Consider the following 142,514-nt stretch of genomic DNA (forward strand, 5'->3'; position numbering starts at 1 on the left):
AATAGTGAATTTAACTCTACTTCATAATAATCCTCGCTGTAGTATAAACTTAAACCGAACGTAAATAAACAAAAATGTCAGACGTTCCGCAATGACGGATGGAAAGAGACTGCCCCGAGCAGCAGCGCACGCCTCCTTATAAACCCTTTTGTGAGACTACCCTCGACAGTGCTAACACCTAACATTTGTGAGACTACCCTCAACAGTCCTAACACCTAACATTTGTGAGACTACCCTCAACAGTCCTAACACCTAACATTTGTGAGACTACCCTCAACAGTACTAACACCTAACAATACAAACTCAAACAGCTCGATATTAAACTAAATGTCAGACGTTCTGCGATGACGGGTGAAAAGAGACTGCGATGAGCAGCAGCGCATGCTTCCTTATAAAACCTTTTGGTAGACTACCCACAACAGTCCATTCCTAACACGGTATTATTCTAAAACAACATGGACGCCGCTGGCCTATCTTATCATTTGACAAACTCACTAAAATAACTGATTATTGATAACAGTTAATTTAAATGAATTAATATTTTGTACATACTAAACCGGATGCGTACATCTTCTAAATAATCACAACACATCTATATATATAAAAGAAAGTCGTGTTAGTTACACCATTTATAACTCAAGAACGGCTGAATCGATTTGACTGAAAATTGGTGGGCAGGTAGCTTAGAACCAGGAAAAGGACATAGGATAATTTTTACCCCGTTTTCTATTTTTTTTATTCCGCGCGGACGGAGTCGCGGGTAAAAGCTAGTGTTTTATAAATGTTTCGGCAGTTGAAACCCATAGTAATATATTATAGGCGATGTTGTTTACACAGTCGTATATTCTTTGATGCGATACAAAAGGATGTGTGGATATTGAAGAATAAAATTACGAAATGATTGAACGGTTTCCCTCGCCGACGACAAAGTCCATAAAGTATCGGACGGATAGGTAATATTGAAAAGATTACGTACGCTGGTATTATTAAAAATATATTTACCTTCATTCCAAAAAAAAAACTCTTGTGTATTAAAGGATCAATCATTTCTTTTAATATGTTCTTTTCAATGAATGTAATGTCCCATATGTTTATTTTTAATTTTTTTTTAAATTCAAATAAATATATTTAATTCAATAAGTGCGTACATTAAGTTAAATAACGTTTTATTTTTCTGTGGTAAAATGCCTTAGTTCAGTGGAATACTTCACACTATTTGATATCATTTCAGCTTTGGTAGGTAAACATTTTAACGTCGACTTCTCTTAGCATTGAAAGGTAAACTATATTTTTAAAGTGAAACTGTATTTGCAAACTATATTTTATTTGTAATCTCTGTTAAATGATTGTTGTAAAATTTGCACATCAAATAGAAAATATTTTGTTTACTTACAGTATTACTTATCGTGTTTATTTATGAAAAATAATTCAGGTTAATCATGTTAAAGCTTTCATTCTAATCAGTACCTAGAATTTAATATTTAATATGGTAATTTTTATGGGCTGCCAGCTCTAAAAATTTAAATGCAAAAATTATAATTACATAATTGAATCATTTCTAAATAAAAAAAATCCAAAACCATTTTAATTACAATTAAAAGATTAGTTACAAACTGTTACTGTTATTTGTTAAGATTAAAAATAAAGAAAACCAAATGTGGTGTACATTTGGTTTTCTCAGCGCTCTTGTATAACATTATTAAGAGACAGTTACAATTTTTACAAATGAGCCTAGAAACAAAGAGACAAATAAAGTATTTTATGTTTACTTATTACCTAACTAGCTGTCGCCCGCGATTTCGTGCGCGCGGTATTGAAAAAAAAAACTTAAGAAATAAACCATACGTTCTTCCAGACTATTTTCTTCTGTGCCATTGCATCGAGATCCGTTGATTTGTTCGGGAAATACCTTCAAACAAACATCCATCATAAGATTACGGAGTCGAATAACAATAAAGTAAGGGTCAAAATAATAAGTAAAAGAGTGTAATATTACCTGAAGCAAAACATCGTTTATAGCACAATAAAGATGGAAATTATCGTTTGATGTAAAGGTCATAGGAAAGTTTTGGGGGCGAACATTCGTTTCAATACCGAACGATTACAGACTCAGTAATGGTTTGAATTAAACATTTTATGCTTTGTCGTATAAACAGTCTTTAGAATGTTCTCATCTTACTAGCAATTTAAATATACTGCCACTAATTAACTGTTTCTAACTGAATTTTAACAGCTTCGTATTTATTTTCATTTTACTATGGTTCTACTGAAATTTGATCGCCCTTATGCATAAGTAATTGCAATAATTCATTTGTTTTGCTCATCGATGTAATTTTGTATACCAATGTTTTGTAACAAGCTTTGTGCTTAGAAACAGTATTCAAAAATCGATTATAATTAATAAAAATAATCTTTAGCCAGTGTTTTAAATTTAATTATATATTTCATGAAAGTATTTAATAATTTTACGAAGATTCATAATTTGGTATAATATCTGAAAAAGTTTCAAATTGTAATCAAATTCTTTCATTGTTTGTTCCAATTGTTTCAAATACTGCGCAATCCTGTAAAAGTAAAATGTTCAATTTTTCAATTTTGATATCTTTCAATACAACAAATTTTTATATTATTAGGCAAACGACCAAGAGGTCACCTGAATTCATCATCGAATTCGCCATCGCTGTGCATAGACATCCAGACACATCTTTAATAATGAACAGAGGAGGGGACACACAGAAAGAGAGTATTTCCCCTTCCTATGCGACCCCTCCTCCATAAAATCCTTATCCCCTTCACATCCTTATAATTAACTTATAAGAAAAGGGTGAAAATAGAAAGAGGGCTAAAATAAGGCCTCCTGAACGCAGATATAGAACACACTCACCAAACGAAAAGCGGAATAGCTTCCACTTGACGCCTGTCTTCTATGTGGTCGTAGTTTATGATCTACGACTAAGTCTTTTTCATCTGCTTAAATATCTTCTTCAACACCTCACTTTATAAATCTCTTAAAAATTCACTTATACTTAAATACTTTAATATTTCACTTCACACTTAGGTATATACCTTCACGCTTCACTTTATAGAAATCTTCACACATCGCTTCACAGTCCACTTCATCCTATACTTCACACATGACATCACAGATCACGTCACTTCACTTAACGCGACGTCACATCACTCCACAGTCCACATTCAGTCATTTTAGATGCATGCTATTTTACATAGATTGATAAAAGTATGGAATTGGGTACATTTTATCCCTAAAAAATGTATAAGTAGTACAGATATAGATTTTTTTTACCCCAGCACCAAAAAAATACTGATTTTTTTTCTATGCAGAAGAAGTCGCGGGCAACAGCGCTAGCTTATTATAATTTTATCGCGGGTACTTTTATAATTTCCACTAATATATCCCTATATTCGACCGACCCTCGATATACATAGGACATAGGGATATCAAGAGTCGAGATTAGAGATATCGTCTTTTTAGCTAAATAATCTCAATATATATTAGGTCCTTACATATGAAATTGGCGTTTTTCGTACTGGCCACTTTAATCACGAATTTCTCCTCTTTGGTAAGGAATTCCAAATTCAAATTTGTACAGCTATAGACTCATGTATTTGTGGTTCGATGACCGTCATTCATTTGTTTTTTTTCTTCTGTTTTTTTCTGTTTGCGTCACTCATTTTACAAAATGGAAAACTTAAAATATCGCATTATTTACGAGTACGAGTTCCGCCGTGGCACTAGTGCTGCGGAAACGACTCGAAGGGTGAATGATGTGTATGGTGGTCGTGTTGCAATAGAAAACACAGTTCGTTTTTGGTTCCAACGTTTTCGTTCTGGAAATTTCGATCTGCAGAACAAGCCCCGTGGACGGCCTGAGACTCAAGTTGATAATGAAGAGTTGAAGGCTATTGTGGAAGCGGATCCATCGCAAACCACGTCCGAGTTAGCTGCAGGCTGCGATGTTAGTGATAAAACTGTTTTAATTCACTTGAAGCAAATTGGGAAGATTAAAAAGCTTGAAAGGTGGGTACCTCACGAATTGACTGAAGCAAACCGGCAAACGCGCGTCGACTGTTGCGTTACATTACTAAACCGGCACAATAATGAAGGTATTTTAAACCGAATCATTACCTGTGATGAAAAATGGGTTCTTTACGATAATCGGAAGCGCTCAGCGCAATGGTTGGATCCTGGCCAGCCAGCCAAATCCTGCCCCAAGCGAAAATTAACCCCAAAAAAGTTACTTGTAAGCGTTTGGTGGATTAGTGCCGGTATTGTTCATTACAGTTTTCTCAAATCTGGCCAGACTATTACGGCTGATGTCTATTGTCAGCAATTGCAAACCATGATGGAAAAGCTAGCGGCTAAACAACCTAGGCTGGTCAATCGCTCCACGCCACTGCTGCTTCACGACAACGCTAGACCACACACTGCGCAACAGACGGCTACTAAATTAGAAGAGCTTCAATTGGAAAGTCTAAGACATCCTCCGTACTCCCCGGACCTTGCTCCAACAGATTACCATTTTTTTCGAAATTTGGATAACTTCTTGCAAGGGAAAAAATTCAACTCCGATGGGGCAGTCCAAATCGCCTTCAAAGATTTTATTGATTCCCGTCCGACTGGTTTTTTTAGTAAAGGGATCAATGAACTACCTATGAGATGGCAAAAGTGCATAGAAAATAATGGTTCATACTTTGATTAATTAAATATATTATATTAAAAAATATTCGACTTTTTGTTCCTCCCATACAAAACGCCAATTTCATATGTAAGGACCTAATATAAGCTATATTAGGATTGCGTTAAAATTGTAATGTACAAATAGCATTAAATCACTGACCTGAAATAATTACATATTTTAATAATTTTATGCACACCCATGCATTGAATACAAACTTAAATTAGTTAAAATGTATTGTGCGTATACGATACTATTTGCAATCTGTGGTCTGAGAGCTTTCAAAGTTTTTGACTAACCAGTTTGACATATGAGTGCATACCGTATATCGTTTGTATCCTGAATTTGCACAAAGAATTCGGCTTATAAGGGCGATTTTATAATAAAAGTTATGTGAGAAAATAGAAAAATATGGCATTCCTGTGTCCGGTTAGAATTCGAAGGGGTAAGAAGAAAAAATGTAAGTATTGAAAAGCTGTCTTTGGAAAAACTTTGCGAGTCAATGACCTCAAACTTTCTATACATAAATATAAATATAGAAAACTAGTAAATTCATCTCGTTTTACAAGAACCTGTACGTCTGAATAACAATCGCCGTGGGAAAGTATTCGAAACAATTTTTGCTTGTTCGTTCGTTTTGTATTTACAATGTAATCTAGACTATTCGTAAATATTATTAGTAATTTATTATTTCTAAAATTTATCTGTAATTTGTATAACACTCTTATTAAGCATTAAAGGAATAAATTACGTTACAATGCTTGTATCCTCTTTTAAATGATATCTTAATTCAAAATTGAATTTATCTCATGGTTTTCTCTTTACCATATTACTTTCTCTATTTATATTTTGTATAAAAATTCAAAAACATGTTACACAATAGCAATAAAATTCAAGTCGTCATATATAATAATATTTAATTAATTATTCAACAGCAAATAGTGGTGATTCCGATAAAGAATTATCAAGACCTGGTTCCGGACTGAGTCCTGGCATGGGCAGGATCACAGGATCTGCGAGTATTGAAACTTTAGTCAGAGTCGGTATAGAGAAAGAACATGGACTCAGCCCTGATTCCAAAATGGTAGTTCTACATGACTTTGCACCATGTGTTGATGATGAATTAGAGGTTTGTAATATTTTATTTAACATAAAATATCTAAGTTTCATATTAAAGTATTTCAAAGTGTATACACAAATCAATAATACTAACTTTAAATATTTCAGGTGAAGCGTGGCCAAATAGTAAATGTATTGTATCGTGAAAATGACTGGGTGTATGTGATAGTTGCGGAATCTCGACGTGAAGGATTCATACCACATTCATATTGTGCTCCTTGTGAACATCATGATTTGAAGAAGAAGTTGCCAAGGAGCAGGTCACCTACAGATTTAGCACACAGAGATGTGTCACAGTAAGACATTTATTACTGTTAAGATTTCATATCTATAAAGTAAAATCTTACTTCTTACTAATATTATTGTTATTAAATGTGAATGTTTAGATGTATGGATGTTTGTTTGAAGGTATCTCTGAAATGTCTCAACAGATCTTCATGAAATTTGGCACTGATGTAGAACATAGTCTGGAAGAACATATAGGCTAATTATTAAGTTTTTTTATAATGCCGCATGGGCAGAGTCGCGGGCGACAGCTAGTGTTGTTATAAAACATAAAAGCTTGCAAACAAATTGTATAAATCACTTTTTATCCCGAAACCTAATATATTATAACAAATTTACAGCAATAAACTATTAATCTCATAACTAATGTAAAATTATACAATTGAACTTGAATAAGAGTCAAGAGTCAAAGGGTCTGTCATATTTTTCATTATGATGAAGTATGTACTTTAGGTCTTCAAATGTTCTTATGATAACTTATTGCAGTCAATGGGTAGTGGTCACTCAATAAAAGAAATGTATGCTATGTTTTCAGACTATCTTTATCGGATGGTGCAACTAATGATGGTCATTCAGAGTTGGGCAGCGAAGGGGAAGCGTGTCCCTTCAGTAAGGACCCGTCTGGCCGATATGTAGTATTGTACACATTTACTGCACGAGATGAGAACGATGTTGATGTAGAACGAGGAGAATTTGTTACAGGTCAGTATTTTGTAATTATTAGAGAATTGTAGGATAGTCTAAACTGTAAAAGTGCGGTTTTCTATTTAGCCTTCTGTTTAAAATTATCTTTGAATTAATTCCATGTGTAATGTCTTGATTTATATTTATTAATATTAACAATTAGGCAGTGTTTGGATATAATGTAATCTTGGATTCTGGAATGGAATATTTTTAATTAAATGATTTTCAACAGTTTTAAACAGAGAAGACCCAGACTGGTATTGGATTGTGAGGAGTGATGGTCAGGAAGGTTTCATACCTTCAGGATTTGTATATCCAGCTGTTAGTCAAGGTAAATTGTCTATACTAATAATATAAAGAGAAAAAAATTGATTGCTTGCATTGAATAGACTCGGAAATTACTGAATTAATTTGAAAAAGTCTTTCATTGTTGGGAAGCTATTGTTAGATGTAGTGCTAAAAGACATGACGAAGTGCTAAGTCTCAGACCAAGATATCGAGGATGGAGCGAAGTGGAAGAGACTGATTAGGAAAGGTGACCCCACCACTTTGTGGAATGCGAGCTAGGCACAGAGAAAGTTGGGAAGTTATCCCTCGGTGACATAGGCTATATTGATTACTAGACTTTTTTCAATTTTGCGCTGACGAAGTCGCTGGCAAATACTAGTTTTTTTTTAATCTAAAAAATATTGAATATGGGATACAAGATTTTTTAAAAAAAATAATATATCGTTTTATCATCGTTTAAAACTAAAACCATAAAGTTTTCAAAATATCTCATTAAACATTTAAATAAATAACTTTGTTATATTTCAGCAACACAACAGGACAATACGCAGCCCGTACATTCACCAACAACTAATACAAACAACACAATGATGTCAAATAACTTGTTGTCGAACACAACTCTCAACAACACAACGCAGGATACTGAAGGACGCTATCATGGAACTGAACTAGTCATGTTGTACGACTATAAGGTTAGTAGAAATAGTACCCAGTATTACTACATTAAGATGAGCCGTGAGCTTCCTAATTCACTTGTTGTAGTTCATGACGGCTGATAGATATGTATGGATGAATATTAGATACTATACCAACCTTCTGCAGGGAAAATAGTAATAATAAAAAAATCGTTTATTTAGGCTTAAAAGTATGATATATATAGTATGTCTGGTTCCTAAACTAGGTTGTAGACCCGTATTATAGGAGCCAGGATTCTTTCATCTTAGTTATATAGTTTTAATAACAGAATAGTAATATTATAAAAAGTAGTTAAATGCCTAATTGCAAGATTTTCTAACTTAAGACTTAGAAAAAGAATACATTTATTAAGAACTCGCTTTTACCCGCGACTCCGTCCGCGCGGAATAAAAAAGAAAGCACACAAGATAAAAAAGTTCCTATGTCCGTCTCCTAGTTCTAAGCTACCTCCCCATCAATTTTTAGCTAAATCAGTTCGACGGATCTTGAGTTATAAATAGTGTAACTAACACGACTTTTTTATATATATAGATAAAATTATTTACAATTAAAAGGCTTAAATATAGGTATGTGCAAGCAAATGTGTATGGATGCTTGTTTGGATGTATGTTTTTTATATAAGGAAAAAATGCCTTAGGGCACCGTCGGATGTGAGAGTTACATGCCTGGTGTATCGGACTCAGGCTTATTAGGGTGTATGTGTATTGGATGTATGTATGATTGTGTGTGTGTGTGTATGTTTAAAAGAGAAAATTGATGGAGTTTTGTTACAGGCGCAAGCGCCCGATGATCTTTCGGTGAAGCGAGGTGAATGGGTATACGCAGACCTAACTCAGCAGACGGTAGAAGGCTGGCTGTGGGCTCACGCGCCTAAGTCGCGTCGCTCCGGATTCATACCCACTGCCTACGCCCGTGCACCGCACACTACGTCCCTGTGAAATAACTTAAACAATCCCTAAGTGTAACTTTATTATTCTAAATCTTCATTAAGGGACTCGCTAGTAACAGTGAAACTCGAAATCAAGAGCGGCCAAAGCTCTGGTGTATTTAATAGTCAGTTAGTCTCCCTTTGTAGCGTAAAGGGAGTTCAGAATCATTTATTGGTCTCTAAGGGATGCATTAATGACCATTAAATGACAAAATAGTTTACTTGAGAGTTTTTCTGATCTATACTTAAAATATTTTGAATACTTGCCATTGTCGGAGGTTATGTTTAAAGATATATTAAAATAAGAGAAAATGTGAGTATTAAATAAGCTTCAATGAAATATTATTTGTGTGATAATTCCGTTAATTTAAGATTTATAAATCATTTTTCTAAAGTCTTCCTCTAGCATTAAGAGTGTAACTCAACATTTAAATGTCCGATGAACTCATTTTTGCAAATTATATCCGTCCAAATTTCGATATCATGCTGTATCTTTTTAATTTGACTTATTGTTAAATATGTGTAGTTTTTTTAATAAATACTTGAAAATTGTTTTATTTTTTCTATTTTATATTATACTCATAAAATACTAGTACCTAGGCTGATAACAATTAAATACCTCCCTTCCCTAGCCATCACCTGCCCTGTCACATCCTTTCCCTTTACATCCCTTCATTAATGGAAAAGGGAATGTCAATAAATATAAAATTGAGCTCCTGGTATGGTATTTCACTCAGACTGAGCCCATTTGTCAATATTATATACAAAAACACGTAATGTTATAACAAATTTTTACTAACTATACCAAAATCAGGTCGTTTCATTTTTTATTCGGTTTCTAAGAGTATATTTCTCTTCTTTTTCCTAGCTTGTTGTTTAATTTCATCCTTTATTGTCCATTCCTCGAGCTGCTCTTCAACTTTCTTTATATCTTGTTCCGTAACAGTGATAGGTAGTTGTAAATCAATTTGTTCACTTCGTATAAACTTCAATGCTTCCAATTTTTTAGTTAGGAAAGGTCCTTGTTGACTCTCCAATAAGTTTCTGTAGTCATCGAGTTTCTTGTTTTTAATATTTTCACAATGCATCTCTGTTAATTTTCTCAAAGATTCCTTTCTTGATAACTTGTTGTAGGTACTGGGGAAATAATTGTACGATTTTTTTTTAATTCACGCGACTAACATATTTAAAGCTGATATTGATTGGATTATCAAGCTAACACTGAAATTTATTAAAAAATAACTGTCAAATACCCAAAAGAGCAAGGAGAACCCTACACTTATTTTTTTAATAATATCGGAATGATGAAAAAACACTGAGACACTTAACTAAAAGCAGACATTGTAAGCTTTGAAACTTAAAACTTAATTTAAAAAAAAACTTACTCTGGATGTGCTTTGTATTCAATATTAAGTTTTTCCAGCAGCCATTCAAACTTCTTATAATCATATTGCCTGAGGAACTTCAACAGTTTTTTTCTCTTATCAATTAGCTCCTGAACAGTTTTCTATGAATTAAAAAGTAAATATACATTTAGATAGAAAACAGTAAACTGGCAAAGATGCCAAACTCAATTTTGCAAAGGGCCATATATAAATTTTGAATTCACAGGTGAACCAGATTGAATATAAAAATGAACTGAGTTATTATTACATTTTATTTATTATTAATAATTAGAATTGAATGTAGTCTAAAAGCTCTAAAACACATGATTCTTCTTTCTTTTACACATTGCAATCGCGGGCCTTATTTATACGGCCAGTATCTGACATGACTGAAATATAGCAACTTGAAACATTAGAGAGAAAGAGTACATTTTTTTATACTTACTTTGGCAATAACATTTTTGGGATCATTTTCCATAGTATCCTGTAAACATCTTATATGTCCAGTCAATCTCGCAACTGAAATGAAGAGTTTTATTAACATCATATTTTACCCCACTGAATACAAGAATAATTTATGACCACCTTTGACCACCTGTAGCCTAAACAACTGATCTAATTTTCGTATTAATACCAAATCAAGTTCTACTTGAGTGACATACAAGTATTTTTTTGTGTTTTAACATAACAAATAGAGTTATTGAACAAGAATGATGTTTCCTTTTCAATAAGATCAAAGTATATTTGGAAACCAGACATGCTGTTTTTATATCAATTAATATGTTTTTTTTTAATTCTGTTAAAATATTTTTATACAAACTTCTAGTTTCAGCAGTATTTTCATCATATTGATGCCTTCGCACTTTATCCATAAAATATGACTTCACCAATATATTGTATTCCTTCTTTCCAAGATGACCAACTGAAAATATTTTTTTAACTGCTTCTGGTGCACTGAAAATAATAATAAACGTGTTTTCGTGGAACTTTTGACATTTGACAATTTAAATATTATATAAATTTTGTAATATTAGTAATACTCCTTTAATTTTTCTAAGACGAGTAAATTTTATGAATTACAGAGTACGGTAGCGTGATGTTATTTTGAATGACACCATGGTTCCCCAATGGATGTGTAAAGAAAAAACTATTCCAATAATATGATTTTATTGAGGTTATAACTAAACAATACATCGTAAATGTCTATTTTTATTTTAAAAACTCAGTACTTACTCTTTAATTTCTTCGCTTAAAGCGTAATCTTGTCCTAAAGCCGTTTCTGGGATAGGAGGGAGGGCTTCCAAGTCACCAGATCTCTCGGCTTTGTAAGCCGGAATGTATTCCGGTCGTACCCATTTTATATCAACGGTGTGTTTAATTGTACGTGATTGGATTAACAGTGGAGTTAACCTTCGAAGCATTTTAGTAACACGCTATATATCGCTAACAAATTATTTAAGTTCCACCACCACCGATTACCTAGATTTGACATTGACAAAAGAGCAATGTCAAAATGACATAACACCAAAGAGCATAAATTATAGATTATTAATATCTTTGGAATTTGAGGTTTGTCGATGACACAAATAATTTAAAATAAGAAATTTATTTTCAATCTGTCCCTCATTTGTAAACGTCAGCCAGCAGAATTATCTGTCTTCTAAGTATAGAATAACTAGCAGTCAGCCGCGACTCCGTCCGCGCGGGATCATAAAAAAACTTAATAAGTAGCCTATGTGTTTTCCAAACTATGTTCTACATCTGTACCAAATTTCATCACGATCTGTTGAATCGTTCCGGAGATACCTTCAAACAAACATCCATCTATCTAATATTCGGATTTATAATATCAGTAAGATGTACAAACCAAAGGACTGAATATGTTTAATAACATTTAACACAAGAAAACAACTTACTATTGCTGCATAGGTTTACAGATTTTAGAGAAGATCTCGTATACTTTAATAAGTCAATGTGTATTTTGAAATTCAAATATGCTTTCTGTTTGTCGTCAAAACTTTAAAAAGAACTTAGGGAAAAGTAAACCATTTTATATTATAACCACTCATTTATTGCTTCAGAATATGAACTCTCTAACTTATAAAACCCTTAATTTAGCTGTTTTGTACTAAATGTACCACTCCATGTAACTATATAAAACCTCACTAGTATATAATTCATATTTTATACATACATTGCAAATATCAATCATTATTAAATAGAAAAAATATTAATTCATACTGAAACATAAAAAAAAAACATTCCCGAGGTTTATCAAAAGATAAAATCCTCTCTGACTTCAAAAGTTACAACTTTAGATAGATACGGCTTAATTCTGAAGAGACTTAGATTAAAGCTATGCTTAGTGATACAGAGAAGAAGAAATATTTTAATGTGTGCTAACAATAAAGTATGGTCAATATGCCCATAAGAAAAACAAATTAAATTCAATATAACGCTAAAATAAAACACTGAATCAAACTAAAGTCATTTTTTTTACATAATTATATCTAAAAGCATTAATATTTGCCTACAATGAATACTACTTTTAAAAAGTTATAGTTACTAGCTAACAAAATTCTAAAAACATCGTGGAATGTTAAAACAGCCCGTTTATAACGAAATTTGAAAATGGATAAAAAATGCTATATTTTACTATAACTGTAATTTTAATACATGCAAATAATTTATATGAGTGTAAATGAAATCATTTTCACTTGGAAAGGAATGGAAAATTAATCCTTTAGTGTTAAAATGTAAAAGAAAAACATTCATACTGGATATTGAAATAATATCACCGGCAAATTATGAAATTAAACTGTTTGTTGATGTAAAATAACAACGGGTTGCACAATGTGATTGTCTTTCATACGCTCTTATGAATAATATTGAAGCCTAATAAATACTATGAAAAATACATACTTCATTAGTTCGGTATAACTAAAGTCTCATAATGTAAATAAAATTACACCTCATGCACATAAAATATAATTTACAATCAAATCATTTACGAGATAAATTCATGAGAAATACTTTATAACTTTATAAAACCTATTATTTTTTTTCTTTAATTCAGCTATCGAAAACAAACCTTTATATTATGAAATTACTATTTTTCAAGAGAAAACTTTATGCACAAGGAATAAATATAATAGAATGGATGAAATAAGAATTATTAAATAAATACATAATACCTTTATGCCTACGGACTAGATAAGTTTTACACTTAAATAAACCGTGGTTAAAAAAAAAATAGGAACAGCACCAAAATATTATTTTTGGAAAAATCACACAGATGTAATAAAAACTGGTGAAACGACCATAGCCAAGTTTTATTATCTATTTTTCTTTTTTTTTATCTTTATGGTAACAAGTTCAATGTCGACTTTTTGGCACGCCGTAACAAATCTAATAGTTTAAAAATATTTTTCTAAGAGTTTTTATATAGTTTATCTATATAGTTATTTGGAATTGTCATAATCAGTGATCAATATGGACACTATTTTTTTTTTTAAATTAAAAAAAAAATTAAACGAACAAAACTGCGAAGTTAATATTCTTCCTAAATTATAAACATTAAAGTCAATAAATATAATGAATTAATTTTATTTCATGAAATTGGACAGTTTTAATTTCTTTGTAGAGGTGTGCCTACGTAATACCGTAAATAAATATAAAATAAATTATCAATATGAAGCCTTTCACACAACACACATTGTTACAGGCAAGATAACACTGGTCGCGCTATAGCTGACATAGATTTACAAACAAGTTGCACCATCAACCATTGTAAAATGAGCCACAATGCTTTGTTCATAAAAAATGTAAAATTCATAATCCCTGTGAATTTATTCTTTTCCTCAATTACGATGCGTTTCAAATAAAAATGTGCATAACGTCCGCCATATTGTGACGTCATAGCTCTCAAATCGAAAAAATATTTATGCGTTATTTTTTCTCTTTTGACAGATCGAGGTCATTGACCCGCACATTCTTATTTGAAACGTGCTATATTTTACATAATATTGTACTACACGTGCACAATAACATTACATGATCGTATGACGTCATCACGTATAAAGTCGAAATATGCAAGAGAGGGAAAGAAACGAAAATACTCAGTACCATGTTATTGTGACCGCATAGTACTTTCTTAGGATTTAAACACTCATCACTTATGTACAAATATATCATAAGACTTTGAATATTATTACGTCTTGAGAGTATAATTATGAAATAACTAGCTGTGCCCGCGACATCGTCCGCGTAAAATACTTAATGCGAAAAAAAAATCAAGAACACATTTTTACAACACAATTTTTTTTTCAATGTGGTATTTATTTCAATTACAATTCATTTGACATGATGTAACTTTTTATTTTAATACTACTGTCTTGTTTCTTACATCCATCATTAAATAGATTAATAAGCAAAGCAAAGTTTTTAATATTCAGATAAACTTTTTGCAAGTCCAAATGTCATCAAACAGTCTCTACTTTTTCAAAGAGAACATAAGATTACAGTATGTGTCAATACATGTAACACGTACAGACCGACAAAGTTATCTGACCCGGTGGATATGTCTAACTAAATTATGATAGCACACTAGCGCCACCCTGTCAATGTCAAAAAGTATCAATATTCTTGTTGTACTCCGGTCTGTCTTATATTTTTTGTGACAGTACTAAACTTGACAGCAACGTCTCTATCACCTGACCAGATATCCTAGTTTGACTATAGCGCAAATGTGAACGTTAAATATAATATATAAATCCCTTACGACTCTCTCTTAACTCAGAAACTCTAAGAAACTAACACATTCACTGTTAATATAACCGTAGGCATAGGTGGGCACAGTTAATCAAAAAGTTAACTTCGTTAATCGTTAATTCGTTAAATAAAAATTTAACTTCGTTAATCGTTAAAGCGTTTAATTTACGAAAATTTAACGCAAGTTAAAGTTAACAGTTAAAGTTAATTTTTGTTTATATTACGAGTATAACGTCGTTGAAGTTCTAACACCACGTAAGTCACTTTTTGGCCATTTTGACATTTTGATGCCATTTGCTAGAGAATCGAAAGACACATCTATTTAGCCAATCAGAAACACGTATCGGCCAATAGAAACTCGTGAAATTAAGAAAATGCATCTACACGGAATCCACCAAATCGGCGTTATATTTGGAAACAGCACGTAAGTCACATTAGTTACACCTGAAGGGCTTATAAAATACAAACTAAGCTATGATGACGACTATGTATTATTACCCAAAATACCTAAACCAAGAAGCACTCTGCCAAAACCAAAGTTGTACCAAAGCAGAATACCAATTTCTCAGATAAAATAGACCCATTTACAAGAATTAAAATGTGTCATACCTAGTGATTGTCATAGCTTTTATGACGGTTAGCCACATAAGACCTCAAATTTTATTATTAGGTATTTTATCTTGATATTGTGTAATGTTATTAGGTTTATTTCATGAAAAGTTTTGTTGAAGTTTGTTGAGTTTTGTTTTTTTTGGGAATATTTAAAATGTCTTTGAGACTGTTTATTGTTTTAAGATATTTTTGTTTAATAATAAATGTTAAATATTTAACTGTTACATTATAATTATTATTACAGTATAATTATGTATGCAAGACTTTATGTGATTTGTTCAATTAATATCGATGTCCTCCAGTACAAAGTAAATTTATGGACAATAGTAATAAAAGTGCAATTAAATTTAAAATACTTGGTAAGGGTAAATGTTTAAATACTTAAATAATAGGTATAATGTTTAATAAATAAAAAAACTCATTGCATTGTGATAAAATAAATTAATAAATATAACATTCTTGTTAATTCGTTATAGAAAATGGCGTAAGTCATGTCAATTTAGATATTAAAGTGACAAAACAACGTATGTCATTACATTTGGGTTAATAACTGTTTTTTATAAATAGTAAATAATTCTACATTAAACAGAACTATAATTAAGTATACGTATATTATTAATTTGTATTATTATAGTATCTATACAAAATTATGCAGTTTTTTCTCTCTCCTGAAAAGTTGCTATTTTTGACATCCGTGGTGTTAGAACTTCAACGACGATAAGGCGCAAGCGGGAAATGGCCATACGAATAATCTCCGAATCGTATGGACCGATTTTGTCGAGACTTTCAATAGAACTTAGGCTATTTTTTTACTGCGCTTACGAAATCCTATCTTTAGTTTAGTTATATAATATACTAAAATATAATTTGGACAATAGGAGCGATGTACTAATGCCTGTACCATAACAATAACATAGCATGCACTAGTTACACACACTTATATACTACACTGACAATGATGGACAATTGACTTTTTCAGTCAATTTTTTTATCGACAATCCGACGTCACGGAATTAGATAGCTAACTAAATTTAGACAGCACAAATTTTCTATTAAACAGTTAAGACATGTGATAATATTCATAAAAAAAACAATCAAAACTTTTGTGCAGTATTTACATTTATCTTTTACTATTTGCACCCGGATATTAATTTGCTCATACTCCAACAACTGAACATTTAATTTTATGTAATAATTTGGTAGTATTTTTTTATTTTATTTTAGCTAAGGACCCACGAACAGACTTATCAATTTTTACGTACTTTTTATTTATTAATATAGATTTATTAATAAAACTTCTAACATCAGAGGAAACTTATTATAACATTGATAACCAATCCAGTGATACATCTCAACACATCAAACTATACAACTGAGATGCCTTCGATAACTTCTATCATCTAATGATCTATCGTCCGATCTATTGTTATATGTTAAATCAAGTTAAATTACTCTCAGTGTATAGAGCATAAGTTACACGACATAACGAAAACAACCGATCGCGGGTGATGTCTTCTCTCTTTCTTATCACCTATAAAATCGTTATAGTTAATTAGTAAGAATATGTTTTGAATTATTTTCAACGACAATCGATTAATTTTAACATAAACTTTCGATATACGTAAAAAAATCGATGTCTTTTTGTAAAGGTCACTTGTAGCGACATTTCATATATTAAATTTAGTATAACACAGTTTAACATTATTTCACTAACATAATCATTTCATCTTTTTCCTCATTCTTTCTCCTTTTGTCGTATACTTTTTTTTGTAAACAAACTAATTATCTTCGCTATTGTCTTTGCGCAGCGCACGTGCATCCCCGACCATTAGAAGGGTTGGGGCCATAAATCCATCGAGTTCGTTATCGTATTCTCTGTGCGGCTGTCCATTTGATCCTTTGTTCATATTTTTAAAATGTAAAATTATTTTTCGTTTACTACGAAGAAGCCCCAAAAAAACAAACGACGGTAATAAACACCTAAATCCCTTTTGTTTTTGAGGAACGTTTATTGCGTGCACATTTCGTCTTTCGAATTTTTAAATTTATTTTTCATTGTTTGTTTCTTATCTTCGCAATGACAAAAAAATCCTATTTGTACGCTTTTTCAAATGAACCATAAACTATTTTTTTTATATTTTTTGTTGTCTTTAAACTCCAACATTAAAATAAACATTTTTGTCTGCAACAAATTTAGTTATATTTTAGGTACGACGTTCAAGAGTAATCTCGATTATTTTGATTGCAATTCAACGCAGAGTTTATCTCTTTTAATAGATTTTGCGTCTCACGTATAACAATTATTGTATTAAGAGTAAAGTGTTTTCGAACCTTATGTTGATTTTGTAACAAAGTTTTGTTCTAAAAAAAGTGATGTTAAATAAATGAAAACCAGTTTTAATGTGAATCAAATGTAATAAAGACTTTTCGAGACATTTGTGTAAATGTGAAATAAACTTTGAAGGTGTCTAGCGCCTAAACTTCGCAATATTTGATAGAGGTAAGTTTGTTTAAATCGTCACTATTTTCTAAAAAGGATTCTGTGGTACTCTTTTGATCACGTCTATCCCGGCCGCTCGGTGTATTGTATTTGTATAACATGCATCACACTCGCTCGTTCTCGTTCTCGTTCACCATTCGACTCGCCGACGGTCGCCGAACATAGCCGAACTTAGGAATGTAGCCTGATGCATAATTTAAATAATATGACAACACGTCAATAAGTGTCTATTGTAACAATTAACGGACTAAATTAACGGAAGTAGAATTTAACGGAAGTTAACAAGAGCGTTAACACTTTTTGAATTTAACTTAAAAGTTAATCCGTTAAGGAAAATGTTAACTTCGTTAATTAACGATTAACGGATTAACGAGTTAATGCCCAGCTCTGACCGTAGGGTTCCACTGATAAAAAGTTCGCACAAAAACTATAATCTCTAGTTCTCTCAGAAAAATCACAATCCTATTTATTCTATCTGATAATTGTCCTACAAATGATGAGAAAGACGTACTTCTGTACTGGTGTATAGAGATGACGAGTTTATATTATTGTTTTAGAGCTGTTAGAATACGTGGTGAGATGTGATCTATCGTGTGAATGTACTGTTACCTACGTAGTCGTGTACTCTCTGGACGCCGCCATGCTAAAAAAAAATAAACTTAAAATTTCAAAGTGCTCATAGATGATATTAAAGTTGTCTTTTACGTCTACTATGTAAAAGACAGGGGTATTCAACCATTATACAGGATTATTTGATAAGTCATAAATGAGGTGTCTAATAAACATATCTGATTCTAAAAGGTTGCGTTGAGTCACAAGAAGAAATTGACGCGGTTAATAATCCTTTGAAAAAAGTCAAAACAAAATGAAAAAATCAGAAATCGTCAACATTTCAATCAAATTACTTTTTTTTACTAAATCACTCACCCTGTCCCGCTGTAGCATCGGCCGGCGTCATCGTTCCCTAATCCCGTTTCTTGCCCTTCCTCTTTCCTATACGCTTGCTGTAGTTCTGTGCGAGCGCATTCACTATTGACACCACGAAGTAAAGCACCATTGTTAGAACTAGTTTTTCTAGTAAACTCGATACCAAAGACCCTTGGTTCTCAGGCAAAGGTGCAGATGGATCCCGTTTATGTAACTTTGACTTCTGATTACGCAGGAATTCTAGTAATGGTGCTTCGAGTTTTGGTCCAAGGTATGGTATCTTAGATACCCATCCTAGGGCTTGTCTGGAAATAAAAAAAAGTATTTTTTTTAACTTATCTGAGCAAAAATTAAGTAAAGTAGTAAGTAGATTAAAATACAATTTAATATTTATCAGAGAATTTCTAAGATATTGCAATATTATTCAAGGTATTATAGAAAATAAACTAAGTAGCTTCAGGTAAAGTTGTAAAATGCTTTCTCTATCCTACTAATACTATAAATGCGAATGTTTGGATGGATGGATGTTTATTAGAAGGTATCTTGAGAACGGCTCAACGGATCTTGATGAAATTCGGCACAGATGTAGAACATAGTTTGAAAGAACATATAAGCTACTAAGTTTTTTTTAATTGCAGCATTTTGTGACGTCATATTTTTCAAATTGAAAAAAAAAACGACTTACCCAACCAAAGCTTCATTGAAAGCAATAATAACAAACATCTTCTGTATGTGCATCTTAATGACAGCTTTACCAAGTACAGTTGCACCAAAGAACGTCCAGAACGGGACTAGGAAGTGTCCACAAGTGAGACCTGCGAGGTCAAACAGTGGGTTTGGTATGGACGCGCACGCCAATATACCAGCGAAACCAACTCTCTGTACCAACTTCTGCACCATCACTTTAGCCCTAAGAAAAACATTAAACATCGATATTCCGTCTATTCAGAAACAGAAACATCTCTTAGGACCTTCGTACACAAAGGAACGTAAATCTTTTTTATATCAGAGTACGCTTCAATAGCAAAGCGACCGCTGTACAGAGACATCTGCAATTACAGATGCGTTTAACCTACCATCAATCGACAAAGTACGCACAGAAAGGTGATGCGTCCCCTTCCCCGTTAAATCCACTTCCCTTTCCCATCATCTACCATTGCAATCGCGTGACATCGTCAAGTCCACACAAAGTTGAATCGACGCGCGTCTTCTATTAGGTCAATACTAGCATAACGACTTTACATTAACGGTAAAGATATTTTCCGCCATCTTGAAAATCGCGGCGATTTTTCTCACGATGATCTTGACAAACAAGTTGCAAGCGACTGACTTTAGCGATGACAGATTGATATATCGTCAATTCGATTAAAATCGCTGGGTTTCAAAGATTTATGTTGCCTTGTGTACTAGCCTTAGTAACTAACGAAGGGGATGTAGAATTATTAGAGTTATCCAGACCATTTTAATAACTAGTTACCGACTTACCGTTGATTTCTAAGACTCACTGTTTAAAACATATCATCCTTCTCATCATCATTGAGAACAACAGAGATAAAAATATTTTTTATCGAAGGATTTTGGTCTCAGAAACTAATGATATGGAGGAGTAAGTAAATAACTTCTCACCTGCCGCTCCTTGTATTATCATCAGCGATGTCGGTGACTTCAGCGAGACTACCACCAGATAGTCTCGCAGCTCGTGCCATGAAGTATGGTGGTAACTCCCCCAGTGCGGTGCCAACACCCCATAACATACTCTCTATGCGAACTTTAGACATTATGCTCCACACTGACACCTCACCCGCTATCTCCCCGGGACATATTATACTGAAAGGTTACAAATTCTATAAAAGCAGACAATAAACTTACTAATATTATAAATGCGAATGTTTTGATGGATGTTTGTTAGAAGGTATCTCTCGAACAACTGAACAGATCTCGCTGAAATTTGGTATAGATGTAGAACGAAGTTTTTAAGAACACATAGGCTACTAATTAAGGTTTATTTTTAACTCCGCGCATACAGATTCGCGGACGACAGCTAATTATACTAATATTATAAATGCTAAACTTTAGATGGATGATGAAACGGTTGAACCAATTTTGACGGGATTGTCACTGGAAGGTAGTTTATGTGTGCAGGAGTAACTTACGACTATTTTTTTATTCCGCGCTGACAAAGTCGCGTGCAAAAGATAGTCATATATAAAATTCAATAAAGATATGAAAATAACTTACTCATTAGGATAAGGTGGTTCAGGGAAGTCGAGGGAGCCGCACTCGTAGGCGGCGAGAGTGACGCGCGCGATGTGCGGCCCGAGGTACAGCAGGAAGGTGTGCAGGCCGGTGCCCAACCCCACCGAGCTGCACACACCCAGAACCACCCACCAACCCCACCAAGCTACCTTCGCCACCACTAACTAGAAAAACCCCAATTCGATACTTAAAAAAACTAACAACTGTAGACCTTCAACACCGTATGTTCCGCACTTTCGCACGAAATTATTTTATTAATTGTGCGTACAACAAGGGTATATAACAAGATGTGACAGTTTTTCTGTTCGAATATGATGCTAGAGCCTTCAAGAGTAAAGTTAGTAGGTACTTACTAAAGTACATCATACCTTTCGCCCACATCACAACACAGAGAGGATCTTGCTCAAGCGCTAGTTGACTGCATATTATCTCCAAAACGGCTTAACAGATCTCGATAAAATTTGGCACAGATGTAGAACATAGTCTGGAAGAATGCATAGGCTACTTACAAAGATTTTTTTTTTTCCGGGCGAACAAAGTCGCGGGTTAAAGCTAGTTCTTTATACAACAATCTCCGTGGAACGTACCTGAACATATGGTTGGTGAGGTCCACCTACATAGTATGACGTCACAGTAGCAGCAATCGATAAAACTATTACTAAAGCGAGTAACTTGTACGCCAGCAATCTGAAATAAAAACATAAGTACTTATAATGAAGAATTTTCCACAACAAATCTATATATTAGTGATGTAACGAATATTCGCATTCGCATTCGCATTCGCCAATATTCGCATATTTTTCGATATTCGCATTCGCATTCCTATTCGCAAAAAACGATGCGAATATTTAGCGAATGTATTTAACAAACAAAAAGGAAATTATTATATGGTTGCATATGAAATGATAACACAACTGATAAGATTTATATATTTTTATTTAACCATACTTGAATTAAAAAAAAATATTATGGAACAGTCTTGGTAAGCAACTAAATTAGAAACACTTTCTCTTTTGTTCTTGTTAGTCTAATTAAAATATTAACAAAATCACAACTTAACTCCACCACAGAAAAATAATGAATGTCCATGCCTTACATATATTTTGAAAAAAATCTAATTCTAAATTCAAGTATCTTTTGTGAAAACAGAACTTCAGAGATCCAATCAAATCTAAGTATAATATTAATTTATAACCTTTTTGGCTTTAATTATATATTTTTCCATCCCACTATATATTTTCTAAGAATTAAATATGATAATGAAATATAAACTTAAAAAATCAAATAATGAATACTTGACTATTTGTAAATAAGCTTTTTACAAAAACAAAAAATATTTATTTCTATTTAAAATTGGGTTAAATTTGGGAAATGCAATTACACCAAACTAACCTCAAATCAAAACAATACTTTTCGAATGAACTTTTTGTAACTAACTTCGTTCATTCAACCTGTATCGGCTCGGCTATGTTCAATTTAAACATGGCCGACACGAAATGTCAAACATTTTGCGCGCGCTTTATTTGAAATTTAACATTCGCATTCGCATTCGCATTCGCGAATATTGAAGATGAATATTCGCATTCGCATTCGCATTCGCGAATGTGAAAAATCCAACATTCGTTACATCACTACTTATATATATAAAAGAAAGTCGTGTTAGTTACACTATTTATAACTCAAGATCGGCTGAATCGATTTGACTGAAAATTGGTGGGCAGGTAGCTTAGAAACAGGAAACGGACATAGGATAATTTTTACCCCGTTTTCTATTTTTTATTCCTCGCGGACGGAGTCGCGGGTAAAAGCTAGTCTATATATTTAAAAGAAAGTCATGTTAGTTACACTATTTATAACTCAAGAACGGCCGAATCAATTTGACTGAAAATTGGTGGGCATGTAGCTTAGAACCAGGAAACGGACATAGAAACTTTTTTATCTTGTGTGCATTTTTTTTAGGCGGAGTCGCGGGTAGAAGCTAGTTAAAAAAAATCAGCAATAGAACCATATTTTCTTTATCTATCCTAATATATTGCTAATTAAAAAAACCATTTACAGTCGATATACAACATGCCAAGTATTTCCAATTTGCGTAGGTAAATTAAAGACGGACATCATTTGTGATCAGTCTTCTCCATATAAAATAACACTCACCTTTGCAGGCCAGTTGAGATCAATATAAGGAGTTCTCTAAAGAAATACTCTAGCGTGGTCAGCGGCCGCCTCCATAGCACCAAACTGTCGGTATCCATTTGGATGGCTTTATTCCTGAAAATACACAATTAATTAAAAACAAAAAAAAACTAAATTTTACTCTATGACTTCCATTGGAAGAATACAAATGAACAACTCAATATTCTAAAAATGTTAAGACAGATTAATTAATACTAAAATTCAAAACCACTATTAAATTGAATAATGCATATTTTAATGTTATGACAACCCTAATCATTCAAAGAGAATCATTGCATTTTAAAACATGTGGCAACCCTATTTAGCAATAAAGCATGCATGAATGCATGTTCAAATCATTAAAATATAGGAAATGATCGTACTTCGTGGAACTATTAAATAGTTTACATTCTTATTGTGCATGTTGTTTGCTCTTGAAAAATTTGTACGTGATTGTTAATTTATTAATTGCTTCCAACAAATGACTGACGTGATAAGACAATGGTATGTTTATTTAAGATAAATTAATTAATAGAAAGGAGAGCGAAAAAAGGAGAGAAATCAAAAATCAAAATAAAGGCGTGTCAGAGCCAATTTGTAGATACAACAATGCTTGTCGGATTAAAACATTATCGGTATTATTATTGAATGGGATTATGAAAGGTAGTGATTGAAGATGGCGGACAAAAATATAAAAAACTGGTAAACACGTTTATTTACCCTTGATTCGTTAAGGTTCTTCCCAAGTCAGTTATTCGGACAATTATACTCTTACAAACTTATGTGTATTAAAAAAAACATACTTAATGTCTTTCGGATGTGTGTGCAGACCGTTGCGCGGACGCTGGTCCGTATCGTTTTGCTGTACAGCAGCCGCCAGCTTGTAGTACCCGAGCCGGGCCAACTGGCAACAAAGGCATCGCATAAATATCAAAATACCGGTCAGAAGCACGTCTGCATGCGGTGAATACCAATTGTGAAATGACGTGTAACTCGTGTAGCGTAACTAAGCGATGCCGGAAGTGAATTGTCTGTGGCTTATTTTTTACTCTATGGTCTTTTAGGTTTTAATACTAAGTTTTACTTACTTTATTACAAAATGATATGGTAAGTATCATTACATAGTCAAAGTTACTTTTAATATTAAACTTAACTTACTTCATATATTGAAATACTAAAACATATCGTAGAAATATAATATTTTACTAAATATAAAACTTTTTTACGTAGAAATATTGAATATTATTTAAGGAATAATGTTCAAGGTATATAATTCTAAATATTCATATACATAAAATATTGTGCGTGATATAGTCTTTATGTATTTGTATTTACAAATAAAGTACAACAAAAAGTTGTTTTCTTGTTTCGTGGAAGCAAACAAATGGTAGAAGGAAGTCAAGGACTAGCGTGAATGATAAATATTTGGATTAAATTATTACACAGGTACTATTAACTAATATAAACTTAGCTTAAAAATATTTTCTTTGTTTTTTCATTTAAAAAAAATGTTAGCACTTAGCGCTATTTTTTTATTATGGGCATGACACGCTGTACTATAACTATACTAGGTGAATAACCTAGGTCACAATAAAGGTCATCTTAAAAAATATATCGTAGTACCAACACTGAGATAGTTTAGCATAGGTAGTAAAACTAGCCATTGTTATCGTATACAAAACCACACAAAACATTTTCGGTAACAATGAAAATGTATTTCAAGTTATTTTAATGTATTTAGGAAGGAAGACGCATTTAATTATTTTATTATTGAAACGTGAATAATACACGAATCAATTTAGGTAAATTATTGTTAACTAACCTTTAATTTTAAACAAAGTAACCACACAATACAAATCAGTAAAAACCATGCACACAAATACACACAATCTAGAACCATGCAAATCTGATTTGCACACACGGAATCTTGTATCAACATCGACGAATGAATACAAAGTGTGACATCATAATACAACAGCCGAGAAATGAGTTTCACTTTCGAAAACCACTTCCACTCTCTCTTTCTATCATTTCACTATCACACGAGGTCGAATGTTGCTGGCCTTTGAAAGCAAACTTGTGGACAGTTAAAAAAACGCGCCAATTAAAAGTCTAGAGCTGTCAACTGTTTGCTGTTAAATTTAGAACGAATTATTTTCTTCATAAAATCTCTGGGTAAAGATGAAAACCGCAAAAAAAACATTGCATACTTCAGCATTTAATCATACATTGTAAGCAATCGACTGTTTACACGTTGTTATGAAAAATGTCAAATGTTAACAAATGAGTTTACGCGGTAACCATCTTCATTGTGTTAACATCGGCCGAGGATAGTTCAAAGAAATGAAAGTTTACAATGTACAATGAATTATTTCTCGGCAGCTGAGAACGTCATCGACCTTCCTGGCTCATTTCCAATAGATAACCGAACTCCAATCAAAAACAATAAAATAATTTAATTCAATTGAAAATCGCCTTTGTGCTAACACCACAGAGTTTAACATTTTATGTACCTGTCTATCTGGTAAGTCAAAAATATTTCATTACCTCTTCGTACGCACTTTCTAATTAAATAATCCGAAAGAATAGATCTGTCTCTCAGGAATAAAGAAATTCCTACTTACGATAGGAATAAATATGGGAAAAGTGTACTTACGAGTATATTATTTGTATAGTTGTTTAGGTGGTAAATAACACTATCTAGCGACAACTATAACTCAACACATATTTCCCCACCTTTAACTATTAATTAATACCTATGACTATGAGCTTAAGGTTGAATATTAAAACAATCGAGGTATTTACGGACATGGCGCGACAAGGTGGCGTGATCATGCGGGGTGCGTACGTTGATCCGATGACCCGCATTCGAATAAGCAGCCAACAAATCATTCGTACGTGAAAACTGAGCGGGATTAAAATTATCATTACATGGTACATAAGTTGTCGTAAAATAACTTTCGCCAACAAAACTAATGGTACAACCAAAACCTAAATTTTACACTCAAGAATATAGACATAAGTGTATGTACTTTTTATGAACAAAATACCACGCATAAGAAGCGAAGAGCAACCCTTTTACTGTGATAATCTTATTGGATGTTTGAAGTCATTATTAGTACCCTACTTTGCCATCTCTCTCGCTCCCTTTTTCTAGGTAATTTTCCCATTCCTGAGGCTAGTGACATCTCTTACAATCTTCCATACATTGTGTCCATCTGCTAGGTATATCACGTACTAGGTTTGTTGGTTTTGAAGATTTCTATGTACAGTCGTGGAAACTGGTGTTGTCTTACCTAAAAAGCAACAGTCGTTCGAACGTTTCGTACGCATTGAGACGGCGACGCGACGCGCAAACAATAACCAATGGGATTCAGCTTTTAAATTCGTCTATCATTTGCGCAACTCATTGCTACCTAATCAGTAATTTATAAAAGGGGGCGAAGTTTGTCTCATTATAGGAAACAAGTTAATTTTTCTTTACGCGGAACACCGCGGATTTCCGCAACTATACATTCAAGATAAAAGAATTTATTTCATAAACCACACGTCCAATAAGATAGTGCAAGGTCGAACATTAGTTATCCTCAATGCTAGTGATAATTAAATCTTATCAACTGTGAGACAGATACAAATATGTCACGTTCTGTATCATATATCTAATGAATAGTGCTCACAAACTACTATAGAAGAAATGTTTGATAGTCGTACAAAGGATCAAGTATCGAATCCCAATATAATTTCAAAAATAAAAATAACCAATATGGGAATGGTATCGTCATCAACAAAATTTAAACAACCCTGTTAAGTACTAAAAATCTTATGCCTATTTTGACATAATTGACTATGACAAGAAGGCGCTTGAGGCAAATATTCATGCTAGGCCCTCTGTTTACCCAATTGTCATACGTCCTAACAAATCTTAGCTGTTACATAAAATGTTACGTAACGTAACGCTGTCAATAAATTTGTTCGCACCGACTTTGCTTTCTTTATTTCTTTACTATTTACAATAGACTTTCACATCGCCTTTTACTGAAGCGATGCCAAAAAAATGTAACAGTTCGCCGAACTTTTTTTAACTCAATATTGATGAATGAAATCAATGAAAATCGACTTTTGGAAAGTTTTAATGATAATTCTGAGATAATATATATTTTAGTAGTACATTTTTGATCTAAAACTTTGGTTTTCAAAACCTATAACCTATAAGCTGAAAAATTCTTGTGATATGCTATCCACTTTTCGGTATTACTACAATAGGGATCGTAATATTGAACAGCTGTCTATTTGCCAAGCTATCACATAATTTAAAGCTATAATGTTTTTATTCAACGTTCACAACATTAACGATAATTGTGACATCGTTAATTACCAGTAGCATAGATAATTCAAATCTATATTCACTCATAGCAACACGATGCTTACGAGAAATGCTGAAGACATGTTTTTAGAAAATCAATCAACTAGAAGATTTAGTGAATTCTTATGGCAGCGTTTATTATTATGAAATATGATAACGTGATCATGAACTTATAATTCTGATTATTCTGAAAGCCCTAGATACCTACATTATTACAATAAAATTATAAAACAGAATGACTTAAATAAATCAAAAGATAAACATTTTCGCAGATCAAAATTTTTGTCTATTTCTATTGTTAAAACTTTGTAACTTTGCATCCGTAACAAAACGACATAGTATGACGTAATGTGTATCAAATTAAAGTCACCGGGAACCGGGAACAAAGAGGATCTCGAACAAAGGAAGAACGAATTCGCGCGGTCGATTCACGCGCAAACTAATTTATTCAATTCAGAAAGCGAATAAATGTCTGCGGAACTTGGCAACAATTCGAGTTTTATTTTTTATTTTCACCCAACACATATTTTAAATACATGGCTGAAGATTGAGCTGAACTGAGACCGATTCGCAGAATCTATTTGATTTCGTTTTTTTTTTCTCTCTGGATTTTTTTTTAATCATCAAACTGTCGCCAGTATCGTGTGACATTGTACAGAATACTAATTTGAAAACGGTAACAAGCCAAATAGTTAAAGCGCCAAATGCCCGGCGAAATGACGTTCAGATTAATTAATACCCTAATAATATTTAACATCAACCTTGATTATCTGAATTCGAATCGAAACTAAACAAGTAGATCTAACAAAAAACATATCATCTCTTACAATCTCAGAAAAACAGCGATAGCAATTTTTTTCAGCAGTGAAAATGGACGGTTATAACAAAGCATGTATCGAATATCGAGTTAGTCCAAACTCCAGTGAAAGTTAATCGGCGTGTTAAGATAGTAAAGCTAATTTTTGTTGAATCAACAAAAACATAATCACGCCTGTGATCCAGTGGGGTAAACAGTAACGATGGAGCTACATGTGGCGCGGTCCTAACTCACCTCATTGTTTAATCAATTGTATAAAATTCTAAAAATAAATCCTATCTGTTGTTAAGCCATGCTTAAATTCGTAATCCGATTAGTATGCTTCATCAAGTGGATTCGAACTCTCCCTCATTAGGTTATTATAACTTGTACAGTGAGCTGCATAAATAATTATACATATACAAAACTTTACAAAATAGTATTGGCCTTCTGTTTCAAAAATATCTATGTAATCTTACTAATAAATGCGAACTTTTAGATGGATGGATGGATGTTTTTGTTTAAAGGTATCTTCAGATCGGCTTAACGGATCTCGATCAAATTTGGCATAGATGTAGATATTATGTCTTTTTTAATTCCGGGCGGACGAAGTCGCGGGCTATAGCTAGTTATACATAAATAACATGAACATTTATGCAGCTGACTGTACATGTATGTAAAAAAATAGAATCGCCTTCGTTCGCGGATTTACAATTTAAAAGCGACAATTGTTTAAACCTCTCGTACGTCTTGAAAATATAGAAGCTGGCAAATAGTGTACCAATAGCGTATTAATAGTAACACTCGACAATATTCATTGGTATAGTAAAGTAACCGAAAATTGTTTTTAAATTAAATAAACATCAATACGAGGGCCACACTGAAAGTTTTTAGAAGTAGCTTTTTTTTAAGAATAAATTAAAAAATTAAGATTAAATTTTGAAAATAGAACTCTTTACAAATATTATTGAGTACTAATTTAATTCGTTTGTTATTTGTTTTACGATTTGGCGGCAAATTGAAAGTTGTTGGTGTCAGGCCACTATGAATTTAACGCGAGAAAATTTTCGTACCGTGATTTTGTATGACTTTCGGTGTCATTTAAGTCAACAAGAATGTTATGACAGACTTCGATTGGCCTTTCACGCTGAAGACCCTTCTCGGGCCACTGTTTATAACTGGTTTAATGAGTTTAAATGTGGTCGCACTAATCTCAACGATGCTCTGCGTCAAGGACAGCCTTCTGCGGCGACGACTGAAGTTAACATCAGTGTTGTGCGATGTATGAAAGAGACTGATCCAAGAGTAACCTATCAACAGATTCGGACAAGCTTAGGCATCGATATGACTCAAGTGCAAAAAATCCTCCACAAACATTTAGCCATTAGGAAGCTTTGTGCCCGGTGGATACCCCATTATTTGACTTAGGCCCAAAAACTCCGTCGTGTTGATTGGTGCCATGAAATGGTACAAATATTTAACGGAGGTGACTCAAAAGCTGTGTTCGACATGCTTACGGGTGACGAAAGCTGGATTTATTGCTATGATCCGGAAACCAAGAGACAATCTGCTCGGGGGGTGTTTCCTTCCAGGGAGTTGCCAACTAAATTGAAGAAAGGTCAAAGTGTAGGAAAAAAGATGGTGGCCTCATTCTTCGGAAGGACCGGTTATTATGCGACAATTGTTTTAGAAGATTAAAAGTTACTTACTGCAGAGTTGTATACTAACAAATGTTTACCACTTGTCTTGGAAAAAGATCGAGAAAAACGACCTTGAAGTAGGATCCTCCTTCATCACGACAACGCCTCTTCGCACACCGCCGGATGAACGATCGACTATTTGGCGTCGTCAGACGTGGAATTGCTGGGTCACCCGCCATTTAGCCCCAACCACGCACCTTGCTATATTTATTTATACCCGAAAATAAAAGAAAAACTTCGAGGAAAAAATTTTATGGACGCCAAACAACCAGTGGCTGCGTTCCAGAAGGCCATCGAAGAGACCCCTAAGGACGATTGGGCAAAGTGGTTTTCTCGGTGGTTCTATCGAATGCAGCGATGTATTAATGTTAATAGTAATATTCTGAAAATATATAATAAAAATAACAACTTGCTAGTTTGCTCAGTTTTTGATTTTCTAAGAACTTTCAGTGTGACCCTCGTAGCAGCCTAAAAGACTTTGTAAAAAAGAGGGCGGAGTTTAAGTTCGAAGCAAGGAGCGAGGTAATTTTTTTTGTAAGTGGAATAGGATCCGCATACGTCATTGCACATATATCATATAAAAGGAAAGATCCACAAGACCACTACTCTGTTTAATGAAGACTTGACCCAATTTTAGGCATAAAATCCACAGCATTGCGCCTCCCCTACGTGGCGCAATGTTTAAATTATCGTGAGATATTGTGGAGACATTACAATACACAGAGAATAAATTTTATTTAGTTATACTTTAAATAGTAAATATTAAAAATGATTGTATGGAAAATTGTGAACAAAACGAAATATAGCTTTTTAAAATTGAAGGTCTAAAAGACATTTTTCATAGTAGTCGATATTGACAGCGAACTTTTGGCCTATATTTTCCATATGCTAGAATCTAATTTGAGTCTATCTAATACCAAAGGCTATAAGTCTGATTCTTTATACTCTCAATCTCAATATGGATACGGAAGTGTACTCCGTGTATGTTAAACTAGCGGTCGCCCGCGACTTCGTCAACGCGGAATTTAAAAATTTTAGCATGTAACATACCAGCATGTATCAGCAACCTTCCCGTAAATGTCCCGTCAAAAATCAGCCCACCGATTTTATAGATTGCTCGAAACTAACACGGCTTTACGGACAGACAAACAACATTTTTACAAATTGGTACATTATCAGCAACACAAATACATCATGTGTATATTATGTTTCGATATTACATACAGATTCTCCAATTTTACTATATGTATAGATGACAGAATATAAATTAAGATAATTGAATATGATTTATGTGTTTATTTAGAATATACTATTAACATTTACCACGGTTAATAATGAAGAACTTTTACCAAGGAATAAAAGTTAGTATAGAGAACTTAGAACCTATACATAATAGAAGTGTTAAAATTGTGCTTGAACATAATTATTTTTTGTAGTGGTTGTAAAATTACCTATATATCAACAAGTTTATGGCTTATGAAATAAGAAAAAATTAAAGCAGGACTTTACTAAAATTATTTACTCTGGACTCTTGTTTTGTGTAAGTGTGAGGTTTTTAAATCAATATAATAAAGAAATCTTTTATAAAATAGATTAAAGTGTTATTCTATTAGACATTAAAAGTAATCTATCTATATATATAAAAGAAAGTCGTGTTAGTTACACTATTTATAACTCAAGATCGGTCGAACTGATTTTAGAAAATTGATGGGGAGGTAACTTAGAACTATGAGACGGACATAGGAACTTTTTTATCTTGTGTGCATTTTTTTTATACCGCGCGGACGGAGTCGCGGGTAAAAGCTAGTAAAATATAAAACAAGCTTTAACACAATCATATCTATCAACAAATAAAAACCGGTTTCTTATTACATTTGTAATAAAGTTCCTATACAATCCACCATTAGAGATAGAAAAAGCTATGCATTTTTTATACTTTTCAATTTAATCCTTAATTGGCAACTTCTAAGATATAAGTACACAATTCTAGATCATTGTCTAGCTAAGGAATGTATCATAAAGTGACAATATCATAGTGAATTTATTGACATCTATATACTATGACACTTATGCACTTATGCAAATGGTTGTGGACAAATGACATCTATTGGTACTGACACTCTTGCCTAGCAAACAATAATGTTATAACAAATACAAGCAACACAATACTGCCAGCAAAAAAATCTAAAGAAACAAAGCACAACAACAAATCACACATTTGATATACCAGTTCGTTTTTGTTGCCAGAAGATCGTTGGCCACGTTTTCTGCATTCAGCTCGAAGCTGTTCTTTGTTCATCGCTGCAAGCATTTCACAGGTAGTATTCTGCTTTGCTCTTCCATTGTCGGGTAATGAATTCTGTCTCGGTACAGTAAGGGATGAAGCCTGGTTACGGACCCGTCTAGTACTGGCTGCCTTCGTCATTTTTTATGGCTTTGTATTTGTAAACAATTATATTATGTAGATACAAAACTTTTGTATCATTCTAATATACTTCCTCCGTTATCCTTGCGTTGGCCCTTGCCTACTTGAAGTAAATGTTGAAGCACAAAGTAATACTTAAATTTTTATTGTCATATAATGTTAGGAATAAAATTGTAGCAAAAAAATAATTTCAAAACAATATAAATTAATTTTCGTGAATATGTATTGAACATTTATGTATGTTGTAAGTTATTTATAAATAATTTCTGTTTTGCGAATATTTAAAGCGTCATTGATTATGTTTTCCGAAAAAGTGCGAACAAGTTATAACATACATTTATAAGTTCAAATTGCTTCTTCAGCAGAATAAAAAGCCACTTTCAGCCCCTAATTAATAAGCGTTTAGGTTTATATAAATAATTCGGGGCAGTCAGCAGAAATTGATGCAATTTCTAACCTAATGAAGTGAAATAATATTGAAGATTTACTCACATTTAATTTAAGCCCAAGTTGAAATTTGTCTAAATTAACAATTGACTGATTTTTAAACTATATTTTTAGTAACTTTACTTGTTTTAACATATTTTTGATAACAAAACAAGATACATCCACTTCGCACAAAATTATGTCTACAACTAAAAATGGTAGATTGTGATTCGAAAACGCAAAGAAAAACAAAAGTACTACCAATCGTGTTGTTACTCACCAAAATGGATAGTTTAAACACATAATTTTAATATTTCTATGGAGCAATTACTGTAGGAAACTTTTTTGTTATTTTGTTGACAAGTTTGAAAGTTTATTCTAGCATATTTATTTGTCCTGGGAAAAAATGAAGTTAAGAAAAATAAACTCCATCGGTAGAATAAACAAAAAACTGGTAACACTAGTGAAAGGCTGACGTGGTTTTAAGCAATTTTAAAAATATTATGACATTTTTATGCTTAAACTAGCTATTGCCCGCGCGGAATTAGAAAAAAAAACTTATTAAGTAGCCTATTTGTTCTTCCAGACTATTTTCTATATGTGTACCAAATTTCATCAAGATTCGTTAAACAGTTCCGGAGATACCTTCAAACAAATATCCATCCATCTATCCATTCACGCATCCATCCATCTAAACATTCGCATTTAGATATTATATTTAGATTTTAAATATGATTAAATCCATGAAGACTAGGAAAAAATGTTTTGGACTATTATTTTACGATTACCTTTTTACCAGATATTAATACATAAGTAAGTCTAATTAGTACTTTTTTTTTTACGGTTTTTATACCGGCACTAATCTATGCATCTGTCAATGTCAGTCGATGTGCGAATACGAATGACTGTCAAATTTTTGCGCGATGCGATCAACAAACCGTAAAACTAAATTAATTCCAAATATATTGTATTATCAACGTGCACAATAATCTGGATTACAATGCTTCAAAACTTGATAAATATCCGTTTTATTTTGCTAATGCTAACATCTTTGTTCGTATGACAAGGATTTGGGCGGGGCGGAATTTTGATTTTGACTCATTTTATTAAGTTTAAGGCACCGTTATTATGATATATATTCGAAAAGTAGAATGTTTTGTATTTATATGTCTAGATTTTAATTACGAATGTGAACTGATATAGGTAGGTAAGTTATTTATAATTATAAGTTTATCTCATGGGAATGTGGAGGAACTAAACTTATAAATTGCGAAAAATTATGAATAAAAGTAGTTAGTAAATATTTTTTTTTATCCACTCAAGTGCAAAAATATTTTTTGTACTTGTACTGAATTTTTTAAACTATATGATATTAACGCAAGTTTCACTCCCTTAAAATAAATGCAATTAAAAAAAAAAATATCATTAATTGACATGGATATAAACTGACTTTTTTTACATTATAATCTATTTCAGTTAACTGTGTGCTACATATCTAATAGCCCTGTTAAAATTATTATATTTGTACAGAATATGGATGACAATATAAATAACTATGTAACATCTTTATCAAATCCGAGACAAATTTTAAAAGAATTACAATGTTCCGAGGTAAAAGATTGAATCAATTTTTAGGCATGTTATTGATCATTTAAATAAATATCTATTGGTATCAATTCTGTGTTTTAATATAAGTTTAAAGTGTATTTACTTATTAAAAAAGTTTTGCTATTATGGTTTATGTCCAAACTTTAACTTATAATACAGAATACTTGTATCCAGCGTTCTTTATCTTTGAAGAGAACTCTGGATTTAACTGCAAGAAAAAAATTAAACAAGGTATTACTACATACCCTTATTTTTTATTCTTGTTTATGTAAATGAAAACTTAGAAAAAGTCACACATAAAATATGTCACAACTCAGACTATAAGAAATTAAATTGGTACATATACAGTTTTGTTACATTATTTTCAATATTAGTAAAACTTCCCTTCCTAAAATGTATATTTAATTTAATTAATCTTTTCTTTGTTTATTCTATCTGTTCCATTAAATAGATTAACACAAGTGAACAAAAAGAAAACAAAGATGTCAGAAAAGTAATAGAACCAAAAGATATTCAATATTCAGCAATAGTTGATCTTGATAGCAAAGACAAAGTTAATAATAGTTATTTATCATGTGAATTCCACAACTTTCACTCCAATGGCTCTAGAGATGATAATTTGTCTGCAAATAGTGATAATACAATCATTTATAATAATTACAACATTGAAAAACCTGACAGTTCACTGTCCTTCAAATTTGACAACACCAAGAATATTGACATTGTCACTGTAAATACAAACATTAAGAACTTTTTTGTGTCTCATGATAATGAGGATACAAACATAATATGCACAATAATTGAGGATTCTAATGTAGATGTAGAAATTGAGTCAGAAAATATGCCTGGAAATGCAAATGTACAAAATTCAATAAATAAAGAAACTGCTGCTGTCAATTTAGAAATTAAAAGAGAAAGGGCTATGTCAAATGATTACATGCCAGAAGAACAAAAGATTCTAATTTCGAACAGGAATGCCATTGACAAACTTTCTCATGTCATTGTTCAGCCACCAAATTATAAATTTGTTAAAAGGGACGTTTCGTTTAGTGTTAAATCTAAAACAGGTGCAAAAACTGTATCAAAATTAGGTCTTAAGAATGGTAAAGTATCAGTAAGAGGTGACGGTTTGAAGCAAGCAACTATTAATGATTATTTTTGTGGAAAACTTCAAGTGCATACAAAGAAGTCTGGCAAAAAATTCATTGAAACAGTACCGTTTAATAATTCAAAATACGCTAAGGATTTAGTGTTCGATGATGTGGAGGATATGAGTAAAAATTCAGGTGTCAATGACACTTTATTGAAATACGATAAATTTAGAGCGGCGATCAAAGTTTCGAGAGAAAATGACATGCAATCGAAGGCAAGATTATGTTCACCGAAAAGAGACAGTGCATCATTTAGGCAACAGGAACTCAAGGCGTCCAGTTCTGAGGTACCGCGCAGTATATCACCGAAGCTAAGGAACGGCAGCATCAGTTCGTTCTCGCCAAGAAAGAACTTGGATTCGATACATTTCAGTCTACCTTCAAAAACAAGAAGCAACAAGACTAACACTAATCGGAATATACCATTTTACAAAATTGTTGCAGGTATTTCATATTACTCCTAATGAGTCTATCAATTTAATTAGTTTAATATATTCAAGTTTTCGTATATTTATAATTTTATAAATACACAAAGGTTTTTATAATTTGGGAATCCCTGAATCTCTAATAGCGACAGTGGCGCCCAAAAGTACGTTACAATTTTTAAATTACGTTTTGCAGCAATTAGTCAAGTAACCGATGTTGTGTTATTTTCAGGTACACATTTTGCAGTAGACGCTTTTTCTTACGGTGACATACCAAACGTTAATATTTATTTTCTCACTCATTTTCATTCGGACCATTACACAGGACTAAAAAGGACTTTTAACAAAACTTTGTATTGCTCAAAAATTACAGGCAAGTTTTTTTTTTAATAATTGGTTTTATTATAAGGTCCACGTTTTATCGATATTGGTATATTCCAACGAGCCTTTTGGGCTATTTACAATTGCAACTATTTTATTTTTAGCGGATCTTTGTGTTGCCCGATTAGGTGTGAATCCGAAACATTTACAAATATTAAATATTGATGACACGGTCAAAATTGAAGGTATTGATGTGACTGCAGTTGACGCAAATCAGTAAGTTGAATTCGTACATAAAAAAATAACTTCAAGAAATAGCTTTATATTTATTTGAAAATATGGACAAATCACGCATATCTCCCCAAAAGTTATATATTCTAGGCATTAGAAAGTGTAATATCAATCTTGAAAAATCTTGAAAGTTTGTGAAGAATCGTCTACTAAGCTAAGGCGTACCTTTCGACCACATTACACCACTTACAATAGGGATCGTGGTCTAACGCTTATTTATTCATGATAAAAAATAATAATTTACGTCTGATTTTAACTTACGGCTTCCATTTCAGTTGCCCCGGTGCTATAATGTTGGTATTCACGTTACCAAATGGGAAGAATTTACTACACACTGGCGACTTCCGAGCATCGCCCTACATGGAATCCTATCCCGTTTTTTGGAATAAAGATATGCACACCATATATTTGGACACCACGTATGAATATTTTTTTCTTGTGAAAAATACACAATACCAATCCTAGAGACGTTTAATGCTTATTTTTACAGTCCCTTAGTGTAGATTTCTTATTCAACGCAAAGTCTCCTTCTCCAAGCTCAGTTACTCGCAGTACGCAGACTTCAATTTACTTCAGACTTCAGTTTTTGAATAGTCGATCATTTTCGAAGTTTATTAACTACCCTCAAATATGTTTAGCCAGTTTTTTCTTTCGTTGCATAGATACTGTAATCCCCGATATGATTTCCCAACGCAAGACCAAAGTTTGGAGATGGCACTAAATTTACTAAGAGATAAGAAAACAAAGTTGGAGGAAGCTGGAAAGAAATTTTCGTCAGTGTTGATTGTCTGTGGGGCGTATACTATAGGTATTTATATTTAACAACTACCACACATTAGCTATACATATTTCAGTGTTTGCTTTAAATTTATCTTACAATTTCAACAAAAATAATATCTCCTATGGTAAATCTGGTCAGAGGTGTAATAATTTTATAAAAGGTAGTTTTAGTTTTCTTAGATGGCAGCACTGCTCGACCCCGCCACTCTTTTGTGACAACTTCCGGCGAATGGATTGAGAGTGGTGGGGTTGAAACAGCGTTTTGATTATTGAGTCAGGAGCTCGGCAGTCGTTGGATATCCGTCGATGTGATAAGTCGTCTAGTGGAATTGACCGTAAGAAATGTTGAAAATGGAATAAAAGTATTCACTGTGCAATGAATTGGAGTTTTTCTTAACATTTCAGAAGTGGGATATAAAAATCCAGGTATGAACGCCCTCAGAATTTTAAATACTAATTTACATTTAAAAAAAAATACTTTAAAGTACAAAGTAGCTATAACGCTTGTTAATTTTTTTATTTTTATTTTTTTTTATTCTACTTTCGATACTGCACAAATATGACACTGTCATACTGCATTTGATCACGGCTATTTTCCAAAAATACAAATTATGCATATCTTCTATCTATATATATAAAAGAAAGTCGTGTTAGTTACACTATTTATAACTCAAGAACGGCTGAATCGATTTGACTGAAAATTGGTGGGCAGGTAGCTTAGAACCAGGAAACGGACATAGGATAATTTTTACCCCGTTTTATATTTTTTATTCCGCGCGGACGGAGTCGCAGGTAAAAGCTAGTGTTACAAAGACTTTTTATTGAGATCATTGTTTACGTCATTATTAAAAATATTTATTTAATGACTTATTGATTTATAAGTATCGAATGTGATTTTAACTCGTATTTTCAATTTTCTTTATTTATATTTATGCTACCTATTTTGAATTCTTTAGAATTTTAAACGTTTTACGGGATATTTGGAAATTGAATATGGGTAATGATTTCATAGTTATACAAGCGAGATCCCCCAACAGGGAAATAAATAATAGAGGTTTCTATTATATTATGTATGAAACTTTATTTGTGTGTGAATCATTTACTTACTTTTTATTCTTTTTGTATTTATGTCTATTGAAATTACTCGCTTCGAACGATTAAACAGTGGAGAAATATCATGTTTTTGGGATACCGATTGAGCGAACAATGAATGTTCGCTGGATAATGATTGAGCGAACAATGATGTACGCTGGATAATGATTGAGCGAACAATGAATGTTCGCTGGATAATGATTGAGCGAACAATGATGTACGCTGGATATTGATTGAGCGGGCAATGATGCTCGCTGGACTGTAAGAATCGACTGAACTTAATGACTGAGTGAACAATGATGCTCGCTGGACTATAAGAAACGACTGAACTTAATGATTGAGTGAGCAATGATGCTCGCTGGACTATAAGAAACGACTGAACTTAATGATTGAGTGAGCAATGATGCTCGCTTGACTGTAAGAAATGACTGAACTTAATGATTGAGTGAGCAATGATGCTCGCTGGACCGTAGGAAACGAATGACTTTAAATTTGACTGAGACTGAACTTTGATGTAAATAAGAGAGATTGAGACATGATTCCAGGGATTTAATACATTTAGATATGACGTCAGACGATGACTAAGTTGGAGGTACGCTACCTACAACTCCACCAAGGAAGTGTAAGTACGCAAAACGGAGGAAAGTAAAGAGGAAAAGAGCTCCTTCGACGTCATCTACTTTGACGTCGTCAAGTGAGAATAAAAGTAAATGTGTGTATGTAAGGACGCTTGTTGGGATGAATGTGTATTGATGTATGATTGCGTGTGTGTGTATGTTTATGTACGTTTATAAAAGTAAAGTTCTATGTTTATATCAAGGATGAAAAGGTTCTATACAATTAAATCAATGAGTATAATATGAAATAATATCTTTTGCATTTGAAAGAGGTAAGATTGAGTATTTTGTTTTCTTTGTGTATTTTGTTATGTAGACATGGGCTTAAGAAGTATGAAAATTTTCCGGAAAACGTAGTATGAACTCTTGGCACTTCACATATATTATGTGCGGAGCGTTGAATGAAGAATAGCTCGTGATTGTATGTAATTGATGAGTGATGATGAAGGATAAGAGCCGGTATATATAGTTGCCTTACTGTAAGAACTTTACATTCCCTGTACAGGTTAGCTGTTGGATATCTGTATGGGCAGTTTGTGCTGCATTTTAGTATACCGCGTTGGGCTCTCTCGAGTGGAAAAAGATTTATTTTATTTGAACCTCCCCAAGACGAAATACAAAAACTTAGCACAGACTGACATAGGGAGTAATATAACATTTTAATGATGTCTTTTATATGCACAAACCCTGATGTTTTGAAAACTGCAGTTAATTTTCTGATTCGCTGAGTTAATTGATTACGCTAAGATATCTAATTGAGGTAACTTTTTGTATGGTCTGGCATTTACACATGATATTCGGGAACCTGTTTTGGCAGGTAGATGAGGTGTGTGCAAGTAGAAAGAGGGACTCGAAATTCTGCGGGTTCTTAATGGAAAATGTTATATGCTTTGTTTTTTCTATATTTGATGTTAATCTATTATTTCTGAACCACATTGAGATGTTGTTAAACGCTCCCTGGGCTGATGCAAAAGTCTCAGACCAGGTGTCTCCTTGGACAACTAAAACTGTATCATCAGCATAAGTGATAATGATACCGCGATCGACTGGGAGGTTGCAAAGCTCGTTTATATAAACTAGAAAGAGGGTAGGCCCTAGTATACTGTCCTACGGAACACCACAGCTAACAGTTAAGGAGTCACTTATATGAGATCTTATCTTTATGCTCTGTGTCCTATCCGAGAGGTAGTCTTTGAAAAGGTTAAGTTGAACATTTTTGATTCCTTGTTGTTAAGACCTTCTAACTTGTTTAAAAGTAGCGGTATTGGCACAGTGTCAAAGGCCTTTGCAAGATTTGGAAATAGAGCAATACTCTTCTTTCTGATAGTTTTTACGTATCGACATATTCTGTTAATGTTAGTACAGCATTTGAAGTCGACCTATTTCTTAGGAAGCCAAATGGATTTTTAGAGAACATGTTGTTGTGTTCTAGATAACTGACCAATCTATTGTTAATTATCTTTTCAAAAACCTTCGATAAATATGTTAATATGGAATTGGGCCTGTAGTTACAATCATTTTATCATCACTTTTGTGCATAGGTATTTTTTGCCATGTTTAAGAGATTTAGGAAAGACTCTTGACTGTAGGGAAAGATTAACAATGTGTGTTATGACTGGTGCAAGTAAGTAACTATTTTGGCGTAGTACAGCGGAGGGAATATTGTCCCAGCCCATGGAGCTATCGATTTTTAACGCGTTAATGGTGTTCAGAATTTCAGGTATATCGGCATCTGTTAGGATCACAGAATTTAGTGTTGTATTAGTTGGCTGTAGACTATTACTTATATCAGTGTCGGGAGCAATATTTTCTGCGAGAGCTTTACCTATATTAACAAAATAACTATTCACATCGTTGACTGCTTTTTTTTATATAGTTGGTTATTTTCTAGAAGATCTTGTGATACCTTGGGAATTGTTTTAAAATGTGTAATTTCGTTTATGATTCGCCACGTTATTTTCATATTTTTCGCTTTACTAGCTTCCCTCAGACGTTCTATTTCATAATTGGCTTTTGCTTTTCTAAGAAGGGTTTTACAGTGATTTCTATAACGTTTATATGTCTTAATAAAAATAACATTAACAGGTTGATTTCGTAATTTCATATGCATTCGATCTCTATTTTTCATGCACCTTAATAGTCCTGTCAAGATCCAGAGTTTTTTTTAGTGTCTGGTAATTGGTTTAGATATAATATCTAAAAGATAGTCTGTGGCCAAGTTACAATCAGTAGTAATAAATATTTTTGAGAGGTCTGATGCTTTGATTGTTTCAGAAACTTCTTTGTAATTAGTCTTGGTAACAGTGATAGTGAAAAAGGGTTTTGTTTGGTTAGTATCCATGACTAGGAAGGAATATGGTATCGTGGTCGGTGAGAGCATTTTGAACATTATGTTCATATCACCTGTTATTACGATGTTTTTTTTTTTATAATTCTTACATGAGATTAATAGTTCTTCTAATGATTTAAGGAATGGTATTACATTATGAAATGATTGCGATCTGTTAATGGACTTTAGGATAATACCATTTTTTTTATTTGTTATAATACAGGTAGCATCTGAAAGTTTATGTTCAAAGGAATCACAGTGTAAATAGTTTTTAGTGTATATCATTATGCCATCGTTTTGGTTTTTTTTAAAAATTCTAGACTACTAGTATTGTACCCCTTTATTTAAGGGATACATAAAGAATTGTTAAGCCAGCATTCTAATAAAATAATGGTGCCAGGACTTATTGCTATTCTGAAAAGAAGTAATAAGAAACCGTTAAAATTGCACAACACTCTTTATATTCTGTGTTAGAATCTTTAGTTTATGTGTTGGTGATTTTATTAACGAGTTGAATTCTTCAGATGTGCAGGTTTGTGCCTTAGATGGTACAATGTTGTCGATGTTATCATTAATTATTGAGATTGTGTGGTACATTATTTGTATGTCGGATATAATTAAGGGTACATTAGTACTCCTACCAAAAAAATGAATGGATATAAGTACTACGCTTAGGGCTGTTTGTTTTGTAAAACATCAGAGTGCCTTAGTATGTGTATACATAACACGACATATTAATAGAGGTTTAAATTGATAAAACGTATGTTTTGATTTTGTAAACAAAATTCGTGCTTCGTTATTAAGTAACAATAACAGTTTTCATGAAGTTGACACTATTGGAGAAATGATGTTGTATTTTTATTGTCATGAGTTTTAATAATGGTAGTTGATAGTGTGAAATTGATATTTATATCATTGTATATAAGATATTGTAGATTAGTAATATGACACGTATATTGCAACTTTTATTGTAACTTTTCATAAATTTAGTGTACATGAGTAATATATAATGTTCTCAAATGGTAGTAGTAATAGGCCGTACAGTGTGTTGATGTTTACACAGTACCAGTATTTACAAATTAAGCAACCGTAATATGGAACATTAATTTCAAGGTTAGCATACTTGTATGATAAACAAATTGGGGAACTAAGGTGAATTTTATAAGTATGCCTGGCATTGTACACTTCTATGATGCGGTGGTAGTATGTGTGATAAGAGTAAGTTGATTGTTGGCAGTTAATTGTATTATTTTGGGAGTGTTGATTTTTATGTTTTAGTAAAGTGTGTCTACATATTACATTTATAAAAAGAACAAGCAAGATAACATTATGGACGGTATATGTTATACAAATGTGTTTAAATATTGTACTACGTAGAATATTTTATTTTGTGTCCGTAATGAATGTAGTTGACCTTCGTTTTTAATGACAATGCCCCTTCTGTTTTTCGTAAAAGTATTTTACCATTTTTAACCCAGCTGTGAGCGTATTTTTCTGCCTTTGCTAATTCTCTGGCGAGAAAATGTACTCTTCTAATTTTTGTTAATCTCTTTTAATCTTTATAACATGTAAACTGGAATGACTTCTCCGACGAAAGGAAGTTGCTTGGAGTTTAGTTCGTCAGTTCTGTTTTTTCTGTGCTTTTGACAGACGCTAGCACATCCATTTCAGTCCAAGTATTGGTAAATTCGACAACGACTGTAGACGTTGTGGAGTCGGCTCATTCTTCTCAATTTGAACATCCAAAGTATTAGTTAGGCGCTCAAAAGTTTGTAGGAGATTGGATTTGGATTCTGCTTGTTTACCAGGGACGTTTCTTATTTCAACGGCTGTTTTTAGAGGAAAACGTTCCAAAGTGTCTAATCGCTCTTCAAGTAGCGATGTCTATTTTTCCAGATCGCCTCCTCAGCTATAACGTAGATAACTTACCTTCAATGTTTTTTTAATTGGTCCGTTAGGAAGTCTATACTTTTATCAAGCTCTTGGTTAGATTGATCGACTTGCGATTTTAAATCTTTCATAAGAGCTTCTACTTGAGTCTCTAATAATCATTACGTAGGTTGACTACTTTTATGAGGAAAATAGATACTTTTATACCGTTTTATAATATTGTATTATAGTTATATTCTTAAATTAAATTAAGATTTTATTATATTGGCTTCAAAATTATAATAAGTAACTTAAGTTAGTAAGTAATTAATTGGCAGAGTTCCTGATGTTTTAGTGTGCCAGGAGGCTACACATTTCGTAGGATGGCCGAATGTAATAATTTTATAAAAGGTAGTTTTAGTTTTCTTAGATGGCAGCACTGCTCGACCCCGCCACTCTTTTGTGACAACTTCCGGCGAATGGATTGAGAGTGGTGGGGTTGAAACAGCGTTTTGATTATTGAGTCAGGAGCTCGGCAGTCGTTGGATATCCGTCGATGTGATAAGTCGTCTAGTGGAATTGACCGTAAGAAATGTTGAAAATGGAATAAAAGTATTCACTGTGCAATGAATTGGAGTTTTTCTTAACAGAGGGAGCCTCAATCATCAATTTTGATGTTATAAGCAAAATAATATCGTATACTGATAATGCTTATCGTTTAAAACTCACCTAGTAGCGTCTCCGTATCGCTCTTTCATTCGTTCGTCGCATATCGCATATCTCTGTACTTTGTAGGCAAGGAGAAATTCTTCCTGGGCATAGCGCGGCGCGTGGGCTGCATGGTGTGGGCTTGCCCGGAGAAGGATCGCGTGCTTCAGGTGGTGGAGGGGCAGAGCTTCGGCCGCAGCGCCCCCCACACCTGCCAGCTGCACGTCGTGCCCATGCGCGAGCTCACACACGAGGTCATACATACAACGATGACTGGCAATTATGTTATCCATCATGGACGTCGCCGGAGGGAGCGATTAGAGTAGCTGCCCCTTCCCCCACACACTAAAGAATCTAATACTAAGATATTTAAAATTACTATATGTCCACATGGATAACTCAAAAACTACTTGTCAGTTTCTTTTATCCCCTAGCTAAAAAGTATTACCTTTGAAGTTTTTTTTTCCTACCTACCTACCCATCCATGGATATGACGTCTTATTAAATATAATAGTTACGATCTCGTATGAAACAATACAGAGTTTTTCATAACGGTTTTGTATGTAGAAGCTGCGAGCGCACCTGGACAGCTTGCAGGGTGCGTTCAGTGAGGTAGTGGCGTTCAAGCCCAGCGGCTGGGAGAACGACAAGGCCACTGCCGTCACCAGGGACTCTGTCACTATACATGGTAACGCAATACCGGATTCCAATAAAACTCTAATCAATAGACAAACTACAATTTACGTTAAAATTTGTAAGAAGTTGTTAATTTGTTTCTAAGTATCATAACTTTCCATAAAATCACATGATTTTTACCAAGATTTAGCTGTTTCAGCTTTCGATATTTCGGTACAATTGTATATGTTTGATTTTAAGCATATTATCTGATAATTAACTCTTCAGTATACTGTTTGTAGGCATCCCTTACAGTGAACACTCGAGTTTCTCGGAGCTGATTCGTTTTGTCAAGTTCCTGAAGCCGAAGCAAGTTGTGCCCACGGTCGATATATCGGGAGGTGTTAAAACTGTACAGGTACATTTTACAAATACAAGGACATTAATATTTCTTTCTTTGTGTTCTGCCAGACTATGTTCTACATCTGTGCCAAATTTCAACGAGATCCGTTAAGCCGTTGCAGAGATACCTTCAAACAAACATCCATCCATTTAAACTATCACATTTCTAATATTAGTAAGATAGCAAACCGTAAGGTAATTTCCATAGTAGTAATAGAAATCTATTTTTCCAATATTAACGCAATAACTTAAATTATCGCATATTTTCTACCCTTATATATTTTTTTTAATGGAAACAACAATAATCTTATTAATATGAATGAGACTATGTAATATGTTGCAGCAATTCTTCCCGTGTCCGCTGGTGTACAAGGAGGACCTGAAGTGCCAGAGTCGGCTGACGGACTACTTCGGCGTGCAGAGTCGCCAGCGCGTCCACCCCGTCTAGACATACAGGTGAGTGCGTTTACACTGCAGAAACATACACAAACACATCTACATATATCTTTTTTTCACCATGCCTTCAACTGACATCTATGTGTCTATGGTGTCTGAGATTTGCCTAGCCTTGTTTACGAATAGCCTTATCCTAGTTCGGTGATTAAAGGAGGAAGACTTAAAATACTAGCTGTCGCCTGCGACTCTATCAGCGCGGAATTAAAAAAAAAACACCATATAAGTAGCCTATGTGTTCTTCCAGACTATGTTCTATATCCATACCAAATTTCATCCAGATCCGTTGAGACGTTCTGGTGATACCTTCAAACATACATCCATCTAAACATGGAACTAAACTGATACCTAAATGTTAAATGACACTATCTACAATTCATCAGTGAAAATCATACCTCAAACGGTTGAGATTAACATACACAAACACACAGACAAATTGACAAGATTTTAATAATTTAAGTTCTGTGATGATGTAATGGCGAGGGAGGTGGTCTTGGGAAAGAAAATAAAATAAAATGGTCGTTTCGTCATTTTAGGGCCTCGGGAGAGATAATTTGCCGATTTTAAATTCAATTCTTGCTACGTTAATGTCTAAATATTAGTACAAAAACCTTGTCTATTTTATTTGGACAGTTTGATATGATTTAATTCAAAGTTTTTTTTTCTATAACAGTTGATATTAATTCGGTGGACAGATACAAAAATAATTTGGATACAAGGTAACCCCGACGGTGGTTGAAATGGGCAACAAGTGTATGCTGTCCAGTCAATGGTAAGTTTTACTTTATTGTTAAATTATATCTAAAGAACTGAACTAGATAGAAAAATAGAGGTCTCCAGGCCTTTTGGGGGTAAGTGCTAGAGAATCCCAAAAATATAAAATAGTTACCCCCACCATATAGACTTAGCCTAGATGTTCGGCTGGTGATGTCCATACAGGAAAAAGGAATAAAAATAAGGTTTAGCATAACGCTAACACATTTAAGAGGTGAACAGAAGAGACCAACCGAGATGTGTAAACAATATATGATTTATTTTTCAATTGTTCCAGGATACAAACATTGTAAGATGACATCTTTTTTCGTCTGTGATGACATTTTGATAATTTATTTATTTTAATTAATTAATGAAATGTTTGTTTTTAAAATGCTATAAAATTATTTGATAACCTGCAGAGTTTTTGTTTATCTAACAAGTGTATTTATATAACAATGGTAGACGCCAGCAACAACAACAGTTGCACGAATTGGCCTCGCTCAGTGATATAGCACGACCACACAGAAGACAGACGTTAAGTGGAAGTAATTCCACGTACAGTCTGATGAGTGTAGTGCCGGAGGACTAATCTTAGTCCTCTTTCCCTTCACAATCTTTTCTTATTAGTAAAGGATGGGAAGGGGAAGTGGATTTGACAAGGAGGGGACGCATAGGAAGGGGAAATATCCTCTTTCTGTGCGTAGATTCTCTGTTGATTAAAGGTAGGCAACGCGTCTGCATTTGCGGATGTCTATGGGCAACGGTCGCCTCGCTATTTCGGCGTTTGCTCGTTTGCCAACTTTTCATATAAAAAAAAATCATCGTTAAATATTAATAATTTTCGGTTTTATATATTATCTGTTTTCAATTTGAAAGAAAAAAATAATTTCAACGAACTATTATTTATTATTATATTTCTGTTTACATCCTTCAATGCGCGATCAAACTTAAAATATCGTAAGTTTCCACTGAGATAAGACAATAATGTTTTTATATATGTTAAGGCAGTAGAAACTTAGGATTATACAAACAGCAATTAATTTACATTAACACGAAATTTTATCACGCACAAAGTTACTTTTCTAATTGTGGGTTTGAGATTAAAATCTGTATATAAAACATATCATGAAAGTGTTTAACAGTTAATTAATAAATGAATTACTATGTATTGAAGATGTACCTAAAAAGCTTTGGATGTACAAATTAAATGTAATGTACTAAATTTTACAACTAAAATGTTATATAGCAAATAACAATGGAATGAACATAATATTAAACACATTTAAAGAAAAGTTCATCTTAAAAGTAAGCCTGAATATAAAAACAACATAACAAAGCGATTAAAAAAAAATCACGTTAATTTTGCCAACCCTAAATCTAGCTTTTAAAGTCTATTTTGTGACAACTCTATAATAAGTGATGTTTTCTGGAACAGCTGATAAAATAAATCTCATTTTGTCAACCCTAAACACACAGCTATCAAGAGTCCATTTTATGACAAACTTACTACAGACCGTATTTTATAACTACCCTCTATAGCCAATTGAATTTCTTGCTATCTCTGTTTTATTCTAAGAGTAAGAGAGAGATGACAATAATGTCGATGTAAAACAATTTACAGTTAAGTCAATATTTTTGTGACTACCCTCTTTAAGAAGTTGTCTACAATTTATACTCTAGGGTTGTCAAAACACGACAAGTAAGCGTTTTGTGACTAACCTCTTTAAGAAGTTGTCTACAATTTATACTCTAGGGTTGTCAAAACACAAGTAAGCGTTTTGTGACTACCCTCTTTTGGTAGTTGTCTACATATTACACTCTAGGGTTGTCAAAACACGACAAGTAAGCGTTTTGTGACTACCCTCTTTAAGAAGTTGTCTACAATTTACACATTAGGGTTGTCAAAACACGAAAATTAAGCGTTTTGTGACTACCCTCTTTAAGAAGTTGTCTACAATTTTCACATTAGGGTTGTCAAAACACGACAAGTAAGCGTTTTGTGACTACCCTCTTTTGGAAGTTGTCTACAATTTACACTCTAGGGTTGTCAAAAATATTAAAATACGATACGGGGAGTTTCTAGCGGATGGTCGCAGTGATCGCTGCCCCTACAGGCCAGCATCCGGGCTAACGTCAGCTTGTACCAGTGCCGCACAGAGGGCAACACTTGTTGCACTATATTCGTCAACTCGTACGGATCCGTGAACAGATCGTACATCTCTGTAAAACTCTGAAAAAAAATTTAGATTGAACGCACATCTTCGCGGGGTCACTGCTGCGCCCCCAGATTATAGTTTTTAATTAATTATTTTAATTCAACTGCGGAAGAATCTAGTCATGGCGATATATTCTTTTATTTCTTAACTTGTGTTAAAAAACTGACCTGATTATCTGCAAACAGACAGTACTTCATGTTGATCCTCTTAGCGATGTGTCGAAGACAACCGAACGTATTGTTCCTCGCGTCCTGGCATTTGCAAGCGTATTCTGGATAACATTGCTGGAAATAAAAACATTGGTATATAACGGGATTCGAACCCAGGACCTGTAGATTGCCAGTCAAGTGCTTAACCCCTGAGTCATCGACGCTCGGTGACATATAGACTAAAATATAGGTGAAATATAGATTTAAAATGAGACCTTTAGTGACCAATTAACAAATCTAAGTGCGGAGTAAGAATCTGATCCAAATAATGACAAACTATTTTAACATATAGCCCAAATTGCTGGATCTAAATACTTGAAACTAAGCCTAAATTCATCCTTTAAAAGATCTAATGTAGGTGATGAAAGTGTGTGAAAATTATCATAAACGGTTTAAAATAGGGAAATTTAACATTTTAAACAATACACAGGGGACGTCCCTGGGAATAGCTAGTATTTAATATTATCTGTATGGATGGATGGATGGATGTTAGAAGGTATCTAGAGTACGGCTGCATGGATCTTGCTCAAATTTAGTAAGTTTTTTTTTTAATTCTGCGAAGACAGAGCCGAGGGCAACAGCTAGTCTTTTATAAATATCTTTCTGAAAGTACTTACAGCAAGATTATCCTTATCATAGCTCCAAGGACAATCAGGATCTACTGTACCATCTTTTGCTTCCCCATAATACTCCACTAGCATCGTTCTTTCTGTTTTCGTCTTATTTCCAATCAGCTCTATAGGTCTTCCGTCCATTATTCTAGATGGTTGTAGACCAGCTAAGGATATTATAGTTGGTGCCAAATCTATGTTGATGACGGGCAGATCACTTGTGGTATTCTCTTCGATACCTGGACCTTTTATAATCAATGGTACTTTTATATCGGACTCGTAGGGCTGTCTTTTGTCGTACATTTGAGAGTATTGTCCTGTGAAAATAATGCTGGTGAATAAAAATACTTTTTTACTTGGACAAAGAAGGTTACATATGAATCTAGAAAATCCAATTTATAATGAATTTTTTTTTACTGAGAATTTTTCTGTTATTATTTTGTTTAGGACGAGAAAACGTAAGTGTTACTATAATTTTTAAATACATTGCTTAATTTTGAATTTATTTTTCGTAATAAAAAAAAATTGTTACAAAAATATGTATCTATGGATTTTCTACTGTGATATTTATAAGCTAGTTATTACATTTATTATGTTATCCATACCCATGTGATATCCATTATCCGAGGTGTATATGACGTAGGTGTGCTCGAGCAGGGAGTTGGTGTCGAGGGCCTCGATGACGTCAGAGACGAGCTCATCGACACTGAGCAGGGCCTCCCAGCGAGAGCGGTACACTCGGTCCAGCTCCGACAACATGTTGTCCGGCAGTGGGGACGGCGGCATTGACAGCAACCAATGTCGGTCCTATTGAAGAAAGTATGGTCGTATTTCTAATACCGGACGATCATAAGAAATATTAGGCTAGTTTATATATTTCAGTAATATTAAGAAATTGCTTTTTTACTTTCCGGGAGATGAATTTTCTGTAATCAAAAAAGTTTTTTTATATGTAAGATAAGGGAGAAAACTAGCAGCGGGAACAATTAAGTTACATGGCTATTGGAAATATTAATAAAAATATATTTTGCCATAAAAAAAACTTTAGGAAAGGAGGTTAATCGAAGATCTAAGGCATTGCACAAATACTTTACCTTGACGGCTATGTTAAAGTTAGGCGCGCGATGTGCGGTGACATTGGCGAAGACGCCCTTGTGTCTGGGCGCGGGGGTGAAGGGCTGGTGAGGCGCGGGCGGAGCTAGCACCATCAGGAACGGCTCCGATCCCGTCTGGTTCTCGATGTAGCTGATACTCAGATCTCTCTGTTAAAGCAATTATTAAGAACCCATATTAGCTGGTTTCATCTGCCTCTTAGAGACTTACATAGCTTTGATACTTACAATAATATCAGTTAGGTAGAGATCTGTGGAGTGTGTGGGTACACCATTATTAGATATAGTGTAGTTGTAATACACTGAGTTTCCAACAAGACCGTGCCACTCTGACCATCCGGGTGGGATTTGTTCGGGCCCGCCCGCCGCCTTTACCCCGTACTATGAAGAAACAAATGGTTAAAAAAAATTATAACACTGTGGATATGAATAGATTGATATCTCTCTCATAAACCTTTTAGACGTTTAGTAGATTAAAATGGAAGGGACATGAAAAATATTATAATCTTGTTAATTGGGCAATAATAGTTAACTTGAAGCCAATTTTAAAGTCTTAAAAACGTTTCTCAGTTTTCCCGCAATACTGTTCTGATCTAGCACACCTACTTTCTCAATACAATGATTATTTCCCCTTCCTTATCAATAAATAAGTACAGTCGAATTCAATAGAAATGAGAAATTATATTTAGACATAATGGCTGATATGTCATTTATTGTCTATGGATTTATTTTGGAATAGTGTTTGATTATACAAATATGTATGTATGTTCTTAATAAGTCTATGATTAAAACCTTATAAAGGTAGATAAGATAATCTTACTTATACTATAAAAGTGAATGTTTGGATGAACGGATGTTTGTTAGAAGGTATCTACAGAACTGTTAAAGAGATCTCACTGAAATCAGGCGGAGTCTGGAACAAGACATAGGCTAGTAATTAAGTTTTTTTTTTAATTTAGCACAGACGGAGTAGCGGGCGACAGCTAGTTGTTTATAATTTCTCATTTCCTTTGAACTAAGGGTAAGGCTAGGGTACATATTAGATTTTCGCAAATATTATGAGAATAATAACCTTACCTCATTCAAGTACTTTCCAGCATAAAAAGTCTTGTACCCTGCATCACTAAGCGTGGTAGCGAACGTTCTAGACTCAATGTTCTTCCAGATACGGCCGTAGCAGCCTCCGCTGAGGCTATTGTTGACTGTGAGATGGTTGTGTACATACAAGCCTGTTAGAAAGCTCGCTCGGCTCGGGCAGCAGATCGGCGATGTTACGTACTGAGATTTATTATATTACATATTACCAAATGCTAAAAAATCTTTGAAATGGTTATGGTCAATCAACTCTTTTCATCAAATGAGACAATTTTTTGTTGTTTTTACTGTTATTCGCAGAATAGAATTTAATGTAAATCACATAATTAAATTTGGAGCATTTTAATGTGCCGTCTTTGTATTTAAATTTATTACTATTGATTCATAATTTATTCAATTAAAACAAAAAATTTGTTTAATTATTTAAAAATGTACATGCATAAAGCTATTTTATAAAAAAATTAAATAATTCCTAGATTTTGAATCATGCTCAGCTTTCGACCAATAAGTGAACATTAGTTACAAAAACTTCAACTAAAAATAATTGTATTGATAAAGATTATCAGTATAATGAATTGTAGATTAATAATGTCGCCTTGAACTTACTGACAATTCTACAAGTTTAACTTACGGCATTTTTAAACGTGACGCCTTTATCACCGATGAACTGTTGTACATTCTTCATCGGATTCTGAAAAGATATAAATAAAACAACAATATTTCTTTGAACACAATTTTATTTTCTTAATAAATATCTAAATCTACTAACCATTCCGCCCAGAGTTGAATCCTGATCATCGGTAAGGATGATTAAAAAATTAGGTCTTATTGCATCTTTGCAAACTACACTTGAAATAACTAACATAAACAGATATTTAATCATTTTTATATTTTCTTAATTAATTATAAATAAAAGAAATAAATTTATTGTGGCACTGCAGGCATCACTTCTAAGCCTGTACACTCGCTTGCAATCACAACACCCACTGTGAAGAAACCTACACTCTTCACAACTGACCTGAAAGATAAGAATTATATAAATAAATAAAAAAAATCGCATATCAGTTCCAAGTGTTTTCATTTCGTTAAAGTGTGATAAAACTTTACCACTAATACACACAAGCACAATTCACTGACTATTAACTTAATCAAACCATACAGAAAGACTGAAATTAAACCAGTAATATTTCTGTCTGTTTGTATGGAGATTGAGACAGAAGGGAAATAATTTAATGATATGTTAAGAATATTGTATGCATATATTTTTCAACAACATGAAGCATAATAAATGTTTAATTTCACACTATTGTGTTTTTAACAATGGAAGTGAGATAATGTTCAGAACCATACTGAGGTACAATATAATGCAGTCATATTTCTGTAACTAAAGATATGACTTATAGTTTTTTTTTTCTACACAAGAAGCATGAAATAAAACATTAGTAAAATTTTTTTTATTCATTGAAATAAATCAGAAGTAACATTACAAAATGTAACTATTTTTATCTTTTGTTTATTTATAACTGAACTTGGACACAAGCAATGAAAATATAGACATAATAACAGAGAAAATTTTGTCGATCACAATAGTTATTTGATACTACAACACATGTGTGATTAAATATGAGATACTCTTACTTCAACTAAAGTAGAACATACATTAAAAACAAATCATTTGTCACAACCAATAAACTTAAAGCAAATTTATCTTGCATTACCGCCGCATCTGCTATTGAGGCATAATTGCGAAGTAATTTGCATTGTTAGTTGGTTGACAATCAATGTTTGAATTATATAAATAACATTTTATGGAAATAATACTTTATTCTTTCGTGCACATGTAAGATTTAGAAATTAATTCATCTATTTATATTGTTTTTCGAATAATCACATTTCTAATAGGTTATAATAACTCACCATTTGAAAGGGTCATAATAAAAGTCTTTCAAGAAGGCAACAACACCAGTTTTGCCCATTATTTGTACTGGAATAATATATTTAATGGGAAATAAATAACAGTTCTTGAGTTTTATGCAATAAGAAACGAAAACGAAACAATACAAGGCCAGCCAAGATAAACTGGAAAAATCGAATAAATGTGTTCGAGAATTTGAGATTTGAGTTGAGTTTGACACTTGACAGCAGATAGAAGACAGCCACAGAGCGTACTGTATCTATGTTGTTCCTTGTCTTTGTTTTGCTTTGTTCCTGTTGACTTCGTGCTCTTTGTCTTTGACATTTAAATTGACAACTTTGTGACGTCTTGTTTTAAAAAACCGTTTTTGAAAATCGAAAATATTTAGCTATGTTAAAATTTACAGATTATTTTCTTCGTACCTAATTATAACTATGGAAGAAAATGTCACTGATAATGAAGTGTTTGTAAACGCCACAATTGATGAAGACTCTCGGTCAGCGGTTAATTCACTCATTTTGGATTACTATCAAAAGTTTGGCAGGAAACGTGATTTAGAACAGTTTTTCTCTTTGTCGACTGCTGATAGCGATATTCGTGACCCGTCCAGTTTATTTTGGAGGAAAATGAAAATGCAGTCCGATTCCTCTGACTCTGGTGAAGGTAAAGCTGGAACGTCTACAGAGTTGTGCAGAATATCCATCAAATGTTCTCTCCCAGAACACTCAAGTTCTCCGGTAAATATATATTTTTCTTGACATTTCTCTCATAATATTCTATTCATTCATTCATTCTAACAGATCTTATCTGTTTGTTAAAAAAATATGTTATTACTCTCGGAATGCAATGACAATCAAATTGGTTTTCTTGGTTGAAATATTATCCTTTGCATGAACAAATAAAAATTCAACCTCCATCTTTTAACATCTGGCTTACTGACTGAAATAATATCTTTCTATAGAAAAAAATAAATGCTAGTTATTTTGAATTTAATTTTTTATTAATTTATTTCTAGTGGTGATGATGATGATTTTTTGTCAATTTTCAGGATGACACTCCAAAATCAAAAGATGATTCCACATCACCTCCTATAATTATTGAAGAAGCCACATCTCCATTACAGACAGACCACCACTCACCACCTCACTCGGATAATGAATCAGTCAAATCTGATGACAATAACTCTCAGAAATGTAAGGCATATTTTATTCATATTTTCTTAACACATTCAGTGCCCTTAACTAATCTTCCAAGTTCATTTTACAGTGTGAATATTTTCTCAACTTAAAAAAAGTAAAAAATAGTTTGAAGTAAAATGTGTTTTCGGACTTGAAATAATATTTTAACACCTTAAATATTAGCCGACTTCAAAAAGAAGGAGGTTATCAATTCAACTGTATTTCTTTTTATGTGTGTTACCACGAAGCTCCGCCCCTGGTGCTTCGATTTTGATAAAAAATATTTTAATTGAAAGTTAGAGCTTGCATATGGGGAACCCATTTTTTTATTATTTTTCAAAATAACTAGAAGACTAGTAGAATTTGAGTTATATATTGTAAATCTACTGATCTCCACGTTTATAGTTTGTAAAATTAATTCCACTCGTAAATATACTCTTACTTTAATTTTACTTCCTCTTAAGTGTTACTCTTCTCATTAAGTTCCTCTTAAGTGTTACTCTTAACTCTTTTTTACAGCAATTGATCCACAATTAGAAACATCTGTAAACAAGCCATTTTCACCAACAAGTAGTATAACATCACAACGTAAGTTAGAATGGGATTCTTTGGGTGATGTTGGCTATGGTAATGAGAGTGACAGAAAGGCATCCGGATCCGGACTAAGTACATTAGAGAGATTGGCACTACATCAACAGTATTCTAATAATGATCCTATGAATGATACAAAGTATGGTCTACCAACATCACAATCAACACCAGTAGAGACCAATATTCCACACAAAAGTAAAAAAGGAAATGTAAAAAAAACTACGAAAATTTATAAAAAAGATGTTGATTTTGTAGAACTAAATGTTCCTGATACATCTGAAAGCACAAGACCAATAAATGTTAATTTGACGAAGCATATTTCTTTTAATGTTGATAAAGATGGTGATGTTACAGTAAAATCATCCAATGATAATGTTATTTCACCTGAAAAAATTTCAGTGGTCACAGAAATGACTCCTCAAATGAGAATAGATAAAGAAATACAAACAACTTTGCCACATAATAACATTAAAAAATCAATAAGTTCTTTTGAGAAGCAACATAATGTGCATGTATGTGCACCTAGATTTCCAATATTACTCAATTTAAATACATTGAGAAAAAAGAAAAGAAGAAAGAAATTTAAAATATATAGAAAAAAAATTAACAGTAGAAGCAAGAAAAGGAGTAATTCATCCAATTTACCTGAGAAAAGTGGGGATCAAATATCTGCAGCTGAAAGCTTTGAATATATGCCTGGACATATATATAATCAAAATCAAGTAAATAACAACAGTGTAAAAGATTCAAATAGTGTCGGTAATAAATCAAGTCTTGAATCAAGTGTCGGTTTTACAACTGATTCCAGTAAGACATCGAAAAATTCATTCACAAGAGACTTAGAAAAAAGTATAAATTTACTCAAAGAGGCTTTACAATCAAAGTACAATAATTCAAATTTAAAAGAAAAACTTATTAAAGAAGTAGTTCAAAGATTAATAAAATCGCAATATAGTGATGATGATAGCGGTACAGTTTTCCTGTCAGGTTTGAGTTTCAATAGTAAAAAATTGGGTCTTCAAAAAAGAAGTAACCATACCACCACAAGCACATCTGATGGTAATGAAATTGATAATAGTAAACAGTTAAAGAAGCCAAAAAAGTCTATTTTGCGTGTCGACAAATTTAATCCTAGTGGAATGGCATCTACATCTCAAAGTACTCCTAATTTATGTACTTTGGTGCAAACTGAAAAAACTATTAATGTTATTAAAACACCCACATTTTCCAACACAGACTCAGAACTTTCTAGTAGAGAAAGAAATTCAACTGATACTATGCCAAAGATGTCTTCTGAGGATCTATATAACAAGTATTTAGATGCATTAAAAAGAGAGCAGGTACATAAAAAACTTCTAAAGAACAAGGAAACACTTTTGAAGAAAAAGTTGGTTTGTTCTGATACATGTATTAAGGCAATGTCAGAGCCTCATGAAAAGTCTTATGATAGATTATATAAATTAGTTAAAGAACTAGCTCAAAATGATGTTGGTGATGGTTCAGGAGATGCAACTAAAATTGAAATCGGTTCCAATTCTATGGATCCGAAAAATAATATTAAATCACAAAGAAATCACTCAGTTTTTACTCTATCATCAGGTAAAACTGTTCGACAATCGAAGCATGTTAAAAAACATCAAAGAGATGTTAGAGATACGTCAGAGGCTGGTTGCAGTAGAATTAATAATAATAGTTGCTGTAACTCACAACATTTTCACAATACTAACTGTTCATGTAAAAAGTACGAAAGGGAGAAAATATCAGCTAGAGATGCCTACTATGGAAGCAATAAAGAAGACAAAAATAACTTAACTTCAACTAAACAATATGTAGAAACGGGCAATACTTCACCCAGATCACCTGATACTGTAGTTTCACAAAATAAGGCAGATGTGCAATTTGTTTGTTTGTGTGCAAAAGAGGCTATAGAGACACAGGATGTACCTGAAAAATTGCTTATTTATAAATACTCAAGATTAGATGGTCCACGGAAATTGGGTTTAGATGTAATGTCTAAGGCATCAAGTTCTGTAGGCATACAATGCTCAACCGATTGTGTTTGTCCCAAGAAACTTAAGAATACAACCACAACCACAAATTCTTTAGATCAAAGTACTAACAATACAGGATTACATATGATACAGAGCTCTACTACTGTTATTAACTCTGCAAGAAAGGCATCTAATTCATCTCAAACGTATAGTAACATTGATGTACTCTTGCGATCTCAGTTTAGTGACACTATCAACACTTGCACTGAAAGACGTGCCTCTGAATATATGAAATACAAAAATTTTCCTCCTTACAAACAAGGAGGAAGTAAAGCTACTGCAAAATTACCTATCACACGAGCAACACAAACACAAATTAGCATTGATCCAAAGATTTCAGACCCTACATTATCTGATGTTCATTTTATGAGTGATTTTGAATGTGTTAAAGTAGATAAAAACGAAATTGGCGGTAGTCAAACAAAAAGTATAACAAAACAAACGTTTTGTTATAACACTAAGCAACATATTGAAAATGATCAGGAAACCTTTCCGAGCATTTATGAAAGTCAAACCGATACAATCGATGATCGAAATGAGATGGGTACTGTGAAAAGTTCTGATGACATTACCTATACAGATACAAAAAGAAACCATGACCTGTGTGATAAACCTAATTTGCGAGACAATAAATATAATGAAGATAAATTTTCTATTCCTATTAAAGGAACAAATATGACTTTAGTAGTTAGTCTAGGAGGAAATACGCCGAATATCGATAATTCTAGAACAAATGTAGACACAAAAGAAAATTCTCAAAACAATAATAAAGACAAAGAGTCAACCGGGAAAAATTCAATGGCGGAAGATTATTCAAGAGGTGTACAGTGCACCAGTACTGATATTTTTACACAAATGAATAATGAAACACATCGAATTAAAGAAAGAGACGCACATTTACGCAATCAACCCAATCCTGGTACATGTTACAGCAATGACCATACAAAATATACCTATGATAAAATATTTCCAGTAAAGAAATGTGACAATGAAAGCAGCACAAAGTTTAGTACATATCCTACAAAATCACTGAATGCAAAAAAACCTTTTGTTAGAGCAAATACAGATACCCATTCCATACAAAGCTTTGTCACAAATATTCAAATGAATAAAAAAGTTGATGTCGAAACACAGAAAGATCTTAGTTGTGACTTGCAGCAAAAAGCGGCTACTGAATTTGCAATACCCAAAGGATCAAATGACAATGATTCATATAAAAGATGTAAATCAAATTTAGTAACTGATCAAAATTTCACAAAAAAGTCAAGTAATGAAAGCAAATCTGACGTAGAACATGGAGCAACCAAGGATCCTATATTAAATATGATCCAAGACATAACAAAGCGTTATACAAAAAAAGATATGGAAAAAGGCAAAAGGAAAAAGTGTTTTAAGGAAATAATAACAGTTTTAAATTATTTGCTAGATACTGACGAAAGTAGCTCAGCTGACCCAAAAAAGAGTTGTTTATCAAGTTCCAATACTGACGGCGCTTCAACTGTTGACCAAATGCAGCGGCGAAATGACTCAGAATTTACAATTAAAAAATCTTATGTCGACAAGGGAGTACAAATGTCGATAAAGAAAAATAAGAAAGAAAAATTTTGTACAGAATCATCAGACTTTGCCACATCCAGTGAGATGCCTACCACTTCAACAGATTCCGCGGCTTGTAAAGTATTAAATAAAATCAAAAAGGAATGCGAGAGATATCATCACAAACGGTGCAGTACACACAGCACACAAAAGAAACGTGATGAGTACAGCAGTACTACGGTTAATTGTGAAAATTGTAACCGAGGGCATTACTGTTCATGCCGATCTAAATGTAAATCCCATAAACCTAGATCGAGCGTTGATAAAGTAAAAAAGAAAGCTGTCGCTTACAATTTAATAATACAAACCTCTGACAGTGTTGCCAGTGAAGAAACTATGCGTGATGAGGGTTGCCGACCGATAAAAAATGTTATTGTTAAAGTACCTTCAAAATTTAAAGGTTCTAATGCACCTTTCCAAGAAGTAGCTTCAAAGATTGAAAAGAATTTGCCACAATGCAGTCGATTTGAAAACAAAATACATCGATCTAAAAGTTTGCCAATCGATAGTGAGATGTCTAGTGAAGATTTTAGCAAAAAAATGCGAACTTGCACAGTCAGAGATTATTTGGAAATGAATCGACCGGATTTCATCGACAAAACTACAAGGCGACAAGATTGCTTGAAGATAATTAATCAAACAAGGTAAAGAAAGTCTTTTCCAGTTTCGGAAGTAGATAAAAATATTGCCTAGGCTTATACAGTTATTTTTTTTAATAAGTACATTAGTGTTCAGTAAACTAATAGAAATTGTAGAAAGGATATTACGATATTTTTTTATTAAAATACTCACCAATTTCTCTTACTTCAGACCTGGCGATAATTGTGGCCCTCAAGGCTTGAAAATGATTGTAGTTCATGCCCCAAAATGTACTCGTACCAATTGTATGGAACCTTGTCATGTATATTGTTCAGGTATTGCTTTATACATTTTTTTGGTAACTAACTTATTAGATTTTGTATTTTAGACCGGTAAAGTAGGTTTAACTAATTATGTAATAGTAAAATGCTACATCATAATAAAAAGTGGTTCCCCGTTTCGAATCTGTAGTATCCTTTTAAATGGCTAATTAAAGCCTACTTATTAATTAAATGAAACTTAAGGTAAAGGTTAGATAATATGTTCTAGGTATGCCACTAAGTTGCAACCAGTGTCCAAATTCTTTTGTGCAATCGCTTCATAATGATGTTACGGGAATTGGTGAGTTAAAAATTAGATTGTCTATGGACAAGCAGGAGTAGTAAATAGCCACAGTATTGACCATAGACTTGTTTTTTTTTTAATATTTAGGTCCAATGAACGTTCTGCCAGCCGCAAACTGCTGTCACAGCAACTGGAACGGCAACAAACATTAAACGCTCTCAGCGGTGACGATTTACAACATTTTGCAAGGCAATTGAGCAGCCAACTTCGACGCAAGAATGGTAATTGTCTAATGCCGCAATCTTTTGTGGTCATTTATTGGTTACTAAGGGTCTTTTAGCGTAGATCACAATAGACCGATACGAGGATAAAAATAAATTTTAGATTTGTGAATAATATAAAGACTCATTTGATAAATAAATTAATAGACATTTTTTTTTATTTTCAAGTTGCCCCAAAATTTATAAATGAACGTGAAATGAAAAAACATTCCGAAAAAATTTACAAGTCTTTGCCGGAAGTTGTACAGAAGAAAGAAGAATTAAAGAAAGATAACAATAAAAAGACAAATTTATTGATGGCGAATATTTTTAAAAAGGTAATAAAATATGATTTTTTTTATAAGGCATCTATACATAGTTGGTGTTTTTAAAAGTTTTAATTACTAATATTGGTTATTTTCGTTACAGAACCTTCAAAAAAAGGTGCTTAGAGGATCTATAAATCTCTCAAATTATAGCACAGTTGTTAAAATATGACAAAGTAGTAAAACTATAATTATAATAAAACGATATGATACACGTGTTCATTGATTTGATGTACTGTTTTGTTAATGTATTGTTAAACATTGTTCTTTTGACAAAATACAATGGAAATCAATTGCTCACATTTTTTATTTATTTATTAATGTTTCATAATAAAATAAACAATGTCTAATGAATGAAAATAACTTAAAACTATAAAGATTATTGTTCGTGAAGAAATACCAAAATAATTGCAATATCGTGAATAAATACAAAAATATTTAATATGTGGTCCTTCGAGTTGGATATCATTCATCCTAGCGGCGGTTAACGCTTATTAATTTTAGTATCATCAGTCAATATTCGTGCTAGGCCCTAGCATGAATATTTGTGGCAATATAAGGTGTTAGGCCCACTGTTTTTATACAACTATTTCAGCAGTGGAAACTCACTTTTACATGTTATTCTTTTACCATAGTAAGAACCAATTCCTTTAACTTTCTTCTGTGAATTTTCGTAGTTGCCGTCATTGGTATTTCATTGAGGAATATCACTCCGCCTCTTAATTGTTTAGTATCCGTTAAGTTATCTGAAAATGGATATATTGCTATATTTTAGGTAAATAAGTTATCGCTCTAATTTAATGAAAATTAAAAACAAGTTTTTGTATAGGCGTTTGCGTTTCAGTAGTACAGTCAGTGTCAGTCATAAATATAGTGGCAGTCAAGATATCCAATAATATAGGAACACCTAAAGTGATCAAAGTGTATCTCAAGGAAATAGAGATATAGTTCAATTTCGTCTAATGTTACGATATTTTTGCATACTTTGGATGCTTCGTTACTATTGACGCTATGTCTGTTACTATAAATATGGGCACTTTGAATGTTCTCATATATATGACGATGTGAACGCTCCGATGTTTTTGCGCAGAGTGGATGCTTCAATTAATTTGATGACTTTGGTTGTACTTATATAATTGATCACTTTAGGTGTTCCTATATTTTTGGATATCTTGATTGCCACTATATTTATGCAGCTGACTGTACAAACTCTCGGTATTTGAATGTTTCGTCTCCCTGAGAATATCCCACTCTATACGGTGACATTTCAGTGACAATTAACTCATAAATAATATTACCGTTCTAGCTCTGTAGTATGTTCCTATGTCGTTTACATTTATACAATTAAAATCTTTGTTATATAAAATCAGCTCACCTTTAACCAAGTCCTTTATTTCTTGAGCTGTAACTGTGTGCCCTGTGCGTACAACAACGCAAGCGACTGGCAACTCTCCGCATTCTGCATCAGGTATACCTGCGACTGCCACGTCTTGAACCCCTGGATGTTGCCGTATTACGCTCTCTAATTCTAACGGTGAAATCTAAAACATCAATGAATTGGTAGTGCCTCGTGAACGACTAAACTTAGTGTTCAATTGTATGTGTTTAGCAAATTATTCGATAGTTTACTTTTTCTCCGTTTTCGGAGAGAATTTTTAAAGAAAACAAAAAATCATTGCTTATCTTCGATACGTTGTTACGTTGCTTTAAATGAAAAGTTTATAAGGGTAAAAACAAAATAAGTATAGCAATATAAAAAATGAAAACTTTGTCATTCTGTTTCGCCTAAGGGCGCAGTTTTATGCGTTGTTAAAGGCCCGCGAATGGTGCGAGACATTTCCTGTTCACACATGGCATAGCGGTCGCATTCGAAAACCATTTTTATTAATCATTAGCCTTTATGCGGGGACTCCCCGTATCGTATGTTAAAACCGAGTTAATGACTAAAAAAATTGCGCCCCAATGCTAGTAGTAAGTACCTGATGACTCCTATATTTCAACAACAACTTTATTCGTTCAACGTAGTAGTAATTATAATGCTCGTCTCTGTAGAAAATATCTCCTGTTTTAAACCAACGATCTTCTGCGAATGTTTCACGCGTTGCTTGTGGATTTTTGTAATATTCCTAAAATAAATTAAAACATAACTTCATATCAAAAGAATGTAATTGTAACAAAAAGAGTTCTCTGTTTGCAAAAGAGTTGCTTATAACATGTGATTGGTAAAAAAAATATCTTTAAAATTTACTATATTATAGAATAATAAAATTCCTTAATTTTGGGATCATAAGGGAATGACAATTTTTAATATTCTTTATTTTACCTTAAAAATACCTGGGCCTTTCACCCATAATTCTCCCGATACATTTGGTTCTACAATGTCTTTCTTCGTGTCTGGATTTACTATCTGGAAAGTATTACAATTTAAGTTACGTTTTAGACCCTTCGTACACAAGGGAACGTAAATCGTCGAATGAAGTTTGGTTGCCTCGCGAGTATCGCGTTATGCGCGTTCCGTTCACACAACGTTAAATTGACGTCTATTCTATGGTAAGGCGCATAGCGGTTAAACTCGCCGGGTTGCAAACATTTTTTTTTACTTCTTTGTGTCAGCTCGGTTGAAATTCGTTTTTTCGTAGACAGTGGATTTCGTGGAGATATGGTTGACACAGTGCTTTGTTTACTATTATTAAAAAAAACTCACCCGATATTGCAAGCAGCCAATAGGCTTCCCGCATGACTCTATCGGTCCATTGTCTTGCATGAATGCGATACTAGATAGTTCAGTCATGCCAAATATGTTCAGGACTTCTGTACTGGGCATGATTTGCTAAAATAAATATGTGTGTTTAACGGTCGTTTTTAATTACGTAACGCAAAATTTTATATAAACATTAAGATAAGATATTGTTTAAACAACTTTTCTAATAAGCCGAGTGAACAAAGTATACTATAGTTAAAAAATATGTATTCGAATCTCGACCAAAGCTATAAGAAACTATAATCTGGCTTCAACATCGTATAAAACTCACCTTTAAATCCTCAAGAAGTTCCCGTGACACAGCGCTGCCGCCTAAATAAATTAGTTCGAAACATGACATGTCACAATTTTTAGCTATGCCATTTTTAAGCAGGGTTGTCATGAGTGTTGGACTCATGATCGTGAAAGTGGGCTGAAATAATAAAAATAACTAAGTAAATGAAACTAATAAACTTAAATTTCATCTTAAATCTCAACAAAAACAAATCGATTTAAAAATAATAGCAAATAAAAATCAATCTACATTAAGTTGTAATTTTCCAATATCAAAATCACTAGCAAAATCAAAAGCAACGTGCTAGCAAAGTTTCCATTCTCTTTAACAAACAGTTTCTATGCAAGCTAAAAACAATCATTGGTTCGTTCGGAAAGTCATTTCGTTTTTTCTCGACTTAGGATTCGTGTATTTTCGACGTAGATGCACCACGCTCTGGAAGGTCGGTTGGAGCTGATAAAGGCATTATTAAACGTAGCAAATAAAACAATGAAAATAAAAATAAAAACGAAGTGACTTTCCGAACAACCCAATAGTTTCAAACTCCTTGATGATATCATGTATGGATAAAGTATACTGTGCCGACCTTCTGTATCAAAAGGCAATGAAGAAACTATTATATGACTTAATTAACTCACTCGGTATTTTTGAATGAGATAGGCGGCGTGGTCCGGCGTAATAGACTCAGTGCTCTGAAGTCTGGTGTACCTTAGTATCGGTGAAAGTACGAAGTTGATGATTGCAGTCATCCATTGCATGGGCGAACAAATCAACGCCAGGCGCGTCGGACTTGGGAAATTGGATTCCTTTATCCTGGAATACAGGAGATGCAAGTCTATATATTTTTTGAGTGTATTTTAGCTAGTAGAAAAACAGACGTGAAGTAAATGTTATAATTTTAATTTCGCTTGATGTCTATAGTCTGCTTTCCCATCTGAACGTTTTTTATGAGGAAAGATTAGAGGAGAATGTTGTGAAAAATATCAGTTTTGCGTGTGCTGCAAAATAGATTGGAACAGGCAGTCTCTTACTAACCATGTGTACGGGTTTGTTATAGCTAAATTCTTGTGAGTTACTGCAGCCGATTTAGGTAGACCCGTTGTTCCACTTGTGGCAACGAGCAAAGCTATTGTCGTCTCTGGATCGAAGTCTGATGGTCTGAAATGAGGGCAGTTAACTTATTAGTAAATTCTCATCTGCTGGCGATTTAAACATTACTGCGAGTAATTTCCAAAATCTACATTAAACAAATAAAGAGAATATTAATATACTAGCTTTTGCCCGCGACTCCGCCGCGCGGAATAAGAAAATACTTAATTAGTAGTCTATGTGTTCTTCCAAACTATGTTCTACATCTATGTCAAACTTCAGCCAGATCCATGCAGCCGTTCTTAAGATGCCTTCTAACAAACATTCTCATTTATAATATTAATAAGAAGTTTTTAGACAATACAGCCGCGGCTGAGTCTTAGCCTGGTCAAGAAAATTTCTCCACGCCGGTCTACTTTGGGCTTTTTGCGTCCAGCCCTTAACGCTCTTAAGAAGTAAGATAGCAAGACATGGGTATTAATATTAGTTTTTAGTGAAAACAACTTACTTATATTCATCAAAAGCCGAATCATCTCCATATTTCCGAAGAAACTCTTCATAATTAAAGTGATAATCTCCCTTGTCAAACGTAATGATATGCGCATTGTGATCCAATTTATTAAGAGCCAGTTGTGCGTCAGTCGCTTTTTCACTTTGACAAAATATTACTTTCGGTCTGCTCACTTTAAAACATTCCTTCAGTTCGTCTGAAAAAAAAAATCATGTAAATATTTATATCTGTGTAAGAAAACTAAGCTTATTCTTATGCAAATGTGATTCAGGACAATAAAATAACACATTCCAAGTCTGAAATTTGAATCCGACATGAGAAAAAGTTATGGCGTTCTGTTTCCACATAGATATTGCCATCTCTCTCATTTTTTTAAAGAAAACTGAGGGCCTAGCACGAATATTTGCGTAGCATCGTCGAAGTTTGTGTTAGATTTGTTCAGTCCTCTATCAGATGTAAGGTAAAACGACAAATCTCATACACATTTTGTCAACTTTTGTCGAAAACGTAATGAATACTTTCTCGAAAATTATTCGTGATAGGCTCTCAGAGATAACTAGAATTGATAAGAAGACATGTCGAGTTACGATAGTTAATATTAATGCTAACAATAGACGGTTTTTAGTAAACATTGATATTTAGAAAGAAACTACAAGAGCATCAAAATTTAGTTATTTAAATTTTAAATTAAATTATTATATTTATAATAACTTTTACAAAGATACATATAATTTATGACAGTAGAAATGGTTACATACTAGGTCCCAAAGTTTGATCAAGTGCAGAAGTTCCAACTCCGATATACAAAGATGCGTAGAAAGGTATCGTTATATGGATGTGGTTGGGTGCCATTATTACAATGATGTCATCCCGCTTTAAGCCAAGATTCTTCAGAGCAATGGCACACTGAATTGATCGTTTTAACACCGACCCGTTGGTCTCAGATTCACCTGTAGATCCATCAATCTGTGAAGACAAGATTTAAATAACCTGACATGTAGTTTAAATAAAACTCTAAGAAGTGCTAAGGTTGCTGTTGAGCATTACTGTTTACTATAGAAACAATTATAGCACATCCTGTTAGAATAAAACAGAATAATAATTGGTCACCGGAATTTCACGGGTATTTGAAAAAGAACATAGTTTTCTTTTGTTTGAAACATGTATAAAAAATATTTTACTTTAAACAAATGGGAATCTTGGACTTAACGACCTTTTTTATTTTTAATCTGTATTCATATTATTAGGTACTTTATATTCTATGACAGTTAACAACTACAAAATAGGTAGTTTGTAATCTGTACATTTGGTATTTGAATATTTTAAAAATAAACTGACAGTAGTTGCATGAAGGTAGTTGCTGAAAATATTATCGGGAATTCGACCGATCGTTAACTGGAATGCATAAGTTATTCATTTTCTTCGTTCCCTTTTCGCCGCTTTTCCTTACAGTTTCATTAAATTGTTTTATGTTTTCCTTTTAAATTTTATTGAAATTGTGAATCGCATTGAATTGAAATTATATGGTGTAAGTTTTGTGTGAATCACAGGTGATGCTGTCTGCAAATATTTTGGAACTTACAAATTTTGGCGTAAAGGTGAGACTCCTTGTTTTAGTGATTAATCAAATTGAAACATACTTTAAACTTATACTATATTGTACTGTTACGAATATTTAATTTACTATGAGTTTATTGCATCCATTGATACCTTTGTATAAAAACATATCAACATCTCTTAAATTCTCCTCGAAATAATAGTAACAACAATTTGTTTTAATACGATTGTCCAGCAGTCGAATGTTAGTTGCTTTACTTACCTGTAGTAGGAATTCCGGGTCATCTTTTAGACTTTGAAATATCAGTTTGCCGAGGTGAAATCTATCACTTGGTATTCCACTTTGTGCAATGATACGACTTGTAAGATCGTTCATAAACCAATGCACTGAATCATTCATACGCTTCGGCAAAGACATTTTTCTAAAAGTAATTTATATAATAATAATTAAATTAAAATTAATATTTTACACATTTAAAATCAGCTAAACATCAATTCTTCGGTTTGGTAAGTGCTTTAATTCATATTTGAATGCAATTTTGTTTTTTAATTTTTATGTCACCATAGAACAAAAACAATGTTGACCGGTTTAAATAATTTCGTATAAAAGGAAAAAAACTGACTCTTCTGTTTTTTTTTTCATTCAAATAACTTAGTGAATGGTGAGATAAATATAACGTAATACCTATATAACTCAAAAAAATATTACATCAAACATCAGGCTATTTTTTACATAAGAAACGCGTGTATGGATTTCTAATCTGACACTTGCGTCTTCTTCTTCTTCTTCTTCTTCTTCTTTTAATTAATACTGGACTCCATCGTAACTTCGATGATTTTGCCAACGTCAAGGTTGAAGATAATTGATAATGAAAGATGTAAACAAATAAGAAAAAAACAAAAAAAACTACAATAGCTAATGGCAGTCCAGAAATACGAATTCCAGTATGCTTTGACAAGTGACCGGTAGCTGATGACTTCAGTTGGGACACTGAAAAGGACAACACAAGAGTTAGTAAACTATCTACAGTTTAAAATATCAGAGACTTAGACAATTAAAGATTAATTTTGTTAGAGATTAAAAATTTAAATAAAACCTTCACCAGGGGGGTATGGGCCAAAGTTAGTAAGAATGGGATATTAATAGGTCTGGGGATTTCGTTAGGAAGGAGGTCATATAGTTGAAGTTGGAGATTGGGACAATTAAAAAATATGTGTTCTATGGACCCTTCATCCGTACCGCACTCACACAAGGAATGATCTCGAACACGTATTTTCGCGAGAAAGACTGGAGAAGCTACAAAGCCTAGTCGTAACCGGGTTATAACAGAGATTATACTTTTCTTAATCTTTCCATGCTTGTTAAACCACGGTTTGGATGGAATACTTGGTTGTATGGACGCATAAAATTTACCCTTAGATTGACTTGACCTTTGCCACAAGGTGGTCCAATTCTCCATCATGGATGATTTGGCGGATATGCGTAGATCTCGGGGAAAACAAGATTTGTACGAATCAGAACCTAAGTAGACTGCGGCCTTTGCATGTGAGTCTACCGTTTCGTTACCATTGATGCCCGAGTGGCCAGGGATCCACGCCAAGACAACTTCAATCCCGGAGCAGTGACAATTATATAGGAGCTGTTTAATTTGAAGGGTAACGCTGAAATTATGACGGGACCGGAAGGGAAACTTTAAGATATCTAATAGACAGCTTAATGAATCGGAAAAAATTAATGTTTTGTTAAGTTTACGGGACTCAGCAAAGGCGATAGCTTCTAGCAACGCAATCGCTTCAGCAGTAAAAATGGAAGTTAACGGAGGACATTTAAAGTTCAAAACAATTTTAAATTTAGGGAACCAAACAGCTGCCCCCACAGGACAATCAGGAGACGACTTTGAGGCGTCAGTAAACATTATGTTCCATTGGGGCCAGTCCGATTCCAGAATAGAGTTAAATTTTTGGTTGGCTGCAGGAGTATGCTTCTCAATTCCAAAATTTAGGATAACTTTAGGAGAATAAATAAGAGCGTCAAACTGAGTTGCGTAGACAGGGATTACAACACCTTGTTCGATAGGGGAAGCGGGGACTATATATTTATTAAACGAATTAATAAGCAAGGGGGGATCTTTGTTAGACCAATAGCTGGAAGTTGGAATTGAATGGGAGAGAGCTTTTAAGACGCGGAGGAGAGGATGATGTTTAGTTTGGACAACATTACAAAAAAATCTGTCAGACAGGAATTGCCTACGGAGATATAGGGGGGGATCCAGACATTCCACTTGCAGAGCGTTGACTGGTGAGCATTTCATAGCACCAGATATCAATCGTAAGCATCTGGACTGTATCTTATCTAATTTAGATAACGCAATTTTATTACAGGGTTCCAGAAGAAAACCACCATAATCAAAGTGACTACGGATTAATGCATCATATATGAGTTTAAGAGTGACAGGATGAGAACCCCATCTAACCCCGGTAAGAGTTCTTAAGATGTTTATGCCCTTTTCACACTTGCGTCTTATCTTAATTGATTGTTATCAATAAACAATTATACTATCAATAACAATAATTATAATTTCTTACAAATCACTGTTAATTTTCCTATGTATCAATCTGTTGAATCATCATCTCCCTGGCCTTATCCCACTCACATGGGGTCGGCGCACAAGGTTTAAAAACTTTAAAGTTTAAAGTTCATTTTTACGACCTCCGCCTGCCTGACGCCAACCAATATCGACACGTTTTAAATATTTAAAAAGCTCTTTGATATCATTTTATAAGTCTATCACGTGATATTTTGTATTAGGAAATGTTTTTTGTTGTTAGAAAACTCTATTTGTTAGATTATAAAATTCCGTTTAGTTATATGACGCTGTATTGATGAAAGACAACGGTATCAAGGTGTCATGTAAAGGATGGCGTCGGTGGCCCCGTCAGGAGGAAGTGCTTTGACGTCACAGTGGCAATCGATTGCATCTGGTTCACATTATTCCATTCCAAGTAATAAATTAGATGAGCCGATTCATTCAAAATAAAGATACAGAGTTACTGTTTGTGAGCGTAAACATTTTCTTTCACTTCATAATTTTAAAACTATCTTAAATTCGCTTAAATTTAAATATTTAAGTCCATTCATTAATACGTTAAGTCGCCTATATATTGTCTGATCTTCCAAAGTGAATCCCAAATTGGTTCAAGCGGTGTAAAAAGGCGGTAAATAAAACTTATTACAAGAAAAAAAAACATGGTTTACATTAATTTAATCATGCAAAATACGCGCTAGTCATTGATTCGCGGAAAAGTAGGCCTTGTGGCTAATTTAAAGAAACTTTACTCACATTTATTTGTACTTTCCGTTTAAAACAAACACTGATTCTATATTGAACATAAGTGACGTATCTGAGAAGTTGTTATGTACTGCACTTCACTACACACGAACGATCCTTATGTAATATTAGTTAAAGTAGTTTTATAATAAGGCCGTGTTTACATTGTAAAAAATAACTTCAACATGTTTTGAAATTTTAAAATATATTTAAAAATACTAAGGTTTCAAATATTTACTTTAATTAAAAGTATATTAAATAAAAAACATTTCATTTTGGTTAATACTGAATTACCTACATGAGCTTTGCGTTTTAATTTTACGTGAAAGATATGAACACAAATAAAAATTGAACATAGAATTTGCACCATATTAGATGCAGTTTTGCGCTGTAAATATTACAAAAAAACCAGTCAGATTTGTATAAAACATAGATCGTTTCGGTTCCGGTTTTTGCGACATTATGCTTGAGGCCTAACGTTGGTAAACAGACGGAACATCTCTCGTGTTATGTTATGTTCTTTTATCTTATGTTTAATTATAGACTAGCGGACGCCTGCAACTTCATCGTCGTAGAAAAAAAAGTATCCTATAATATGGCCATATGAATTAGCTATCTGTCCTTCTGTACAAGTCCCGTCAAAATCTGTCTAGCTGTTCCGAAGGTTACCCGGAACGGCGGCCTTGCGGACAGACAGACAGACAAAAAAAATGGTTTTTCGTTATCAGCTACTCATATGTATGATATATTTGTTTTCTATATTACATACAGACACTCCAATTTTTTTAATATGTATAGATGTATCCATCATACAGATATTAGATCATATATATATTGAACGCGGCACGAATTCTTCTAAACTTTCCATTCATAGAGCGCTTCAAACATCTCGGTAATAGATACGTTGAACAAGGTTTTCGTTTCCAAGGAGATAAAAATATAATTAGGAAAAAAATAACTTATACTGATTGACTACGCGAAGCAACATGTGGTTAAAAGACATGAAAGTAGATCTCTGTTCTCAATATTGTCAATAAAACAGAAACTTCAGCTATGGATAACGTAATCGCTATTTTTTATAATAAATCAAGGCGAGTTTCTATATCGCTAAAATGTCAAGGTTAATATGATATTTATTTTTGTAAAACTTCGACCTTTGCACTTAACTATAAGTTATCAGTCAGTCTTGTCAGCAAGTCAGTGATTTTTACTTAGTTAAATTAATGATTATAAGATGACCATCAAGACAGATGAGACGTTAGTTATTTTCTGTAGTTGTATCGGCTTGCTCAGTTTAGTCTTCATCATCAGCTCACTATATGTCCCCATTGAGGGGCTCGGTACCAACTCCAAGTTAAGGGTGACTAGGTCATAGTCAACCACACTGGCCAAGTGACTGACTGTGGCGGTGACTGTGGCGGTGACTGACTGTGGCGGTGACTGTGGCGGTGACTGACTGTGGCGGTGACTGAGTGTGGTTGACTTCACGATGTTTTCCTTCCCCGTAAGAACGTCGGATAAATGTACATATCTAAATCGAAAAACACTGTACATGGCGGGATTCGAACCCAGGACCTGCAGATTGCAAGTCAAGCTTAACCCCTGAACCACCGACGCTCCAGTTTAGTCTTGTCTATTGTTAATTAATAGACTATAATATTGTTAAGTATAGATCATGTCATAACACTAGTAGTAGGTCTATAAAACATAACAATGGTGGTTGTAATAAAGAAGTTGAGACTTTTCGCCGAAACTCGTGAAAACAAATTCTTTGGTTCACTTGACCTTGAATATTTTTTTCCAAATTCGGGTTCGATCATGATTTCCATCCATCCATATAAATATTTGCACTTATAATATTGTTAGCTGTAGCCCGGGACTCCGTCTGTGCGAATTAAAAAAAAAAACTTAAAAAAAGCCTATGTGTTCTTTCAGATTATGTTGTAAATTATGCCAAATTTCATCGAGATCGATTGAGCTGTTCCGAAGATACCTTCTACCAAATATCCATCCATCTAAACAATCGTATTTATAATAATAGTAAGATAAGAAATAGATTAAGAATTTTTTGATAACAGTATAAAAGTAGCACACAATTTAACGTTTTTGCTTATAATCCCTGACTGACAAAATTAAACAGTAAAAACCTTGCAAGTCATTACATTATATATAATTCTATGCTTGTTGTATGTTAACACGCAATTTTAAGTATACACATTCTGATAATAATAATAGGAGGACGTTTTATAATAATACTAGCAGTCAACCGCGACTCCGTCCGCGCAGAATAAAAAAAATGCACATAAGATAAAAAAGTTTCTATGTCCGTCTCCTAGTTCTAAGCCTGGGGAGGTACCCCATCAATTTTCAGCTAAATCAGTTCGACCGATCTTGTGTTATAAATAGTGTAACTAACACGACTTTCTTTTATATATGTAGACTAGCAGTTAACCACGACTCAGTCCGCGCGGAATTAAACAAATAAAAATATATAGTAGCCTATGTATTCTTCTTAACTAAGTTTTACATCTGTGCCAAATGTCATCAAGATCCATTCAGCCATTCAGGAGATACCTTATAACAAACATCCATACATCCAACTAAACCTCCGCATATATATTATTTGTAAGGTGTAATCACTAAATTATATGTTATAATGTAAGTGATATGTGTATTTATATTTTTCCTAAATCACGTATTTTTATCTTTCAATTCGTTCTTTTTATTACATCGTGTTTTTGTAAATTATATAGTACTTGTTGTCGCCGGCATTAAAAAAAAATTAATAAGTAGCCTATGTGTTGTTACAGACTATGTTCTACAATATAACTGTGACAAATTTCATCAAGATCCATTGAGCCGTTCTGGAGATACCTTCAAACAAACATCCATCCATCCATCCATGTAAATATTTGCATTTATAATATTTTGTAGCTTCAATATTTAAATTGAGCGGGTTTATGTTAGATGATCCCACGTACAACATCGAAAAAAAATATTTGCGATCACATGCAGTAGTTCATTTATTTTTTAAATTAATCCTAATCAAAATGAAAAATTTTATGTTTTTTTAGAAAATACAAAGTATTAACTTAATAATTTAACTTTTTTTTTTAACAAAAATTGACTTTTTAATCATAAGGCAGACATACAAAATCGATCAAGCCACTTAGTAATTTGTCCGTGACGAGCGCGAATTCGTAAACAGACATACAGTTTTAAAATTTTATTTTCGTTATAAGAAATCCAAATACATCATGTTTGCGAAATATGAATTTTTTATATTTCTTCATACAGACAATCAAATTTTATTATTTGTATAGATTAAGAGACTTGCTAGAATTGAAAAAAGAAAAAAATCAATGGATATCTTAGATTGTAAAACATCATTAACTCTCCAAAATCAAAAAAGTATATTTTTGGTTATTATTATAAAGATAAAAATTAAATTAAACAGATTAAAAATAATTTCAGTAAAAAGAACTGTAACAAGTACAACGTAATAGTGACAATTTTCAAAAGTTAACAATATCGGCAAATAATAACTAAATTTAAATGTTTTTCTTCTTTTATCTTTATTCATCCTGGCTTATTTTTATGAATTATCTATTCTCTCTTCATTTCTCTAACAATCTTCTTCAGCATGGCTCTGTTCACTTTTGTAGTCGAAGTCAAAGGAAGTTGTTTCATGAAAATAACTCCTCCTCTCAGCTGTTTGGTGTCCGCTAGTGATTCTAAAACAAGTTTTTTAACATTTACAAAAAAAATAGCGTTTCTATGAGTTTTGAGAACAGAGATGGGTATTTGTACATGTACAAATTGATTTGTCGTCAAACAGATCCGAGTTATCGCCTTTCTTGTATCCGAAACGATTGTAGCGCTTTGTGCGTTGATCTCCGGCGAAATTAAATTTCGGACATACAGTTGTCACTGTGCTGGATTTTCGACGACATCTTTGTCTTTCTCATTAGTAAAACTAAAAAACTAAATATGAGAATTTGTCTTATCATTAAACGACGTTGTTATCATCATCTCCCTTTTCAATTTCGTATATTATATTCTTCCTTACATATTTATCAATCATATCGTCACCCTTTTTAGTAATGTTCCCATTAAAGAAAGTCCCAAAAACACACGTATAACTACTGTGTCGTAATGATGATATGGTGTACCTTTAACCAAGTCTTTGATCTCCTGTGCAGTGAGTGTTGTGTTGTTTTGGGGCACGACGCAAGCGACGGCCAGGTCCCCACATTCATCATCTGGGATCCCGGTGACCGCCACGTCCTGTACGCCTGGATGTTTGATGATCACCGATTCTACTTCTGTAGGCGATATCTGTAAACGTCTTTTATGTATTAACCACTACCCGCATCAAAGAAGACCAGGGTAACATAAATTGGAAAATAGTAATAAACACATAGAAATGATTATTTTTACTCGTCGTCCTTGCGTAGTTGAACCGCAGTTTCCGCGTAACGGTTAGGTCTAAAATATATCATAGTTATAGCTAATGTATTTAAAACAATCTAATTATTACGTGGTGATTGCGATATTTGAGTAGCATCTTCAAACGCTCGACGTAAAAGAAGTTCCAGTTCTCGTCTCTGTATAGAAGGTCACCTGACTTTATCCAACCATCTTCAGTGTATATTTCTGCTGTCGCTTGAGGATTGTTGTAGTAACCCTAAAACCAAATACAGATTATATAATAGTTGAATATAATAGCTTGCCTAAGTAGAGTAAATAGGCCCTAGTCTACCACGCTGGTCCAATACGGGTTGGTTGACTTCACTTCTTTAAAATTCTGCGCCTTTTGCAGGTTGCATTAAAATGTTTTCTTTCACTGTTAGAACGTCGGATAAATGTATATATGAAATTCGAAAATCTAAAAAAAAACATTGGTACATGGCAGGGATCGAACCTGGACGCAATCATTTCGATTCAAGCACTCAAGCGCTCAGCAACTGTGCCACCGTCGCTCTTTCCGCGATTTCCTATTGCATTAAAAATAAATAACAATAAAAACAGTATCATGTCAAATTTGCCTTACCTTAAAAGAAGATGGCCCTTTCAACCAAAGCTCGCCGGTTACATTTGGTTCGCAGATATCTTCCTCGGTATTTGGATCCACTAACTAAAACAATACCAATACCTTGATATTTTTGAATACGAGTACTTATGTTACGTACAATATATATATAGCTACCATGGAAAGAGTAATATAGTAAAACGGCCAAGGTTCTAACTGTCACAATGGTCTTTTACATGAGTTTACAATATTAATTTAAACTAATAAATATGTTCTTACTCTGTATTGAAAATGTGTTAATGGTCTGCCTATAGAACCTGGATAGACAGAGACTGGGTTCAAAGCGAAGCTCACTACTTCACTTAATCCGTAACCTATGTATACCTCAGCATGAATCGTCACGTTCTGAAAAAAAAAAAAATTAAAAAACTACTATTACCTAACGAATTTTAATCTCATTTCCCTTCATACCCTATTCATATAAGGAAGGGGTGGAAGGGGAAGAATACAAAAATATATGTTTTGTATTTTTAAATAAATAATTCTTCATTTTTCATTTTCATTTTTTTTTTTCAGGGAGAGTGAGATGATAATTATCGTGGGAACGAATTTTTGTCATAAGTCAAAAACTATGAAAGCGTTTACCCTTGCAACCCTTGAGTGGGGTATCGAAATTAACAATTCTGAACACCCAAATCTAGATTTTGTGATATCATTTTTTTTTATACCGGGATATAATAGAAATTGTTTTACCTTTAGTCTTCAAGAAATTTTTCTTCTTCTCATTGTGTGATGAAAGGCAATCAAAAATAATGGTAGAAAAATTCAAAACGAATTGTAGTTACCTTCAAACATTCTATAAGTGTCTGTGTTACCGCGCTTCCTGCTAACATTATGACCTTGAAACTTGTAAAGTCACATTTACCTCTTTCTTCAGGATTTAACAGAGTCGTCATCAATGTGGGACTAAGCATCATATATGAAGGCTGAAAAGATCTTAAATGGATAATTCCACTAATTTAGCTAACAAACTAGATCGTTCAATATTTACAGCTTTCAGTGTCTGTCTGTCCCCATCTGCTGTCTTTCTCTATTTTATATATTTTTCCGTTTACCGCTGCTTCTAAAAATGGCTATGAGATAAAAAATATATCAAATGAATTACCTTATACTTGTTGATTAGGAAATAAGTGTGTTCGGTCGTTAGAGGCAGAGATGTTTGTATTCGAGTAAATCTCAATATCGGTGATAGAATGATACTAAATGTTGCAGAGAGCCACTGAACTGGTGAAACAAGTATTGCTCTCTCTATTGGTGTGGGGAAATTAGTAGATAGTATCCTTAAACAAAAGAAGTTAATTAGCTGACAGATTCTTCAAAAATATTTTTAAATCAAAACCCTTAATTTAATTCACACGGATTTTATTTAATTCAATTAAAATCTGTCAAACCTCTTTACTCCGTTACGATTACTAACTGATTAAATTATCAGAAAATTTATAAATTGTATACATACTTACTGCATTGAATAAATACTTACTAATTTAATAGAAAATGGTAGACGTAATCGTATTAATATTATTGTCATAATGAATATTGAATATTAACGTTATTTTATGTATATTGAATCTTACCAAATGTAAGGAGCACCAATCATTAAGTTTGTATGAGTGAGTGCAGCACATTTGGTCGTTCCAGTCGTACCACTTGTAGGAACAAGTAAACATAATTGTTCCACCGGGTCAAAATCTGCAGGTCTGGAAGTAACAACCTAAATTAATGTGGTGGATATTGTTAGAACGACACGGAGGGATACACGGGTAGGTGTGGGTCTGGGAAGAGATGAATGGATTGCTTGAAGGGTGACATGACATGATCAAGAAGGGAGTGTCGATTGAGATGACGGAAGCCAGATCGCTAAAGGGCACGAAAACCTGGTGCGCCGATTAGACGTGAGTGGCATAAGGACAGGGATTATTAGAACGTCATAATCGAAATCTTCTGTTTCTTATGTATAGTCAAACAAGAATATCTGAACCGGTGAGAATATATCGTAAATAAAACTTATTTACTGTTGCTTTCAGAGGCCAAAATCACTGTGTAAAACATATCGTAATCTCTGTCTCTATTTTTGAAAAGACAGAGATAACAATTTGTTTTAACGGTGATTTTGATCTTGAGAACCCACTAAAAGATTATAAAGAGGATCTTGTGACACTTTTTGACGTTGACAGGGGGACGCTGGTAAGCTGTCATAATTTAGTTTTATTTATGCCTATATGCAGTGGGCCTAGCATGGATATTTGTGACATTCGCCATCGTATCGTCCAATGACGATTCGTCAATACGAAATTTGTATTACACCGTAGACTTACAGATTGTGCAACGGTCTGGAAGTAACAACCCCCCTATCGGAAGTAAAATATGCCAAGAATCTCATACTATTTTTAACATAATTAATCTTGACGATAAGAAAGCGATTGTCACATATATTTGTGCTAGGCCCACAGATACCTTGTCGGTCAATGGAATACATAAAGCGAACGCAAGCATAGGTATATAAAGCATGATTATTTTATGTCGTTAGTTTATGTCATCAAAAATATATAGGTACTTGAATTCATCCACGGTTGTACCGCTGCCATATTTTTCAATAAACTCTACAAAGCTGATGTTCTTTTCACTTTTATTATACGTCACAATTTTAACATTCAATTTTATGTTTCTCAATGCTTCTGCAACATCTTCTTCTCTTTCCTTTTCACAGAATATTACTTTTGGTAATCTTAATTTAAATGTTTCTTCTAATTCCACTAAAAATAATACAATTACATTAAAGTTTTTCTTGAAAAAATGCTCGATAAGAAAACATTTTGGCATTCAAAATGGTGTTATTACTTACTGATTCCAAGTGTACTGTCAACACCGGCGACGATTATTCCTAAGTAGAAAGCAGCATAAATGGATATGGATAGGTTATTAAAGTTAGGTGCCATTACAACTATGACGTCATCAGCTTTCAATCCTATTGTTCGGAAAGCATTCGCACATCCAACTGATTTTTCCAGTGCATCTTGAAATGTGTCTGTTTCACCGGTACCACCGTCAATCTTGAAGTCAGTCAAAATATCTTAACTTCATATTATTTTTATTAGCAATGTAGATTAATGAAATTATTGTGATAACATACATAGAAGTACTTGTATATATATATATATATATATTAAAGTCTATTTTTACCTGCATAATGAACTCGGGAGCATCTTTAAGGCTCTGCAGGATGAGTTTGCCCATGTGATGTCTGTCAGAGGGAATGCCAGTGTTAGCGACCACGCGACTTCCCAACTCATTCAGATACCAAAATACGGCATCACTGGCGTGTTTGTGATACTTCATCTTTCTAAAATTGTTTTACAGATTATGAGTTTTCTTATAATTCGCATTTTTTTTGTCTGCTGGTTTTGAACCTTCAACAGTGATAGACCCCGCAACAACAACATTTTGTTGGGTGCACGAATGGACCGGGTCAACCGGTGAAGTACTACGACCACACAGAAGACAGACGTGAAGTGGAAACAATTCCGCGTACACTCTGATGATTGTGCGTGCCGGAGTCCCAATTTTAGTCCACGTTCCTTTCCCAAACGTTTCTTATAAGAAAATGATGAGAAGGGCAAGTGGATCCGTTAATTAAAGGTAGGCAACGCATCTGCAATTGCAGATGTCTATAGACAGCATTCGCTTAGTTATTTCGGCGAATTCAAGTGGCTGCTGGCGCGTTTGCCACCTTGTAATATATGAAAAAGATTTCTTCCGTTATGAGTCTTAAATTTTAATCATAATTTACAAAGCTAATTGAATACCTCAGTTTCGTTCAATCCTTCCTTTACTTTATTAAACACAAACTTGATACAATTTCTTACTTAAATTCTAAAATTTGCACTTTAATAAATTCTTATCTTGCAACACAACCGCAATCGTACTAATCTGTTAATTGTAGTACGACCAAAGATTAGCAGACACTGTTATATAGTCTTGCTTTTATTGGTGTGCGTTTTTGCATTCCTGTTAACGATATAATATAGATTACATAGATCTCTGTATTATAAATTGGCCCATATAATCGCGTTGGTGGTGCTGTTGTTAAGCGCTTGACCGGACCGGATCGTAATCTAAACGTCCAGGTTCGATCCCCGCCATGTACTAATGTGTTTTTCGAATATCACATATATATATTTATTTACACATCGCTCTTATTATGAAGAAAAATTTCGTGATGCAACCCGCAGATGTTCGTGAAGGAAAACCGATAATGTCCATAAGACCATTTGTTTGTTAATTTGAGACAATTCTTTTTCAAAATCGTAATTTTTAAATCGCGGCACTGCATCAACCGTACGCGGAACCTAGGGCGTTGGTGCGGTTTTTGAGGCTTATGTGTTCAGTTGAAAACCTAGGTACCTTAACCGCTCTAATCAAGTTGCGCATAGTCACCATATTTGATCATCAATTTACTGTGGGATTCAACTGCAGTGCCACTCCATTTTGCTGTCTGTTTTGTCAAAGGAAATGTTTGGGACGACATACGTATTAAGAGTAAGAGTATAAAAGTTATTAAAGTTATTACTTATTAAATTATAAGAGTCATTGAAGAAAAACTAATCGTAGAATATGTCCTTGTTAAGTCTACTAAATTTGCGAATATTACTGTAATAAATTATACACGTATTGTATAAGAGGTTATGAGATTAATTGGAAATGTAATTTGTGATTATAAAATGCATTGAGGATAAGATTAAAACAATAGATATGTTAACACAATCTCCAAATAATAATGTTGTCGTGCAGGCCACTAAGCCAGCACTTTGTCTTCTTTCGACATTTATGACGGCAGCTTATCTATATGATTTTTTTTATATTATAAGGTGGCAAACGAGCAAGCGGACACCTTAATTCGCCGAAATAGCGAAGCGACCGTTCCTCATAGACAACCGCAATTGCAGATGCGTTACTAACCTTAATCGATGGAGGATGGGACGACAGAAAGAGAATATTTGCCCTTCATATGCGTCCCCCCATTGCCAAATCTTCCTTCTCCCTTAGGGTGGGAAAGGAAAAAGGATTCAAATTAACACTACGGCACGCACGCTCGTCAAACGAAACGCGGAATTGCTTCCACTTCACACCTGTTTTCTGTGTGGTTGTGGTTGCCTGTTGAGCTAAGCCCAATCTTGGAACAGATGTTGTTGCTAGGGTTAAGTTTATTTTAAGTCCGGAGCATTATTTACTGCGGCACAAATGGCCCGCTCGAGCTGTGTATTACCACCATTACACAGAAGACAGGCTAGACGTCAATGGACAGCGGTCGCTGTGCTATTTTAGCGAAATCAAGTGGCAGCTTCCTCCTTTGCCACTCATATACAATTCATAAAAGTGTCCGTATGTAATATAAAAAAAAAAAATTCGTGTACATAATACATTAGTTATTAACAAAAAATTATTTTTTTAATTTTTGTCTATCAATGTGTCTGCAAGTTTAATAATTTAGATGAAGCAGATCTTTTTACTCCGTTATCAGCATTTCAGATTTGGAATTTTATTAACACCTTAGCTGCGGCAAGTAAAATCTTAAACCTTCGTCTGGTGCGGCGGCGGGCCAAAGTGTGCCCCCAATGGTTTTTCCGCCAGTGCGTGGCAGGCCTTTCTCGACCCACCAGCATAAGGTTAGATTAAATCGCTATAACTTTGCGAAAACATAATATAGGTGTGTACTTTTTGGACTGTTAGAAAAACCTTGAACCCACCTTCTTTAGAGTTGATTCGCCCCGGGATCTGCCAAACAGGAAAAGAGAAATGAACCAGGGAAAGTGGCGGGTCGATATCGACCAGCACCGCACTAGAAAGTATTTTTAGTAGTGATGGAAAGACAAAAATAAGGAGATATCGAAAATAAAATAGAATTGTAGAAAAGAAATGAAAAATAGTTTATTTAATTATTTATTTATGCTTGTCTTTAAAACATTTCGCACAAAGATTTTGTGTGCACATCCTATTTTTTTTTCTTGAAGGAAAATATCTATTTTTTTCTTGAAGGAAAATACATATCTATTTTTTTTCTTGAAGGAAAATATTTCGTCACTGCTGTCACTATCACTTTTATCTGCCTCGCGAATTAGTTTATTTTCCAAAATTTGTATTTTTCTTTTGTTTCCTGCCATCGTGCGTCGTTAATTTTACGAAAAGAAAAAACGCGACGTACAGTTCAGTGAGATGGCTCAACACTAACTAGCGAAGCGGGGCGCTCCGTGCGGTATCGGGTCGCCAACCGCCTGTTGGGACGGCGGGCCGCGATAGACCCCTGCCGCACCGAGTTGATATTTTTCACCGTCAGTGCGTGGTAGGCCGATAAAGGCCTGCCGTGATTTTTTATGAGATAATCGTTCCGCACCAGTGAGAAGGACATAGTTTTCTTCGTCCGCACCAGCTGAAATTCCGCGGCAGGTCGATATAGGCCTGATCCGCAGTGAACGTGTTAATAACTAGCTGTCGCCCGTGACTTCGTCCGCGCTGAATTTAATGAAACTTAATTAGTAGCTCAATATGCTCTTCCAGACTATTCTTCTTCTTCTTCTTGAGGTGCCTCTCCGACTAGCGAAGGTTGGCGGTCAGTTCTCCATATTATTATTTATTATTATTATCATTTATTCTCGTTCTCTAGACTATGTTCTACATCTATGCCAAATTACAGTGCAATCTATGCAGCCGTTCTAGAAATACGTTCTAACATACGTTCAACTATCCATCCATCTATACATTCAAAAATTCACTTTTATTATATTAGTAAGATTATAATTATATATATTAAAACTAGCTTTTACCCGCGACTCCGTCCGCGCGGATTAAAAAATAGAAAACGGGGTAAAAATTATCCTATGTCCGTTTCCTGGTTCTAAGCTACCTGCCCACCAATTTTCAGTCAAATCGATTCAGCCGTTCTTGAGTTATAAATACTGTAACTAACACGACTTTCTTTTATATATATAGATACTAGCTTTTACCCGCGACTCCGTCCGCGCGGAATAAAAAAAAAGAAAAAGAAAACGGGGTAAAAATTATCCTATGTCCTATTCCTGGTTCTAAGCTACCTGCTCACCAATTTTCAGTCAAATCGATTCAGCCGTTCTTGAGTTATAAATGGCGTAACTAACACGACTTTCTTTTATATATATAGATAATACACCCCCAATATAGAATAGGCTCTGAAGCCATGGGTATACATGTATGAGCTAACGACGATGACTCTAAAGATGCGTACATCAAGAGCAAAATTACAAAACCCAAATAATATAAGATCAAACGAACTTCTCAAGTGAAGTTCGAGCGTTATTATATGAATCGCTTCATTTTTCGATATAAATATTTACCAGGTAGTCCCCTTGACCTACAGGTGACTATGCACGCTTAAAAGATACTCAATTGACCATTGTGAAATTTAAAACTTAATGCGACTTACGCCTACTTCCGGCGAGTCGGGGACGGGGTGAGACGCCATTTGGAGATCATTATTTTTAGAGTGCAGAGAAAAATCTTTCCATACCAGGGTTAGCGAAGTACAGCTAAGGGAGGGCGGGTAACAGATTATATCTTCAAATGAAGCGATTCATATAATAACGATCGAACTTCACTTGAGAAGTTCGTTTGATCTTATATTATATTTCATCGCTTCATTTTTCGATATAAATATTTACCAGGTAGAATTTCAGAGCGGAAAGATTTTCTCCTTAACAAAACAATAAATAATTCTTAGAATGTATTTATTAGTTTAGTATTAACTTAAAAATTTAACTTTTTTTTTAACAAAAATTGACTTTTTAATCATAAGGCAGGTATACAAAATCGATCAAGCCACTTAGTAATTTGTCCGTGACGAGCGCGAATTCGTGGACAGACATACAGTTTTAAATTTGTATTTTCGTTATAAGAAATCCAAATACATCATGTTTGCGAAATATGAATTTTTTATATTTCTTCATACAGACAATCAAATTTTATTACTTGTATAGATTAAGAGACTTGGTAGAATTGAAAAAAGAAAAAATCAATGGATATCCTAGATTGTAAAACATTTCGAGGCGGCGACAGTTTTAGCTCGTTTTCCGCCACTAGACATCCTGGCCGACATGGATCAGAGAGTTTACCATCGCATTGAGGTCCTTCGCCAAGAACACAGGGACATTCGAGATAAAACACTCGAGATGGTTAAGAGGCAGGAACATCAAAGGGCCTTGTCAACCTGGCGTAGCCGACTGCTTGATGAACGATATGTTCATAAGCGCGTAGTCGAAGCGATTCTGCCGGTTTTTGGGTCGTGGATGCAGCGCCGAGAAGGTAGCTTAACGTATCGCCTTACACAGATATTCACCGGGCATGGGTGTTTCGGAGATTATCTGTGTAGGATCGGACGAAAGCCATCAGCTTGCTGCTTCCACTGTGGTGGAAACGAGGACTCTGCGTCACACACCCTGGCGATATGTTCGGCTTGGCAGCCAGAACGATGGGTTTTACAACAACATGTTGGTTCGGATCTGTCTCTGCCTGCTCTTATTACAGCAATGCTAAGCAGGACTGCAGCTTGGAGAGCAGTGGCCTCCTTTTGCGAAGCCGTTATGCAGAAAAAAGAGGCGGCTGAGAGAGCTCGAGAGAGGGCAAATCCCGTCCGGGGACGTCGTAGACGACCTCGAAATGGTCCGCGTTGATGGGATTGCTGATAGCATGATTGGCTCTTGGAGTCTCCGGTACATAGGGTAGGGGCACTATGCACCAACAGAGGGGCTCCGAGGAGGTAGAAGATTGTTAGGGAAGGGTTACTTTCGTAGCAAAGCGCTGGGGGGACGCGGTTGCGTTCCTATTTGGAGATCCCGTGACTCCTCGTTAGTGCTGTGGGCGACCACCGTGGGGTTTTAGTCGGTGCAAGCCCGACATAACTTATCTTTACCCCTATAATGCGTAAGGCATTTCCCCACGTTAAAAAAAAAAAAAGATTGTAAAACATCACTAACTCTCCAAAATTACAAAAGTATATTTTTGATTATTATTATAAAGATAAAAATTAAATTTAACAGATTAAAAGTAATTTCAGTAAAAAGAACTGTAACAAATACAACGTAATAGTGACAATTTTCAAAAGTTATCGATATCGGCAAATAATAAGTAAATTTAGATGTTTTTCTTCTTTTATCTTTATTCATCCTGGCTTATTTTTATGAATTATCTATTCTCTCTTCATATCTCTAACAATCTTCTTCAGCACGGCTCTGTTCACTTTTGAAGACGAAGTCAAAGGAAATTGCTTCATGAAAATAACTCCTCCTCTCAGCTGTTTGGTGTCCGCTAGTGATTCTAAAACAAGTTTTTTTAATATTTACAAAAAAAATAGCGTTTCTATGCGTTTTGAGAACAATGGGGTATTTGTACATGTAAAAATTGATCTGTTGTTATACAGATACGAGCCATCGCCTTTCTTGTATCCGCAACAATCGCAGCGCTTTGTGCATTGATCTCTGGCGAAACTAAATTTCGGACACACAGTCACAGGACACAGGTGCCACAGCGCGAGATTTTCGGCAACGTCTTACAAAGATAATAATAAAAGGATAATAATATGTTTTCACGTATGTGTTTTGAGGCTCAAACCATCGGTTGTATCTCGTCATCAGAAAAATCTTACTAAGTATGAGAATTTGTCTAATCATTAAACGACGTTGTCATAATCATCTCCCTTTTTTCAGTTTCGTATATTACCTATATATTCTTCCTTATATATTTATCAATCATATCTCGTCACCCTTCTTAATTATGTTCTCATTTAAGAAAGTCTCAAAAAACACACGTACAACTGCTGTGAAGTAATGATTATATGGTGTACCTTTAACCAAGTCTTTGATCTCCTGTGCAGTGAGTGTTGTGTTGTTTTGGGGCACGACGCAGGCGACGACCAGGTCCCCAAATTCATCATCTGGGATCCCCGTGACCGCCACGTCCTGTACGCCTGGATGTTTAATGATCACCGATTCTACTTCGGTAGGCGATATCTGTAAACGTCTTTTATGCATTATCCACTAACCTCATCAAAGAAGACCAGGGTAATATAAATTTTAAAAGATAAACAAATATAAATTAAACTCGTCGCCCTTGCGTAGTTGAACCGCAGTTTTCGCGTAACGGGTAGGTCTAAATATATATTATAGTCAGAGCTGGGCATTAACTCGTTAATCCGTTAATCGTTAATTAACGAAGTTAACATTTTGCTTAACGGATTAACTTTTAAGTTAACTTCAAAAAGTGTTAACGCTTTTGTTAACTTCCGTTAAACTCAACTTCCGTTAATAAAAGTCCGTTAATCGTTAAATTAGAAACTTGGAGACGTGCTGTCATTTTGTTTAAATTACGCGCCACGCCACGCTCGGAAGTTCTGCTATGTTGAGCGACTGTCGGCGACTCGAATTGTGAACGAACGAGTTGATAATTGATATATGTGAAGTTCGCGTGAAAGTGTGATGCATCAGAGCGTCCGGGAAAGACGTGACCAACAGGACAAAATCAAAAGAAGGTTCGAAATAGTATATTTCATAACGAGTCTATGAAAGCACGAGTATGTAATAGCCCGCATTCCGAACGCTCTTCGTCCCTGCAATACGCCACTTTTTGAGCAATTGTATTAAGAACACTTTTTTACTCGTGCTTTTCCTTTAGCTTTTCCAAACTCGTGCGTTCTCTTTCCCAACTGTCAAAATAATGTCTGTTATAAAGAAAAACCCAACCACGAAGTTTTTATGATTCATGCAAATATTTCTAAGAAGAAGCTCCTAATTTACGAGATTACAATATCAGATTTAATGATTTGATTCAATGAATTAGGTTGGTTTCATTTTATTTCAACTCATTCAATTTCATTTTCATTTCATATCAATAAAAATAATCTACCGAAGACTTCGCTGTTTGGGTATAGTTCCCCTTGCCTACCCAGAATGGGTGAAGAAAACAAAAAAAACTCTGTTTCTATTCTTTTACGGTTGGCGCCATTTTACAAACATTTTAGTTAGTTGAGTTTATTGTGTTTTTATTATTATATCAAATTGCTTCATTTTTTCGCAACTGTATTAAAAATAGTTGTTCAGTACTGGGCGGAACTGTCATTACAACTTGTGCTAACTGTCAACCCTCACCTTCGGCTGCGCCTCGAGTTGGGTAGACATTTGTCGAAACACTTTGCAATGACAGGCTTTCCGCACTCGTAATGAAATATACTATAATGCATTCATACTTGTCTCCAATACTAATGTCATAGAATTAAGATTAATTTTTATTAATTTTAAATTAATAAAAATTAATTTTCATAATTAAAATAATCAAATTAATATTTTAAACAAGTGTCGCCACCATAACTGTTAAAGTAGTATGTATAATTTTGGTATGGTTAACTGTTAACGATTAACTTTAACTTGCGTTAAATTTTTGAGAATTTAACGCTTTAACGATTAACGAAGTTACATTTTTAATTAAAGAATTAACGATTAACGAAGTTAACTTTTCGATTAACTGTGCCCACCTGTGATTATAGTCATAGCTAATGTATTAAAAAAAACTAATTATTACGTGGTGATTGCGATATTTGAGTAGCATCTTCAAACGCTCGACGTAAAAGAAGTTCCAGTTCTCGTCCCTGTATAGAAGGTCACCTGACTTTATCCAACCATCTTCAGTGTATATTTCTGCTGTCGCTTGAGGATTGTTGTAGTAACCCTAAAACCAAATACAGATTAGATAATAGTTGATACAGAATCCGGAGTCGAGGGGCTCGGAGCTTGCCCAAGTAGAGTAAATAGGCCATAGTAAACTAAGAGAGAGTAAATATCCATGGTCCAATACGGGTTGGTTGACTTCACTTCTTTGAATTTCTGCGACTTTTGCAGATTGCATCACAATGTTTTCTTTCACCGTTAGAACGTCGGATAAATGTATATATGAAATTCTAAAATCTAAAAACACATTAGTACATAGCGGGGATCGAACCTGGACGCATACATTTCGGCTCAAGCGCTCAAGCGCTTAGCAACTGCGCCACCGTCGCTCTTTCCGCGATTTCCTATTGCATTAAAAATAATTGTCAATAAAAACAGTATTATGTCAAATATGCCTTACCTTAAAAGAAGATGGCCCTTTCAACCAAAGCTCGCCGGTTACATTTGGTTCGCAGATATCTTCCTGGGTATTTGGATCAACTAACTAAAACAGTACCAATATGTTGATATTATTGAAAACGAGAACTTATGTTATGTACAATATAAAGCTACAATGGAAAGGGTATGTTGTCTTTTATCTAATATATAAAATTCTCGTGTCACAGTTTTCGTTCCCGTACTCCTCCGAAACGGCTTGACCGATTCTCATGAAATTTTGTGAGCATATTGAGTAGGTCTGAGAATCGGCCAACATCTATTTTTCATTTTTTTTTTTTAACTGTGTGCGGACGGAGTCGCGGGCGACAGCTAGTATAAGTATATAGTATTAATTTAAAGTAATAAATATGTTCTTACTCTGTATTGAAAATGTGTCAATGGTCTGCCTATAGAACCTGGATAGACAGAGACTGGGTTCAAAGCGAAGCTTGTTACTTCACTTAATCCGTAACCGATGTATACCTCAGCATTAATCACCACGTTCTGAAAAAAAATCAAAAAAATTCTATTAATTTACGAATTTGAGTCTCTTTTCCCTTCCCACCCTATTCTTATAAGGAAGGTTTGGAAGGGGAAGAATACTAAAATATATGTTTTTGTTTATCATCTTAGTTTTAAATAAGTAATATTTAATGTCAAGTCAAAAACTATGAAAGCGTTTACCCTTGTAACCCTTGAACGGTGCTATGGGCTATCGAAATTAATTTTACTTAATTCTGTTAATTAATTCTGAAAATCTAAATTTTGTGATACCATTTTTATCTTATACCGGGATAATAGAAATTGTTTTACCTTTAGTCTTCAAGAAAATTTTTCTTCTCTTTATGTGACGAAAAAGCAATCACAAATAATGGTAGAAAAATTCAAAACGAATTGTAGTTACCTTTAAACATTCAAGAAGTGTCTGTGTTACCGCGCTTCCTGCTAACATTATGACCTTGAAACTTGTAAAGTCACATTTATATCTTTCTTCAGGATTTAACAGAGTCGTCATCAATGTGGGACTAAGCATCATATATGAAGGCTGAAAAGATTTTAAATGGATAATTCCACTAATTTAGCTAACAAACTAGATCGTTCAATATTTACAGCTTTCAGTGTCTGTCTGTCCCCATCTGCTGTCTTTCTCTATTTTATATATTTTTCTGTTTATCTCTGCTTCTAAAATGGCTTTGAGATAAAAAAAATCAAGTGAATTACCTTATACTTGTTGATTAGGAAATAAGTGTGCTCGGTCGTTAGAGGCAGAGATGTTTGTATTCGAGTAAATCTCAACATCGGTGATAGAATGAAACTAAATATTGCAGAGAGCCACTGAACGGGCGAAACAACTAATGCTCTCTCTATTGGTGTGGGGAAATTAGAAGTATATATCCTTAAACAAAATAAGTTAATTAGCTGACGGATTCTTCAAAAATATTTCTAAATCAAAACCATTATCGTGTGATTTAATTTAATGCAAATAAAATCTGTCAAACCTCTTTACTCCGTTACGATTACTAACTGATTAAATTATCAGAAAATTTATAAAATGTATAACACTTATTGCATTGAATAAATACTTGCTAATTTAATAGAAAATGGTAGACGTAATCGTCATACCATTATTGTCATAATGAATATTGAATATTAAGGTTATTTTATGTATATTGAATCTTACCAAACGTAAGGAACACCAATCATTAAGTTTGTATGAGTGAGTGCAGCACATTTGGGTGTTCCAGTCGTACCACTTGTAGGAGCAAGAAAACATAATTGTTCCACCGGGTCAAGATCTGCAGGTCTGAAAGTAACAACCAAAAGTAATGTGGTGGATATTGTTAGAACGACACGGAGGGATACACGGGTAGGTGTGAGTCTGGGAAGAGATGAATGGATTGCTTGAAAGGTGACATGATCAAGAAGGGAGTGTCGATTGAGATGACGGAAGCCAGATCGATAGAGAGCACGAAAACCTGGTGCGCCGATTAGACGTGAGTGGGATAAGGAAAGGGAGATGATGATTGTTAGAATGTCATATTCGAAATTTTCTGTTTCTTACCTATAGTCAAACAAGAATATCTGAACCGGTGAGAGGGGCTCTACTATTGCTCTTGATTTTGTCAGAATATAAATAAACTTAAACAGGGGGAAGCTGGTAAGCTGTCGTAATTTAGTTTTATTTATGCCTATATTCAGTGGGCCTAGCATGGATATTTGTGACATTCGCCATCGTATCGTCCAATGACGATTCGTCAATACGAAATTTGTATTACACCGTAGACTTACAGATTGTGCAACGCCCCTATCGGAAGTAAAATATGCCAAGAATCTCATACTATTTTTAACATAATTAATCTTGACGATAAGAAAGCGATTGTCACATATATTTGTGCTAGGCCCACAGATACCTTGTCGGTCAATGGAATACATAAAGCGAACGCAAGCATTAGTATATAAAGCATGATTATTTTATGTCGTTAGTTTATGTCATCAAAAATATATAGGTACTTGAATTCATCCACGGTTGTACCGCTGCCATATTTTTCAATAAACTCTACAAAGCTGATGTTCTTTTCACTTTTATTATACGTCACAATTTTAACATTCAATTTTATGTTTCTCAATGCTTCTGCAACATCTTCTTCTCTTTCCTTTTCACAGAATATTACTTTTGGTAATCTTAATTTAAATGTTTCTTCTAATTCCACTAAAAATAATACAATTACATTAAAGTTTTTCTTGAAAAATGCATGAGTACGAAAACATTTTGGCATTTAAAATGGTATAATCACTTACTGATTCCAAGTGTACTGTCAACACCGGCGACGATTATTCCTAAGTAGAAAGCAGCATAAATGGATATGGGTAGGTTAGTGAAGTTGGGTGCCATTACAACTATGACGTCATTAGCATGCAAACCTATTGTTCGGAAAGCATTCGCACATCCAACTGATTTTTCCAGTGCATCTTGAAATGTGTCTGTTTCACCTGTACCGCCGTCAATCTAAAAGTCAGTCAAAACATCTTAACTTCATATTATCTTCATCAGCAATGTAAATTCATGAAATCATTGTGATAACATAGGTACGAGTATATTTGTATATATTAAAGTCTATTTTTACCTGCATAATGAACTCGGGAGCATCTTTAAGGCTCTGCAGGATGAGTTTGCCCATGTGATGTCTGTCAGAGGGAATGCCTGTGTTAGCGACCACGCGACTTCCCAACTCATTCAGATACCAAAATACGGCATCACTGGCGTGTTTGTGATACTTCATCTTTCTAAAATTGTTTTTCAGATTATGAGTTTTCTTATAATTCGCATTTTTGTGTCTGTTTGTTTTGAACATTCAACAGTGGTAGATCCCGCAACAACAACATTTGTTGGGTGCACGAATGGGCCGGGTTATAATATAAAAAAAAGATATCTTCTGTTATTAGTGTCAAATTTTAATCTTAATGTATAAAGCTAATTGAATACCTCAGTTTCGTTCAATCCTTCCTTTACTTTATTAAGTATAAACTTGTTAAATTTCTTTTCTAATTTCTAAAATGTGCACTTTAATATCTAATAATAATCTTGCAACACAACCGTAATCGTACTAATCTGTTAATTGTACTACAACCAAAGATTAGCAGGCACTGTTATATAGTCTTGCTTTTATTGGTGTGCGTTTTTGCATTCCTGTTAACGATGTAATATAGATTACATAGATCTCTGTATTATAAATTGGCCCATATAATCGCGTTGGTGGTGCTGTTGTTAAGCGCTTGACCGGACCGGATTGTAATCTAAGCGTCCAGGTTCGATCCACGCCATGTACTAATGTGTTTTTCGAATTTCATATATATATATTATATATATATATATATATATATATATATATTTACACGACGCTCTTACTGTGAAGAAAAACATCGTGATGCAACCCGCAGATGTTGGTGAAGGAAAAAGATATGTGTGAAGTCAACGAACCCGCACTTTGCCAGTGCGGTTGACTTTGGCCTAGTCGCCACTAATTTGCTTAGGCTCTGAGCCACACGGTGGAGACGTAAAATAAGCTTAGACCAAAAGGCTATCGATCGATAGATAAATGACGATCGGTACGTCGCATCGCGACGACCACACCTACCTCTTAACCACAAATAATGCCGCGCGGTACCGATAATGTCCATAAGACCATTTGTTTCTTAATTTGATACAATTCAGGCACTGAATCAACCGTACGCGGAACCTAGGACGTTAGTGCGGTTTTTGAGGCTTATGTGTTCAAAACCTAGATACCTTAACCACCCTAATCAAGTTGCGCATCGTCACCATATTTGATCATCAATTTACTGTGGGATTCAACTGCAGTGCCACTCCATTTTGCCGTCTGTTTTGTCAAAGGACATGTTTGGGACGACATACGTATTAAGAGTAAGAGTATAAAAGTTATTAAAGTTATTACTTATTAAATTATAAGAGTTATTGAAGAAAAACTAATCGTAGAATATGTCCTTGTTAAGTCTACTAAATTAGCGAATATTACTGTAATAAATTATACACGTATTGTATAAGAGGTTATGAGATTAATTGGAAATGTAATTTGTGATTATAAAATGCATTGAGGATAAGATTAAAACAATAGATATGTTAACACAATCTCCAAATAATAATGTTGTCGTGCAGGCCACTAAGCCAGCACTTTGTCTTCTTTCGACATTTATGACGGCAGCTTATCTATATGATTTTTTTATATTATAAGGTGGCAAAGGAGCAAGCGGACACCTTAATTCGCCGAAATAGCGAAGCGACCGTTCCTCATAGACATCCGCATTGCAGATGCGTTACTAACCTTAATCGATGGAGAATGGGACGACAGAAAGAGAATATTTGCCCTTCATATGCGTCCCCCCATTGCCAAATCTTCCTTCTCCCTTAGGGTGGGAAAGGAAAAAGGATTCAAATTAACACTACGGCACGCACGCTCGTCAAACGAAACGCGGAATTGCTTCCACTTCACACCTGTTTTCTGTGTGGTTGTGGTTGCCTGTTGAGCTAAGCCCAATCTTGGAACAGATGTTGTTGCTAGGGTTAAGTTTATTTTAAGTCCGGAGCATTATTTACTGCGGCACAAATGGCCCGCTCGACCTGTGTATTACCACCATTACACAGAAGACAGGCTAGACGTCAATGGACAGCGGTCGCTGTGCTATTTTAGCGAAATCAAGTGGCAGCTTCCTCCTTTACCACTCATGTACAATTCATAAAAGTGTCCGTATGTAATATAATTTTTTTTTTTCGTGAACATAATATATTATAGTTATTAACATAATTTTTTTTTAAATTTTTGTCTATCAATGTGTCTGCAAGTTTATTTTAATAATTTAGATGAAGCAGATCTCTTTACTCCGTTATCAGCATTTCAGATTTGGAATTTTATTAATAACTAGCTGTCGCCCGTGACTTCGTCCGCGCTGAATTTAATGAAACTTAATTAGTAGCTCAATATGCTCTTCCAGACTTTGTTCTACATCTATGCCAAATTACAGTGCAATCTATGCAGCCGTTCTGGAAATACGTTCTAACATACGTTCAACTATCCATCCATCCATACATTCAAAAAATCACTTTTATTATATTAGTAAGATTATAATTATATATATATTAATACTAGCTTTTTCCCGCGACTCCGTCCACGCGGAATAAAAAGAAAATAAGTAGAAAACGGGGTAAAAATTATCCTATGTCCGTTTCCTGGTTCTAAGCTACCTGCCCACCAATTTTCAGTCAAATCGATTTAGCCGTTCTTGAGTTATAAATGGTGTAACTAACACGACTTTCTTTTATATATATAACTAGTCTGGCCATAAATACTGTTACATAAAACATTTCTTTTTTTCAACTTTTTAATTATTTTTAAATTTGAACACGTATATTATTTTAAAAACTTAATTCGTTTTGCGCCATTTCACATATTTTTTTGTGTTAATTATCAAATTACAATATGGAATGGGGTATTAAAGAAAATAGGATTGCAGTGATCGCCTTGCACAAAGTGGGTATGGAACCGTCGATCATATTCCAGACACTTCAAAAGCTTGGTATCAGCCGTATGTTCGTATATCGTACTATTAACATATACAGAATCACTTCGTCTGTCGAAGACCAGAAAAGATCGGGGCGGCCGCGTGTTGTTAGAACTACAAAGGCTGTTAATGCTGTTAAAGCCAAAATTCGTCGAAACCCCATTAGGAAGCAAAAAATCTTATCGCGAGAAATGAAGATTCCCGCTAGAACTCTGTCGCGTATTGTAAAACAAAACCTGAAGCTCGGTGCTTATCGACGATATACAGGACATGCCCTAAATCAATCTTTACAATTAAAGAGAGTGGATCGATCAAAACGCCTTCTGTCGCGATACGCAGGAGAAAGGCACAGAAATATCCTCTTTACCGATGAAAAAAATTTCACGATTGAAGAACACTACATTAAACAAAATGATAATGTGTACGCTCACAGTTCTATAGAAGCTGCTCAAGTTGTCGGAAAGGTAAAACGTGGTCATCATCCTGCGTCAGTGATGGTTTGGTGGGGCGTGTCTTATCAAGGAGTCACAGTACTACATTTTTGTGGAAAAGGAGTGAAAACTTCAACCAAAGTATATCAAGATACAGTCTTGGATCATGCAGTGAAACCTCTCAGCAATACAATTATTAAAAATATACCGTGGACTTTCCAGCAGGACTCTGCACCTGGTCACAAGGCACGAACTACCCAAGGCTGGGTTGAAACCAACGTTCCGGACTTTATAAGAGTTGAAGACTGGCTCTCATCTAGCCCAGACCTCAACACTTTAGACTTCAAATTATGGTCAGTTTTAGAGGACATGGCCTGCTCTAAACGACACGGCAGCATTGAGTCTCTTAAAAAATCTTTGGAGCAAGCAGTGGCGAAATTTCCCTTGGATACAGTGCGTAAATCCATAGATTCGTGGCCAAACAGATTAAAGGCCTGTATAAAAACTAAAGATGGCCATTTCGAATAGAATATTTTTTTTATTTTTTGCTGAGACCTTAATAAATATGTAGGTATAAATTTTATTAATATTACATTACTTCATTTTAAAAAAAAATGCATTTTCATTTGTAACAGAACTTATGGCTGGACTAAGTAGATATAGATAATATATAATACACCCCGAATGTAGAATAGGCTCTGAAGCCATGGGTATACATGTATGAGCTAACGACGATGACTCTAAAGATGCGTACATTAAGAGCAAAATTAGTCATTTTTATTTAAATGAAACAAACAGTTTACGATTTACTAATTTGTATATATTTGATGATCGAGATAAAAAAGATAGTATGATTCTTGCTGTTACAATATTAACTACTTATTCTCTCTTCATATCTCTAACAATCTTCTTCAGCATGGCTCTGTTCACTTTTGAAGTCGAAGTCAAAGGAAGTTGCTTCATGAAAATAACTCCTCCTCTCAGCTGTTTGGTGTCCGCTAGTGATTCTAAAACAAGTTTATTTATAAATAATATGAGATTCTTAATAAGAGTAGTCTAAGAGAAAAAATATTAAGGCTGAATTGATTGAATAAAAGACTACAATGTTATTTAAATGTCAATGAATGTGTTACCCAAAGAAATACCAAATTTTTCTAGATCTTAGAAATTTTCTTGCTATTAAATAGTACCTTTAACTAAATCTTTGATCTCCTGCGCAGTCAGCGTACAGTTGGTTTGGGGCACGACACATGCGACGGCCAGATCCCCACATTCATCGTCCGGGATTCCTGTAACTGCCACGTCCAGGACACCTGGATGTTTGATAATCACTGATTCTATTTCCGTAGGCGATATCTGAAACAAATACCTAAGTGAACTACTTTTTATCCCAGAAAAAAGTACTGCCCCCAAAATAATAGACTTGGTTTTGTGATAACGTCAACAATAAAAAAATTAAATTAGATTACTTGATGATTGCGATATTTGAGAAGCATCTTCAAGCGATCGACAAAAAAGTAGTTGAAGTTTTCGTCTCTATAGAAAAGATCTCCGGACTTTATCCATCCATCTTCCAAAAATGCTTCTGCTGTTGCCTCAGGATTGTTGTAATATCCCTAAAAAGAAGTAGGATAAAAATAATGATCTAAAAAGTAAGTAACTCGTAAAAAATTAAAAGGATAATAATTTATTTCCAATAGGAAAATATTAATCAGAGATTTAAACGGTGGAAACACTTTGCTTAGGACATACGAAAACAGAATTACTTTGAATGTAACTGGTCCTTTCACCCATAACTCTCCCGTTTTATTTGGCTCCAATATATCTTCTTGAGTATCTGGATTGATCAACTGAAATAGTAATTTTAATTCATTGAAACCATATATTTATGTTTGACATACGTTCCATTGAGAAATACATAAATTAATTCGGTATATGGTTAAAATTTCACCTCATTTTTGTACTCACTCTATGTTGAAGATATGCCAAAGGCCTACCCACTGACCCCGGGGCAGATGATACAAAATTAAAAGCAAAACATCCTATTTCACTGAAGCCATATACCACGTACACCTCAGCTTCAGTCGCAATTTTCTGGAAAAAGATCAAAAAACAATAAAAATGAAAAACCTATATTGGAATGGCCAATTAATAAAATCTTTCTTTTTCTTTTTTTTAGTATGTAAATGTACTTAATAAGAAAATTACCTTCACATTTTCCAAGAGAGTTTGTGACACGGCACTACCTCCTAGTAGCAACATCTTAAAACATGAGAAGTCACATTTGTCACATTCTTCAGGTTTCGTGAGAGTAGTTGCCATTGGAGGACTAAATATCGCATAGGTGGGCTGTAATAATTAACAAAATATAGTTTCTGTTTGTCAGAAAAAAAAACATATTTCTTGCACTGGTTTTTGTACCTTGTATTTGTTAATTAAAAAATACGCATGTTCTCTTGTAACAGGCAAAGAGGATTGAATTCGAGTGAATCTTAAAATCGGCGATAAAATTAAAGTAAATATCGCGGACAACCATTGCACAGGAGAAGTAACTAGAGCACTCTTAACTGGTGTGGGAAACGTAGAGCTCATGATCCTAAAACCATACAATTTTATACAGAACTAGTCACCAATTAGCCGAAATGCAACCATAAATCATGGAAAGATTTTTTTCTTTTTAGCTTCTTGCACTTATTCTCCTCGTCAACTGTAACTTTTTCTAATTTCACGTTCATCCGTTTACCAATCCAAAAAGGGGTAGATAGTTTTTATTAACATAATGATAGAATTGTAAGAACCCTATGCCTAATACTTCACCATAAATTGGGAAATCCCATTATAATATTTGTATGCGTCAACGTAGCATGTTTTGGTGCTCCTGTTGTACCGCTTGTTGAAAGCAACCAACACGAACTGTTCTCTGGATCAAGTTCAACAGCTCTGAAAGTTTCGAAACGTTTTTGAGAAAGTTGAAATGTCTTTTAAACTCTTATTTTTTAATGACCTAAAAAAGTAAGTTTTGAGTGTAACTTCTGGCTAATTTTCTCGGAGAGACGGTATTTAATAGTTAAATAGACAAGAATTTGGATTTCTTTGGAATACATACTTGAATTCTTCGACTGGAGAATTGTTTCCATATTTTGTAATGAATTCTGAGAAACTGTCATTCCTTCCTGCATTGTTTAACGTAATTATTCTAGCATCTAACTTTATGTTACTCAATGCTTCCGCGACGTCCCCAGCTTTTTCACTTTCACAAAATACTACTTTGGGCGATGTTGTTGTAAAAGTATCTTCAAGTTCCTCTGAAAGTGAATCTCGTTTGTTATGATTGCTTAATTTTGAATTTTTAAATTTTTTTAAAAAGAACGGCGGTAATATAACATTATTTCATAAGCATTAAAAAATCATGTATGTTCACAATGTTAATTCATCAAACTCTAATATTACATCACGATGTTAATTTGACTAAACTACACGCCATTCTCTATTTTTTCGTCATTCTTTTTTCCTAAATTAAAAGTGTAGTGTTCTAAGTAGCCAGAACGACCTCTTTGGCAAAACACAAACTCCTTGTCTATCAGAGTTAGATTCCTCATGTAACTCTTCATTCAACAAGTAATATCAAGAATGACTTACCGATTCCAAGTGACATATCAACACCGGCCACAATTATCCCTAAATACAGAGCAGCATATGCAGACATGGCCAGATCATTGTGGTTGGGAGCCATTAAGACAATGACGTCATCGGCTTTCAATCCGATAGCTCGGAAAGCGTTCGCGCAAGCGACTGATTTCTCTAGTGCATCTTGAAATGTGTCAAATTTACCAGTACCACCGTCAACCTAAATATAGCGTTCTAAGATAATGCCCTTATTATTATTTGATAATTGTACTAGCTCGCAAAATGTTTTATACATTATATGAATACATATAGAAACTATGTTACCATTGACTTATGGTTTTTTTCATAGATTTCTAGATTGAAAGAAACTTCGTAATGAGCCTTTTTTCTGATAAAAATAGATCATTTAAATTCATTGTCTTATTTAACTTACGAAACTTTTTACTTTAGTATGTTTTTTACCTGCATAATAAAGTCGGGGGCATCTTTAAGACTCTGCAGGATGAGTTTCCCAATGTGATGTCTGTCTGAGGGTATGCCAGTGTTAGCGACCACGCGACTTCCCAACTCATTCAAATACCAAAATACGGCATCACTGGCGTGTTTGTGGTACTTCATTATCCTGTTAGACAGTAAAAATCTTATTTTAATCAAACATCGAAATAGTGTTATTGCGATATTCCTAGATTTTATTTAAGTACTTACTTCTTTGCACGTTACTGCAAATGGCCTTATGTTCAATGCTACGTAATAACAGATTTATCAAGTATCTAGAATTACTAGTATTAGTAGTGTCTACAGACATTACGTTGCTATATCAGGCAGTCGGCCATAGAGTTTTAATTGAGAGATAAATTTATCTGATGTTTGATGACACAAGGACGGTTTCGTGATTGTTTGAATGAATTTAGGTAATTCAATTGTAAACCGTTATTGTATATTAATAATTATTATGAATTTTCTAACCCATAATGAAAAGATTATGACCATCTACTTACTGAGTATTCGTTTAAGAGGAAAAATGACTAATGAACAAAAACAAAATATGTGTAATAAAAATCCTTGTAATTAAGACATACCTCGATTACTCAATAATGATAGTATTCAACAAGAGATAATGTAAATCTATAATACTGACAAAAGACTAAAAGAGAACATATATAAAATAGAAATTGCGTCTTACAAATTTCTCGATCACTGTATGCGTTTGGCTCTTCGCGGAGAACTGACTGCATAGAGCAATAAATATTCACATTATGGTCGTCTAATCGCAAGTAGTAATATAGATATATCTTTTATTTTCGATAATATAATACCAATTTATTGGTATTTAATATTACATCCATAGAATTCCATTTAAAAGCATTTTAAAAAGTTTGAAAGTGGGTTCGGACTTAATAGCAGTGACACTTGTATTATTAATATTGTCATCCCTTTTGTTCTCATTGACAAAACTGAGACTACAATATGTCATTCAAAGTGTTGAAACCCACCGTTAGTCTGTCTCGGAAGATAACAATTAGGTCACGGTAATGGCCGCGCGATGCGCGCGCTCAATAATATTAATACTGTTTTACTTATGTTTCATTCACTCGCAGCGCGCTGCCACGCGGTTTAAAATATCAGGAGGTGAGAGGTCTTGATCTAGTATACCGTAAGGTCAACTTACTCCAGTGATGATGGGTAAATAAAGTCGAGGAAAGAAATATGACAATAGTCGGTTATTAAAACAATCTTTTAATCTTGATTTAAACTGGTTTTATTGGAAATAAGCAATCAATTTTTTTTTTAGAAAGACATTTAAAATTGCTTTCCTTTAAATGTAGTTTTTATTGATGTAAATATTAACATAATTTTTCATTTCTACAATTTTTGTATCAGTAGTAATGTTCAGTACTTATTTTTATAATTTTGTTAATCTGCCTTACTTCGATATAGTTAGTAAGCTGTTTGTATTTTACTCTCTTTCCATACTTTTTGCCAATTTCTTCAGCATGGCTCTGTTCACTTTAGATGTCGAAGTTAAAGGAAGCTGTTTCATGAATATAACTCCTCCTCTCAGCTGTTTGGTATCCGCCAGTGAATCTGGAAAAAAAATCAAATTGCTTCCAAACATCCACGTATGAAGTACAAAGAGTATTCGTTCAATCGCAAAATGACTTTCGTGTCTATACCTTGTACATAAGAACAGTACAAAAAGATATTGTTATCTCTCTTATAAGAATATGAGAGTGATGACACTATATTTTTTACAAGTGTTTCTCTAGTAAAAATTCACGGATACGTTTATAAACGCGCCCATAAATAGTAAGCACGATGCGTAGACGCCATACCTTTAACCAAATCTTTGATCTCTTGCGCGGTGATTGTTGTGTTTTCTTGGGGCACGACACATGCGACGGCCAGATCCCCACATTCATCGTCCGGGATTCCTGTAACTGCCACGTCCAGGACACCTGGATGTTTGATAATCACTGATTCTACCTCTGTAGGCGATATCTGGAAACGACTACTTTGTTTTAAATTGTAACTTGGACTTTTCTATCATTTGACACACATTACATACATTTCACACACTGAGCACACCCAGCTTTTTGGAGGCCAGCTTGGCCTCCAGCTGGGTGTGCTCAGTAGGGCGAAGCAGTATTTCCAGCCGGGCCACCGCTTACAACTGTACAAGGCGCAAGTTCGGCCCCACATGGAATACTGCTCGCACCTCTGGGCGGGAGCACCCCAATACCAGCTTCTTCCATTTGACCGCATACAACGGAGAGCGACTCGAATCGTCAACGACCGAGCTCTTACCGATCGGCTTGATACTCTGGCCTTGCGGAGGGACGTCAGTTCCCTCTGCATCTTTTATCGTTTGTACCACGGGGAGTGTTCCGAAGAACTGTTTGGAACGATTCCTGCCGCCGAGTTTCGTCATCGGACGACCCGACGGACCGCCAGGTACCATCCATACCATCTGAATGGCTGGCATTCCACAACAGTGCGGTTCTCGCGAAATTTCTTGCCGCGCACGGCCGCGTTGTGGAATGGTCTGTCCTCGGCGGTATTTCCAAACCAGTACGACTTAGGGTCCTTCAAGAAGCGAGCGTATCACCATCTCAAAGGCCGGCAACGCATTTGCGATTCCTCTGGTATTGCAGATGTCCATGGGCGTCGATGAACACCTTAGTGTTCCCGCTGCTCGATTGCCCCCTTTTCTTATATAAAAAAAAAAAAATTTACAACGTCTTTGGCAATATTTAATTATTTAAATTAAATAAAGATAAAAGACAATTTAGAAAAAAAAAAATTTTTACATGGTGATTGCGATATTTGAGGAGCATCTTCGAACGATCGACATAAAAGAAGTTCCAGTTCTCGTCTCTGTACACAAGGTCACCTGTTTTAAGCCATCCATCTTCAGCGTATATTTCTTCTGTTGCTTGTGGATTGTTGTAGTAACCCTATAATAAAGTAAAAACAACAAATAATTATTGTATTATTTTTTATATATACATATATATAAGGTACATAAGGTGGCAAACGAATAAACGGCTACCAGAATTCGCCGAAATAGCGAAGCAACCGCTGGCTATAATTAAAGTATTAAAATAGTATAACATTTATAGTAGTTAAAAAATGGATAAAGGCCGTCTTAAAGAGAAAATTCTCATCTTCACAAAGGCCTTATTTCATTCTGAAGTTACCTTATGATTATTCTACATCTTAAATTATTAACATTTGGCAATTAAAACTTTCTTCGCTTACCTTAAAAGTAACAGGTCCTTTCAGCCAAAGTTCACCAGTTACATTTGGTTCCAAGATATCTTTCTGAGTTTCCGGATCAATTAGCTGAAATGTCGATCAGTCATAAATAATTTGTGTCCACCATAAATTTTCTAATGAAATTAAAAAAAAAACGTAATAAAGCTTACTGCTAGAACTTACTCGATATTGAAGATGTGGCAATGATCTGCCAATAGAGCCTGGAAAAGCCGACACGTGGTTTAATGCAAGGCCAGCAATTTCACTGCAACCATATGCTACGTAAGTTTCCGTTTCCGGTGTTATCATCTGGAAAATAATGGCTTTATTTAAATATGTGTTTTCAGTTTTATCGTAAAAATGTGTGACGTCGTATAAAGTGTGTCTCTTCCATTTCGACCTCCTTTGAGCCTAAAAGGTAACTGAGGTACATTTGATTTGTATTCTAGCAAAGGTATCTCTATGAAATTTGGCATGGACGTAGGACATAGTCTGGACAGACTACTAATTTTTTTATTAATTTTTTTTTTATTCCAAGCAGATGGAATCATGGGCGACAGCATTTTAAAAAAAGTTAAATTAATCTAAAATGCTTCAAATTGTTTTTATTCATGATTTTTTATTTAATTCTGTCCTTAAGATGCAAATGTTATTTGTATACCTTTAAATTTTCTAGCAGTGTTGGAGGCACAGCACTGCCCCCTATCAATATATACTTAAAACACGAGAAGTCACAATTGTCCCGTGTTTCACGCTTCGTCAGTGTTATTGCCATCGTCGGACTGATTATCATGAATTCAGGCTGAAATAAGAAAAATATATATATGCATACACAGTATGCATATGACCAGAATACGTATGACATGAAAAAATATGAAGTAAGATGATTGTGTCAGATTGGCGAGTACTTTTAAGTGAATCCCGATCACTGTTATTTTTTTTATGGAGATATTTTGTGGATCTTCATAAACAAAACATAAATCTAATAAGAGTTATTCTGACATCCAAAACTAGGGTTTTTAATAAAAAATCTTATTATCTGTTAAGTATAGCATTCAATATACTAAATAATTTTTTTTTCATAAATTATACATTAATTATAAAAATAAATTTGTGGAAATGATTTTTGAAACCCTAATATTATAAACAGGAAGTGTTTTATATAATATTGACTTTATTTAATATTGTTATGAAAACAATGTCTACCCCTGCGAAGCCGAGAAAGCCGCTGGTGAAGTATAAAGAATTATTACCTTATATTTGTTGATAAGATCATACGTATGTTCCGAAGTGGTTGGTAGGGACGTTTGTATTCTCGTGAACTTCATCATGGGCGATAAAATGAAACTGAATATAGCTGACAGCCATTGAACGGGCGACACTATCAGAACTCTATCAACTGGCGACGGGAACTTGGAAGTGATCATCCTGTATCCCGATACGAATGTAAATATTAGCAAGTCAAGTAAAAGATTTTTTATTACAGGAGACAAACAACCAAGCTTCTATCTTTTCGTTATATTACATCTCCTTAGAATGTACTCTCTTCGACATTTTCTGCAAGTTTTTGAATATCATGCCATGTTATCAAGTGTACAGAAATAGTTTCATAATACATTATCAACGTGGAATACATCGAAGTTATAGCGGCTGTAGTAGTGTAGTTTGGAATTATCCAGAAGGTGGTTCCCTATTTTGGGCATTATTGACGCTTCTAAAATCTTTCTCTATCGTTTCTTACTCTTTAATCTGTCCACATTGATATTCGTGGGCAACACAATGTCAAAATCAATTGTATTGATAAACATACTACAGGGAATACATTTATCATCCTAGTTTATCGATTTTCCATTTACATATGTACATTTATCCGATGTTCGTACGGTGAAGGAGAACATCGTGATGCAACATGCACATATGTGTGGATTCCTGGGAGAAAAAGATGGCAACGCGGTTCGCCACCCGTCACGTTTTGTCTCCCGAAATGGCGAAAAGTGGATTGTTGAGGTTCATTTGGCCACACGAAATGGAGATCCGTGATCTCTGTCTATCCCTCTAGGTTACAGGCGTGAGAGTTGTTGTTTATCGATACAACTGGTTTTCGTCATTTTAGCAACTACACCCTTGTTAATCTTATCAACTAATACGCAATCCATATCTTCTTAATTCTACTTGTACTGATAATTACGTTTTACTTACCATACATAAGGTAGACTATACATGAGGTTCTTGTGTGTAAGTGCAGCAGATTTAGGTGTGCCAGTGGTTCCGCTTGTAGAGATCAGTAAGCAGGTTCTCTCGTCTGGATCAAAGTCTGCAGGCCTGAAATATATCTTATTAAACTAATTTGTTTTCTAGCAATGGAAATCAATCTTTGATCACGGTCTATTTTTGCTTATTCGTGTTATTTTTAATTCATTTGGCTCAACCTTAACATTACGTATTGTAAATTTTTATTTCTTGAATTGGAGTAAAGTGTTTATGTAGTTTTTGGTTTTCTAAATTCATGTATTTTTGTAACATTGTTGAAATTCTTACTTAAAATCCTCCACAGACGTGTCCCTTCCATATTTTTGTATAAACTCCATAAAGTCACATTTTCCACCGTTGTTGTACGTCACTATTTTTGCGTCTAAATTCATCTTTTTTATTACATCCTCAACATCTTTTTCTCTTTCACTTAGACAGAATATTACTTTAGGTAAACATATTTTAAAGGTGTCCTGTAGCTCCTCTAAAAAAGTCGTGAATTTTATCAATTATCAATTTTATTGGTGTACTTAACGCCCGATTAGGTTGCTGTCAGAATTTTAACACAAATTTTGTCGATAACGATACGGCGGCGTTTGTCACGACTATTCTTGTTTTAGGTCCACAACATTTGCTTTAAAATATATTTCTAGATATAAGATTTTATCAGAGATTACTGTCGAATAACGCGAATGGATAAGATATAAAACTATTGTTTTAGAATTTCAGATGAAAGCTTAAATTAGCTAGAAAGTTATCGGGAAAATATGTAAGCAAAATGTGGCATAACATTAGTAGGTTTAAGATAATCAGCGTTTTAGAAAACTTGAATAAGAGGGAAGTGGGCTATCATCTATCGATTTAGAAGATGAAAAACTTTTGTTAACTCATAGCGGGAATAGACCAGATTGATTAAGTTAAAACAAAAAATAAATCTTACTGATTCCAAGTGTACTATCGACACCGGCAACTATCAAGCCTAAATAGAAGGCAGCGTACATAGATGTTGTCAGGTGGATGCAATTCGGTGCCATAATGACAATTACATCATCGCCTCTTAATCCTATCTTTCGGAAAGCATTCGCACAACCAACTGATCGTTCCAGTACATCTTGAAATGTATCTATTTCTCCGGTACCACCGTCGATCTGTAAATATTCATTGTAAGGAAACTGTAGCAATGGTTAAGTTATAAAATAGACAATTTTTGAAGAACAAAACCTTTTTTTAATGTGGTATTGGTTATTTAGTTAATGGTTATTTGTCAATCGGGTAAAAAACGAAGTGATTTGATTTTTTTGTTTTAAGGTTTCAAGGTCCGACTGACTTTGGTGTTATTGCATCATGATTTTGATATTTATAACGAGTACATTAACATACAATCAGAATATATATCTACAGGATATAAATATGTATATTTTTTTTTTGGCCACAGTGACATCTTAGATGAAACTAACAGAAAAGACAGAATGTGTTAGGATGAGTTTCCACTATCACCACATTTCTGTAAGAATATAGCATTCCTCATATTTTCTTCGATTTTTTTTTAAATTTATTCATACAAGTGGCACGGCGGTTAATTTTCACGGTTGTGATATGCACTGCGTGATTTTCAGTGTAGGTTTTATTCCATCGTTGGATTTGATCGTTGGACTGGAACAATGTAAACTGGGCATTAGTGATTTTACCTGCAGGATGTTACTCGGTGCATCTTTAAGGCTCTGCAGGATGAGTTTGCCGATGTGATGTCTGTCTGAGGGTATGCCAGTGTTAGCGACTACGCGACTCCCCAACTCGTTCAGAAACCAATTAGATGCGTCACTACAATGCTTGTGGTACTTCATTTTTTGCTGCATCCTTATGCAATTATCTCAATCTGCTAATAGCTTTAGCTTGGTTCGTTGTCAATCTAGGAACAGTTGTAAATATGAATTAAAATTGTTTTTTTGTATAATAAACTAGCGGTCGCCCGCGACTTCGTTAGTATAGAATTTAAAAATAAAGTACCTTATAATATGTCCGCATACATGAACTACCTTCCCGCCAAAATCGGTCAAAATCGGTCTAGCTGTTTCGGAGATTACTCGGAACAAACGCGGCCTTCCGGACAGACAAAAAAAATATGATTTTTTGTTATCAGCTCAATATTACAGACGCTGAATTTTATTTAATATGTATAGATGATTATTAAATAAATTGTAAAACTCATCAATGTATTGAGTGTTAGGAACAAACCTCAGAGGTTTATTTGTCTAAAGTGTAATTCTAATTCTTAAACTGTGAAATAATTAAAAAAATGGCTTAAACTTGATGAATCTTTAGCACAAGATGGAATTAATTATTACAATTTACTGTTTAAAATTCTTACATATACATTAAGTTTACTAAGCGTCCAGCAACAAGTATGCTAGTACAAGTGAATAAAGGAATTAGTTGATATCAAGTTCTGAGAGTATTTTTATCCTACTATAGATTTTTATTTTATTTATTTCAAATGAAAACTTATATTTACAACTATTTTAGTCAGTAAACAAAACATATTGATTTTTTTGATAAATCTAATATCTGAATTAATAATAATAAAGTAATTATAATTGTTAAGAATATTTAACAAATTATAACAAAAAAATAACAATTACTATTATTACAAATAATTCTGTATTTGAAATGGTGTTTACAAATTTTAATTTTACTCGATCGCTTAATAAATTGATATCCATTTAATTTTGTAAATATAGTAAAAAGATAAATTTCCACATCTTATTTTATATTTCAGTTTTTATAGTTCACGAATAACCTACGAATATACAAAAGTGACTCTTTTCGTCGGATGGGTCAATTTATAGCTTAAGGCTATTTAACATTAAATTAACTGCTACTTTCTTGCCTGTTACTTCAATATTAAAAGATTACTTACAATTTTATTCGCTGGCCTTCAAATAATATACACTGGACATACAATTAACATTGCTATCGTCTTGAAATTCTATAAAATACTGCGCTCACACGTGTTCTGCACTTATATAATGTTGGCGATATTTTTTTTCCTAAAGCCGACTTTACACTGGGCGAAATTAATTAAGTATTTAAATTAACTAATATAGAAAACGGCTCAAACACTCACGTACACACTGATGAAGGGCCCCCGATTGGCTCGGAACTAGTCGGTGCCGACATCGGACAAATGTACGTAAGTGTTTGATAATGTCTCACGAAAGTTTAAATAATTTAATTAATTACAATATTTTTAACGTGGTTCAGTGATAACTCTCGCAGTGAAAAATATGTATAAATCGTAAAAAATGTACGTAAGTGTTTGATAATGTCTCACGAAAGTTTAAATAATTTAATTAATTACAATATTTTTAACGTGGTTCAGTGATAACTCTCCCAGTGAAAAGTATGTATAAATCGTAAAAAATGTATTAAATATTTCATATATTAATTTATATATATTTTCATAACAATCTTTTGCACGAGAAAATACAGATTGAGGAAAAAAAAAACTTTAAGTTCAATACAAAGGACTATTTAATTTAAAAACCAAAAAGTCCGACTCGAATGACTTAATCCCATTTGTTAATCGGATGATATCTCACTCTTTATAATTGTTCAAGCAGTTTAGACTTCAGGCAGTCACAATAGAATAACGCGACTATGACTTTTTGATTCGTTACCTAAAGGAACTTAGAGCTGCTTTTACGGACTCTATAAATCTTTAGAATTTAATTAGTACACATTTCTTCTTATCTACAAGTTAATTAAAGGTGTGTCAGTGCGTCAGTGTGCACATATCTTAACTCGTAAAATTACTGAATGTTTTCTAAAGCTAAGAGTCCAGAGGTTGGTATCGGACGCATAGGACGTATCACATTAGTTTTTTTTTTTAATTACGTTCGTTACGTTGTATAAATTATTTTGCTAATTTGTGAATATTATTGAAACAACTTTGCTTAGCTGTAACGTGGCTGTGGTTGTCCGAATTCTCCGCATTTTTAAACAGATTTTTCATCCAAGTTTTTGGGTATAAAATAATTATTATATCTATGCCTTTTGCGAATTTTAAATGTTAGCTCTCTTTCAGCAAACTACGTTTTGCTAAGTGACAATCATCTTGATGCATAAGGCAAAAACATAAATGTTTATAAATTACTTCGTGAAAAAATAATTTTTTTTTTCAGTAGCAATGAAATCGTTTTCTGGTAAACCAAATATTCAACACAGTTCTGGTGACAAATTCTAGTATTTGAAACGTTATTCGTTTAACCTTGTGATCAAAACATTTAGCCTCGAAATTTTTTTTGGCGAACTCCCAGATAATTTATTAATATGTCGTTTACACGTCATTTCTTTTAAGACAACAAAATGTTATCATGAGCCCATAGGACAAGATATAATAAGACAGCTGCATAACAACACGGATCTTGTGTTGAAACAATATTGACGTTGGTAGGGGGCATTAATTTTGTAATTTGCTGTTTTATGCCCACCGGGTCCGATAAGTCAGTTGGTCTTCTGTTCTCTTTAATCAAAGAGATTGAAAGGGAAATGTCACGGTACAGTGGGCCATATTTCGGCTTTCAACATAGACTTTTTCGTCTGATGCGTCTGATATATTAGATTTTATTCGTCTTTTTTATTTAATTTGCTTTGTATGAATAAATGCATGTCCTACAAAATGTATTAAATATTGATGAATACGGCGCTATTATAATTAATACCCAAAAATTTTTATCGACTCAACATTAAAATCGGCGAACTCACTTATCGCACGATTACGCCTTATTTCCTCGTAGATGTTTCTATGATTTATTTAAAAAAAATATTGTTCCCATTCACCTTTATAAGAGCCATCATTTCTAAGACATTGTATAGTATATATACACTACTCAAAACAAAATAAGGGCCACGAAGGTTTTATGATGTACCATCAAAACAGGTAAGACATTATATTGTTTAACTTATGTCACTACATAAAAATGTTATTTGTTATAATATAGGTTAACAATTGTTTAAAATAATAATCATGAATTGTTTTTTTTAAGTTCATTATGAAATTGGCAATTTTCAATGAAAACACGACCAAAAGAAATCCCCTGAAAAAGACAAAATACTGTTCTTGTCCCTCTTGTTTCTTCTTTTTAGTAACGAGTATGTCCTCCTCTCTTAGCACTACATTCCTGAAGCCTCGTATGCACACTCTGGATCAAATTTCTCACGTTTTCATCTGAAATCTTCTCCCAGGTACGTTTTAAAGCGTCAATCAGCTGCTGGTGGTTGTAGACCCCTCGCTCATTTTCTCTAACTCTTCGTTTCCATTGGTCCCACAATTGCTCGATTAGATTTAAATCCGGACTGTTATGTGGCCATGGTAATACCTCAATATAAGACCTTTCTAGGACAGTTTGGGTCGATCGAGCTGTGTGTGCACGGGCATTGTCTTGCATCAGGATGAATGCAGGCCCCACTCGCTGTGCAAATGGTTGCTGTATGGCTCTGGTTGCTGTAATTGTATCCATGTGCCTTCATACTGGTGGCATGATTAACGCGAGATACCTAACAAATAAATCAATTAAAATAGAAAAAGTAAAACTATTTTAATGCTACAAACCAATAACTTTCAGTTTACTAAAGTGAACTTAAATGTAAATAAACTAGTGGCCCTTATTTTGTTTTGAGTAGTATATAACCAAAAAAAAAATGTCTACGAAAGCCTTCGATTAAACATACATGTTATATTTTATCGAAGATGAAAGCCGAAATTCTAACCTACTGTGCGGCAAATGAAGTTCCACGATAACATAAGATAGTATGTTAGGCGATCATGCACAGTGAACGTCAATGAAGTTCGTAAAATAGTGCCCGCCGATATGCTGTTACTTGGCAACTAATTTTATACTTATTACCTTGGAAAATTACAACAAATCTTGCGTGTCATCTTAATAATTTTATAAAAACGATTTTGATTAGATTGCGTGCACAAGTTGTATCGCTAATATAAATATAATGTCTCAAAACGGCTAGTTCACCGTTACGTGATAAAATATGTACATCGAGTAATCTTGTTCTGTTGTATAAATCATCTCTTATCAGCTAACAGTTTTATTATAGTTTCGTTTGCTTGTTGTTGCCTCTAAGTTTCTTCCAGCCTTTTTCAGACTTTTTGGACATTATTATAAAACATTTTAACATCATTCAGTTTTGACGTTTTGTTTTTACATCTTGTTATTCGTATTTTTAAGTTGTTGTTTTTTATGTTACATTAATTGTGAAAAATATATAAGTTCGTAAATATTTAACATCATCGCGCATCATTAATTAGTCCTTCACCAGTCATCGCATCAGCTGTCTTCAAGGGCACGGGGATCGGCATTGACGTCGGCGTAAGGCGCCTGCGAGACCCGTGCCCAAAATCATCGGTGCGCATGCGAGGCTGTGTCCAACATCGACGGAACTGGTTGCGGCATTGGCATCGACATGGGATGCCTGCGAGGCCAGTTCCACCTCAAAACTCCACCATCATCAATTGTTGAAGATTCCTTCAACCCCGGGGAGTTTGTTGCGGCCTCGGGGTTTTGTCTAGCCTTTTCCAGACTTATTGGAAATTATAATAAAACATTTTAAAATCTTCTTTTGACATCATTCAGTTTTGTTTTTCATCTTGTTATTCTTATTTTTAGTCGACTTCAAAAAGAAGGAGGTTATCAATTCGACTGTATTTTTTTATGTGTGTTACCGCGAAGCTCCGTCCCTGGTGCTCCGATTTTGATAAAAAAAAATATATTTCAATCGAAAGGTAGTGCTTGCGATGGGTCCTATTGTTTTATTTTTATAAAATAACTAGAAGACTAGTAGATTTTGAGTTTAGTTTCAAAATGCGTTGCGAAAATCAAGGACTTTTTAGTTTTCAGCGCTTACGTAGGCAAAACTAAAGGACCTACGTAAAAATTATGTACTGTATTGAAGAATTGTAAATGTGCTAAATGAAAGTCTGGGATAGCATATATTTATTTATTTATTAACTCTTATTGCTATTATAACTTATACAGAAAAAATAACGTAAAAACTAATTTACAAAGCAAGGGCGGCCTTATCGCTATAAGCGATCTCTTCCAGGCAACCCAGTGGGACAGGAGAGACGAAATGAATAGCGGGATGTATCATAAATAAATTATGAAATCTCAAAAATAAATAAATAAGAGCAAGAACTATTGATAATTAATATTACTAGTTAAATACGAATATACTAAATAGATTATACAACTTACATCTAATATATGAAATTCTCGTGTCGCGGTGTTTGTGGTTAAGCTCCTCCGAAATGGCTTGGCCGATTCTCATGAAATTTTGTGAGCATATTCAGTAGGTCTGAGAATCGGCCAACATCTATTTTTAATACCCCAATTAGTTTTTTTTCTGCACTGCACTGAATTTGTAATTTCAACTTTCACTTTTTTGTATTGTTAATTTTTGTATCTTTTATTAGAGTTTCATGTTTTTAAAATGAAGGACGAACGAATTAAAAAATTAAATCTCGACGATATTTTTTTTTTTACGTTTATATTATTATAATATGTTTTATATTTATAAAAATAAAACTGCCAAAAAACAATAAAGCGCGTTTTTTTACAAACTATGATTTTGGAGGTATTTAGTTTCCTACCTACGGGGGGATAGATAATAGAAGATCGTTTGGAAAAACTCATCATTTTACTAAACTACTGAAATAATATATGGTTAAAATTACAGTGTACATTTTCGCTATACATTTTCTTGCAGGCGCACTTAGAGTATGATAATGGACTAAAAAGAAACGCTTGTATTAAATAAATTCTGCCACTATTCGCGAGAGTGCAGAGAGAAAATATTAGGTCCTTACATATGAAATTGGCGTTTTTCGTACTGGCCACTTTAATCACGAATTTCTCCTCTTTGGTAAGGAATTCCAAATTCAAATTTGTACAGCTATAGACTCATGTATTTGTGGTTCGATGACCGTCATTCATTTGTTTTTTTCTTCTGTTTTTTTCTGTTTGCGTCACTCATTTTACAAAATGGAAAACTTAAAATATCGCTTTATTTACGAGTACGAGTTCCGCCGTGGCACTAGTGCTGCGGAAACGACTCGAAGGGTGAATGATGTGTATGGCGGTCGTGTTGCAAAAGAAAACACAGTTCGTTTTTGGTTCCAACGTTTTCGTTCTGGAAATTTCGATCTGCAGAACAAGCCCCGTGGACGGCCTGAGACTCAAGTTGATAATGAAGAGTTGAAGGCTATTGTGGAAGCGGATCCATCGCAAACCACGTCCGAGTTAGCTGCAGGCTGCGATGTTAGTGATAAAACTGTTTTAATTCACTTGAAGCAAATTGGGAAGATTAAAAAGCTTGAAAGGTGGGTACCTCACGAATTGACTGAAGCAAACCGGCAAACGCGCGTCGACGGTTGCGTTACATTACTAAACCGGCACAATAATGAAGGTATTTTAAACCGAATCATTACCTGTGATGAAAAATGGGTTCTTTACGATAATCGGAAGCGCTCAGCGCAATGGTTGGATCCTGGCCAGCCAGCCAAATCCTGCCCCAAGCGAAAATTAACCCCAAAAAAGTTACTTGTAAGCGTTTGGTGGACTAGTGCCGGTATTGTTCATTACAGTTTTCTCAAATCTGGCCAGATTATTAGGGCTGATGTCAGCTATTGTCAGCAATTGCAAAGGGATCAATGAACTACCTATGAAATGGCAAAAGTGCATAGAAAATAATGGTTCATACTTTGATTAATTAAATATATTATTGTAAGATATTTGATGCAAAAGTATTTTAAAAGAATTAAACTAACAGCGAAATAATGAATTCAACTCTACTTCATAATAATCCTCGCTGTAGTATAAACTCAAATCGAACGTAAGTAAACAAAAATGTCAGACGTTCCGCAATGACGGATGGAAAGAGACTGCCTCGAGCAGCAGCGCACGCTTCCTTATAAAACCTTTTGTGAGACTACCCTCAACAGTCCTAACATTATATTAAAAAATATTCGACTTTTTGTTTCTCCCATACAAAACGCCAATTTCATATGTAAGGACCTAATATCATATGTTAAAAAAATCGTAGTAAGTTGAAGTATTTAGTGGTATGGTAGTAAAATAATTATAGATTATTGTAATTATGCGTTCTTGTTACCCTACAAACTATTTTTTTATGTCTGCGGGTATGTATACCTTCCATTCTGATCACCTGTACAACTAACCGTCTGTTTCTGTGACGAAAATCCTAGTTTAAAACATATTGTTATATCTGTTTTGTTAAAGAAAATTAATTAAAAAAAATGTGTCTTTTTCTATTAAAGTTACCGTTTAATAATACAAAAACATTCTCTTACACTCTAATTATTTGCTAATGTAACAAGAATCCAAGGCGACGATCCAGGAACTTACGACTCGTACTATTAATAATGTAACGTGCAGTAATGATGGTAAAGTTCTCGTGACTAATATTAAATCAACATATTACGCTATCATAGTTCACGACTGCTACTAAAAGAATCGTTGTTCGAAATTTTTTTTTTATTCAACTGCTTTACGTTAGACCAATCGGCCTATCAATTCCCATTGGGCCGATTAAATTCATGTAATCCAATTGATTCTATGGATTTGATCCATCCAATGGGAAAAAGATTCCGTTGGGCCGATAATTCGAGACCTCTACGATTACGATCTAGATTTTCGTACTCTTACAACTAGTCGAAGTAATGAGTTAATTGTTGAAGGTGTTAATGCTCGACAAATCCAAACTATATTGTATGTGCTGTGATACCATTGAAATGATTTAATGTTTATTATTACTATAAATAATTCTATATAAATAAGGAAATTGTCGAAAACTCAATATACTTTCTCAACGTCTAAAAATAAATTCTCATATTTTAATAAGTTTTTACTAAACGTAGTTTATCTTACAAAGGCACTTAACATTCTTTAATTATAACATTACTACGGTAGACGAGTTCCCTCTCATTGTCCTTAAAAAAAAAAACAGAACAATATTTTTTTATACGTAACACAAAACCAGTTTAACTAGATAAACAAGTTTACGCCTATAAATGTTAAATTTGTGTTAAAAAAAAAACAAGGAATTTGTTACAAAACTACCGTCTATAGATAACAAGTGTTAATTAAACCGGTCAGGCATAATGTAATGATCTTGTTTGTTGTATATTTCCGCTATTTACAACGAACTGTGTCTCAAGAATCTAATGTAAATGAAATAACAAGCAATAATGCGTTAGAAGAAAACATTGCAACTATTATCGTTATAATATAACCTACATTCAAAGGAAGATTGATTGTACTAATACCTCAATGGTTAAAACCAATCATGCTGTTACAACTATACCGGATTGCAATACTCATTGACATTACAATAAAATTAAAACTCGAAAATTAATACATCTGGTAACACACTTATTCTCGAACACAAAACTATTTAACTTTAGAAAGATTATTTTACAATTTTACTTCCATGTACTCGTATCTCACAAAATAAATCAAATATCAATAGGCCGCCATGGATGAAATTTGACGTGTATCTCTACTTAAGGCATACGCGCGAAAAACTTTTTCCTCCTGAGTCAGTCGATTACAAACCAATACCAGTTTGTGAAATATAGTTCAGTGACGTTCATTATTAGATATTGTTGCTATTTTTGTTTACTTGTGCGACATTTAAAATGATACCCGCCTTAAAAATTTATGTTGTAAATGTAATTTTATAATCAATGGGAAGAATATGATTTTAAAATTCAATAAAATTTATTCAATAATTTCTAGGTGTTTGTTAACTAATTTCAAGTTATCTTTTTTTTTATATCAAAAGGTGACAAACGAGCAAACGGCCACCTGTATTCGCCGAAACAGCGAGGCGACCGTTGCCCATAGACATCCGCAAATGCAGATGCTTTGCCTACCTTTAATAAACCGAGAAGGGGACGCCCAGAAAGAGGATATTTCCCCTTTCTATGCGTCCCCTATTCCGCCAAATCCACTTCCCCTTCCCATCCTTTCCTAATAAGAAAAGAGTGGGAAGGGAAAGATGACTAAAATTAGGCCTCCGGGACCACACTCATCAGACGAAACGCGGAATTACTTCCACTTCACGCCTGTCTTCTGTGTGGTCGTGGTATTGCACCGGTCGACCCAACCAATTCGTGCACCCAACAAATATTGTTGTTGCGGGATCTACCACTGTTGCCACCATTTTGATAAGATTAAGGAATTCGGTTTACTGTATAGGTTTAAATAATGTTTTTCTACATTAAAATCTGTACGATGTCATTAAAATTGAAATTTTGATTATAAATGTGATTAATAATTAACTGAATTGGAAGACATTTATCATATCAGTAACTATTTTACGTTTGATAACAGTCTTTAATTAGAACGTCATTGGATAGTTATTTACTTATTCCCCAGTAGATGTAATAATAATATTTGGTTTAAAAATGTTGTTAAAACGTACAATGCAATGAATTATCAAATCAAGGACGACCTTATGAAATCGCTTGATTTACTGACGATTACGTAATGTATTTTCGTACTAAATAATTCATTACATTTAAAATCAATATATTCCATGAAGTAGCAAATCGACGATTTATAACATGTTTCAATTAATAACGTGCACAAACTCACACCATTTTATGAAGCCATCGGTTACGAATCTTGAAAAAGATAGGGTCAGTAAGATATCTAAAAAAATATTTGAAATGTAAAAATACAAAGATTTCGTTTAGCAGAATTAAAAACTATTTCATTTTGCTGAAAAAGAAAAACTAATTTTGTCCGTATGCGTAAGACCAGTAATTTAAAATTAGTAGTATTATAAAAAATATTAATATCACTATATTACGAGTTTATGTTGCACGATTTTGTAATTAAATACAGATTGGATTTACTAAAGGCACGATTGTGGACTAGTTTACAACAAGAAATCAGTCTGTCAGTGCGACAAGTTTATAGTAGCTATAACATCGCATTGTAGCTGACGTGTTGTGTTTATTGCCGGGAAAAATATCGCAAAATGGATCAGATTATTGGAAAGAAGTACAAGTTGACAACGTCGGATAATTTTGACGAATATTTGAAATATATCGGTGAGTAATTATCGTATTTGTTTATTTTAATTTTAATTTTTAATTATAATTTATAATCGAAATGCATATTTGTATTATTTGTCATTCAAAAAGATATGTTAATCGTAATAAAAAACGGCTTTAAGGTTTTATATGTCAAATTATTATGTTATTATTAATAATTAAAAAACATTAATGTTGAATTATTAAATCTCAAACTACGTCTGCAATACGTACATACTCGTCTAAAACTCTGTTTTTTTTTATACTTTTAAATGTAACACTGATATGAATAGTCAAGTTAATTAAAAAAGACAACGCACAATGCAAATGACAAATTGTGGTATAAGATTATTTACATTGGAGCAATTTAAATATATATTGTAAATACCTCTAGATACCTACTATGATAAATGAGACGGAGTTTTTCATAGACGAACTATTTCACAATTTTTTTTGTTTGACATTGACCATAGATATTTATGTTATTTTTACTACTACTTTTTATATTTGCGTGAAGGTTTAGTTAATAGACTTAATAGACAGAACAATGCATTTGTTTTTATATCTATTTTCATCCATCTAGATAAAATCTTTCCTTAAAAAGGAACTGATGGACTTCTAGTCTTTTAAGGGGAACCTTTGGAACCTTAATCAATAGTTGAAACTACTAAACTATTACAGAATTATTCTAATTAATGTCTATCTTTTATGTGATCTATTAAATGAATCAAGGTGATAGTGACCTTATCGAAGTCTTAATGGTTTTTTAAACCATTAGCACGCGCGATTTGAACTAGGTTCACCAGATTAGGTAGCAAGACAGAACCTGTCAACTTCTGTGATGCAATCACGAAACAAATGCCAACGGGCCTTGTGTAGCAGTTGCAACATCTCACGTTATACCTTCTTTAAAGGCCACATAAAATGTGTAAGAATTGGTAAAAAAAAAGGAAAATAAAATCTATGTGTCCAGTGAAATGAAGTTAAATCCGTCGTTGACCTCTTGTTTAATTTCGCCTTTTGGTCTTATATTTTTGACATGGGTAACAAACTAACTTCTAGTTTTTTTTTTTAATTCCAGGGGTTGGATTCATATCACGAAAAGCAGCGAATTCCGTGTCACCAATTTGTGTAGTGACACAAAATGACGACGGTTCGTATACACTAGCTATGATGACTACATTAAGAAACATCTACACAACTTTTAAATTGGATGAAGAGTTCGAAGAAGAAAGAGCGGATGGTACCAAGGTTAGAAATGCTTAAGTACCAATGTTTTGTTGTGTTAACGCCAAAAAGTTGTTAAATGATGCCGAATAACATTACGCGATAATATATTAAATGCCTAAGTACCGTACTCTTGAATGACGTGGTAATAAATGCCGAAAAGGGCAACATGTTAATAAATTTAAAATAGCATACTATCGAGAAGTACGATGTTTGGAACTGTAAGTGATTTCGTGTTTAATATTTACAGGTTAAGTCAACAATCGTATTTGAAGGCAATAAATTAATACAAACTCAAATAGAACCTAATGGAAGAAAATCAATACACGTGCGGGAATTCGCACCGAAAACTTTAACAGTGGTTAGTACAATAAAAAATTTATTTCACAGGAATCATACATTATTTCGTACTAAAATATCATATGTGAATAAATAGTACGTTGCTATGAAAATATAAACAGGCGTTTTACAAAAAAGTATTGTGCAATAAGTTGGAATTGAATCAAAAACAATTAAATAAATTAAAAATAGGTTTTTGGGAATGAAATATAAAAATTCGGTCTTTTGTATAAATTTTCTGATCGCTCCTTTTACTATTCCTGAAGCCACGATATTTTTCCGAACCAGTTGGTTTCACTTGTTATTGTAAAGAATATATTTGAAAATCAAGCAATTAAGTTTTAATGTAATGTTTTCGATTTTCAGACATCCACTGCAGAAGGATGGAACGGACAATGCGTTAGAGTGTACGAACTTGTTGAATAATTTAATATTTATTTGTTTCGTTAGAATATTATAACATTTTCATTAAGTTATCTTAAGTGTGGAGTAGGTACTGTATTTAAAGTTATAATTTCATTTTATTTTAATTTAAAAATAAAAAATTGATCTCATCTTGCTTTATATTTTATTATGACAGACTTTTAAATAAGCACCAATATTTTTTTTTTTACACAATTATAAATGCGAATGTTTAGATGACTGAATGGATGGATGGATGTTAGATGGTATCTCCGGAACGGAGGTATCTCAACGGACCTTGATGAAATTTGGCATATACGTAGAGCATAGTCTGGAAGAACCCATGGCCCACTAATAAAGTATTTTTTTTTTAATTCCGCGAGGACGGAGTCGCGGGAGACAGATAGTTTTAATAATAAATAATGAAAATAAAAGTCGATATAATTCATTGCATTTATTTTAATTCTATTGTTACAAAACAATGTACTTATTGAATGTACCAACCGTATTCTTCAGGATTACTCAAAACCGATCCATTGTGCCCCCACAATAATCTATCGTGGTATTCGTCCATATTAGAATCCATTTTAAGTCCTTGATCATATTTTTTATTAATTATCAAAAACATTAAATCGTAATTAATCATAATTGGATTCAAAATCCACTCGAATCTTTCTTCGCTTGTGTTTTTACCTCCCCACGCAGGTCTGTCGCCTATTTTATTAGGTTTCACATCTAGTTTTAAGAATAAACCGTGCTCCTTATTCATTATTTTAAATAAAATACAATCATCCTTTAAAACTGGTGCAAATTTCCATTTAACTCGTTCACTTGTTTTGTCTCTACCATCTCCCCAGGCCAATCTATCGTTGTAGGAATCAGTATGGGCGTCTAATTTAAAAGCAAGATTATATTTCTTGTTCAAGATTACCACATATTCTTCTTTAAGTATCGTTTGAAAGGCTAGAGGAAAATAGTTCGTAACTATATCTTTACAATTTAAATGCCATAATTGGTAAGCATAAGTCATTATGTTTTTATTCCCTTCAACCAGCAATTTCGTTATAACGTCGAAGATAAGACTGCCATTGCCACTTTCATTGATTATCTTGCTTTTCAATATTGCATTCTCGTAATTACCATCAACGACATTTTTATACAAATAGTTACATAGATCAGGGAGATTCAAATAAGCTCGGAAATTGTTAAACATGGTTAAGCCTAACAATTTCATTGGTAAAACGAATTCTTCGCAGTAAATCATATTTTTTTTGGTCAATTCTTGTTCAAGAGTTTTAATATCTGTGGAATCTTCTTTAAAACCGAACACAACAACTTTGCCGACGTCTTTATTGACGATTCTTGCAATGTCTTTGGCACAGCTATCGTTTATTGGTGCACCCAAGACTGTAACAAGTTTTACTGAATCATTTTTGATATAACCACTAGTATCACAGTTCGTAGAACTTATGACTGGTATTCTATTTGGTATTTTCCTGTTTGTATCCGGACCTTTGCTCACGAGTTGGTGAACCTCGTTAATATTGTAACAATCAGCAAAACCAGTGCATCCTTCCGCTACTGATATTTTCCCCTCACCCCAATAATCGATGTGATCTATAAGTTTGCTATAAGATATCGGTATTTTTACCAAATTATAATCGCCTAAAAAGGGCACCTCGGAATATGGATACATTTTGTCAATATTCTGATCGTAGTTCGGCGGTCTTGCATATCTCCAAGAACGTAAGGAAGTCATTTTTAGTTTGATGACCTAAAACTGTATATAATAAATCTAATTGGTCAAAAGTAAAAAAATAACTTTAGTTTTGGATGAGTTCGCATCTATATAGGTACAGTTTGTACAAAAAGAGTACCTACGACTATGTTAGTAAAATAAAATGAATTAAAATAGGTCACATAATTTATTTTGTTACTAGGTTATTGTAAAGTATTAAAATTATACTCTAGTGAGACGTAGAGAAATTAAAAAGCAAAAAGTTAGCTTGGTAAATGCATAGTATGAAGACAAGGAGAACTAAATATGAAAGTAAAGGGGTACATGAAACTACTGAAATTATCAATGGTAAACTGATCTGGAAGACGAACACTTTTTGTGCCGGAACAACATAGAATCTTATAAGGACAGAGATATGGAATGTACTGACATCGTGAGATCAAACATGTCAAAATTCAAAATAAGTGATTCGATCCAAATACATTAAAAACTGATCAAAATTTCATAACTTACCGAGTTTAGTGCGTAAAATATTTTACGAACGTTACTTTCATTTCTTTTATATACATTAGTAATAGGTATTTCCATCGGTTTTTTTTACAACACAAGTGGTTTTTTATCTGACCTATTTAAATATTGTGGTTTGTGATAATGATAACTGAATACGAAAATAACTGCAATGTGTTGCAATTGAACGTGCAAAATTGTGACCTTATTAGATATAGAACATTATTTTATAGGAAACAGCTGTCATCTGCGATTCCGTCCAAGCGAAACGAAAAAAAAAACACGATGTTCCGCATCTGTGCCAAATTTTATCAAGATCCGATGAGCAGTTCCCGAGATCTTCTAACAAACATCCATCTATCTCTATATTCATCTTAACTTTCGCATTAGTAAGAAATTTTATGTGTTGAAAATAACTGCAAAGTGTTGCAATTGAACGCGTAATACCTTCGTTCACCAATAGTAATTATTGTTGATCGAAGTGCAGAACAGAGATCTTATTTCACAGAGAATTTTAATATCGTTAAGTTTTGTTTAGGTACTAGCGACTCGCCCAGCTTGTGACGTTTTCTTTACAATAATCACCATAATCAGCCTTCTTCTGTAGTTTCTACCTATCTATTTATATATATTTATATTATTAGTAAGATTAACTACGATTTTTATTATCTAAAAGTCATACGACATTACGGCATCTTTAAGTAATAATCATGTACTAATCTACTGATTACATAAATTACTTAATACTTTTCATTTTATAACTGATAATAATGTATTAAAGCTGATATGTGAATATTAAATGACCTCTAAATTTTGTAATCGGCTTATATACCTCTTCACCGAGGAGCTTGGAGAAATTGGAGGACTGTGGCTTAAATATTTTTTTATCGCAACACCAAGTTTAAAAGCCTGCGGCATGAGAAATCTCAATTGAATGGGGGTGGGTTGAAAACCCACGAACCTAAAATATTCAAAATTATATTATACATGCGTTTAATTTAATTATTTTCAAAATTATATTATACATGCGTTTAAATTAATTGAAAAATGCTTGGAATTATTTTTTTTTTTGCACAATCCTCAAAATTTTTACTTAAACTATTAGTAAGCATTGAATTTTATATATTACAAATTTCGAAAATGGTTTTTAGTACGTAGTGTAGGTTGCAGACACATGATATCAATAAGATAAATGAATTAAGTGTATGATTACAAGTAATCATGGAATATAATTTTGTCACATATTTTTTATATTAATAATTGTACTTTGTAATAGAGTTTTGGAAAGCTCGAAGACTCTACTTTAAGAATATAAAATCGTTTTTTATAAAAAATTGCGTTAATTATGTGTAAATTCAATTTAAAACAAAAAACGATTTTTCCCATGTTAATTAAATGGGAAAATAAAAAAACAGTAGCGACCCCTTAGAGTTGAGCTATAGGGCTCGGGTTTGGTGAAATTTTTTTTTATATCAAATAGAAACATTTGAGAGGGTATCGGTTAAAAAAAAAAATTAAAAATTTTTTTTGAATCATCCTAAGGTACACACCTATATTTTTTTTAGATAAGATATGCAATATCTATAAGAAATTGCTTATAAATACCGAAAACAGTCTGATTCGCTTATTTGGTAACCAAATCTTGGTGTTTTACATTTGCAAAAAATAATGGCCTACCTCGGAAAATTGTACTCGCACGACAGAGATGAAAACTACGAATCTTATATCGATACTTTAGGTAAGTACCCTAATGATATAGTTATTTAACTCGTGTATTCATTTGATAAAAGGTTAAATGTATCTCAAAAATATTGTTTGAGTATATGAAAATAAAATAAATGCAATTCATACTAGTTTTTTTAAATTCTAAACATGTCACCGAATTGTCATAAAAATCCTGGTAGGATTTAACGTCTTTTTTTTTAAATAAAACAATCGCTTGTTAAACACCTCACACCAAAAAAATATTTTAAAGAACTAACCATCGACCGTGACTCTGTCCGAGTGGGGTAAAAACTTCATTATTCTCTATTCTTTGCTGTAATCTATCTTATCCGTTTTGGATTTACTTGATAATAAACGTCCATCCAAATTTTTACTTAAGTAGTAAGATAAGACAAACTCCTTTGTAGGTCTGCCGGCTGATAAAGCGGCAAACTTGAAGAACTACAAGCCACAACAGAAGCTAGAGAAGAATGGAGACACCTACACATTGACATCTGTTAGTGCCGTGGGCAACCGGGTAGCCACTTTCAAAGTAGGCGAGGAGTTTGACGAGACAGTCGCCGAGGGACATAAAGTAAAATACACTTAAATACAGCATGTTTGTGCAGTAATCCACATGTGCAGGTTCGATGCCTGCCATGTACGAATGTTTTTCGATACACATTTATCTGACGTTCTTACAGTGAAAAAACATCGTGGTGCAACATGCACTAAGAAATTAATAAGTACTAACCCACCCCCCTAAGTAATAAACCACCTTGCACTAGCGTTAGTGTGATTGACTAATGACCATAGCCAAATTTGTAGTGACGGAGTCCTATTCACCACGAATTTGGGTAAGCTCTGAGCCCCAAATATCATAATATTGTATTTTTTTACAATTTCAGGCAAAGACTACGTTCACCCTTGATGGTAACACGCTCACTCAAACTCAAAAGTTCGCAGATGGTAATGTTTTGAACACCAAAAGAGAATATTTCGACGACAAACTGATAGTGGTAAGATGTTTTTAATGTTTGTTAATAATTTTATAGTACCAGTAGTCATATGACTATCCTAAAAAACAACATAGCGTAATGGTCTAGATGTATCGAATTTGACGTATATGTGTTTATTTTTTTAGGCGTTGATAAAAATAGATAATATCACTCTTTTCCATTTAAATAAGTGTTAAACATTGATATTGTTATTTATAATTATACGTTTTATTTTAGACGCTGACGAGGACAAACTGGGATGGTACAGCTGTGAGATACTACAAAGCTTGAAATTTTATTTGTAACTAAATTTATCATTTTGTAAACAACTTTTTTAATATAAATAAAACATAATAAACTTTGATCCTTCTTGTAATTTACTGCTGAACTGAGTTGTTTCATTGTTTAAAAACTACCATTGACTGAATGAGACATTTACTATGTTTAAGGTAAAACTTCAAGACAAATAAAGTAAAACTTATTATTTTGTTTTATTATGTTGTAACAAATTCATATAAATATAAATCACAGAACACACAAGTTGGTTTCTCTGGCAACAATTGTAAATGTGCCAAAGCACCACATCCCTTACAAAAAAGATAGTCATCATTGTCAATAGGTGTAAATGTTATAGAACAAAACATATTTAAATGTCCATCGGTACATGAAAAACCATTAATTTCTTTATCACAACACTGACAAATATATTTATAATCTGTGGTAATTGATGTAATTTGAGGATCAACAAAATTTGATAGATCTGTCTTATATTTTTCACAGTAATATTCCAAATATGCTTTGGCACCAGATAATGTTTCTAATTCTAATTTGCTTATACAATTTGCATTGTGTTTTTTATAATTTTTTTTCATAATGTCACTTGCATGTAGGGCATGTATTCTTTCACTTATTACTTCTAATGATGTTTCAGGTAAAGAAATTGTTGTGGGTACTTTGCAAAGTTTTTCTAAATTATTATAAAGTGTTAACATTATATAATAAACTTTTAATTTATAAATATCTGTTTCACCTTCTGACAAAAGATTAGCATAATCAAATTCCGGTAACATTCCTGTTTTTAAAGTCATGTATATTAGTACTTCAATGTAATCCCAATAGTTTGTTAATTTCTTTTCTTGATTATTGTATAATGCTAGCATTTCTGAATTTTCATTAGACTTTTTCATTATAATCAGGTCTATTTTTAAAGGTTCTTTCCTCCATAGAACTTTTCTCTCTATTAATGCAAATGTACATAACACACCATTTGGAGAAAATCCAATAGCATGCAATTCTGAACTTGGATATGATTCTTTTATATCTACTAAAGTAGTTTGTACTTTAAAATTAGTATTAATACACTCTATATCTATTTTATAAAATTTATTATTAATAGTAGATAAATAAAATTCATTTTTCAACCTTTTTATATCAGTAACTTTGTAATCGGTTAAATTTTTCACATCTTGTGTTATTAAATTAAAATGTTTATCAAAAATTTGTACAACTAAATGTCTATTCTTACTGTAAAGTAAAATTAAATTTTCATTTTCAAAGACATAATTAAAATTGTTTGCAATCATTCTATCGCTGTAAGTCCATATTTCATGTTTATCTAATGCTTTGATTAAATCATTTTCTATGATACATACATAGATATATATTTTGCCTAATATATTAGATTTAATAAGTAAGAATTTATTATCACTGATAGGTATCCATTTTATGATATTAACTTCTATAATATCTTCATTTAAATGACCAATTACTTTTGCATTCAATTTTGAATTCCGACTATTTATTGACCAAAATAAAATTAAACCATTTTTTTGTGCAGTTACAAAATAACATGAACCATTCATATATTTTTTGTCGGACCAGCAAATGGCTACTGTAGCTAAAGAATGGGCAATTTCTTGTAGTTCTTTTGAGTTTTTAGGAGTTACATTTACTTTTGCCAGTGATAAATCTTTCAAATTGTCCTTAACTAATGATGATATATTTAAAACACTTATCCATTCTAACCTACTAGGACCATAAAGTTCAACACAACCAACATTTGTTAAAACAGCCATGACACTTTCCATCCCATCAATTAATCCTGTTGGGGACCATTCAAAAGCAACAATGCTCGTCATTTCATTCAGTAGATGATTATTATGAGGCCATAATGTCGGATCCAATACCATTTGGATAAATTCTGAATTTCTAACACCACCTTTCATAAAATTATTTTCAAATAATACAGATACTGGGCTATATTTTGAAGCGGTGATTATAGTCTCTACATAATCAAGATTCTTATCGTATCGTTGCAAATTGTAGGGAATATCCAAAATGTGTAAACCTCGGTCAGTGCGAATGGCTATTGCAGTGTTATTACACAGCATTTTAGTATCTTCGATTTTGTTAATATTGATATGAAGCTTGGTTATTTCATTCCACATTTTTACTAGTAAATAAAAATACTTTAATAAAATACACAAGGTAAAATTATTAAAAATTAAATTTTCCGCACTCAATCCACAAAATCAATCTTTGACATTGACATATTGTGACATATTTTTTTATAACCGTAAATAAAAAGTATACAACTTATACAAAGCTTAATAAAGTATTACAAACAATAGACGCCAAAAGTGTTCCCCATTCATATTTCATTTATTGGGTTCTGAAAAATACATATTATTTATAATTTAAGTCACTTTTATACAAAAATAAAACTAAGATAGACTAAAGCCAAGATTTGTAGAGAAAATTTGTCTCTTTTATTGTTTGTATTTTACACTTCGGTCATTGTTATCAGAATGAGCTGAGCTAAGTAATATTCTGTAAATATATTCATTTTATCAATATTAAAATAAATTTACGATATTTGCAGCAAGCAGTAGATGGCACAAGTAATACAAATAAAAAGTAAAATGTGCCTTTGATGTCAATGTCAAATTTCTACGGAAGACTAGGCAGTATGGTCGAAAGACTATAGCCTGCGCCATGGGCGAAAAAAAAAAAAAAAAACCAATGTCAAATTCAAATGACAGTAAAAAAGTCATAACAAAAGCACGTTTTTGAGTTTTGAGAGTTAGGTTTTCGTTGAATTAATTATTTATGCTTCCTAAAGTATTTATTTCTATCAATATTAATTGTTTTACGTGTAACCCATTGTGCATGCAGGTGTAATCTAATAAACATTTATTTACAACGGAATGGGGAAAGCACGTCACAATGCGAAAGCTCGACAAGTTGTTAAAACAAACATAGATAATTCTCAAACAAGCGAGGTATTTTATAACTATTATGTATATATTTACTTCCGAGACTTAAAGTTTTATTTGAGTTTGGTTTTGAAATTGGGAATTAGATCTTTCAAATAAAATTATAATTGCAGATAAAATTAGAATTTGGCAAAACTGATTATGGTACTTCGGATGCAAGCAATCTTTTGGCTTTGCCTTCTAAGAAAAGAAAAACAAATATCATCAAAGAGAAAAAAGAAAAGACCAGATTTCTTTCTAAAGCTCAACGGAAAAAGTTAGAAAAAATTGTTGAAAAGAAAAAGAAAAAAGAATCTGTAAGTACAATCATTCACATCGGTCATTCTGAAGGATACACACTTCTAGTTACCAAGTGCTTACTTGTGATGGTAACTAGAAATGTGTAAATCAGCTCTGAAGTGGTTCAAACGTACAGGTCACTTATAGAACCATTGAGCTGCTTGACATTGTCTTATCGCTATGTAATAACTAACTGAACTAATAAGCCCCATACTTGGTGTCACAGTCCAGAAATCCAAATCAACTTTATGCACATACAAATCAGCTGAACTGCAAGCCGATTCACTGAGTTGGTTCAAATATGTGAAATATGAGCTGATCTACAGGTCATCCATTTTTGTTGAGTTACCTATGACTAATGTTTACTAAGGATAAGACATACATTTGCACATTCTTCCAGAGGGCAGCACTGTTGGAATCACTTTCTCAAGTCCAAGCATCTCCTGATGAAGTGAAACAACTAACAGCCATTTCAGCTGTACAAACTATCGGTCTCAGGAAGTTGAATGAGTTCAATACAGAAGTAACAGTTAAACAAGATACACAGATAGATGAACATAAGAAATTCAGCAGTATAGCAGGTAATTATGACAATGAGAAAAAAATGGCCCTCTCATATTTTATTACTAGTGACTTAACTTCACAAGCGCAGCATTGTCTATTTACAAATATTTAAAATATTAGAAAATACACTATCCTATTTATATAGGCATTATATCGACGCTGGAAAGCGTAAACGCTGTAACCCCGAAAGTATGAACTTTACAGGAGAGCCAAAAAATCATAACTCGTGAGCTGATACGCCTACAAGCATGCGGTATTTAGCAATGTTGTGTAGTTTGTGCTAACCTATAATAAAATCATTATCGTTTGATAATGGTTCAAATTATTAACGTGTCAAAAACATATTCGCGATTTCAAGGGTTACAGCGTTTATGCTTTCCAGCGTCGATATACTTAATAAATTAATTTTTATATATTAATAGGTGCTAAGAAACGCCTCAGGCTGTTGAGACTAGAAAATTCTGAGAAAGTAAAGAAGAAAAAATATGATCCCAATGTTGTGGGACTTGAAGAATCAACTGACGATGATGAATCAGAATCATCACCTGATGAAGATGATGGTGAAGAAGTGGTAAACGGTGAAGTAAATGAAAACGAGGAAGTTAGTACCAATGATGTTGAGATTATTGAAAATTTACCAGAAACAACACAAAATGAAACAAAAACAGCTGAAAAAGACGCTCCAATAGAAGAGAAGCCAGTTATAGTTGTTAAAGAACAGAAAAAAGCATTACTTGAACACCCTACAGTTCATATTGATGTAAAACGAGATCCAAAAATACAAGTGGCTAGGTTAAAACTACCAATACTTGGAGAAGAGCAACGGATTATGGAGTTGGTGAATGAAAATGAATTTGTTATAGTTGCCGGTGAAACAGGTAACTCTTGTATTACAACTTGTTTTAAATTTATAATCTTACTTCTTACTGACTTTATAAATGTGAGTGTTTAGATGTATGGATGTATGGATGTTGAAAGTATCCAGAATGGCTCAACGGATCTTGATGAAATTTGATTAGAAAATTGAAATAGATGTATAATTGCAACAGATAGTAATCTATATATTAAAATCTACTAGTCTTCTAGTTTTAAAAAAAAATCAACAAAATGGGACCCATCTGCAAGCACTTCCTTTCAATTAAAATATTTTTTATCAAAATTGGAGCACCAGGGGCGGAGCATCGCGGTAAAACACATAAAAAAATACAGTTGAACTGATAACCTCCTTCTTTTTTAAGTCGGCTAAAAATATATTATCTTAATAAAGAAATCTTCACGAGACCTCCAAAAGCAATGATTTTTGATATCTTCTAATGTTTATTAATTCTTTCCAGGTAGTGGTAAAACAACACAAATACCTCAATTTCTCTATGAAGCGGGATATGCGGAACATAAAATGATCGCAGTTACGGAACCAAGGCGTGTGGCTACTGTAGCCATGTCCGCTAGGGTCGGACATGAACTTGGCTTAACCAGCAAAGAGGTTTCATATTTAATGCGTTTCGAGGGTAATGTTACTAAAGATACGAAGATCAAATTCATGACTGATGGTGAGTTTTGCACTCAGAATTATTAAGTGAACAGTTAAGGTGGTGTGTAGATTGGATATTAGAAATGTACACTAAATAACTTCTTTACTATTAAGTTAATGTGTTTTTAATTAATTAAGAGAAAAAATTTGTAATTTAAAGCCACACCTAATATTTAATTTATAATATAAATCAAAAGTCATTGCGTTTTTTTTTAGAAAACATTAATTGAAGAATTATAATGGAAACTAACAATAATTTTCTTTACTAGGTGTATTACTAAAAGAGATTCAGACAGATTTTTTACTAAGTAAATACTCTGTTGTAATAATTGATGAGGCACATGAGAGAAGTGTATATACGGACATACTGCTAGGACTTCTATCTAGGATTGTACCGTTGAGGAGAAAACGTGGAAATCCTTTGCGATTAATTATTATGTCAGCCACTTTACGTGTTGAAGATTTTACTGAGAACAAACGTCTTTTTAAAGAACCTCCGCCATTGATTAAGGTATGCATTGACTTCTAGCATTCCAAAAACCTAAAATAAGCTTACTTAATATTAATGCAAAAGTTTAGGTGGATAGATGTTTGTTTGAACATATCTCCGGAACAGTTCAGTGGATGTTCATTAAATTTGGCATAGATGTAGAACATAGTCTGGAACAATACATAGTCTACTTATCAATTTTTTTTTATTTCGCACGTACAGAATCGCAGGCGACAGCTAGTATTTTTATACATTGAAGTTAACATTATATTAAAAAGTTTATTTAAATGTCTTATAGTTCAAATATTGTAGTTTTTTTTTTACTTTTTTTAAATTTAAACATTTCTTTGACTCTTTCTTGTTTTCTTTTCAGATTGATTCTCGACAATTTCCAGTGACAATACATTTCAACAAACACACATACAATGATTATTTGAAGGAAGCTTATAAAAAGGCAGTTAAAATACACACAAGATTGCCTGAAGGAGGAATTTTGATCTTTGTCACCGGCCAACAAGAAGTGAGAATATTTAATTAATCCTTACTAATATTATAAATGCGAAAATAAACTACTGAACCGATTTAAATGAAATTTGGTACACAGATAGTCTAGAGTCTGAGGAAGGACATAACGCGAAAAAGGGGTTGAAAGTAGGGGTGGTAATTTGTAAGGAAGTATCGTCATTTTTACAGTTAGAAGATTGAAACTTCTTTTTAAGGCTGCTCATTTAATATAAATAAATATTAAATTCAATTTTTGTAAACATTAAGGGTGCTAAATTGAGGAATATTTTGACTTTGATGAATTTCTGTTCTGTTCTCTATGCTGTTCTGTTCTTTATTATGTTCTCTGTTCAGTTCTTTGTACTTTTCTGTTCTTTGTTCTGTTCTCTGTTCTATTCTTTGTTCTGTTCTTTGTTCTTTTCTGTTCTATTCTTTGTTCTGTTCTCTGTTCTGTTCTTTATTCTGTTCTCTGTTCTGTTCTTTGTTCTGTTCTCTGCGCTGATCTGTTCTTTGTTCTGTTCTTTATTCTGTTCTCTTTTCTGTTCTTTGTTCTTTTCTGTTCTATTCTTTGTTCTTTTCTGTTCTGTTCTTTATTCTATTCTCTGTTCTGTACTTTGTTCTGTTCTTTATTCTGTTCTTTGTTCTGTTTTTTATAATGTTCTCTGTTTTGTTCTCTGTTCTGTTCTCTTTTGTCTTCCCTGTTCTGTTCTGTTCTCTGTTTTGTTGTTTATTTGAAGATATCTCCGGAACGGCTCAACAGATGATGACATTTTGCACAGATGTAGAACATACACTCGGCGTCACAAAAATCGCACCTCTCTGAGTTTGCGCGAAAAATGGCTGTAATGGCTAGAAACGAATTATATTTATATAAATATTGGTATGTTAGAAATGGGTATTTGAATAGCTTTACATTATTAATAAAAAAAATCATGAAATCATTAAAACATTTATCTTTATAGAGCTTCAAAAATAAACACTGTCAAATGCTCGTTAGTAAGGACGCTAGTTACACCACCTAAAAAGGGTATAAAAGGGTCGATCTGGATGAAATATGGGTCAGTCGTAATTTAAACTTTGCAGTGAACACACGTGAACAAGTAACCCAAGTAAGAACAAGTAAAGATGGACACCAGCTCTGAAGAAGCCGCTCAAGTGATTGCCCTATTGCAGTGGGGGATGCGGCAGTGTGACGTTGCTCGACAGTTGAACCTGTCCCGTTTTCCAGTTCGACGGGTGTTCCAACGTTTTCAGCAGACTGGTGGTTATGTTAGAAAACCGGGATCTGGAAGAAAACGGTGCACATCAGAAAGAGATGACCGTTTCATCGTTACGACATCATTACGAAACCGTTTTACAAATGCTGTTGAGTTGCAACAACAGCTTCGATCAACTCGGAGAAAATCTGTGAGTGTTTCTACGATAAGAAGAAGGCTACACGAAAAGAGTTTAACAGCCCATAGACCTGCTAAAGGTCCAAAACTTACTGCACAGCATCGCAGAGATCGCCTAGAGTTTGCTCGCAATCATTGCGAGTGGACTCTAGAACAGTGGCGGACCGTACTCTTCTCTGATGAGACGAGGGTCTGTCTCTTCTGCAATGACAGACGTAGAAGGGTCTACAGAAGACAGGGGAAGTGGTTCACACAACCCTGCTTCGAAGAATCCGTCGAATACGGGGGTGGCTCGTGTATGTTTTGGGGCGGCATTTCCGTCGACGGGAAAACGGAACTTGTGTGCGTTTCCCGGACCCGGGGTGGCCGTGGGCAAGGGTCATGGGATTCATGTTAATGCATGATAATGCTCGTTGCCACACCGCGGCTATTGTACAGGATTATTTACAGGAGGTCGATATCCCTGTTATGCATTGGCCAGCACGAAGTCCAGACCTTAACCCAATAGAACATCTCTGGGATGACCTAAAACGGCGCGTGCGAGCTCGAGATCCAGCTCCAACCACTCTTCAAGAGCTCCAAGATGCGGTACTTGAAGAGTGGGAACAAATACCCCAAGAGGCTGTTGCGACCCTTGTAAGGTCCATGAAAGATCGCATGGAAGCCGTTATCAAGGCAAGGGGGGTAACACTAGGTTTTAAGAACTTTTTTCGTGTTTATTAAGTTTTTTTTTTTAATTATTAATTTGCAAATTTGTACATACCCTGTCTTTTTCTTTAATTTCTCTTTCGTCTCGTTATAAAAGTAAAATTCAATTAAAATTCCTGAAAGCTAATGAAATTACCTTTCGAATGATACCCTCAAACCATAACATTGCCATTGGCCTGTTGTGTTAAAATAGTATTTAAATTATTTTTTTCGGATGTGCGATTTTTTTGACGCCGAGTGTAGTATGAAAGAACATATAAGCTACTAATAAGATTTTTTTAATTCCGCGTAGAGGGAGTCGCGGACAACTACACTACAACGGACATCTAGTACTAAATAACTTAAACATTGACATTTGTCAAAATTTAGGTGGCAACATATTGTCATTTCTGTTTTATTAAAGATAATGACAGGGATACGATATGTTTTATACATAAATTTTGGTCTCAGAAATCAACGGATAGTCAAACAAGGATATCTGGCCTGTTAAGAAAGGCTTTGCTTTGGCGGATAGTTCTGTCAGAGAATATATTAAACGTACTTTGGTGTGGAAAATATACAGTAACTTTTAGGACATCGACTGGGGGCGCTACTGAGCTAATAAAATTTATTTTGATTTTTGCCCACTGGTTCAAATATACTTGTCGGTATAATTATCAGACTGCTATAAATTACACTAGCTGACTGGATTTCCGCATACTTAATCTATAGGAGTGAATACCAAAGTTGTACAAGGACCCCCTGAATTAAAATTGGGGGTTTTACAAGTTGAATAAGAAATGTTATATCTTGTGGTTCATCACTTTTAGGGGTCTTACCTATGAGAAAAAAAAGTTTTGGAACCTCTGATCATCATGATGATGAGGTAATCACTATATTGTTTAATTTTGTGTAATATTTGTAGGTAAGATATTTAGTTCGCAAGTTAAAGGCATCGTTCCCGTATCGTAAGGATGTGGATTACTCCAAAGTGATATCTAAAAAGTCTGTCAGTGAAGTGGATACGGCGTTAGACTCCGAGCCGGAAGACATAGAGTCTGATGATGATGAGGTCAGAATATTTAATTATTTTATATTTTCCTTTATTTTTTATTTTTACTCGATTGATTTGTTGTATGTATGCTACATGTAATTTAGCAAAAAATGGGCGTCCTGAGGGTAGAGGGGTAGAGGAAGTGCAGATGCCCTTAGAACCCCCTAGACCTAACCTAGATCATCGGCTGTATCTATTTGTTTATATACTGTGTAGGTGGAAAAAGAAATGAAGAGAGCACGCAAAGCAAGGAAAAAAGCGAAGATAAAAGCGAAATCATTGCCTAAGATAAATTTAGATGACTACGAAATGCCGGAGGACGACGGTCAGGCGGACCTCGTGGGGAATGAAGACGATAGTGATGGTCACTTGAGTGATTCTGGTGAGTTTATATGAAGATAGAGAAGTTTTTATACAACTTTTATTCGTCCTTTTAAGATTTAAGTGCATTCAAACATTTTTTTAATACTTGTAAAACAGAATAGTGAAGTTGCTTTTTTATATTTCAGACATATTGTTTCTATTTTTTAAAGAGCAAAGCATAAGACGAAGAAAATACTTAATAAATCAAAATACTAGACGTTGATGTCCTTTTTTATTTTAAAAATCGATTTTCTATTAAAATAAGCTGTCGTCAGCATAAAAAAACATAGCATATGTGTGTTCTTCCAGACTATGTTCCATATGAATGCCAAATTTCATTGCGGGATCCGTTGAGCAGCTCCGGAAACATTTAGTAATATCCATTCAAATATTTGGATTTTTTATATTTCTAGTTTTCTTTCGTCTGCGACTACGCCCGCGCGGTATTAAAAAAAATCTTAATTCTTTCATCGAGTTCCGTTGTGCTTTTTTAAATACTTTCTAACATCCATCCATCCATCTAAATATATGCATTTATAATATTAGTAAGATTAAATCCCTGTTGACATAGATAATGAAGATACCATATTGGAGCCAGAGATAAGATCGTGTCGTCAGCCGCTGTGGGTGTTGCCTCTATACTCCATGCTGAGCTCGAGCAAGCAGGCGCGTGTGTTCGCGTCGCCTCCGGTCGGCGCGCGACTCTGTGTCGTCACTACTGACGTAGCGGAGACCTCCCTCACTATACCACACATCAAATATGTTGTGGACACTGGAAAGAAAAAGATGCGGTGAGTTTTAGTTGATAAAACAAAGATACTTGTCAGATTGGAGCTATCTTGTTTTGTGTTATTTTTTGAGTGGTATTTTCACATATTTTCTGACAGAAGTAATGTCGATAAAGGTCCTCGTGGCCCGATTGGTTTGTCGAAGTGTATTTTATTTATTTATTTGAACATTTTACCTTTTCCAGGCGTCGTTACATATAATTTTTTTTTTTTTGGAAATTAATTATTAATATTTTTTTGTGAAATTAAAAAAAAGGCGAAAAATCTAATCTCATGTGTCACTCGAGTTCATGTTCTATATCTGTGCTAAATTTCAATATAATTTTTTGATAACTAACTGTCCAAGTAAAAACATGATAAGTAGCTAATGTCTTCTTCCAGACTATGTTCTATATTTGTGTCAAATTTCATCGAGATCTGTCGAGTCGTTCGTGTGATATCCATCCATCTAAACATTCTCATCGATATATATAACAAAAATCATGTTAGTTACACTATTTATAACTCTAGATCGGTCGAACTCATTTAGCTGAAAATTGATGGGAAGGTAGCTTAGAACCAGGAGACGGACATAGGAACTTTTTTTTCTTGTGTGCATTTTTTTTAGTCCGCGCGGACGGAGTCGCGGGTAATAAGCTAGTTTTTATAATATTAGTAAGTATTTGAATGTTTGTGTGTACGACCACAGTGTGTACGACCACGTAACTGGTGCGAGTGCATGGCGCGTGGTGTGGACGTCGCAGGCGAGTGCGGCGCAGCGAGCGGGCCGCGCGGGACGTACTGCTGCAGGACACGCCTACCGCCTCTACAGCAGCGCGGTCTTCTCACACGATCTACCTGAACAACACGAGCCAGATCTCGCGAGAAGACCGGCTGATGATGTCGTGCTTCTCATGAAGTGTATGGGCATTGACAAGGTATCTATGACATACTAGCTTTTGCCCGCGACTCCACTCGCGCGGAATTAAAAATAAAACTTTTAACTTTTATGTCCCATGGAAACGGGATTATTTTTTAGTTTTTAAATTGTGATTGCAACTGAATTTTTGAGTTTGTGATAATTTAGAAATCTGTAATCTTACCTTAACAACTTGACATTTGTAAGAAAGTCTTGCAATATTTATAAAAGCTGTTGAGGTGCCCTCAGATTATTTTTTTTGAGTCAAACTAACTAAACTAATCCAAATTCTTTAATTGTCAATATCAGGTGGTAAATTTTCCATTTCCAACGGCACCAGACAGACTGCAACTGCGACTGGCTGAGAAACGTCTTCAAGTACTCGGCATACTTGAAGAACCACCTAATAAGAGTAAAAGGAACGACGACGAACAGGTGAATGAGAAATATCAATTTGGGTTAGAGGAGAGGTGATTTTTGTGCTAATCAATCAAAATAATCAAAAACAAACATTCATCCATCCATCCATATTTTACAATTTACAATTTTAGTAGGTACCCCCAAAAATACAGGACCCAAAATAGGAACATTTTAGTACCCCCAAAAATACAGGGGGTATTTTTGGGGGTACTAAAATGTTCTCTTAACCTACCTTATTTATCAATTTGAAAAAAATGACGTCATATAAAGCTGTATTCATTCTATGTGCAGGTGTTAAAAGTGACGTCACTGGGCAAGGCAGTGTCTGCGTTTCCATTGTTGCCGCGATACGGCAAGATGTTAGCGTTGAGTCACCAGCAGCATCTCCTGCCCTATGCAATCGCGCTCGTCGCAGCTCTCACCGTGCCCGAGGTAAGACACGTGCCCTACTCAGCTAGACACGTGCTCCGTCCAGTGAGGCACGTGCCTCATGATTGACACCGCTGTTTTACTTTACAGATTAGAAAAAATAGAACATTGCCTGGTATTTGTGGTCGTAAATTGACGTGTACTTTTATTATATCAAATTTTAACTCTTTATTATTGTTTGTGTCAGTAATCTAAGTGTCTTGGGTGTCTTTAAGAGTATAGACACTTACTAATCTAGCATATTTTGACTACTTAACATCAACCGAGATTGTGGTCAATATTGTTTTTTTTTTTTTTTATCTATAACAATAAAACAACATTCACCAACGTAAATGAGGAACGTCGGAACGAAAATAAATCACATTGCTTTTTTTTTGTGGAAAAGTGTAAAAATATGGACCAAGTTTATGTTTCACAGCCAATTGACATCATAATGAAAAAATGTCAAAATGGTATTTATCGGTTTTTATACCGACTCTCTTCAAATGACGACGTCCTAGCCTTATTTTCTTTTCTAGCCCTGTTTTTTTTTTAGTTTTTTTTTTCATAATATAAATATATGTGTTTTTTTTTTTTGAAAATTTCATAAATGATTGTTTTCTTTTCTTTTATCACTAAATGTAAAATTAATTTAATGATGATGATAATGGGGGAAGGGATTGGCTCCTGAAACACAGGGCTTTGCCCTAGTTCAGGAACCAAGGCTTCCACATAATTGTGTATATGAGTGTTACAATAAAGCAGTTATTATTATTATTATTATTATATGTAGGTAATGAGTGGCAAAGCAGATTGTTGGCCGGCTACAGGACAGACTCTGTTGTTGGGTGATCCCGGAGTGTTGCTGAGAGCAGTGGGTGCTGCTGAGTTTGCACATTTCAATGGAGAAGAAGACCTCTTCTGTGCTAAACATGGCTTGAGGGAGAAAGTTAGTGATAATAAATGCCATACCTAAATTCGTATTTAATATATTGAAAATATACTGTGATATGAGAAATTTGTTAATGAGGAGAAAAACTGCCTTTTGCTTACTCATAATTAAAAGTGATAGTAGCATTAAATATATTACAGACTAGCTTTTACCCACGACTCCGTCCGCGCGGAATAAAAAATAGAAAACGGGGTAAAAATTATCTTATGTCCGTTTCCTGGTTCTTAGCTACCTGCCCACCAATTTTCAGTCAAATCGATTCAGCCGTTCTTGAGTTATAAATAGTGTAACTAACACGACTTTCTTTTATATATATAGATAGATATAAAAAAAACACTTTACATAATATACTCTGTGGACTGTGGTCATAGTGATGACTTCCGTCAAATTTCAAATCTTAAATAATAAAAAAAATATCTTTCTTCCAGCTGTCAATGCGTTCAGGCTTCGGAGCTCTTTTTTTTTTAAATCACGCATATAATTTTTTTTTTCGGAATCGCTAGAATGATCTATAAAACATTGTCAGATTACAGCCGAGTTTTCAGTTTTTCTCCCCATTATCTAATTTTATTGTTCAAAGTATTTATTTTTGGACATAGTCGAAGTAATTTATATATTAAAACAAGATAAAAAAGTTCCTATGTCCGTCTCCTAGTTCTAAGCTACCTCCCCATCAATTTTCAGCTAAATCAGTTCGACCTATCTTGAGTTATAAATAGTGTAATGTAATTTTTTTCAGGCAATCAAAGAGATACGTAAACTTAGGAAGCAACTAACATCTGAGATAAATCTATGTGTGTCGGGTGTTGACGTCACAATAGATCCAGATATGAAGCCCCCTGATGAGAATCAAGCCAGGCTGCTGCGTCAGCTCGTCTTGAGCGGACTGGGAGATCAAGTTGGCAAGAAGATAGCTTTGGATGAGGTTAAAGAAGGTAAGAAAGAAGAAAAGAAGTTTATAAATGATTCTTTGATACTAAATTTTTAGCTGAAATAAATGGCACAATTTTAATAACTAATTTAATTAGAGATAAACTGCCTTTTGTTCACAAATATGAGCAACGTCTAGAATGGGAGTAGTAAAAAATGTACTACATATATACAAAAAAAAAACCATTTTATTTTATATCCAAGCAAGCAATGACTTTCATCAAACATCATTCAATAAAATGTAAAATAAATAACAAAAAATTAATTCAATTTTGTTTGTTTTTAAAATAGCTACATAACATTTTTAATCTGTCATAATTTTGACGTATAAAATTATGACAGATGAAAAATGACAGCCCGCTCTTGACGCTAGCGCCATCTATTTAGAGTTTTCAATTTTTCTCTTCATTGCCGCAATCAAGAATCCTTCGTATTGTATCCAGTTAACATGAACCAACCAATGTTAATATGTTACTAATTTAAAATGAACTTTAAACCAATACAAATAAGGTTCATAAAATTACAGGCGAAGACAAACGCAAGTTCAAGTATGCGTACCACTGCGCGGAATTAGAGGAGCCTGTTCATTTGCACTCAGAGTCTATCCTTAGGCAATGTATACCTGAGTGGGTGGTGTACCAGGAGTTGTATGAAACTGGTACGGAAGCGAGACGTAAGATGGTCATGAGGAATGTTACAGCTATTGAACCTGAATGGCTGCCGGTTTATGTTCCTCAGTTGTGTAACTTGGGTATGTATTCATTCCAATATATTCACTCCTTCATTCATTCACTAATTCATTGTCTCATTCATTCACTCGTACATTCAATCTGTCATTTACTTATTCGCTCATTTGTTCCATCAATTATTCATTCACGATAAGAGATGGTTATCGTTCTCTCATTAGATTCACTCATTCATTCGTTCAGTCGTTCATTCAGTCATTATTTCGTGACGCAGGTGAACCGTTACCGGACACAGAGCCGAGATACGAGGAAAGTTCAGGTCGTGTGAGATGCAGCTTCAAAGGAACTTTTGGAAAAGCATGTTGGGAACTGCCCGTTGTTGAAATCGATTATCCAGACAAAATAGAACGATACAGGTAACTCAGAGACGTTAATTCATCACTAAGAGACTGACTTAGTTCGAAAAATAACTTAAACTATGATTCATTTTTTTATCTTTGTGTTTACTAAGATATTTTTTTTTTCAGATGGTTCGCTAGATTTCTACTAGAGGGCGTCGTGTTTCCTAAATTAAAGAAGTACACGAGTTCCTTGTTGTCACCTCCATCTACAATGGTGAAGAGTTGGGCCAAGTTGCAGCCGCGCACTGAACTACTGCTCAGAGCACTTATCATGCACAGAGCGGGCACCAGACAACAGCTAATTGACGCCTGGGAGGATAATCCTAAGTGTAAGTTCTAAATATATATAAGTCTACACTTTGATACATTACGATAGAGTAAAATTTCCATTTACGTTACTAAAGATTGTGTCTTTACTCGATCTGTTACAAATGGCTAGAAAAATATAGATTACAATTAAAAATGCCTTCTACTTTTTACTCTCGGACATACAGATTAAAAATAAATATTACAATTGAATCGGAATAAGCGAAGAATCTTTAAAAATCACGACGGACATAAGCGATATAAATATTTGTTTCACTGACCTTATATTTATTTCTATGAATGTTTAATATACCATTGGTTCATACACATTTCTATTTAAAACTTACTAGTTTCAAAGTACCTAAAATCAGTTGTAACTCGGTCAATAGGATTTCTAAAAATTTTTTTTTTGTGACTGAGTCGTCACTGTTTGCCTTAAAGAGGCATTTAAGTTTCACTGGGCTTGAAGTGGCCAAGCGCAGATGGCGTCTAGCCTAAACCTCGTTTAACCCAGGACAATAAGATTTTCAAGACTAAATATGTCAATACAACACAGTACACGTTCAGAAACACATTTTCTGATTTGGACATAAGTTTTATTTTGACATTCAGTAAAAACAAAATATCGATTAAATAATAATTGAAAGATCGATAACGATTTTTGTAGAAGGGAAAAATATTTCCCGTGAGCGTGAAAGGATTAAGAATAAAATTCTAAAAGCTCATCTATATATCTATATATATAAAAGAAAGTCGTGTTAGTTACACTATTTATAACTCAAGAACGACTGAATCGATTTGACTGAAAATTGGTGGGCAGGTAGCTTAGAACCTGGAAACGGACATAGGATAATTTTTACCCCGTTTTCTATTTTTTATTCCGCGCGGACGGAGTCGCCGGTAAAAGCTAGTTTAAACATAATCCGTAATCATACGAACAACGTTCGGAAATCGCTTCAGAGCGAAACACATTGAAGTATTTCCCATACATTTGTCTCGCTCAGAAGCTACTGTTAAGCGTTGTTCCGATTCCGGATTATTTCTAAATGAACCTTAATACGTATTTAAACTACAATTAAATTTGTGGTTTAATTATATTGTCTCTTTTTACAGATTTATTGGACGAATATATGAAATGGTTGCCCGAGTCAGCACACAATGAGGTGACTCTGTACTGGCCGCCGATATAATCTTTCTCAGACAAATTATTTGTAAATATTGTAAATAAAGATCTTAATAAATATTTCAATTTTTATTTTAGTACTGTTTTAATTTTTTCATAGATAGATTTTTTTTTTCAAAACGACCATAGATATTTTTATTATCATAGTGTTAGGACTGTTGAGGGTAGTCTCACAAAAGGTTTTATAAGGAAGCGTGCGCTGCTGCTCGAGGCAGTCTCTTTCCATCCGTCATTGCGGAACGTCTGACATTTTTGTTTATTTACGTTCGGTTTGAGTTTATACTATTGAGAGGATTATTTAGAAGTAGAGTTAAATTCATTATTTCGCTGTCATTTTATTTCTTTTAAAATACTTTTGCATCAAATCTATATATATATATATATATATATATATATCTATATATATAAAAGAAAGTTGTGTTAGTTACACCATTTATAACTCAAGAACGGCTGAATCGATTTGACTGAAAATTGGTGGGCAGGTAGCTTACAACCAGGAATAGGACATAGGATAATTTTTACCCCGTTTTCTTTTTTTTTTTTTTTTTTATTCCGCGCGGACGGAGTCGCGGGTAAAAGCTAGTATATCTATATATATAAAAGAAAGTTGTGTTAGTTACGCCATTTATAACTCAAGAACGGCTGAATCGATTTGACTGAAAATTGGTGGGCAGGTAGCTTAGAACCAGGAATAGGACATAGGATAATTTTTACCCGCTTTTCTTTTTTTTTTTATTCCGCGCGGACGGAGTCGCGGGAAAAAGCTAGTATATATATAAAAGAAAGTCGTGTTAGTTACACTATTTATAACTCAAGATCGGTCGAACTGATTTAGCTGAAAATTGGTGGACAGGTAGCTTAGAACCAGGAAACGGACATAGGCTAATTTTTACCCCGTTTTCTATTTTTTATTCCGCGCGGACGGAGTCGCGGGTAAAAGCTAGTATCTTATAATAGATTTTCTTTAGGTGGAGCGTTTTAACAAGTTTAATTTTTAAAAGTGTGACAATTTTGGAAATGTCAATGCGCGTGACGCAAATGTTTACCAGTGTAAATTTTTTTTTTTCCAAATTCAGGAAAATGTTGTGTAAAATAATTAAAAGTGTAATAAACAAAAACCATTTATTAAAATGTTTATTATTGTTATTTTATTATTATATATAAAACAAGTCAAAACCCAAAACTATTAACTATTATAAAACTTATTATAAAACTATTGTAAAACTTCTAGCCTAATCATTTTTTTTTAACTAAACATTAAGAAATAAAGTATAAACATTATGTATATATAAGAGATTATATTCGATTTATTGTTATCTAAATATTATCTGTCGCCCTCGACTCCGTTCGCGCGTAATTAAAAAAAATAGTAATAATTCTACATCTATGCCAAATTTAATCAAGATCTGTTGAGTAGTTCCGGTGATAACTTCAAACAAATATCCATCCATCTAAACTTTCGCTTTAGATTGTATTGTAAATGACAACTGAGGAATTTGCGACAGAAATGGTCTCTGGAGGCTTTCTAGCACACCTCCCTTTTCCTTTTGTGGTCCAAACTTTCCATCTAGAGGTTTAAGTCTATGGCGAACATATTATTTTTTTTACAACTGCTCCAGCATTAGAAAGCTATGTAAGAAACAATTAGTGAATAGTTTTAATGAACACAGTAAAAAAAATCTTTCCAATTTTATACTGAATGTACTAACTTATCAAATATATTCTGGACAAGATAGTAGAACCTAATTAACCTTAAACTACGACTGGTTTAACGAGTTTACTGATATAAATGTATAATATTCACTAATCTTTACATATTATGCATAATAAGATAAGGTTTTATATCTAAAAATAGGCCTCAGGCACGCATCAAACCATAAGTGGGTTTGTTCCCACTTCACTCCTGTCTCCTTTGTGGGTCGTGGTACCATTTTTGCACCCAACAAATATTGTAGGCGGGATCTAGCAATGTCAACTGAATTGTGAGATATATTCACACTAAGGAACTGCTTAAGCAATTATGTAATGACTTTGAGTGCAACATATTTGAAGCTGGTTATCACATTACTATCAATAAAAAAAAGCTCTCGTATTTTTCGATTATTTCTATAAAGATCCAAAATCACACCAAAAAAGTTCATCTTGTCCAATTCTATCGAAATATTAAAATCGTTAATGATATAAATTATTATAATATTAATATCGGTGGGTTTACATTTGCCAGTACAGTAGGACAGTGTTGCTGTATTCTGGTATGGATTCTATCGGCTCATTGTCTTCATTTAGTATATACATTATGCCAGTTGTATACCAGCGCTCATAATCAGCGCTGGCATATAACTGTACCTTCATATTACCTTCCCACTGTACTGGGATAATGTAAACCAAGCATAAAGTTGTTCAGTCGACCAACAGACCTCGAATGGGACGGTCTTGTTTTGTTACAACAATGTTGCGTGTTATAACAATATTCTTTATATCTTACATAGTCGGTGGTGCTTTAGTGAAAAAGGCAGATTTCAAGTTGGATATAATACATTACAATGATTTCCATGCGAGGTAATATGTTTTGAATTAAGAATTAATTGGTTAATTATTTGTATTCAGAGTTGCCCTGGCGAGTTTTGTAATTGAGAGAGTAATTACAAAACTACATACATACATTTTTTGTTACTTGTGTTTTACAAATTTAAT

The 142,514-nt window shown here is 33.7% G+C and overlaps 17 protein-coding genes across 21 annotated transcripts in view; 8 read left to right on the forward strand and 9 right to left on the reverse strand.

The window, feature by feature from the left end:
* The first annotated feature begins 4,952 nt into the window (after positions 1–4,952).
* LOC106714479 (SH3 domain-containing protein Dlish) lies at positions 4,953–9,005 on the forward strand. Its single transcript, XM_045683230.1, has 7 exons — positions 4,953–5,157; positions 5,633–5,826; positions 5,925–6,112; positions 6,637–6,803; positions 7,018–7,116; positions 7,602–7,765; positions 8,543–9,005. The coding sequence occupies exons 1-7, from the start codon at positions 5,109–5,111 to the stop codon at positions 8,705–8,707; spliced, it is 1,026 nt and encodes a 341-aa protein (XP_045539186.1). The 5' UTR covers positions 4,953–5,108; the 3' UTR covers positions 8,708–9,005.
* A 419-nt stretch (positions 9,006–9,424) lies between these two features.
* On the reverse strand, positions 9,425–11,580 carry LOC106714525 (28S ribosomal protein S15, mitochondrial). Its single transcript, XM_014507588.2, has 5 exons — positions 11,316–11,580; positions 10,903–11,036; positions 10,528–10,601; positions 10,083–10,204; positions 9,425–9,834 (listed from the first exon to the last, which is right to left on the reverse strand). Exons 1-5 carry the CDS (start codon positions 11,501–11,503, stop codon positions 9,525–9,527), a joined length of 828 nt encoding a protein of 275 aa, XP_014363074.2. The 5' UTR covers positions 11,504–11,580; the 3' UTR covers positions 9,425–9,524.
* A 6,776-nt stretch (positions 11,581–18,356) lies between these two features.
* LOC106714538 (vacuole membrane protein 1) lies at positions 18,357–33,228 on the reverse strand. 4 transcript variants are annotated; one of them, XM_045683393.1, is made up of 10 exons: positions 33,096–33,228; positions 32,406–32,479; positions 24,123–24,223; positions 23,302–23,415; positions 21,735–21,834; positions 21,130–21,311; positions 20,518–20,718; positions 19,577–19,801; positions 18,892–19,196; positions 18,357–18,607 (listed from the first exon to the last, which is right to left on the reverse strand). In XM_045683393.1, the coding sequence occupies exons 2-9, from the start codon at positions 32,475–32,477 to the stop codon at positions 18,929–18,931; spliced, it is 1,263 nt and encodes a 420-aa protein (XP_045539349.1). In that variant the 5' UTR covers positions 32,478–32,479; positions 33,096–33,228; the 3' UTR covers positions 18,357–18,607; positions 18,892–18,928. The 4 variants fall into 4 exon arrangements, with proteins under 4 accessions (XP_045539349.1, XP_045539347.1, XP_045539346.1 ...); XM_045683391.1 differs by having other exon boundaries at positions 32,406–32,703; XM_045683390.1 differs by having other exon boundaries at positions 32,406–32,706.
* A 1,873-nt stretch (positions 33,229–35,101) lies between these two features.
* Positions 35,102–46,457, forward strand: LOC106714511 (DNA cross-link repair protein SNM1). The gene is made up of 10 exons (XM_045683389.1): positions 35,102–36,232; positions 36,446–36,586; positions 36,699–36,810; positions 37,101–37,244; positions 37,488–37,633; positions 44,308–44,474; positions 44,788–44,908; positions 45,138–45,253; positions 45,581–45,693; positions 46,386–46,457. Exons 1-9 carry the CDS (start codon positions 35,479–35,481, stop codon positions 45,683–45,685), a joined length of 1,806 nt encoding a protein of 601 aa, XP_045539345.1. The 5' UTR covers positions 35,102–35,478; the 3' UTR covers positions 45,686–45,693; positions 46,386–46,457.
* A 1,795-nt stretch (positions 46,458–48,252) lies between these two features.
* Positions 48,253–53,842, reverse strand: LOC106714537 (N-acetylglucosamine-6-sulfatase). Its single transcript, XM_014507603.2, has 10 exons — positions 53,607–53,842; positions 52,459–52,707; positions 52,321–52,380; positions 51,672–51,872; positions 50,823–50,975; positions 50,577–50,744; positions 50,088–50,289; positions 49,489–49,799; positions 48,830–48,946; positions 48,253–48,676 (listed from the first exon to the last, which is right to left on the reverse strand). The coding sequence occupies exons 2-10, from the start codon at positions 52,570–52,572 to the stop codon at positions 48,503–48,505; spliced, it is 1,500 nt and encodes a 499-aa protein (XP_014363089.2). The 5' UTR covers positions 52,573–52,707; positions 53,607–53,842; the 3' UTR covers positions 48,253–48,502.
* A 75-nt stretch (positions 53,843–53,917) lies between these two features.
* On the forward strand, positions 53,918–60,957 carry LOC106714480. The gene is made up of 6 exons (XM_045683042.1): positions 53,918–54,341; positions 54,653–54,797; positions 55,302–59,664; positions 60,311–60,444; positions 60,613–60,761; positions 60,853–60,957. Exons 1-6 carry the CDS (start codon positions 54,039–54,041, stop codon positions 60,919–60,921), a joined length of 5,163 nt encoding a protein of 1,720 aa, XP_045538998.1. The 5' UTR covers positions 53,918–54,038; the 3' UTR covers positions 60,922–60,957.
* On the reverse strand, positions 60,284–70,357 carry LOC106714516 (luciferin 4-monooxygenase). Of its 2 annotated transcripts, XM_014507574.2 has the most exons (13): positions 70,283–70,357; positions 67,204–67,363; positions 66,143–66,350; positions 65,382–65,580; positions 64,820–64,942; positions 64,423–64,597; positions 63,782–63,922; positions 63,454–63,579; positions 63,073–63,156; positions 62,729–62,875; positions 62,125–62,290; positions 61,359–61,495; positions 60,284–60,353 (listed from the first exon to the last, which is right to left on the reverse strand). In XM_014507574.2, exons 2-12 carry the CDS (start codon positions 67,357–67,359, stop codon positions 61,368–61,370), a joined length of 1,653 nt encoding a protein of 550 aa, XP_014363060.2. In that variant the 5' UTR covers positions 67,360–67,363; positions 70,283–70,357; the 3' UTR covers positions 60,284–60,353; positions 61,359–61,367. The 2 variants fall into 2 exon arrangements, with proteins under 2 accessions (XP_014363060.2, XP_014363059.2); XM_014507573.2 differs by lacking the exon at positions 60,284–60,353 and having other exon boundaries at positions 61,111–61,495.
* Positions 70,358–73,813: 3,456 nt separating this feature from the next.
* LOC106714517 (luciferin 4-monooxygenase) lies at positions 73,814–79,283 on the reverse strand. Its single transcript, XM_045683357.1, has 12 exons — positions 79,166–79,283; positions 78,543–78,702; positions 78,205–78,412; positions 77,917–78,115; positions 76,937–77,059; positions 76,468–76,642; positions 76,148–76,288; positions 75,582–75,707; positions 75,324–75,407; positions 74,811–74,957; positions 74,443–74,608; positions 73,814–74,004 (listed from the first exon to the last, which is right to left on the reverse strand). The coding sequence occupies exons 2-12, from the start codon at positions 78,696–78,698 to the stop codon at positions 73,877–73,879; spliced, it is 1,653 nt and encodes a 550-aa protein (XP_045539313.1). The 5' UTR covers positions 78,699–78,702; positions 79,166–79,283; the 3' UTR covers positions 73,814–73,876.
* Positions 79,284–84,507: 5,224 nt separating this feature from the next.
* Positions 84,508–91,128, reverse strand: LOC106707505 (luciferin 4-monooxygenase). Its single transcript, XM_045683246.1, has 12 exons — positions 91,005–91,128; positions 90,646–90,805; positions 90,320–90,527; positions 90,032–90,230; positions 89,202–89,324; positions 88,742–88,916; positions 88,425–88,565; positions 87,899–88,024; positions 87,504–87,587; positions 86,958–87,104; positions 85,228–85,393; positions 84,508–84,701 (listed from the first exon to the last, which is right to left on the reverse strand). Exons 2-12 carry the CDS (start codon positions 90,799–90,801, stop codon positions 84,574–84,576), a joined length of 1,653 nt encoding a protein of 550 aa, XP_045539202.1. The 5' UTR covers positions 90,802–90,805; positions 91,005–91,128; the 3' UTR covers positions 84,508–84,573.
* A 2,385-nt stretch (positions 91,129–93,513) lies between these two features.
* LOC106708587 lies at positions 93,514–94,554 on the forward strand. The gene has a single exon (XM_014500124.2). The coding sequence runs from the start codon at positions 93,514–93,516 to the stop codon at positions 94,552–94,554; it is 1,041 nt and encodes a 346-aa protein (XP_014355610.2).
* A 332-nt stretch (positions 94,555–94,886) lies between these two features.
* On the reverse strand, positions 94,887–106,671 carry LOC106714483. Its single transcript, XM_045683358.1, has 24 exons — positions 106,577–106,671; positions 105,667–105,759; positions 105,348–105,568; positions 104,600–104,807; positions 103,948–104,143; positions 103,609–103,731; positions 102,663–102,837; positions 102,071–102,211; positions 101,593–101,718; positions 101,413–101,496; positions 100,962–101,108; positions 99,987–100,152; positions 99,615–99,738; positions 98,116–98,335; positions 97,666–97,873; positions 97,133–97,331; positions 96,844–96,966; positions 96,448–96,622; positions 96,235–96,375; positions 95,995–96,120; positions 95,793–95,876; positions 95,496–95,642; positions 95,217–95,382; positions 94,887–95,033 (listed from the first exon to the last, which is right to left on the reverse strand). The coding sequence occupies exons 3-24, from the start codon at positions 105,513–105,515 to the stop codon at positions 94,906–94,908; spliced, it is 3,375 nt and encodes a 1,124-aa protein (XP_045539314.1). The 5' UTR covers positions 105,516–105,568; positions 105,667–105,759; positions 106,577–106,671; the 3' UTR covers positions 94,887–94,905.
* An 8,917-nt stretch (positions 106,672–115,588) lies between these two features.
* LOC106714530 (fatty acid-binding protein) lies at positions 115,589–117,852 on the forward strand. The gene is made up of 4 exons (XM_014507597.2): positions 115,589–115,810; positions 116,874–117,043; positions 117,270–117,380; positions 117,725–117,852. The coding sequence occupies exons 1-4, from the start codon at positions 115,738–115,740 to the stop codon at positions 117,782–117,784; spliced, it is 414 nt and encodes a 137-aa protein (XP_014363083.2). The 5' UTR covers positions 115,589–115,737; the 3' UTR covers positions 117,785–117,852.
* A 368-nt stretch (positions 117,853–118,220) lies between these two features.
* LOC106714519 (microvitellogenin-like) lies at positions 118,221–119,562 on the reverse strand. The gene has a single exon (XM_014507579.2). It carries the CDS (start codon positions 119,517–119,519, stop codon positions 118,248–118,250), a length of 1,272 nt encoding a protein of 423 aa, XP_014363065.2. The 5' UTR covers positions 119,520–119,562; the 3' UTR covers positions 118,221–118,247.
* Positions 119,563–121,599: 2,037 nt separating this feature from the next.
* Positions 121,600–123,095, forward strand: LOC106714532 (fatty acid-binding protein 2). The gene is made up of 4 exons (XM_014507598.2): positions 121,600–121,743; positions 122,138–122,304; positions 122,618–122,728; positions 122,945–123,095. Exons 1-4 carry the CDS (start codon positions 121,674–121,676, stop codon positions 122,996–122,998), a joined length of 402 nt encoding a protein of 133 aa, XP_014363084.2. The 5' UTR covers positions 121,600–121,673; the 3' UTR covers positions 122,999–123,095.
* A 77-nt stretch (positions 123,096–123,172) lies between these two features.
* LOC123722215 lies at positions 123,173–125,237 on the reverse strand. The gene is made up of 2 exons (XM_045683359.1): positions 124,416–125,237; positions 123,173–124,253 (listed from the first exon to the last, which is right to left on the reverse strand). The coding sequence occupies exons 1-2, from the start codon at positions 125,152–125,154 to the stop codon at positions 123,202–123,204; spliced, it is 1,791 nt and encodes a 596-aa protein (XP_045539315.1). The 5' UTR covers positions 125,155–125,237; the 3' UTR covers positions 123,173–123,201.
* A 516-nt stretch (positions 125,238–125,753) lies between these two features.
* On the forward strand, positions 125,754–139,834 carry LOC106714534 (probable ATP-dependent RNA helicase kurz). Its single transcript, XM_045683394.1, has 19 exons — positions 125,754–125,988; positions 126,096–126,278; positions 126,662–126,842; positions 127,248–127,703; positions 128,160–128,375; positions 128,626–128,867; positions 129,220–129,366; positions 132,357–132,503; positions 132,702–132,867; positions 133,420–133,639; positions 134,325–134,553; positions 134,844–134,969; positions 135,246–135,386; positions 136,156–136,311; positions 137,054–137,249; positions 137,771–137,995; positions 138,205–138,346; positions 138,458–138,660; positions 139,751–139,834. Exons 1-19 carry the CDS (start codon positions 125,914–125,916, stop codon positions 139,825–139,827), a joined length of 3,528 nt encoding a protein of 1,175 aa, XP_045539350.1. The 5' UTR covers positions 125,754–125,913; the 3' UTR covers positions 139,828–139,834.
* Positions 139,835–142,237: 2,403 nt separating this feature from the next.
* LOC106714485 (apyrase) overlaps positions 142,238–142,514 on the forward strand; it is a 9,647-nt gene continuing 9,370 nt past the window's right edge. The window contains exon 1 of the mRNA XM_045683197.1: positions 142,238–142,379. Coding sequence (XP_045539153.1) covers positions 142,243–142,379 — 137 coding nt within the window. The 5' untranslated portion in view covers positions 142,238–142,242. The remainder of the gene's footprint in view (positions 142,380–142,514) is intronic.

Source organism: Papilio machaon, chromosome 21 (assembly GCF_912999745.1).
Source record: "Papilio machaon chromosome 21, ilPapMach1.1, whole genome shotgun sequence".
NCBI classification, from domain to species: domain Eukaryota; kingdom Metazoa; phylum Arthropoda; class Insecta; order Lepidoptera; family Papilionidae; genus Papilio; species Papilio machaon.

Bases quoted from the DNA above. Each gene is read 5' to 3' on its own strand.
- LOC106714479 (XM_045683230.1), top strand. From the start codon at position 5,109: ATGGCATTCCTGTGTCCGGTTAGAATTCGAAGGGGTAAGAAGAAAAAA. The intron at 6,113-6,636 runs GTAAGACATTTA...CTATGTTTTCAG, and splicing joins GCACACAGAGATGTGTCACA to ACTATCTTTATCGGATGGTG. The intron at 7,766-8,542 runs GTTAGTAGAAAT...GTTTTGTTACAG, and splicing joins TCATGTTGTACGACTATAAG to GCGCAAGCGCCCGATGATCT.
- LOC106714525 (XM_014507588.2), bottom strand. From the start codon at position 11,503: ATGCTTCGAAGGTTAACTCCACTGTTAATCCAATCACGTACAATTAAA. The intron at 11,037-11,315 runs GTAAGTACTGAG...TATTATTTTCAG, and splicing joins TTAAGCGAAGAAATTAAAGA to TGCACCAGAAGCAGTTAAAA. The intron at 10,602-10,902 runs GTTTGTATAAAA...TCTTCATTTCAG, and splicing joins AAATACTGCTGAAACTAGAA to TTGCGAGATTGACTGGACAT.
- LOC106714538 (XM_045683391.1), bottom strand. From the start codon at position 32,603: ATGACGAAGGCAGCCAGTACTAGACGGGTCCGTAACCAGGCTTCATCC. The intron at 20,719-21,129 runs GTAAGTTATTTT...GTAACCTTTCAG, and splicing joins GAACCACCTTATCCTAATGA to TATAATATGTCCCGGGGAGA. The intron at 19,802-20,517 runs GTGAGAAGTTAT...TGTTTTTCTTAG, and splicing joins GATAATACAAGGAGCGGCAG to GGCTAAAGTGATGGTGCAGA.
- LOC106714511 (XM_045683389.1), top strand. From the start codon at position 35,479: ATGCCTGGAAATGCAAATGTACAAAATTCAATAAATAAAGAAACTGCT. The intron at 36,233-36,445 runs GTATTTCATATT...TGTTATTTTCAG, and splicing joins ATTTTACAAAATTGTTGCAG to GTACACATTTTGCAGTAGAC. The intron at 37,634-44,307 runs GTATTTATATTT...TGTACTTTGTAG, and splicing joins CTGTGGGGCGTATACTATAG to GCAAGGAGAAATTCTTCCTG.
- LOC106714537 (XM_014507603.2), bottom strand. From the start codon at position 52,572: ATGATTAAATATCTGTTTATGTTAGTTATTTCAAGTGTAGTTTGCAAA. The intron at 51,873-52,320 runs GTAAGTTAAACT...AATAAATCTCAG, and splicing joins GCGTCACGTTTAAAAATGCC to TACGTAACATCGCCGATCTG. The intron at 49,800-50,087 runs GTATGGATAACA...TTATTTTCACAG, and splicing joins GGATAATGGATATCACATGG to GACAATACTCTCAAATGTAC.
- LOC106714480 (XM_045683042.1), top strand. From the start codon at position 54,039: ATGGAAGAAAATGTCACTGATAATGAAGTGTTTGTAAACGCCACAATT. The intron at 54,798-55,301 runs GTAAGGCATATT...TCTTTTTTACAG, and splicing joins TGACAATAACTCTCAGAAAT to CAATTGATCCACAATTAGAA. The intron at 59,665-60,310 runs GTAAAGAAAGTC...TTTAATATTTAG, and splicing joins AAGATAATTAATCAAACAAG to GTCCAATGAACGTTCTGCCA.
- LOC106714516 (XM_014507574.2), bottom strand. From the start codon at position 67,359: ATGTCTTTGCCGAAGCGTATGAATGATTCAGTGCATTGGTTTATGAAC. The intron at 63,580-63,781 runs GTGAGTTTTATA...TATTTATTTTAG, and splicing joins AACTTCTTGAGGATTTAAAG to CAAATCATGCCCAGTACAGA. The intron at 63,157-63,453 runs GTGAGTTTTTTT...AATACTTTCCAG, and splicing joins TTGGCTGCTTGCAATATCGG to ATAGTAAATCCAGACACGAA.
- LOC106714517 (XM_045683357.1), bottom strand. From the start codon at position 78,698: ATGAAGTATCACAAACACGCCAGTGATGCCGTATTTTGGTATCTGAAT. The intron at 78,116-78,204 runs GTAAGTAATAAC...TATTATTTTTAG, and splicing joins TGACAGTACACTTGGAATCA to TGGAATTAGAAGAAACATTT. The intron at 74,958-75,323 runs GTAAGGCAAATT...ATTTGGTTTTAG, and splicing joins AAGGGCCATCTTCTTTTAAG to GGTTACTACAACAATCCTCA.
- LOC106707505 (XM_045683246.1), bottom strand. From the start codon at position 90,801: ATGAAGTATCACAAACACGCCAGTGATGCCGTATTTTGGTATCTGAAT. The intron at 88,917-89,201 runs GTAAGATTCAAT...ATTTTGTTTAAG, and splicing joins ATTGGTGTTCCTTACGTTTG to GATATATACTTCTAATTTCC. The intron at 87,588-87,898 runs GTAAGAACATAT...GTACTGTTTTAG, and splicing joins TGACACATTTTCAATACAGA to TTAGTTGATCCAAATACCCA.
- LOC106708587 (XM_014500124.2), top strand. From the start codon at position 93,514: ATGGAATGGGGTATTAAAGAAAATAGGATTGCAGTGATCGCCTTGCAC.
- LOC106714483 (XM_045683358.1), bottom strand. From the start codon at position 105,515: ATGCAGCAAAAAATGAAGTACCACAAGCATTGTAGTGACGCATCTAAT. The intron at 101,109-101,412 runs GTAAGCGAAGAA...ACTTTATTATAG, and splicing joins AAGGACCTGTTACTTTTAAG to GGTTACTACAACAATCCACA. The intron at 97,874-98,115 runs GTAAAAAACATA...CGCTATATTTAG, and splicing joins CCCCCGACTTTATTATGCAG to GTTGACGGTGGTACTGGTAA.
- LOC106714530 (XM_014507597.2), top strand. From the start codon at position 115,738: ATGGATCAGATTATTGGAAAGAAGTACAAGTTGACAACGTCGGATAAT. The intron at 115,811-116,873 runs GTGAGTAATTAT...TTTTAATTCCAG, and splicing joins CGAATATTTGAAATATATCG to GGGTTGGATTCATATCACGA. The intron at 117,044-117,269 runs GTTAGAAATGCT...TAATATTTACAG, and splicing joins AAAGAGCGGATGGTACCAAG to GTTAAGTCAACAATCGTATT.
- LOC106714519 (XM_014507579.2), bottom strand. From the start codon at position 119,519: ATGACTTCCTTACGTTCTTGGAGATATGCAAGACCGCCGAACTACGAT.
- LOC106714532 (XM_014507598.2), top strand. From the start codon at position 121,674: ATGGCCTACCTCGGAAAATTGTACTCGCACGACAGAGATGAAAACTAC. The intron at 121,744-122,137 runs GTAAGTACCCTA...ACTCCTTTGTAG, and splicing joins ATCTTATATCGATACTTTAG to GTCTGCCGGCTGATAAAGCG. The intron at 122,305-122,617 runs GTAAAATACACT...TTACAATTTCAG, and splicing joins CAGTCGCCGAGGGACATAAA to GCAAAGACTACGTTCACCCT.
- LOC123722215 (XM_045683359.1), bottom strand. From the start codon at position 125,154: ATGTGGAATGAAATAACCAAGCTTCATATCAATATTAACAAAATCGAA. The intron at 124,254-124,415 runs GTGATAATAAAT...TCTTTGAAAATG, and splicing joins CATAAAATGGATACCTATCA to AAAATTTAATTTTACTTTAC.
- LOC106714534 (XM_045683394.1), top strand. From the start codon at position 125,914: ATGGGGAAAGCACGTCACAATGCGAAAGCTCGACAAGTTGTTAAAACA. The intron at 127,704-128,159 runs GTAACTCTTGTA...AATTCTTTCCAG, and splicing joins TATAGTTGCCGGTGAAACAG to GTAGTGGTAAAACAACACAA. The intron at 136,312-137,053 runs GTTAGTGATAAT...AATTTTTTTCAG, and splicing joins AACATGGCTTGAGGGAGAAA to GCAATCAAAGAGATACGTAA.